This window comes from Chionomys nivalis, chromosome 8 (genome assembly GCF_950005125.1).
Source record: "Chionomys nivalis chromosome 8, mChiNiv1.1, whole genome shotgun sequence".
In the NCBI taxonomy this organism is placed as follows: Eukaryota; Metazoa; Chordata; class Mammalia; order Rodentia; family Cricetidae; genus Chionomys; species Chionomys nivalis.
In genome coordinates this window covers 24,867,330-25,011,508 of record NC_080093.1, presented here as the reverse complement: position 1 = coordinate 25,011,508, position 144,179 = coordinate 24,867,330, and the positions used below count along the sequence as shown (strand labels likewise).

The 144,179-nt window shown below is 42.1% G+C and overlaps 5 protein-coding genes across 6 annotated transcripts in view; 3 read left to right on the top strand and 2 right to left on the bottom strand.

Moving 5' to 3' along the window:
• LOC130880310 (interferon-induced protein with tetratricopeptide repeats 1-like) overlaps positions 1 to 1,830 on the top strand; it is a 5,512-nt gene extending 3,682 nt beyond the window's left edge. The window contains exon 2 of the mRNA XM_057779286.1: positions 379 to 1,830. Within this exon, the coding sequence (XP_057635269.1) occupies positions 379 to 1,771 (1,393 nt within the window). The 3' untranslated portion in view covers positions 1,772 to 1,830. The remainder of the gene's footprint in view (positions 1 to 378) is intronic.
• A 6,461-nt stretch (positions 1,831 to 8,291) lies between these two features.
• LOC130880272 (interferon-induced protein with tetratricopeptide repeats 2-like) lies at positions 8,292 to 16,299 on the bottom strand. The gene is given in 3 exon segments (XM_057779228.1): positions 8,292 to 10,511; positions 10,514 to 11,316; positions 16,259 to 16,299. Coding segments are annotated over 3 exon segments (1,410 nt in total). The 5' UTR covers positions 16,264 to 16,299; the 3' UTR covers positions 8,292 to 9,909.
• A 4,492-nt stretch (positions 16,300 to 20,791) lies between these two features.
• Positions 20,792 to 29,717, top strand: LOC130880273 (interferon-induced protein with tetratricopeptide repeats 1-like). The gene is made up of 2 exons (XM_057779229.1): positions 20,792 to 21,150; positions 27,420 to 29,717. Exons 1-2 carry the CDS (start codon positions 21,146 to 21,148, stop codon positions 28,804 to 28,806), a joined length of 1,392 nt encoding a protein of 463 aa, XP_057635212.1. The 5' UTR covers positions 20,792 to 21,145; the 3' UTR covers positions 28,807 to 29,717.
• An 11,544-nt stretch (positions 29,718 to 41,261) lies between these two features.
• Slc16a12 (solute carrier family 16 member 12) lies at positions 41,262 to 120,042 on the bottom strand. Of its 2 annotated transcripts, XM_057778172.1 has the most exons (8): positions 119,913 to 119,926; positions 119,011 to 119,121; positions 64,055 to 64,302; positions 52,484 to 52,587; positions 49,164 to 49,307; positions 46,938 to 47,517; positions 44,622 to 44,881; positions 41,262 to 42,860 (listed from the first exon to the last, which is right to left on the bottom strand). In XM_057778172.1, the coding sequence occupies exons 3-8, from the start codon at positions 64,162 to 64,164 to the stop codon at positions 42,598 to 42,600; spliced, it is 1,461 nt and encodes a 486-aa protein (XP_057634155.1). In that variant the 5' UTR covers positions 64,165 to 64,302; positions 119,011 to 119,121; positions 119,913 to 119,926; the 3' UTR covers positions 41,262 to 42,597. The 2 variants fall into 2 exon arrangements, with proteins under 2 accessions (XP_057634155.1, XP_057634154.1); XM_057778171.1 differs by lacking the exon at positions 119,011 to 119,121 and having other exon boundaries at positions 119,913 to 120,042.
• An 11,206-nt stretch (positions 120,043 to 131,248) lies between these two features.
• On the top strand, positions 131,249 to 131,674 carry LOC130879279 (oocyte-expressed protein homolog). Its single transcript, XM_057777590.1, has one exon. It carries the CDS (start codon positions 131,249 to 131,251, stop codon positions 131,672 to 131,674), a length of 426 nt encoding a protein of 141 aa, XP_057633573.1.
• Positions 131,675 to 144,179: the final 12,505 nt, after the last annotated feature.

The following is a 144,179-nucleotide window of genomic DNA, read 5'->3' as shown; positions in this document are numbered from 1 at the left end:
GGCTAGCCTACTGGCCAATCTTAATGGGATCATTTTCTCAATCGAGAACTTCACTTCATTAATGACTCTAGTTTTTAAGTCAAGATGGCCAAAAACTAACCAACACAGGGGCTAAATCCTACTGATAGTAATGATATTATTATTTGGATTGAACTTTAGACATTTTGTAATCAAATAGTAGTACCATTAAGTGAGTTGTATTTTTCAAATTGTTATGTAAAATTACTCCCTATGATAAGAGAAATAAACACACAGGAGGAATAAAAACTGGCAGCAGGAATGTCTGGAGAGAAGGTGTTTGGCAACTTACAGAGATGGCTTGATTTCCAGTAGACAGAGTGTGTAAAAAATATCAGTAACTGGGCTCTGTTTTTACAGTGAGGAACCTCGTAGAACTCTCATCCACAACAGCCTGCTTCAGCTGAGCTGTCACTTTACTTGGAAGTTGGTTATAGAAGATGCGGACGTGCCTGATTTGGAAAGGAGAATCGTTGATAAAGATTTACCTGACCCCAACCACAGCATAAGGATGCTCAACCTCCTGGCCTACGTGAGACACCTGAAAGGTCAGCATGAGGAAGCCCTGCAGAGCCTGAAAGAAGCAGAAGACTTGATCCAGGAAGAGCCACTGGGCAAGAGAAGCCTGGTGACCTGGGGCAACTGTGCCTGGGTGCATTACCACATGGGCAGCTTGGCAGAAGCTCAGAGCTACCTGGACAAGGTGGAGAATACTTGCAAGGAACTTGCAAGTCCCTTCCGCTACAGGATGGAGTGTGCTGAGATGCACTGTGAGGAAGGCTGGGCCTTGCTGAAGTGTGGAAAACAGAATTATAGACGATCCATGGAATGCTTTGCAAAAGCTCTGGAAGCTGATTCTGAAAACCCTGAATACAACATTGGCTATGCGGTCGCTGCCTATCGCCAGGATTTCAATGACAGTAGTATTTCTCTGGAACCCCTGAAGAAGGCTGTCAGGCTAAATCCAGAAGATCCACACATTAAAGTTCTCCTTGCCCTAAAGCTGCAGGACTTGGGAAAATCAGATGAAGCAATAACGTACGTTGAAGAAGCTCAGGACAACATATCCTCCCAGACCTATGTCTTTGGATATTTGGCCAAATTTTACCAATTGAAAGGTTTTGTGGAGGAAGCACTCCACTTCCTTGATATAGCCTTGCAGGCAAAACCTTTCTCAGCCTTCTTGCATTACCAGACTGGATATTGCTACAAGACACAACTGATCCAAATAAAGCAAGCTACAAACATGCAACCTAGAGGCCAGGATAGAGTAAGAGCAGACCAATCCATCCATATGGCTATATATCACTTTAAAAAGACTTTAGAACTGAAACCCACATATGAGATAGCTTATGTTAATCTGGCTGAAATGTACATAGAAAATGGCCAATTAGAAGAAGCAGAGGAAAATTTTCAGAAAGCGTTGAGCATGAGGGGCATTGATGCTACCATACAGCAAGACATTCATTTCCGCTATGGTCGTTTTCAACTTTACAGTAGGAAATCAGAAGAGACAGCAATCACCCATTACATAAAAGGTTTGAAAATAGAAGTAACTTCTTCCTACACCAAAGACAAGCTTCTCAAGGCTTTGAAGAACCTGGCTGAAAGACGCATTCGCCGGAATTTTCATGTTGTGGAAGGCTTCGGCCTTCTTGGGTTTGTCTACAGACTCAGAGGGGATACAAATGAGGCTCTGGAATACTATGAGAAGGCCCTGAGACTCACAGAAACATTGAATCCTGAGTTTTGAAGCACAGCTCACCAAGTAACATATTAAGCATTCTCCCAGCTCATTATTCTCCTTTGTGTGTGTGTAGCTGTTGCCTTAAATACGCGGAACCAGATGAAGCAAGTTAGAGATGATTTCTTCTCTGTATTCTGCCTTTCTGCAGGTCTATTTTTGTTTGGTTTTGTTTATTTAGTTGGTAGGGTTTGTTTTCTTCTTGGAGCCATGTCTGTGATAGGCACTTCAATCCTCCTATCACACTTGGCTGCACTCCCTGACCATGGTTGATTCCTGCTCTTCTAGACACCTGTGAGCTGCTGGACCAACAAGAACCAATTTCACTATGAGTGTGCCTTTGGAGTCCATGACCTACAGCCTCAGCTTTCGAGTACCCTGATCAAAGAAGGCTTATTTTTCATGCTTGAGGAATCTCTGACCTTCAGCAATATCTGAGAGCAAATTAAATGAGCAAAGATGAGCATTAAAAAGGGAGGAATTCGGGATTCCCCTACAGTGATGATCCAGTCCATAGTTCTGTTCCTGCAGGCCCCATGATAGCCATAACCTGCTGGTCAAGGAGCTCAAATTTATAATCAACACAACCTTCTAGATCAAATTTATTTTATTTTTTTTAAAACTTATTTATTTATTATGTGTACAACATTCTGCTTCCCACACACCAGAAGAGGGCACCAGATCTCATTACAGATGGTTGTGAGCCATCATGTGGTTGCTGGGAATTGAACTCAGGACCTCTGGAAGAGCAATCAGTGCTCTTAACCTCTGAGCCATCTCTCCAGCCCTCTAGATCAAATTTATATCTCAGACAATTGTGGTGTGTAGTGGATTTTAATTGTATTTTGATAAATAAAGACTGCCTGAAGATCTGAGAGTAAAGCAGTCCCACTGATTAACCTTACAGACCAGATTATGATAACACACACCTTTGATCTCAGTAGCCATGACACAGACTTTCAATCCCAGTAGCCACACTAGTTTCCACAGAAATTGGGTGGTGCATGCCATTAATCCCAGTGTGCCTTGTCTTTGATCTCAGCCCTAGAGAGGAATATAAGATGGGGCGACACAGCTCTAACACACAGTCTTCTGAGATTCCAGGAAGCAAAAATCATCATTTCAGACTGAGGCCGAGGTAAAAGCCAGCGACTGGCTGTTTTGCTTTTCAGATCTTCAGGTTGAACCCCAATTTCTGACCCTCAGCTTTCATTTAATCATGCCTCAGTGGTAGATGTATGAGGTCTAAAGTCTAGGCACTTGTGTACAGCTAAGGAAACTTTTGAAGTGTTTGGGGATGACAGAGTAAAGGTGTAACCTATTTGGAACAGGCAAACTAAAATTGGCACAAATACCTACATGACACTGCTTAGATTATTGAGAGTTGTGTGATATCTTTATTTTATAACCCTATAACATCCAATAAAATCTGCTAATATCACAGAATTTTGAGTGTATTTTGTTTGTGACATTAAGACCCACCCATATTCTATGTTTGTATGAAATCAGAACACAGCAGAACTGACTTACATAGGCTTAAGAGGGACAAGATAAAGAAACCTTGAATATAGACTCTACTGAATCTTAAAAATTCGGGGAGAAAATATAAGAAGGACATCTGAAAAACTCATAAGGGATCACACTATCAACTATCTAACTAAAATGCCTATAGTACTTAGAAGTCAATATATACACACATAGTTTAAATAAAAATTTCCCATTTGGGCTAATAATATTCCTTCCCCTCACCAAGAGCCATAGACAAACAAAAATCCCAATACCAGGCATGAGAAACCCCCTTTGAATTTTTGGTTAGAGTTGTCTAAGAGAATCCCAGAACATGATAGCACTACTCTGCTGCTCTTGATTACCCCACGAAGGTGGGAGGTAAATCTCTATTGCTGAAGAATGGACCAAGCCAAGTAACTAATACAGAGGCACAGACATAATGCATACATTGTGAGGAAGGTTATGAGAAAGTTGGACAAATGCACATTTAATCTCTACACACTGAAAGACCACAGCTAGAAAAGCTGTACATAGAACTAGAGTTTTTCATGCAACTTTGCCTCCTGCAAAGTCTACCCAGAAGGTACCAGGTGCCTTTCCAGGTCCTTTCTTTACCCCATGTTGTGATTTTAAACATTGCTGGGAAGAGCAGCTGAAGCTGCCTCTGTCCTCACAGAATTCAATGACGTAGACTTCTGATCAGTGTAGTCTAAAGTTCTCAGACCTGCTTAGATTGGCGACTCCAGACATTCCCAAGCACAAACCACAACAAAGCCCCTTGTGCAGGTTAGCCAGTAAGGTTCTGGGCAGATCTTGGCTTTCTGGTCAATCACACTCACCACTAATCCCAGTCGTCTCCCAGGACAATTATATAGATAGGAGTAACCCAGAGTAATTAGACTGTAATTCCAACTCTGACTTTGTTAAATATCTGTAACCCTTGGGGGTGTGGCCAGGGATGACTGTCTTTTTTTCTTTCCTTCAGAGTAATTAATAGCATCTGCCTTCCCTGGGCCATTGATGCCACAATCCTTCCCTGATAGGTATTTGGTAGGAAAGGTACCATTTTCTTAATTCTCTTTGAGGCTCTACCAATGGCAGAAACTCAGCAGGTGTAGTTACATTTAAGAAAATCACATTTGCTATGATTTCTCTTTTCTTACAGTCTAATGCGCTTACTTTAGGGGGACAACTTGCTGAGTCTCCACAAATGTGAATGCCTATGTACCCACCTAGACTCCTTATGGGTTACTTCAGCCATCCCATAGGATGCCCGTGTGGACTTCATTACTCGATCATGATCACCTCTAGGCGCCATTGTTCTGCTTCCTGTAACTAGAAATTCGGCAGGTCATATTTTTGAGGGAGAATTGTTTTCTCCTGCCCACCAGCATTTCACAGTAGAAAAAAAAAAAAAAAAACTTTAAACATTGAGGCTTGGTTTTGTATAAAAAAGAATTTTTAAAACCCCAAAACTAAAAACCCTGTTTATCTGTAAGAATCATTTCTTCTGCCTCAATCCTGAAGTGATCAAACATTTCAGCACCTTGATTTGAATTTGCAGTACTAAATCCAACTCTCATACTACGTGTTAAGATTTCCTAACAGGATCTCTCTGCCGACACAAAAATCCCAATCAAGCCAAATCAAAACAAACCAAATTAAAAGATGTTCTGGTTTAATTGGGCTCCAGTGCTCTCGGATGGCCCCGAGGAGAACTGGAAAGCCATAACGTGACCGCCAGGGAGAAAAAAGGGAAAACCATGTGTTTATTTTTTGGGGAGCAGTTTAAGTAGCCTGGGGGAAAGGTCTTGACCTTTTCTGGGGAGTGGTCAAAATTTGGCAGGCGGCCTACCTTGACCCTCTCAGGGAGGGGTCTAGATGCAAGGGGCACAGGGGCCGGGCCTCCAAAGATGGAGTCCAGAGACTGGGATTTACACTACCTTCTAGAAAAGGAAGGCTTCCTTTGACCACACACACACACAAACACACACACACGGAGCTTCCCATGACTTGATCAATCTCTTTCAATAACATCAAGAGGAAAGTTCAACAAGAGCAATTGCATTGTACTAGCACTGAGTCATATTTTGTCCCTTGAGTGAACTAACTACATTTTATAGCCCCTCTCCTAGCTCAGGAATTCGTGCCATCCAGTGAGCAGCTTTAGAAATGGCAGGGTCTTGCACATGCCCTCCAAAAGCCATGCTAATTCAGGTGTGTTGAAGCTATCAGCAACCAGACAACTTCAGAAACTCCATGCAAAAAACAGCGCCGTGCATCATCTACTGTGGAGAACCAGAGATTGCACTGACTTCATGATGATGACCTGCTTCTGCGCTGCTGGGGAAAAGGTGGGTGTGGACTGAGTGGTTCAGAAATCTCAGTCTCCCTCAGGGGGACCCTGAGAGGACTATATAAAGGGCCGGTGGAGGGAGAAACGAACCAGCGGATGCTCTCCTGTTTCTAGGGATTTGTGTTTGTATAAGAGAAGAGGAAACTGGAAAGTGAAACTGACTTAAAATCAGCCAGAAGAGGAAAAAGAAACTTAATCCTGAGACCTTTGGGAGCCAGCCAGTTTCCCAGCCTGAAGCAACACAAAGCAAAGCTAAGCTGACACATGGTGTTTATGAAAGCAAAGTCCCATGAGATAGTTATTGTTGTAGTTTAAAAAGCGGTTGAGAGAGTAAGACACCGTGCAACAGGGCTCACGTGGAGAGGCTTTTTTATTGGAGGAAAGGGAATGGGAGAAAGGAGGGAGGGGAAAACTGGCCTCTGGAGACAGGAACAGCAGGAGAGAGACAGGCAGAAAGAGAGAGAGAGAGAGAGAGAGAGAGAGAGAGAGAGAGAGAGAGAGAGAGAGAGAGACAGAGAGAGAGAGGACAGAGACAGGCAGAGAAGCAGAGAGAAAAGAGGAAGAGAAAGAGAGAGAGACAAGGAGAGACAGAAAGAGATGCGGGTGGGCAAAGCCCACCTTTTAAAGGGGAACACAGTGAATGCGCTCAGGAGGTGCTCTTAGTGGCTACAGCTGAGGAGGTATCCTGTCAGGACCCCAAGGGCAGGCCAGTACAGATACGGGAATAGTAACAGAGTTCAAATTCTGACATTGCTGCTACGTACAAGGAAGCAGACATGAATTTAGATGGCTGTGGGATTCTGGTTGGTTGTTTTGCTTAGCAACTTGCTATTGCTAATTGCATAAGAGGTTAAGTACTCTCCTGTTAGACCCACTGTGTTTGCCTTTAGCCTGAGAATCTCAGTCAGGTTTCCTCTGTAACCCCTCCTTGCCTCTTTACAAAAGTGCAGATTATCAGCAAAGAGGCAGCCACACTGTAAATTATTAGAAAAAAATTCTTACTTGCTAAGTCTAAGTCCATTCTCTGAGATAGGTGATGGGGTAATGTTGTGAGAAAGGAGGGCCGAGATTATGTAGTCTTCAGTTGGAATCCCCATTCCCTGGTTAGTGTCGAGCTGATGGTACCCATGCTAACTAAAACAAGGCTCAATGGGACTGAAACACTCCTGTGGTTTCTGCTCTCATTGGATGAAGATAGTGTGAGTCTACTGGCATGGACTGATGTGGTTTGGACATGGAATGTTCCAGAAAGGTTCCCACTTCGACGGGTCTGGAGGCTCCCAAGAGTTCCAACCACTGAGTTTCCTAACATGATGGCCTTACCGGAAAGTGGTGGAAACTTGTGGATGAATTAGATCACTGGGCGCACGTACTTGGGGATGCGACCTTGTCTCAGGCCATCCTTCGCCTCACTCCTGCCCTCCTGGACTCCACGACATAAGTGTTCCCTTCAGCATGCCCCTCTGTTGCTACAATCTCAGAAAACACACAGCCAACAAATCACAGCTGCAACCTGAGACCATCAGTCAAAATCCACCCTCCCTCCTTCATGATTTCTCTCAGGTGTCTGTCAGGGCAAGGGAAAAGTGTCAGGGAGTTGGGGTGGGATGGGGGGAATGAAAGCAGTCATGACTCAGTAGACTGGCTCTGACTCTGACAGAGAAAAAGGACAAGAAGAAGCTGAGAGGGGGCTTTTCACCACTGGAAGTCATTACTTGAAAGCAAGCTAGAGATGACAAACGTTTTCTTGTTCCTTCACTCACACAAACACACCCGAGAACATCCTTGACATTCAGAGTGCCAACCCAAGCAGGGACCTGAGACATACATAAGCAGGCTTGTGGTCAAACAATGTTCTTATGTAGGGTTGGAGCAAGATGAAGAGCAGGTCGAGTCCCAGCATTTTACAGGCTTGCTTGTTAGCACTTAAGGCAGGTTTGTTGGGGATGATCACTTACCTTGGTGAATATATGAGAAAAGATGTGAGAAAGTGACCAAATCACCTCTCTTGACTGATGCTGAAGGAGTGAAATGGGAAGCCAAGGGACCCAAGGCAGGAGGGCACACGTGTGCCAACCGCACTACCAGAATCACATTTACTGTTACAGCTTCTTTGCTAACAGACACAAGTTTGCATTTCATCATGGAAGCCTTAGTCACAGTCCAGCCTGTTCAAGGTTGCATAAGGCACAATGATGCTATTTTCCTTCAGAGAAGTATCCAAGGCCTAGGAATGTCATGTGACCTAACTCTTCTCTAGAAATGGAGGAAGAGTGCAGGCATTTCTGGGTTCCTTCCCACATTCCCCTCTTAAGAAATATCAGCATCACAGGTTTTTATGTCTGATTCATAAATTGTCACTTCCTCTTTATAGCCTTAGGGAGAGGAATGCCATTTCCTGAAGATGTGGTCCAGCTATGTCCTATAATCTATCCAGGGTCTCTGACTGGGTTCTTGCCTTGAATTCCTGTCTGGGCTTCCCTCAGAAATACACTATAACTTGTTAGCTATATAGACCCTCAAGTTGTTTTAGTCTGTTTTGTCCCAGCAACAGGAAGGGAAACAAGGATAAAAGTCAAGATCAAGTGTGCTCCTGTGCAGATATCAGACATCAAATATAAGAAGAACAGACACTTCAGGCTGCAAAATAATTAATGCCACTCTTTATTACTAGTACTTAAGTCTAAGACAGTGAGAGTACAGTAAAGTTTTTATTCAGCCGGAACACTGCTCAATGTTCTATCATGTGTTATTTATTAACAAAGAAATTCAAGCTGTCTACTGATGGACTTAAGTGCATACAAAACCCTTTAATATTTAAAATAACAGGGAACATTGTTACAGCTGTTAGAATGTCCAGTTTTAAGAACCTATTAATCTAATATATTCTAATTGTTGATAAAATGTTCATATATACTTATAAGCAAACTAATGCCAATAGAGAATCATTTCTACCCCAGAGGCGGTTGTCAGCCTCACGTTGGGCCAATCGCCTCTCTGCTGCAGCACATCAACCTTAATGTTTCGGCCATTGTAGATCTTTCGAGGAAACACCAGTCATCAATTTCCTGATGTTCCTGAGTATTTTTCAGAGTTCAAAGAAGTTTTTATATTCCTTGGTATGCAACATTTCTAATGGAGGAAAGAATTCCCCCTCCAGTACTCATGCCATTTCCTACCACCAGGCCTCAGTTACCAAGTTATTCTCCCACCCAGTATCCTTCTTAAGTTTCCACTTAAGTTTGAGATAAATATTTATTTCAATTGTCACTATGGTAGACAGAACCCCCCTTATTTTCATGCAGCTCCACACTCGTAGGGAGAGCAGAGTTGGGAAGAAGTCTCCCCATGTGCCTCCCGCAAGTCTGACAATGTAACCGTCTGACTCTATTGGTTTGCACAGATACGGCCCTTCTTACTTTTTCTGTTCTCAGTTTCCCAATTATGCTGCCATCTGAGCTAATGTTGCAATTGAACTCATGTTTATGGGACACTGTAGGTTAAGGACTGACTGGTAAATAGGAGGAAGGATTTTGTCTGTCAGCCTTTGTTGTTTCTTGTTTGTTTTTAGACCTGAAACTCGCCATTCAGTTTCTATTTTGAGCCAAATTAATATTGAGCATTATTTTGTAAGCTTTGAAATTATACAGTAAAACAAAATCACTACCTTCCATGCTTTAGAAATATGTGCTAATAGTGGCTATATAGGCATATACAATCCAAACTAACAAGATAATGTACATAATCATTAAATATTTACATGGATAATTCCACCACCCTCCACCACCCATTCCAGATCATGCTCAGACTGATGTCTAACTTATGGTAGTCCTCCTGTCTCAGCTTCCAAGTGCTGAGTTTACGGTTTTGAGCAACTACCCCTGGCTCCTGAGTTTTTTAATGGGCACTGTTATCTATGTAGAACAAGGCTGTGCAATCGCTAAAATAACTCAAGAATGGAAAACTCACCCATTTGAGGAATTTGGCTGCTTTAAATAATTACAGAAACAGACCCAACAGAAGCATCCAAAGAGGGTGATTAAAGAATTGCCACCATGGGAACTATTTCTAAGAAATAAAAAGCAATCTAGGATGTGTGCCAGGCTCTTGTGTCTATGGCTCCAACTGGTTCCTCTCTCAAAGCTCTCTCTGATCCAGCAATTCAGGTGCTAACATTTGATAGAAGGGTTCCTGTCCATGAAGTTGTTAAATACATTGAATGGCAACTTGGTAAGGGTTTCAGTTTCCTACCAGCAGTAGCACTGCGGGCACCGTGTCACCCCTACTTGTCCCAATCCTCATGCAAAGATGCTGAAGGAGCAGCCTTCTCAGCATCCAGTCCCCTCTCAGCTTCTTTAGCAGCTTGCTCGCCTTCTTCATTCAACTCCCGAAGAAACACCAAGATGTGTAAGGCCTCAGAATCAAATTCATTTTCAGAAAGTCGCCTTAGGGCAATTCTTTGAAGTTTGTTTATCATCTTTCCTTTAGGCTTCGTCTCCGGCCTTATTTTCACACCCTCCATAAAATGATGGATGGCCTTGTCTTCACACTTCATTTGAAACAACTGGAAATTGCCGTACTGTAGGTGAAGCAACTGTTTAAGGCCTGGTGTGAGAACATTCTTGAATTCTTTCTGGAAGTAATAATCGGCTTCTTCATACTGGTTTGCCATGGCATAAAGTCCAGCAAGGTAGCTACAGGAATGTTCGAGAAATTCCTTGATCTCCTCTGCTTTCCTTAAGTGGTTAATCGCCAGTTGTATTAGTTCCTGAAACCTCATTTGATTCCCATTGAATGCAGTCTCTCTTCTATGAACCATTCCAAGCACTTTTGACCTGTAGCAGCACCCAACATGGTAATGTGCATAGGCATTGTTTGGCAGTGTTCTAAAGCCTTTGTAAGCAGCTGTATAGCTCTGTCTGCGTCATGTATCTTGTAATAAAACTTGGCTGCACTGAGCAGCACATCTGTTGCATCTGGGGCTTTCCTTATGGCTTCTTCCACTAGTGCCCATGCTTGGTCTTCATCTACGGTCTCAAGCTTCAGTGCCAAGAGGACTTTAAGATAAGGGTTGTTGGGAGAAAGTCTAAGGGCTCCTTTCAGAGAGTCAATGGAGTCCTGCCGTGCTGGCCAGTAGTCCAGACGGTAGCATGCAATGGCCCATCCAGAGGTGAATTCTGGGTTCTTCAGGTCCTTTTCCAGAGCCTTCTCAAAACACACCTTCACTCTCTCATTTCGGTTCTGGGTGCACTTTAATCGGGCCCACCCTTCCTCACAGTCAAGCTCAGGACTCTCGATCCTGTAGGGACTGGATAACTTCTCACAGACCCCTCTCACCTTGTCAAGATAAGCCTGTGCTTTTGAGAGCTGGCCCATGTGATAGTAAACCCAAGCGTAGTTTCCCCAGGTGACCAGACTTCTGATTTCTACTTGGTTAGGATGCTGTTGCTGAATGAAATGTTCAGCATCCTCTAAACACTTCAGTGCTGCCTCGTTTTGGCCCCTGAGGTGGTTGACATAGGCCTGGATGTTGCACATCGTGGCTTTACACTCACTGTTCTGAAACTCATCCTTGTTAAACACCCTGTCCTCAAACTCATCCACGGACTCATCTCCCGTTATCAAGTTCCAGGTGAAATGGCATTTTAACTGCTGGAGCCTGCTCTCCAAGGATTTCTCTATGGTTGTGCTATGGGACAGAAAAAAAAGAAACAGTCATTTGTGAGACACCAGGCGTTCACCTGTCAAGGAGTGGGATCACAGCAAATATTCCTTTCCTTCTAAAAAGAGTTCATCAAACCTAACCAAGGCACATGCTTCCCTTTCCTTTATTTCAATATTTGTCATATGTCTGAATTACTGCATAAGGAAGTAAGAATTTACTCATTTTAGGCAGAAAAACTGACAGAAGGAAGTGAGTCAGTCCTAGATGGCGTTTGGGTTTCCTAGAAAGACTGTTTCTGTTAGCTACCTCCTGCCTTTGTGTTGGAGGGTCTGTGAACCACAGTACAGCTTTAGTGTTATTCCTGGAGCTTTGTATTTAGAGATAGTAACTGAATTTCTTCTTACAAAATCCCACCACAATTCTTCACAGACCTTGAATAAACAGTACTCAATTTCATATGGAATAACAGAAAACCCAGAATAGTTTCAACAATCCTGTACAATAATGGTTCGTTCAGAGACATTACCATCCCTGACTTTAAACCCTACTATAGAGCTATAGTAATAAAAACAGCTTGGTATTGGCATAAAAGCAGACGTGTGGAATAATGGAATTGAATCAAAGACCCTGACATTAATCTATACACCTACGAGCACCTGATTTCTGACAAAGAAGTAAATATAGTACAATGGAAAAAGGAAAACATCTTTAACAAATGGTGCTGGTCTAATTGAATGTCAATATATATTAGATTGCAAATACATCCATATCTATTGCCATGGACAAAACTCAAGTCCAAATGGATCAAGAACCTCAACAAAAATCTAGTTACATTGAACCTGATAGAAGAAAGTGGGAAGTAGCCATGAACTCATTGACACAGGAGACTACTCCCTAAACAAAATATCAGTAGCACAGACACAGAGAACAAAAGTCAATAAATAGGACTTACTGAAACTGAAAGTCTTCTATAAGGCAAAAGACATAGTAAATAAGACAATACGACAGCCCATAGAATGGGAAAGGATCTTCATCAACTCCACATCTAACAGAGGGCTGATCTCCAAACTACAAAAAGAACTCAAGAAACTAGATATCAAAATAGTAAATAATTCAATTTAAAAAATGGGGTGATATAGGAAGCCCTTTTGTGTATTTGTTGCTTTTATTGGCTAATGAATAAAGACTCTGGCTTGGCCTGATAGGGTAGAATAGAGCGAGGTGGGGAAAACTAAACTGAATGCTGGGAGAAAGGAGGTAGAGTCAAGAGAAGCCATGGAGCCCTACCAGAGATAGATGCCGGAACTTAACCTGATAAGCCACAGTCTTGTGGCAAAACACAGATTAAAAGAAATGGGTTGAATTAATATATAAGAGTTAGTCAATAAGAAATTAGAGCTAATGGGCCAAGCAGTGATTTAAATAATACAGTTTCTGTGTGATTATTTCAGGGCTGAACAGTCAGGAACAAACAAGCGGCTCTCTTTACAACAATGGAGTACAGAGCTGAACAGAATTCTCAGCAGAAGAATCTCAAATGGCAAAAAAAATATTTAAGGAATTGCACAACTCAATATAGCAGACTCTGTTGACTCCCATTGGGAGCCCTTACCAGTTGGGAGGAATGCTGGGGAGAGGTGAGGGGTGGGAGGAGGGGTGCAACAGAGAACTATGGTTGAAATGTAAACTGAAATTTAAAAAATAAAAAAAAAATCATCACTTCTTTACTCTTAACTTCTTATCCACCATTGAAATTTGAAAATCTTAACTACATGTTTGTATTCTATTGACATTCACAGAGATGAGTTTAAATTCTCTGTTATCTTAGAAACTCAAATCCACTTTATTTCTTTCAGTTCTCTTTTAAAAGCCAATTGTTTTCTATTTCCCATTATTCTAAATTTAAAAAAAAATTTAAGGAAGAATGATTTATTTTGATTTGTGATATAAAAGGGTTCTGTCCATCTTGACAGAGAAGGATTGGTGGATTCTATGACAGCAGAAACATGTGACTGGACCTCCTCACTTCCCAGGGAATCAGGAAGCAAAGAGTAGGGATTGTGGGACTCATCTGTTTCTTTTCTTTAACTACAAGATTTGTTTTATTAATTAATTAATTAATTTAATTATTAAAGATTTCTGCCTCTTCCCCGCCACCACCTCCCATTCCCCCACCCTCCCCCAATCAAGTCTTCCTCCCTCCTCAGCCCAAAGAGCAAGCAGGTTTCCCTGCCCTGTGGGAGGTCCAAGGACCACCCACCTCCATCCAGGTCTATTAAGGTGAGCATCCAAACTACCTGGGCTCCCACAAAGCCATTACGTGCAATAGGATCAAGAACCCATTGCCATTGTTCTTCAATTCTCAGTAGTCCTCATTGTCCGTTATGTTCAGCGAGACCGGTTTTGTCCCATGCTTTTTCAGACCCAGTCCATCTGGCCTTGGTGAGTTCCTGAAAGAACATCCCCATTGTCTCAGTGTGTGGGTGCACCCCTCGCGGTCCTGAGTTCCTTGCTCGTGCTCTCTCTCCTTCTGCTTTTTAAGAAGTATGTGTGTATGTCTATGTGTGGGTATGAGCATGACAGTGTGGTGTCCACAGAGGCCAGCAGAGGGCACTGTATCCACTAGAATTGGAACTACAGTTAGTTGTGAGTCATCTGATATGGGTTCAGGGAACAGAACTCTACTCTTCTAGAAGGGCAGTATTTGTTTGTAATTATCAATCTGTCTCTCCATCCCCAGTCCAATTTTTAATATATCTTTAATGTGCTTTCATTGTTTAGTCTAGCATCTTGAAATTTGATCACATTAGTTGTGTCTTGTATTTAAACATTTTTGCTCTCTTCTGCTGTTGGATTACTCTGTAAAGTATTTATTATTAAAAGGTAGTTACTATCTTTGTTTTTAATTCTTTTTTTTTGCATCTTGTACTTTGCATTGGGTGCCTTTTCCCCTGCCCTCTTCTCTCTCTATTTTGTTGCCCTCATTCCTCTCTCATGTGCAGTATTCCCACTTTCACTTTATGTCACATGTACCGTGGCACCTCCCTCCCCCTGCCCCTCTCTTTTATATCACATGTGTTCTGGTGCCCTCCTCCTTCCACCTCTTTTTTATATGACATGTGCTCTGGTACACTTCCACAGTCTCCTCTCTTTTATATCACATGTGCTCTGGTACCCTCCCTCTGATCTCTTCTCTTTTAATGTCTCTTTTCTGTTTTCTTCTGATGCTGATTCTATTTCTAGTTCCCTGACATCTACACACATTCTTACAATTACACATATGTAAAGCTAAGACTCACAAATTAGAATAAGCAATGTTCACCATTCTGAGTCTGGATTTTCTTACTTAATATTTTCTAGTTCTATCCATTTTCCTTTGGATTGCATAATTTCATTTTGTTCTTTAAAAACACATTATAATTAAAATATAACGGTGTCACTTCCCTCTTTCCCTGCTTTTCCTCCACTTTCATTTGTCTCCTCCCTCAAACTACTTCCATGTTCTCCACTCTCAAATTAATAGCCTCTTTTTCTTTGAGCATTTTGCATATTTTTGGATACATATGCAAAAATCTACAAATACAATCTGCAGAGTCCATCTTTTGCTGTTTGTGTGTATGTGTTTAGGGGCTGAACACTAAGTAACCAGTTAGGTAGCTCATCCCTAGGAGAGGCTACACCTTAATTATTCTTTAAATGGCAGAATAAAATTCCATTACATGTACCACATCTTTATTATTCATTTATCATTGTTGGACACCTAGGTTGATACCATTTCCTTGTTTCATGAAGGAAAAAAATCTTAGTTTGCAATAAACACGGATGATCTGTCATAAGATTAAAGTCCCTTTGGGCATCTGCTCATTCGAACTACTTATATATTATTTCCAATCATTCTTGAATTTCACACACTTTACCATCATTGGGATATTTCATCTAATAATTGTATTATATATGCTAACAATGCCTCAAACCTTTATTTCAGAATGAAATGTAGTCTCCATGCCCTTCCCCTGTTTCTTCTTCTTACATTGGTGATGTTTCATTTTGATAGCTTACCAATACTTTCACATTCTTGTTTAATTTCCCTTTGAATTTTATTCTCTCAAATTTATAGTTTATACCAAGGATAGGATGTGTGGTTGCAGGAGAGGCTTATAGACATTTAGCTCCTTTTGCCCCTTAGGGTACCATTGTGACTCTTAAAGGTTTTTTCATCTTTTAAGATTCCCTTCAGTCTTACCCAGAGACAGAAAAAGAAATAAGCAGGAAACAAACTAATCCATCACAGAAGCCTCTGGAATGTTGTGTATTCTCACTTACATTTTTCATGCTGTCTGTAAACCAGCTGTGTATTGAAATACTACAGTTTCTGACTTGAACAACTGATAGCTGGAAAGCCACATAGAGTGACAAGGATTGTGTTTGATGGTACTGAACCTCTGTGCTACCAGACAGGAGACAGAGCTGAGAGGCAATGAGCTCCTTCCTTCCTATGCTCTGTTTAGTTTGCAACCCTTCTGCATTCTGAGATTAATCCAGCAATTACAAGTAAAATTCAGGAGAGGGGGGAAGCAGTGTTAGTAGTCTAAGTACATCTTTAACAATAAAGAAATAAAAAAGAACACTGTTATATAATATTCATATTAGATACTCTCAATTTAATTTTGCAATGAGAGGGGAGGGGGGGGCAGAGAGAGGGAGGGAGAGAGAGAGAGAATTCTCCCAGATCTATCTTTATAAGAAGTCCCTGTGAGACCAAACAACCCTCTCCGATGTCAGGTAGATAAGCAGATCTGGAGGAAGCCACAGAGCATCTCAATGACAGATTGACAGCTGTAGAGACAGAGGTGTGAAAGGTAAAAACAGGACTGGCCTCTCTTGGGACTTTGGCTGCTTAGGATTTGCATCTGTCATCAAGGCTGACTGCGCATTCTCCTCAGCAGCAGAGAAAGGGAGGACATACCTCATGGTTGCTGTGCCTCTCAGCTGTGTTGAAGGGCTCAGCGCGGCTGCAGGCAGCTACAGACAATCTCGTCCTCTGACTCCTGAGGAAGAGCTACAGACCCTTATATATCACCAGCAGCTATTTCCTTTCCTGTTTCTCTGCCCTGACCCCACAGAAGAGAAATAGAAACCAGAAAGTAAAACTGATGTCACCATTTATGTACAAATGAGTTGAAAGAAAGCCAAGCCTTTCAGGGACTAGCTTTGTGCTGTGAGTCAGAAAATATTGATGTTTTAGATTTGCAACAGAGAAGGTAATCAACCTGGAGAAGAAAACCTTTACCACAGCATCCGGCCTCATTATCGCCTCAATAGGCTATCCTCACTCTCCTCACCCCTATGACCCACAGGCCACTGTAGGGAGCAATTTCTGTTCCTCGGGAGCAAGGATTTTTTTCTGCTTCATTCACTAAGCTCCTTTCCTTCAAGAGTAAGGGCACACTCCATGACCTGGCGGGGACTTGAAATGCAGATGTTGAATGAATGAACACACATTCTGATAGCCCTCTACGTGCATTTCTAGGCTGTGGCTCCCTGAGGGAAGTGACCCCTGCCTCTAGAGGCTTTAGTTTCTCCTGCTCTGAACTGGAAACAATACTGCTACCAGATCACCATGGTGATGGGAGGATAAAGTGGGCGAATGAGTAAAATGTTCTAGAATCATGCCTGGCACCTAGTAACTAGTGTAATTAGTAGCCAAAATCATTAACCAGAATCCAAAAGGGGCAAACTTTGGATATTTGCTTTTTCCAGAACCCGGAATAGTCTGACATTCCATGACCTGTCAATGATCACTAACAATCTAGAGGCAAATCATGTTTAGGGCACTCTATGTACCCCTGGCTCCCTTGGGACCCGCCTTATGGGGCAGCATGTGCATACCCAGGTATTCAGCAGCTCTCATCTGTGATGAAAGAGAAATGTGCTGGCCTTGCCTTTTCCTTATTTATGCTTGTGTTCGTTAATCTTGGCCGTCTGCTAGTCTTGGTAAAGCACAGGTCTGCCTCTGTCTGTGGAAATGTTTCCAGAGACGCTGGCAAATGAGAAAGCAAACAAGATGGAGAAGGCCTAACCTGAATGTCAGTAGCATGGCAGAAGGGGGGAAGCTGGCATGAGCACCCATATGAACCCGATGTGACCACTTGAATGTTTGTAAACTGCCCTCTCCCAAAAACACTCCGTAAACACTCACATGAAGATTCTTGTTTTTGAAACTTTGAACACTGACTTCCACCAGGAATGATCCAAGTGCCTTCCAGGCCTCAGTCCTTGAATGAGGTGTCATCTCAGGCATTCAGCAACTTGGCCTGAGCAGCCACTGGCTTTCTGGGCTCTCTACAGAAGGATACTCTGGGACTATACGAGCTCTGATTATGCAGGACCATCTAATACATCCCATAGTATAAACCCTTTGGGAAACTCTGGCTCATATACTACTCTTGAAAACAGAAGAATTACACAATATACAGACCCATAGGTCAAAAGGTCATAACACAATTTCCCGATGTGTTTTCTGGGTCACACCAAGACCCACTTCTAGAAGAAGTAGATTCTCACCTGCTTCATTTCCTTCTGTCCTCGCTGACAAATCAAAATGTTTAAAGTGATTTTCCACATGAACTTCAGCAGTTAATGTAGCCGTAAACCAGCTTGGCATCTCTGTCTCCTTCATCAGAATGTACTTTAGTTTGATTAAATGTCTTTCCCGAAGGTCCATGTCCCAAAGTCTTGGTTGCCAGATGATGCTACTAATGGGTCCAATGAAAGTAATTAGGTCATTGATGCCATGCCTATGAAAAGGATTTGGGGGTCCTAGCTTCTTTCTGTCTCATTCCTTAGGTCCTGGTCACCACATGACAGGAGCTGCCTCTGCCCTGTTCTCTCCATTGTAATGTGCTTGCTGTAGGCCCAAGCGACCGAGTACTGAAACCTCTAACACCGCAAGCCAAGACAAATCTTTTCTCTTTTTAAGTTAATTGCCTCGGGTATTTTGTTATAATTACAGAAATTTTACTAACACAGAAATAAACTCAGCATTATTTCTTTTGCTGTGGTTCAAATGTATGCCCTGAAGTTCCTGTGAGAAACTTGATCCCCATGTGCCAATGTAGTGAATGGGGCATCTGGTGCATGGTAGGATGCTGAGTCATAAAAGCCAATGACCCAGCATGAATGGACCAATACTGTTACCATGGGAGCAAGTCTCCCTAGGAGAGCAATTGCTTCTTTCTGGCTCTTTCATCCTCTTTGCTTTTCCACCTTGAGATTGCCCACCAGGAAAGCACTTGACACTCCCTCATCTCCTACATCCTGGCTTCTTAACTGTGGGGAAGCAAACTTCTCTTCATTATGCATTGCCCACTCCATGGCATTCTGATAGAAAAGATGAAAGGACTATGGGTCTTCTTTTTCAAAGATTAAAAAAAGTGTGTTTGAGAGAGAGAGAGAGAGAGAGAGAGAGAGAGAGAGAGAGAGAGAGAGAGAGAGCTGGAAGAATCTAGAGAACAGAGAGAAGGGAAAAGACTGCCCATGACCAGCACCATGGAAATGGGAGAACAGGAAATAATAGTGGAGACATCAAGATATAGTAAAGGAAGCAATAGAGAGTAAGGGAATAAGAGAGAGAAAGCAGATGAGTTAGAGGTAGATAGGTAGGTAGGTAGGTAGGTAGGTAGGTAGGTAGGTAGGTAGGTAGGTAGGTAAGTAGATAGATAGATAGATAGATAGATAGATAGATAGATAGATAGATAGATAGATAGATGATAGATAGATAGATGATAGATAGATAGATAGATAGATAGATAGATAGATAGATAGATAGATAGATAGATAGAAGATACAGTGAGACGAGACGAGCAGAGAATAATGACAATATCCAGGTTATAAGAAGGATGAGTAGCTGTCAGGAGGGAAGCCTGTCAGGTGGAAGGAGTTTAGAGTAGAAGAGGGGGTGAGAAAGGCAAGAATGTTCACATGAACTTTGAAATTTATAACAGGTGATAACTATGATAGTGATGGTGTTTAGAGACCAGCATGAGCTTTGATATGTTGATGGTGCCATGGGTAGCCATATGCCCCTCCTATCAGGTGAGGGAAATGACTGCTTTTTGGCAGATAGGCACTGGTTTCACAAGTTCCTGAGGAATTCCAATTTTATCTGACTACCAGAAATCCTCCTAGAGTCTCTCCACTCCCCTAATGATAGACAATTAAGTTGACCTCATTTCTTGGTTCTAGTGACCAGTGTTGCCTTTAGCATGGGAGGGCAGATGTTTCTTTTTACTGGAAAAAAATAAAAAGATACATTAGGACCAGCAGTAGGAGTGCATGCCTTTAATCCCAGTACTTGGGATACAGAAGCAGGTAGATCTCTGAGTGAGATTCAAGGCAACCAAGGCTACACAAAGAAACCTGTCTCAAAAAGAAGAGGAGGAGGAGGAGAAGGAGGAGGAAGAGAGAAGGGGGAAGGGGAGGAGGAGAAGGAAAAGGAGGAGAAGGAGGAGGAGGAGAAGAAGAGGAAGATGAGAAGGAGGAGAAGGAGGAAGATGAAGAGGAGAAGGAGGGGGGACAGGAATGGGGGAGAAATAGGGAGTAGAAGGATGGAAGGAGGGAGGGAAGGAAGGAAGGAAGGAAGGAAGGAAGGAAGGAAGGAAGGAAGGAAGGAAGGAAGGAAGGAAAGAAGGAAGGAAGGAAGGAAGGAAGATTGAAAGACTCTGTGGTTAAGAGCACTTGCTGCTCTTTCAGAGGCCTGGAATTCAGGTCTCAGCACCCAAATTGGGCAGCTCACAGCCTGTGACTCCAGATCCTGGACATCTGGCTCCCTTAATCCGGCCTCACACATATGTGACATATGCACAGACACACGTACACATAATAAAAATAAATTTAAAAAAACACTGAGGTTTAAAAACAAAACAGCAAGTAGACAGGAGTGGATAGGTATGGGCACCACCTAATCAAGCTTGGCTTCTCTAGAGGCTTTTCCTAACATTTGGGGTTTCAGAGATAAAGATTCTAGCTTATCAACTCACTGGGATTCCTCAGGGAAGAACGTCTATATCCCGGCCAAAGCTCATAACAATGTATGCTACCTTTAAATAATATAATGATCCAGCTCTTTGCCAAGCAAAACACAGAAACAAGAGCATGTAAGGCTCTGTCAGAGCTTGCACCCTAGCTGATGGAAAGGGGGTGTGGCTGCAGAATGGAGCGGACTTGCCCTTCTCTGCGCTCACATCAGCCACGCGTCTCTGGCCTCACTCAGGCCACTTTATGCCTGAGCTTCTGCTCATGTCTATTGCAGACAGGCTGCTCACTTTGGAAATGTCATGGGCAAAACACCTCTGAATTAACAGCAAACTTTTTCTACTCTCCATTAAACATATTGAGCGTTTAAGTAGCTATCAAAATTCAGAACTCTGGGAACACGTTGAGGTTTTCATAGATACTGGATTCAACTTCAAAAAAATCATTAAAAAAAATAGTAATATAGGTGTTACCTACTGGTCATGGACTGTTGACTACAGGCAGTCTGTTCCAGAGCCTTCTCCCCATTGGTTCAGGGGAGAGAGCAAGAAGTCCAATCCCTGCTTGCTTTGAGCTTCCCTGCAGGGGGAAAGCCACAGGCTTTAGTTTCACTTTCCACTTCCAGTTTCAGTTTCCTGCTGGTGGCTGGAGCCCTGGAGGACTGCGCACAGAGCACTGCGCACAGAGCACTGCCCAGCACAGCACAGCCGAGAGTCCAGTGGGGGTGAAAGTCCACAACAGAGCAGAGCATCAAGGAAGGATCCTGAGGAGTCCTGTCCTGGTGAAAGTCCAGAGAACTGCAACCACCTTCACAGCCACCATGGAGTAAGGATTTCCCTGCTCTGCAGTTTAAGTGAACCCAGGACACAGACATTTGCTTGTGACCAAGTCTGACTGAATCTGCTTATATTCCTTTGCTCTGTCCTCTGGCTTCTCTTCCTACTACTGAAAAGGGAACAAGGACACTAATTGTCCTCAGGGTGCCGGGATTTTGTTTAATGGGAGTGCTGTTGGCACTCAGGATGGGTGACAGGAAGCTTGCTTTAGTTTTTAAGGCTGTCTCACACATGTGGTTCAAAATACCTAGGGGAGAATTTAGCATGAATATATCTCATAGTGACAGATGATTACCTATAAGTGCCAGGTGCGATGTTACCCATCCCAGGTTGGTTTAACCAGTGCACAGAACACATTCTTTTTTTATCTTCCAGGATTAAGAAACAAAAATAGGGAAATACAATTTCTTCTGACAAGAGGTATTTTAGTGCCCCCCAACCACAAGAAACTCAGTATACACGGACATATATTATACATGAAACTCTGTGTACGTATAGTATATATATACAATGCATATGCGATATATATTATTATATATCCAAGAAATACTAGACACTGAGTGGAGTCTTCTTTATGTGAATGGCTCTGATTTTTTTATGTTTGAAATTGCCTTTTGGGTTTAAAGTGCCAGTCAGTGGAGTTCTTTTTCACGGACTCTAGGACTTCATTGAGCATCTCTTGATGTGGGCAATTACTCTTCTGTCTTTATACAAAGGATCATCAATAGTATGTGAGTATGCAGGAGACTGAGAACAGCTGTTATCTGATGAGACAGAATACGGAAATCACAGTGGTAGAAAAGTGTGAATGCCAAGTAACTAGAGGGCAATAGGCTGGAGAGGACCAGTCAGGTGACAGTCATGGTCATGGGGTCAATATTCCAATCTGTGTCTTGGGCTACAGTTCCCATGACTCTAGCAGGTGGCTAGGACTGGTTTGCAAATGAGTGCCTGCAGTGTGAGAAAGGCTGGAGATCTCCAGCTGCGCAGGGGAGGCTGGATGCTGACATCTCCAAGTGCACAGGGGAGGCTGGATGCTGAGATCTCCAAGTGCACAGGGGAGTCTGGATGCTGAGATCTCCAAGTGCACAGGGGAGGCTGGATGCTGAGATCTCCAAGTGCACAGGGGAGGCTGGATGCTGAGATCTCCAAGTGCACAGGGGAGTCTGGATGCTGAGATCTCCAAGTGCACAGGGGAGTCTGGATGCTGAGATCTCCAAGTGCACAGGGGAGGCTGGATGCTGACATCTCCAAGTGCACAGGGGAGGCTGGATGCTGAGATCTCCAAGTGCACAGGGGAGACTGGATGCTGAGATCTCCAAGTGCACAGGGGAGGCTGGATGCTGAGATCTCCAAGTGCATGTGCGCAGTGGGATCCAGGTTGCTCTCTGTCCCAGTTGCCCACACAAATGGCAGCTGCCTCTGTGCTGCTCAGCTTTCCTGCTGCAAGTGCTTATGCACAAGTGCATGTGCCTCCCCCTTGGGGCACAGCTCCCCAAAAGGATCCTTGTGAGCCTCCCAGTCAAGGAGATCTCCCTGGACAGCTGGTGTCCAGATTTCAGAGTGTTCTTAGCTACCATGCTAATGTTTTTATTTCCCATAATGTATGGACACCATCTCTAATTCCAGCTGTGGGCTGCTCTAGGCAGGGAAAGCAAATTCAAGTCGGATTGAATCTGATGTCCCCGGGCCATGACTAATTTTCCTACAGAAATCTGCCCATCATTCCTAAGTGCTCTGGAAAGAGGGGATAGCCATGCATTAAGTTATTTGGGAGGGAGACAGAGACAAACAGGCAGAGATAGACACAGAGAGAACAGAAATTGCTTATGCTTTTGTCTCTTTCTAGCCTGGCTCATCGAATGTTACAGGTTAAGATCTGAGTCCAGGCAGGCACAACTGCCAGGCATTCCCAGATACACTTTTCAGATATCCAAGTCATTGTGTCCAACATCAATGAACTGGGCCAGGGCCACATGACTAGAAACAGAAATAGAGACATTTCATTACAGCAGTCTGGAAATTAGGATGGAAGAGTGAGATGAGGAATAAACCCAAGGAGCACTGGACCACGAAACTCATATCCTTTACATGGCATGAACAAAAATCCCTGTCTCCTCCAGGTTGGTACATCATGGACATTTTGAGCCTCCTCTGTCCGTTTCTTGAAGCCTAGGAAAGGAAGTTCCGCCAGAGTTTCTCTGAAAACAGGCCTTGATGGTAGTCATTGCTGTTGCTCTCTCTTTGGTGCCCAATCTCAAGCCACTCTCCATAAGATCTGAAATGTCATAAGAAAGGAGGGGGGAAGCATCACAATTGCTTCCCTGGGAGATTTAAAATAGTGCAGGGCACATTGCTCAGTGGGTAAAGGTCTTGCCAAGCAAGCATGAAGATTGCAACCCCAGTTCAGTTCCTGAGAGAACAGGAAACCACCGTCTGTCCTTCCCAAAAAACAAGCAGGTGAAGCAGAGTGTAAAATGCTGTCTTCTGACCTTCATATGCATGCCTTGGCTGTAGCATGCCTCACACACACACACACACACACACACACACACTCACGCACACATGCATGCACGTACGCACAACATAAATGTCACATGAAAAGAAGTACTGAGGAAAGAACAGGGTTTAAACAAGATCCCTAAAACACCATTAATTATTGACAAATATGACTTCTTTGTATATTTGATTTTGCTTTTCTTAATCTTCTTCCAAATAATTTTTATTTTTGAGATTATGATTTAATTGGACTTTTGAGATTATGATTTAGTTATATTTTCCTTCCTTTCCCTTTTTTCATTTTCCTCCTTGAAATCCCCACGTAATACTCTTCTTGTTTAAAATTCCATGCCCTCTGTTTTCATTAACTGTTATTACAATCACACACACACACACACACAGAGTTCATGGCACAGACAGGAAAGACTGCACGATGATGGAGTAGGATTGTGGCCTCTGCAAGCCGGGAAAAAATACCTGCTAGGTGAGAGGCTATGGGGCAGGCAATGTAATCTGAGATTTATAACTAGCTAAAATGAATCAAAGACAAAAACAACAAAAACAAAAACTCACCAAAGTTCTCTTTTTGTGTAAGCCAACTGGGTCCATTGGAATCTCTCTTTTATGTTTTTGTTTGTTTGTTATTGTTTTTCAATACAGAGTTTCTCTGTGTAGCCTTGGCTGTCCTAGAACTCACTCTGTAGAACAGGCTGGCCTTGAACTCACAGAGGTCTGCCTGCCTCTGCCTCCTGAGTGTTGGGATTAAAGTTGCACCATTGGATTCTGTTATGGAGCTGAGGCAGAAGGACTCAGCCATACATTCAGTGTTTTGCCTCTTTGGTCTTTTTATAACCCTATCTCCCATGGTATAGATTCTTACAGGAGAACTCATGCTAGTACCATAATGTGTTGATTATTTTAGGTTATAGTGAGTTCAATTCTGTTTTCAAATTTGGTTTTATTATTGGAAGGACCCTAAAGATATCATAGAATGTGGGGGGTCAAGACTTCATGTCAAAAAATGTCATTTCCCTATGATAGGGATTGCACCTAATCTGTGGTTATTTGGGTAGTTGGATGGTCTTACTGTGAAGCTGAAAGCAGCGTACCTTCTTAGGGCACATAGTCCCATTTTAAACAGATTTAGACATGAACTGAAAAGGGGGCTCCAGGATAATTTATTGCAATTTCCCTTTAGCCAGACTGAAGGTAAACTTGCCTTTCCCGCGCAGATCATTGGCCTGATCTATGACCTCCCCAACTACAATAGCTCTCAATGGAGGGTACAGGGTAGGTCTCTGCCTAGTGGTAGATCTTCTAACATGGGCTAGGAGGGACCAGCTTTCCCTTCATGGGCCTTTAATGAGCCACATGAATGCTGCCCCACCTCATTAGTATAGGTTTCCTTTCCATTGCTTCCTATTTTAATGTCTTTTAAATAATTTTACAGTTTACAGTTCATTGTGTATGTCCACCTTTTATGATCTCTTGGGCAAAATCAACCCTTCTCCAACTCTCTCCCACATTCTCTGCTGCAGTGACTGATGTCCACAAATTCAACAGCCCTTCTTGGGTCCTTTTCCCACTTATATTGCATTCCTGAAATGGCTAATTACAGAGATAGTGAGAACGTTTACACTTTCCAAGGCTAAAAGTGTATGGAGCTTGAGGCTAGAGGTGTGCCTGGAAAGGGGTAGCAGGAAATGGAGGCGGTGGTGATGGAAGATTGTGAGGTTGCTGAGAGATTTCAGTTCCAGAGGTTTGATCATTAAGGGGACAAATGACAGCTTTCATGTATGGTTGAAGCAACCTCTGTTTCCTAACCTGTTCTTTTACTACAGTTACATAAGGTATACATATTGAAAGAACCCGGGTGGAGGAGAAAGAAAGTCAGGGCTTTGCACTGACTGGGAATCTTTCCATGGTTCTATAGTTTCTACAGGTAAAAGAGGCAAACATAGTTTTGGCCAAACATCATGTCATTTCAATCATCGTCCTTGTCCTATTCCATGCACTAGACAGTCCTCAAGTCAATAATGTTCAGGGAACTTCTGCATTTAAAACTTGTGTCGTGCAGAGGAAATAGGATTTGAGCTAGAGAGGTTTGTAGACTAAGGTGACTTTAATCCAGGACCAACTAAGCCAACACTCACAGTCACCCAAAGCTTCCATTGAGTCAGTGGTACTATGTTCTGCTCTATCAGTCTGCAGAACTGATGCTAATGTACCACAGAAGGGGATTTCAGAAAGATTCACTGTGGGATTATAAGTGGGAACTTCACTGAAAGAAGAAAACAAGGTTTCTATAGTTCAGTGGTTTTCAACCTGTGGGTCACGCTCCATCTGGGGTCACAGATGGAGCATGACCCCAGATTTACATTATGATTCATAACAGTAGCTAAATTATAGTTATAAGCTGGCAACAAAATTATTTTATGGTTGGGGGTCACTACAAGATGAGGAACTGTAAACAATGGTTTCAGCATTAGGAAGGTTAGAAAACACTGTGGTTTAGCATAAGTGGAACCGGGAAGAGGAGGCCATCAATAGTGCCTAAGTGTAATCTTCATAGCATTGGAGGCACGGGGTACGGGTGAGCTAACCTGATCCATGAGGTATCTAGATGATTGTTTCCACTGGCCTACTTTAATGACTGTTTCCATTAACTCAGCCTTTTGGGCAGGATGGTAGTTTGTTCTGTTATGGGTAATACAAGGTAGCACACCTGTATTCTACTATTTTTGGCATTGTAGATGTCAAATGAAAGGATGACCTAATGTAATAAAAACACAGAAGTCAGAAATTGCAATAAAGACCTGAAAGATCCCAAGAAAACTGAGTAATTGACTGACCCTCTCTCCACCTTTTCCGGACTCTCAAGCCCTGAAAATTCCCCTAAACCTCCAAAGGTTGGAAGTGTTTTTTCCGGGCCTCTCGAGCCACACTGCAATGACTTTTCCTCAATACTGAGTGTTAAACCCATGGACAGTCCTATTTAGGTCAGTTCTGGCAGACTTGTGCACATTGTCCTCAAAGACATAAGGAAAAGGGGATCGTTTTGTAGAGTTTCAAACCCTAGACAGGAGTCTGACATGTATGCCTGTGTGTCTATACTTGTGTAACCATGTCCATTTTCGATGGAAAGGAGTAACTTGCAGCCTACGTCTGTAAGTACAAGTATATAGATGTGCATGGACAAGGAGTCTCTGGCAGTTCTCATAAATGGACTTCTGGCGTAAAAGGAGTGGCGGGCTGCGTCCCGCCACCCTGGCTCCCGCATTGGCTAGCTTATGCCCGGAAATAATTACACAGAAACTGTATTCTTTTAAACATTGCCTGGCCCATTAGTTTTAACCTCTTATTGGCTAGCTCTTACATATTGATCTAACCCATTTCTAATATTCTGTGTAGCACCACGAGCTGGCTTACCAGGGAAGATCTTAACCTGCGTCTATCTGGAGTGGGAGAATCATGGTGACTCACTGACTCGGCTTCTTTCTCCCAGCATTCTGTTCTGTCTACTCCGCCTACCTAATTTTCTGTCCTATTAGGCCAAGCAATTTTCTTTACTAGTTAACCAATGAAAGCAACAGATAAGATACAAGACCCACCTCCATCATGGAACTGAGAGATTGATGGGAAAAAATATCAAGAAATTCTAAAGAAACAAAATGTCATACTTCCCGGAAATGTGTTTTTCCGTGGTGTCAGATTCTGGCCAGGTCTCACATAACCAATCATCCTGCTTCCTTCTCACAGAGAGAATGCTGGTGCTGATCAGGTCAAGGAGAATCTCCTTCAGCTGAGCTGTCACTTCACGTGGAGCTTGCTGTTTGAAGACGCTGACATACCTGATTTGGAAATGAGAATCTCAGAGCAGATCGAGTTCCTAGACATCATGAGCCCAGTGGGGATGCACAACCTCCTGGCCTACATGAGACATCTGAAAGGCCAGCATGAGGGAGCCCTGCAGAGCCTGAGAGAAGCAGAAGCCTTGGCCAGGAGAGAGCAGTTGGGCAAGAGAAATGTGGTGACCTGGGGCAACTGTGCCTGGGTGCATTACCACATGGGCAGCTTGGCAGAAGCCCAGAGCTACCTGGACAAGGTGGAGAATGCTTGCAAGGAATTTGCAAGTCCCTTCCGCTACAGGATGGAGTGTGCCGAGATGCACTGTGAGGAAGGCTGGGCCTTGCTGAAGTGTGGAAGACGGAATTATAGACGAGCCATGGCCTGCTTTGCAAAAGCTCTGGAAGCTGAGCCTGAAAACCCCGAATACAACACTGGCTATGCTATTGTAGCCTATCGCCAAGACTGTGATGACAATAATATTTCTTTGGAACCCCTAAGGAAGGCTGTCATGTTAAATCCAACATATCCATATACTAAAGTTTATCTTGCCCTGAAACTTCAGGACGTAGGAGAAACAGAAGAAGCAGAAAGACACATTGAAGAAGCCCTCAGCAGCACATCCTGTCATACCTATGTCTTTCATTATGCAGCCAAGTATTACCGCAATAAAGGCTGCATAGACAAAGCTCTCGAACTCCTACACAAGGCCTTGCAGACATCACCTGAGTCTGGCTACCTGCATTACCAAATAGGGCTCTGTTACAAGAAACAAATGGTCCAACTGAAGAAATACAGAAACAGACATCCTGGAAGGCAGAGCAATATGAAGAAAATGGCACAACAGGCCATTTCTGAATTTCAGAAGACTGTTGAACTGAGGCCCACGTTTGAGATGGCTTACATTTGCATGGCTGAAGTGCAGGCAGAAATTCGCCAATATGAAGAAGCTGAGGCAAATTTCCAGATAGCGCTGAACATGAAGAACCTCGTGGGTCACATAGAGCAGGACATTCATTTCCGCTATGGTTTTAACCAGCAATATCATCAGAAATCAGAAGACAAGGCAATCACCCACTACTTAAAAGGTCTAAAAATAGAGGAAACGTCCTATGCCCAGAGGAAACTACTCAAAGCTTTGAAGACAGTAGCTAACAAACGGATTCGGGAGAATGTTCAACCAGTGGAGAGCACTAGCCTCCTTGGGTTAGTCCACAAACTGAAAGGGAACATGCCCGAGGCACTGCTGTACTACGAGAAGGCTCTGAGACTCACTGGGGAGATGAACCCTGAGTTCTGACTGCAGCTCACCTCTGCGAAGATAATGTACTCATCACTGAGATTCCATTCCTCCTAACTGACTGCTTTCCCCAGAACTGCAATCTTGCTGGAATCCAAGTACCGAAATGCATTGGCTCCTGCTTCCTCTTTCTTACCCTCATTGTCCTGTCTAGAAGGAATTTCTGTTCCTACTACATCTGCGCACTTAATGGCCGGGACTAACTCCTGCTGTTCTCAATGCTTCGCGCCCTGTCACAAACCTTTTTCTTTATGTCTGTGCTGTGAGAAATAAAGTCTTTATCCTCTGCCTGCCGGTGTCCTGAACAAAGAAGTCTTCTCCAATTAGGATTCATTTTAGGTCGTCAGAATCTCTTACTATAGTACAACCTCAGAGCAAAAGAGATGAGCGAAGAAGAGAGTTTGAAAGCGGGGGAGGTCTCTCAGTCCTGGGCATTTAGAAGAACCAAGAAGACTTTCAGCTTATTGGGGAAATACAAGGAAAGCCCTTTTTAGGTGGCATAGCCTGAAAATTATATAAATACCTTCATTCAATAGTTGTATGCTAAAAATATCGGTAAAGCAAGTGCAATAACAAATTTGTTATATTTTGTTGATGACATTTTAAAAGATGCGATTGTCTATTTGCATAGTATCTTGGATATCTTTTATTCTCAGCTTGATACTTGTTGGAGTCATCTGGAAAGAACTGTCTCCATCAGAATGACATGGGCATATTTATGATTTTGTCTTGATTCTCACCTGCTGTTGGATGACCTATTCCATAGTGAGTGGTTTCATCCCTAGGCATGTGGTCCTGGTCTGTATAAGATATCTAGCTGTACATCTACTAGTAAGTAAACCAGCAGGCAGAATTCTTCCATGATTTCTATTCAATTTCCTGCCTTGACTTCTTCCCCTGAGTTTCTTCAGTGATGGATTGTGACTTTAAGTTTAAGTCAAATAAACACTTTTCCCCAAGTTGTTTTTGGATGTGGTGTTCATCACAGCAACAGAATACATAAGGTCATGAAACAGCAACAGCAATGAATGGAACAATAGCAGCCATGGAGAAAAAGAAGGTATGTGCATATAAACACTGCCCGGTGGTTGAGTGTGTGTGCATGTGTGTGTGTGTGTGTGTGTGCATATGTGTGTGAAAATGAGAGCTAATTGTTTACTTCTATATGTCATGAATTGCAAGGGTGATTAAAGTCACCATCATCCCTAAGGGTTGGCATTTATGAATGCCAGAATCTGATGCTAGGGACAGACTTATCTGGGTCATTCACCCAACACCTGAGAAACGCACAGCTAAAAACTGTTTTTAGATTTACACCTGATAAGGCAAGAACATGTTTATTAAGTACAAGCATAGGAAATAACTCATGTACTCCCAGAAGGCTCATGTCACGGTTGACTACTAAGTCTACAAATGAAGTGGGAGAGATACAGGGTGGGTCCTGAAAACTTTACTAACCAGCCAGTCTGAGAAAATAGCACACCTCTCTTTCCAGGACCGTTTTCCTCTTGCTCCAAGGGAAACTCTTTTGCATGATTTCTCAAAGAAAGATACTCAAGTTAAAGAGGGAGGCCCCTCGTGTTTCTGTTTTGACCAGAATTATTTTGAAGGGTGAGTATCTTATCTCCTTCACATAGATCCGCAGAACTGAGGTCTTCAGCAGGATCTGAAGAAGACATTAGTAATAAAGGTGTCTGCTCATAGTGAAGTGGCTGATGGTTGGTGTTTTGTATAGTTTATAAACTGGATTTCTAGAAATCTCCCTTTCATTTGAGAATTTTCATTTGAGCTTGTGTGTTCCTGGCTAACAGTGTAGAGTTAATCTATAGAGCACAGATATCAGGGGACACTGAATCCTTAAGGAATGAAGACTTAGTCTTACAAGGAGGAATTTCTGAGAATGGGGTCTCCATGGTAGGAAAGCTTATTAATGTTTTGAATCATATATAATCTTTTAAAAAAACAGGATCTTAGCTGAACAGTGGTGGAGCATGCCTTTAACCCTAGCACTCAGGAAGCAGAGGAAGGTGCGTCTCTGTGAGTTCGAGGCCAGCCTGATCTTACAGAATGAGTTCCAGGATAGTCAGGGCTATACACAGAGAAAGACTGTCTTGAAAAAGACAAAACAAAATTGAAAACAGGGTCTTGCTATGTAGTTTGGGTTAGCCTTGAACTTGCATTCCTGCCTCAGCCTCCAGAGTCCTGGGTTAAAGGAAAGGAAAGGATGTAATGACATACATGTCTTGCTTCATACACAGTCCACATTTTGCTTTAGTATTGTGTGTGTGTGTGCGTGCATGCACACATATGAGCATTCCATGACATGCATGTGGAGATCAGAAGACAATTTTCAATTGGCTGTTATCTTCCACCCTATAAGGACAGAGTCTCTCATTTATGCTGCTAGGAAGTATAACCCAGGATAAGTTCCCTACAAGTTTCAGGCCACGTCTGCTTTCCCTTACTCCCATCTTGCTGTAGGATCACTGAGGTTACAGATCTGTGAATTTTCCATTGTTACGTGGCTTATTTTTCTTTATTTCTTTTAATCTATAACTATCTGTACTCTGTCTCTTTAAAGACTTTACCCCCTTTTTTTAAGACATTAACTTTATTCTTTATATTCTTTTTCTTCTCTCTCCCAAGCCTACGTACATTCATCCAACACTGTGACTCATTTAGTGGTCTTTTATGTCTAAATCTGTTTTATTTATTGTGAATCTGTAATTTTTTTACTATCCAGGAGCATTTCTTAAAATGTTAAGCACTTCTTAAAAACTTAAGTTGCACCATGTACAAGTAATACGGTACCGCCTGTGTCCTGCCCAGTCTAAACCTTACTGTGCTATTATTATGGTAATTATGGTAGTTCCTGCCTGAGACCAGCACAGTTCAGCATGGCGGAGCTGAGCCTCTCCTGCCTCAGAGCCATTTGGTGCCCCTGAGCCGCTCACAGTTCCAGGCACACAGCAGTCCACATTGCCATCAAGCAAGCCGTAGCACTTTACTCCAAATGCTCCATTCAAAAGCTCTGTCTCCCGCAGGAGCCAGACAGCAATGGCAGCACAGCCCAGAAAGCCGGCATTTTAAAACAGCCAGTTTTTTTCCTGCTGCTGAGTCAGGACAATTTCTTTGTGGCATGCCACCTACAAACAGCAAAAAGCTGTCTTAAATTTTCTCTCTCTCCTTTTTAAGCCCTCTCAGGTTTTACGTGGCATTAATCACGTTGAGCGCCACTACCACATAGAATGCATTAGTTATTTTGGTGTCCCGATAACAAAACACTTGCCAGGAGCAACTTGAGGAAGGAAGGGTTTATTTTGGATCAGAGGGAAGAGTCCATCCTGATGAAACTGGTATGATGTGGCAAACTCAAGGGGTGACAAACAGAAACAAGGAGATCAGAGTTCATGACCAGTGACTCCTAGACTAATCAGGCTACCCAACTTCTCAAACCAGCACCACCAACTGGGAGGGAACAGGGTGGTCAAATATGTGATCCAGTCAGAAACATTTCACAAGCAAGCCATCACACAGGCTAAATGTACTCAAGGAAGGGAAGATAAATAAGTCTCTCTCTCTCTCTCTCTCTGTCTCTCTCTCTCTCTCTCTCTCTCACTCTCTCTCTCTCTCTCTCTCTCTCTCTCTCTCACACACACACACACACACACACACACATAGCAGAAACAGAAGAACAGAAGTCTGGCCACAAATTTTAAGGTAGAAGTCCTATAATTATTCCGTCTCCTAGAACATTCTCTAAAATATTCAAGCCATTAGCTGTCTTCTTTTGGAGTAGGTCCCTATACAGAGTGGAGAAAGGGTTGCTAGACTGTATGTCTGTAGGGAACATGGTTTCCCATGTAAGCACCACCTACCCTTTCCCAGTGCTCTTTCTTAGCCCACCACTTAGATCACACTGAGAGGATGTGATCTCCTCCGGTACTTTAGGACTAGAGAGTACTCAGGAAGGGAAGAGATGTGAATTTCCTGATAATTTTTGCTGTACCATGACTCTGTAAAATAGAAAGCAGATCTTGGGTGGCAGGGACAGCCAGTGCTTAAGGGAAACAGCAGGCAAGAGCAAAATAAAAATCCCACTGAGAATTGAATCTCATGGGAAATGGCTTATGTAAGATTTCACTAAGGCAGAAAAACTTTCCATTCTCATAGAGAATGATGTGAGTCTGGGGCTCACCTCGCTGCTCCTTGGAAGCCTTAGCCCTGACTACACAAAGCCACTTTCGTGGGGAAGCTTGTCTCAATTCACAGAGCAAACGTGCGCACATCTTCACTCTTTGGAAAGGACACACAGAGGAGTATCCTTGTCACCCTAGCTTTTGGTTTGGCTCACTTGCATAGCTTCTGTGAAACACATGGTGACCTTAGTCGTTGGCTAATCTAAGCAAACTAAAAACCAGCTGGAGTGTATAACCCAGCTGAAAAGAATTTGTCATGAGTGGAACCAAGTGACCCAGCCCATTGGTAAAGTTGCAAGAGAATTAGTATTTATTTGTCCAAACTCATTCTTTCATTCCTTTCATTTAGGTTCTTACCAGAGTGGTACTTCAAATATATAAGGCTTTTCAAATTCTTCCTTGGTTACACTGGGTTTTGCTTTCAAACACCATAGTAAATTCAATCGCTCACTATACCTCATCTTCTAAAAGTCCTACCACCTCTTAGCATCACCACTATAGGGACCAAGCTTTTAATAATGAGAATCTCTGAGGTTCCACACTCAAACTGTATCCAAACCACTAGGCTGTGGCAGACACAGCTTTATACGTATTTTGTCCTCAGCCAGACAAAATGTGGGAATCACCTCCACTATGAAGTCCCTGCTGAAGGGACTAAGTGATCCCTAATATTCCCCAACTCCACCCTTTCACATGTGCTCTCCTTGAATCTTAAAATTAGCCTGTGATCTGATTTCATTACCCTTTCTCCCCCACCCCCACCTTCCCCCCACCCCGTCCGTATCCTGCCTCCTATCTCTTACCTGTGTTGTGCATACTCATATTTTCAATTCGGAAAATAAACGAGGAGGATATTTCTTAAAGCCATGATTCTCCACTGAGCTGCAGAGGGCTTCAGCAAGTCCGGGCTTCTGAGGTTGGAGCAGGGATGCGAAGTGCGGGGTGAGGTGGGGGGTGTTTGTCACAAATGTGAAGTACTACTGCCACCTAGAGGCTAGACACAAAAATGCAGCCTGGATCTCTCTATACATACAGGACCGTTTCCCACGTTAAGAACCAAATGTCAGAAGTACCAAGGTCCAGAAACTCTGACTTATCTCCGTTTCTTGGCAGAATTGCTGACAGTGAGGGCTCATTCTGAACCACTGCTTCGGGAAGACCTACCTGCATTGTTGGTTTTGTTTTATCCTGGTGGAGGAAATGCGACCTTAACACAGCTGCCAGAGGAGAGCATGCCTTTGCAGATCAAATGGCCCTTGACCCTCTGAGTCCAAGCCAAGGAATGTGCACATGTGCCTGAAGTCCTCTGATTGGTGGGACTAGCGGGAGGTGGAGTCAGAGAACTTGAGGCCCAGTCAGGCATGGATACACACATGTGCATTTATATGTGTGCACATATATGTGACATGTAAGTCAGGAAGAGTTCCAGAGGGAGAAACCAGAAAGGGCAATAGGAAGACAGATAAAATATTGCATGTTTCTCCCCCATGTGGACTTGGGATTTAATTATACCTGAGTGTGTCTGTGTGTGTCCTAGAGAGCTTTCTGTTGCTCTGACAAACACCATCACCACACATCACTAAGGTTTGTCTCATCTTACACTTCCTAGCTAACAGTCCATCCCTGAGGAAGGGCAGGAACTCAAGGCAGGAACCAGGAGGCAGACGCTGAAGCAGAGGCCATGAAGGGTGCTGTTTCCTGGCCTTCCCACCCCTCAGGTCTTGCTTACCTGCCTCCTTATACAACTCTGGACCATCTCCCCGGGGTTGGCAACACCCACAGTGGGCTGAGCCCTCCCACAGCAGACAGCCATCGATCACAAAAATGCTCCATGGGCCAGTCTGGTAGGGTTGTCTTCTCAATTGGAGTTCCTTCTTCTCAAATGTCGATTTAACCAAACTCTGATTAGACCAGTATGTTGTGTTATATGCAGTGCGGAGGATCCTCTCATACACAATAAAAGATGCTTCTTATTGGCAAAAGGACAAAATTACCCAAACCCCTAACTCCATGGCCCATTTATCTTTTTCTTTATGAGATGGATTTGTGTCTGATTTGGGGACAAAAGCATCACCATTCTGTAATCTGACCTACAAGCATCTCTGTAGCTGTAACAGCATCTTCACCGTCTGCACGAGGCAGAGTGTGGCTAAGAAAACTGACGGTCTAAAAGTAGGTCCTAGCCTTTCGTGTGAGGACCCCACTGCAATGATTCGTTACTGGGCCATATATCAGACAATTCCCATGGATGGGGCTGGAAACAGCAACTCCTTTGGTTTTCCGTATTTCTACCAACATTGGTTATTAGGAAATCTTGTTTAGAGAAGAATCCTGGATTTTTTTTATTGAGTCAGAGAACAAAGCATCCATACTGAAAAGAATATGAATTAAGTATGCTTTATTGTTATTTAAGTATGATTGTTTAAAAATGCCTCTATGTAACAGGAATATTGTCTCTGCTAACGACCTCCACACCAAATGTCTGATAAGCTATGATGGGATTATTTCAATTTGTTTGTATCTGTTGAGACTTTCTTTGTGGTTGAGTATATGATCAGTTTTAGAGAAAGTTCCATGAGGTGCTGAGAAGAAGGCAAATTCTTTTGTGTTTGGTAAAATGTTCTGTATATATCTGTTAGGTCCATTTGAGTTATAATGTCTGCTAGTTTCACTATTTCTCTGTTTAACTTCTGTCTAAATGACCTGTCCATTGGTGAAATTCGCGTGTCAAAGTCTTCCACTATTAATATGTAGGGTTCAAGGTATGATTTAAGCTCTTGTAATGTTTCCTTTACAAATGTGGGTTCCCTTGCATTTGAGTCATAAATGTTCAGAATTGAGACATCATCTTGACTGATTTTTTCCTTCAATGAATATGAAGTGTCTTTCTCCATCTCTTTTGGTGAATTTTGGTTTGAGGTCTATTTTGTTAGATATTAGGATAGCTAGCTATACTAGCTTGCTTTATAGGTCTGTTTAATTGGAAACATTTTTCAACCCTTTACTCTGAAGTAGCATCTGTCTTTGATGCTGAGATGTGGGGTTTTTTTTATATATGCAGCAGAAGGATGGATCCGGCTTCATATTCATTCTGTTAGTCTGTGTCTTTTTATTGGCGAATTGCGTCCATTGATATTGAGAGATATTAATGACCATTGACTGCTAATTCCTGTTATTTTGTTTTTGTTGTTGGTGGTGATGGTGGTAGTGTGTGTGTGTGTGTGTTTCCCTTTGAATTCTACTGCTGTGACATTATCTATTACCTGTGTTTTTATGGGTGTACTTAACTTACTAGGGTTGGAGTTTTTCTTCTAGTACCTTCTGTAGGGCTGGATTTGTGGATAAATATTGTTTACATTTGACTTTGTCATAAAATATTTTGTTTTCTCCAACTATGGTGATTGAAAGTTTTGCTGGTTATAGTTGTCTGGGCTGGCATCCGTGGTCACTTAGAGTCTGCAAGACATCAATCCAGGCCCATCTGGATTTTAGGGTCTCCATTGTAAAGTTGGGTGTGATTCTAGTAAATTTGCCTTTATATGATATTTGGCATCTTCCCCTTGCCACTTTTAATATTCTTTCTTTGTTCTCTATGTTTAGCGTTTTGATTATTATGTGGTGTGGGGATTTTCTTTTCTGATCTAATCTATTTGGTGTTCTGTAAGCTTCTTGTACCTTTGTAGGCATGTCTTCCTTTAGGTTGGTTAAATTTTCTTCTATGATTTTGGTAAATATATTCTCTGGGTTTTTGAGCTGGGATTCTTCACTTTCTTCTATTCCTATTATTCTTAAGTTTGGTCTTTGCACAGTGTCACAGATTTCCAGGAAGTTTGGGTTAGGAATTTTTTTAATTTAACATTTTCTTTGACTAATTATAATCATTAATTTTAATTATAATTATAATCTATATCCTGTAATGTCTTCAATGCCTGAGATTCTCTCTTCCATCTCTTATATTCTGTTGGTGATGCTTGCGTCTATAGTTCCTATTTGCTTACCCAAATTTTTCATTTCCAATACTCCCTCCATTTGTGTTTTCTTTATTGCTTCTGTTTCCATTTTCAAATCTTGAACTTGTTGAAGGAGCTGCGGGCCTCTTCCCACAGCCTAGGTCCCGGCTGCCTGGCTAGCTTATGCCCCAAAATAACGACACACAAACTGTATTCTTTTAGACATTGTCTGTCCCATTAGCTCTAGCTTCTTAATGGCTAATTCTTACATCTTGATTACCCATTTCTATTAATGTGTGTAGCACCCCAAGGTGCGCTTACCAGGAAGATTCTAGCCTATGTCCATCCTGGGTCGGAGCTTCAACGCGTCTGCCCCAGAGAGGAAAGCTATCGAGTCTGAGCTCACTTCCTCTTCCTCCCAGCATTCTGTTCTGTTTACTCCACCTACCTAATTTTCTGTCCTATCAGGGTCAAGGCAATTTCTTTATTTAACCAATGAAATCCCACATCATGAAATGTTTCCTTCACCTGTTTGTGTTTTCTTGGCATTCTATGAGGAATTTATTTTCTCTAAATTTTTGTTTGTCTTTTCTTCAATTTCTTTAATGAATCTTTTAATTTTCTCTTTAAGAACCTCTATCATCTCCATATAGTTATTTTTAAGGTTGTTTTCTTGTGTTTCGGCTGCATTGGATTACTGGGGTCTTGAAGGACAGCTGGTTCTGGAGGTGCCCTGTCTGTTATTGATTGTTTTCTTACACCAGCATTTAGGCATCTGGGTTTGGGATAACTCTAGGTCTAGGCATTGATTTCTGCGTTTGTCTTTATAGGATAGGAGTTTTGCTCCTTGGTTTCTCTTTCCTCTATGATATTCTGCTCTAAGTGGCCAAGGTTTCTGGTGACTAACTAGTCTTCAGATAAGGTGTCTCTGCTAGGGTTTTGGTGGTGGGTCTGTCTGGCCTCTGGGATTCCTAGTACATCCTGGCCTCCAGTGCAGCAGAAGTTTTCTGCCATGGCTGGGGTCCCTGGATTTGGTCTGGCCTCTGGTAAAGCCAAAGTCTTCATCCAAAGTTGTAGGCTGAATACAGAGCCCAGGGGAGGGGGTGAAGTCTGCTCAGCAATTCTAATTCTTCTAGCATCTTCCCACAATCTCAGAATAACAACACTTTCTAGAGGATATCTGACCACTACATCTGTTGTAAGCCTGATATTATAATACGCATGATGTTTGATATTTCCTAATTGTCACAAAACCTACTCTCTTGTGTCATTTAGTTTCAATAACTTACAAAATCTGACTGCTGACAACTGTTGGAGATTATACATCTCACTTTTTTTTTCGAGACTAAGTTTCCCTGTGTAGATCCAGTTATCCTGGAAGCCACTCTGTAGACTAGGCTGGCCTCGAACTCACAGAGGCCCGCCCGCCTCTGCCTCCCAAGTGCTGGGGTTAAGGGTGTGTGCCGCCACCACCCAGCTACATCTCACATTTTTAACTTGATCCTCTACCAACGTATTAAATCACTTCATAGAGTGTAAAGCTCACAATGTAGAAAAATAGGAGGACCAGGGATGGCATCTTTAACCTGATAGTTACACTGTAAGAGGAAGAGGATAAACGCGGGATAGATAGCCAGGAAAGGATGGAAGACCAGGAAAGAGCAACAGTGAACAGTTGGGGCGCTGCGATGTCTCACGACATCCAGCAGGTGGCAGTGCAGCATAACAGCTCAATGTTAAAACGTTTCCTATGCTTTCGAAGCTCCTTAAAGAGAAAATTGTTTTGTTCCTTTTTACAATTGAGAGGTGAATGTTGAAGCAAACCTTACTTATGCCTTAAAGATTCCTCCATACAACGTAGGGAATTCAAATGCATCCCCTGAAAACATTTTCCCAGACACCTTTGTGGATCTTTTGGTAGAATATTTGTCACGTGGCTCTGGTTCCGCTGTAACCTTAAGTTGTGACACAAAGTGATTGTCCCACTTTTCCCCACATCCAGCCTCTTCTGCGAGAAAGAGAGGTGAAGGAAAACTTCACCTGTGGTTCAGGCTCCAAGACCACAAGAAGAACATGGTCCAGTTTGCTTTGTAAACAATGTGGCTGGTAAGTAGCCCAGTACTTCATGCCTGGGTCTTCTTTCTAGCACCGAGCAAGCTGCCGTGCCAAGTTCACGTGTGATGGTAGTATTTTAACATGCTCAACTCATGTCATCAGAAGGGAGACTAATAGCCAGGCCATTAGAGACACTAACGGCTGTGCAGGCCAAGTCCAGTTTATTATTCTTTTTAACCTTTGGATTATGTCTGGAAAGTTCAGTCGTAAAATGTTTTCCCTTACAGATAGTCTTTCTGCTGTGATTTAACATTTCCCTACTCCTTCCATCAAATAACTTTCCTGTTCTAACAAGAAACAGGAAATTTCCCAGCCACCTGTCACTGATAGCTGCTCAATTAACAAACGTTTGGTGGAGTTTAACAAGACTTAAAAGCTCTCAAGTGTGGGGACTCAGTTCACCTACTCTGAATCCACACTATTTCCCTTCCATAAAACAATCTCCAAACTGTGCACCTCAGGACCAGAAAGAGAATGCCAAGTAGACTGGCAATAGAGCAGGCTACATAGTAAGGGGAGCTGGGGGGTATAATTTGCTTCTTCCCCCATCACCGCCCACCCACCCCAAAATTCTTCCAAAGAGAAGCCTGCATTAATCAACAGTAAACTAAGCCACTTTGCTGGAAGTAGTACGTGTGTGTGTGTGTGTGTGTGTGTGTGTGTGTGTGTGTGTGTGTGTTTAAAAAACAAAACAAAGCAAAATCCCTCTTGGGGAACTCTTAGACATTGCTACTCTAAGAATCCAGTGTAGGATCTGGTTTGTCACCGCCTTTTGAATCCATGTAAAATGACGTAAACTGTCACAATGAGAAGGAGCAGGCTCCAGCATCAGATGGTATCGGGTAGCATCTCTACTCGAAGTGTAGAAGCTGCTGATCTGTGAGACCTGGTACCTCAATTTCCACATCTAGAAGATGATGGGAGCTTATGTTAACATAGGGATTAAGTTGGAGGGCATATAGGAAGTGCTTATCATTATATATAGTGTTCTAGAAAGACTCAGTGAAGGATTAGGGGTTTTATGAATCACAGTAGCAATGTCTTTTTTTTTTTTTTTTTTTTTTTGGTTTTTCGAGACAGGGTTTCTCTGTAGCTTTGGTGCCTGTCCCAAAGATCCGCCTGCCTCTGCCTCCGGAGTGCTGGGATTAAAGGTGTGCGCCCGGCAGCAATTTCTTAATACGATCTGAATAGGCCCGCTCCCCAATCTGTCTAAATCCGTTGTCTAAGGAAAAGAAATTGTTCCAAACATGTGTCTATAAATCCGCTTTATTTTGCCTTTGAACTAGGAAAACATTAGCCTATATAGATCCATTTGTAAAATATTAATTTAAACAGAGGAACAAATGGCACATTGAAAAGGTAGATCATTTCTTCTGTTTTTCTGCTTAGTCAGCTCCTAAGTAGAACTTACAGTTGGAGAAACAACTGTATTTAAGGCATAGAATCATTCCTCTACAGTTTTATTCTTGATTTCCATAAAATGTCCCATTCCCATGAATTCCTTACAATTTGGAACTGTTGCAAATTTTTCCATGAAGAAAAAAAAAAACAGTAGAAATTTTTATAGGTCCCAACTGTAAACTCTAAGATCTACATTTCTTCCTACTGGTTCTTCAAAATATGTTGCCCCCAGAAAGTTAGAATGCAAATTTATTGCATGTATAATGTGAAAAGATCTGAAATGTTTTAATATAAAATGTTAAAAACTTTGATTGTTATCTTAATCTTTCATAAACATAATAGAGAAATTTTATTATAGAATTACATAAACAAAATTTACTATAATCAATGCTTCGAAGACATACAAATAAGAGCACTTATGTTTTTTAGAGAAATCATTTTTAAGGTGACAAAAAAAGATGTCATTTAAGGTAAAGTGCTATTTCAAAACAAGTACTTCATTTTAACTTTCATTTTTTGCAGATATATCCAAAATATTCTTAGAATTGCACATGACCAAGTGGATAGATTCAAAACTAAAGACACAGGATGAGTAAAAACAGAACATTCACACTCCTTTTGAAAAGCTACAATGGAGGAATATCATTTTCCCCATCAAACAAAACAAGCTGGTATCCCAACATGAAAGCAATGTAGCAACACAAACACTCCAATTCAAACAAGGTCTCAACCATCCTCAGACTTTCCTCAGTGCTTTGTTATTTCTCCCAGCAACACGTCTGGCAAAAAAAAAAAAAAAAAAAAAAAGCCACTCTGTGGCCTCTTGGGGACAGTAGGTTAAATGGCCTTTGAGATCAAAATGTTTCCCTGTGACTTGGATTTAAACTCTTAACTAGTTAAGACGCCCCTTTTAATTGCATTACTTGACTTCTTTCCAGATGTAACATGATTGGGGATTCGGGACTCTTAATTCTATGGATTTGAAACAGCTGGAGATAAACTGGGGGCCCCGCCCCACCCTCCCTCTTTTTTCTCCATGTCCTCTTCTCCCATCTGAAAACTCATAAGCGATTCCAAGTCACAGAAAACTTGGGTTTTTGAGAATGAACAGACAGTTCTAAACCGATGAGTCAGGTTTATAATTATGATCCGAAAATGAGCGGGGTGAACACGGAATCCCAGTTTTAAAACCTCACTATGATAAGAAAAACCCCAAGTCTTCTTTTGGACAATGAAGAATCTAATGACTGGTTTGCAAAGAAAACTCCCATCAGGCACCCTGCTGACCTAAGAATCCAACTACTGCTCAACTGGAGTAGCGCCAACATTCTTCTATCCCTAATAGGAATGTGTCTGCAGTTCAAATGCCAGGTGGGGACTCCTGGGGTGTTACACACATTTCAGAAAGGATGGAGAAGTTACTCCATCACTCACTCAACAAGTTGTGTTAAATTTAGAGTATTATGTGGCAGTGACAGGTGAGTGGCAGGGACAGTCTGAGCATCGAGCTTCCTGTTTTGGTTAGAAACACTGCCACTCTTTAAAGCCCATTCCAACCATGGTGTTTCATGATTATGTGGACGCTCAAAGTGATGTCTACCCATTGGAAGAGGGAAGGGTTGATTGGGAAACTAATAAAAGATAATCTGATGCATATTAACCATTGTCTTTCAAAGAATCTCATATACTGTGTATAAAAATTGAGGTACTCCACCCAAAGCCAGCTCTGCATCTTCACTCTCTGCCAGCACACCCAGTGTGTCCTAAAGAATGAGAAGAAAGAGAGAGACAGGGTCTTTCTGATGACAAAACTGTTGCCCAGTGGCCTCTGCTTTGGCTATGCCTTGGAGTTACCCTTAAATACAGTAAATTCCATCAACTATGCCCTGACCTCCTCCGTGGAGCTAAGTTTTACAATGAGAACAGATCCTAAGTGAGAAAACTCTAGGCTACTCCAGATTTCTTGGTTGCTGGTTATTTCCCCTTATAAATATGTTTGCAAAACAGTATTCATAATTTTCTTGGGAGGTGATGCTCTGTCAAAATAAAACACTTCCAAACTGTGAACAACCCGGCGGCCTCAGGTCCATTATCCTTGAAGATTCCCAGGGATAAGGTCACACTGGTCACGTGAGGTTGCAGCCTGGCACGGCTGTAGTGGTGGATTCCTCGTCTTTCTTATCCAGCTCCCTTGCTACCGAGTAGGCCACTGAGCCATTGGTCCATAGCGGCAGCTTGGGATTTGATTCTTTGGCCAGGAACCGCAGCTGTGTTCTCTTCATCCTCTTTACAATCCTCGCAAAGCCAAGCAGTACGGAGCTAAACATCATGGCGAACCCGCAGAGCAGGAATGCTGCGGTATAGCTGCCGGTCGTGTCCACCAGCCATCCTGCGGCAAAGGCAAAACCGCATTGCTGAACTAAAAATTCAATTACCGGATTTACCCACACTCAAATTTAATCAGTTTGCAGGATGACCACATAGACCACAGCACACCATCATGACTGAATGGAAAGCAGATGGCCTTAAATTACCATGTAGCAACTGAGAAATACATTCAGATTCATTAGGGTAACTCATAAAATAATTTAATAATTGCTATTAAGTGAAGGACTTAGAACAGCCCTCTGACATACATGGACCTAATCTACATGGGAAGTAGAAAAAGACAAGATCTCCTGAGTAAACTGGGAGCATGGGGACCATGGGAAAGGGTTGAAGAGGAGGGGAGAGGTAGGGAGGGGAGCAGAGAAAAATGTAGAGCTCAGTAAAATCAATAAAAAAGAATACTTCTATATTTACAGAAAAAAGAATAGCCCTCTATACTCAGTCATCACACAATAAATATTAGTGATTATTAAACCCATAAAATCTGGTAGAAAAGATTCAAATTTAAATTTCATCACTTTTAACTTTAAACATCATTTAAATTATTAAAGTTGGATCATTTACATAGGGGGTTGAGTGGACATGCAAAATGCTAGTAGAATTCCCAGACCCCACACACTATTTTAAGTAACCTAACAGGCTTCAACTCAGTACCCAGTTGTCAATGTAAGTCTAACTTCACTCATATCCCACTCAAATGTAAGGACTTCGGGCCATTGCTTCTTGGCCTTTTGGCTAAGGTTGAATGTGGTGGCGTGTATTGTTTTAAATGTACACACCTGAGGCCACACATCCACAACCACAGATTGGTTTTTAATTGTGTTGCTGTTGTAGCTTATCAATCCCAATATCTATGCCAGTCAGAAAATTTGAGGACAGCCATGGCGTATGACGAGAAAAATATGAGTCACAAGCATCAGAGAATCAGAGGGGTGAAGCTGTACTTTGGCAGGCAGCTACTTTGTAATTGACAAGAGGCATCTTTAAATTTTTCCTCAAAACATCATTCGTATGCCAGCAATCCACCAGGAAAGACCAAACCCAGTGGTCCAAAGGGTGTGTAAAGATTAATTCACAGTCTACAAAGCTCCCCACGATCCGTACTCCCTGCATACATTTCTGCTATGGTCTGATTCATGTGTGGATTTCCGTAGGAGCAAAGTAGTCATTTTGAAAGTCAATAGACATTTATCAGCTTCCTCCCGTTTGCATTAAAATGGCATCTTAATTTCCTGTAATAAATCTCTAGATCACAATTTCTAAAATATGCTTTCATCAGTTTGCACAAAAACTTCAATGTCACCAACACTTAGTACATACAAGTGATAAAGAATGCAGAACCCTGCCCTCCGCTCTCAGAACCACACCATCATGCTACTGCCTATCCCTTTGGCCTCACCAACCACTGCTCCATTTTGGAAGCAAAAGTTCCTTTTGGATATGCCTGGATTACTTAGAATTGGAACAAGTTCTTTTACTTCTACTATTACTATGAACTGGACTAAGACCCTGATGTGGGGACTTTCTCTTTCCAGGCAAGCCGCCAGCCTACTTGGTTGGGACAAGATTATAAACGAATAATGTAGGCAGGGCTGCGCCTCTTTGGTGGCTCCTGCATTCCTGTTATCTTTGTCTCTCACTCTTCTCTAACTCACGCGATAAGCTTTTCCGAGCCTGTGGAACAGGAGTGGTGTTCATGGGAGTGTGTTCACGTCTTCCACATCGCTATGACAACAGTGGCTAGCACATCTTTAATGCTTACCTGCAATGGGTGGGCTCACCAAGTACGGCACCGCATGCAGGAAGTAGACCACGCCAAGCGCTGATGACAAAGAGGTGGTCCCCACTATCTCTGCAGTCACTACTGGGATCAAGGTAACGTAGGCTCCATCAAAGTAGCCAAAAGTACAAGAGAAAGGCACAAGAAGGGGGAAACTTTGAAGCATTGGGAGACACAGATAGCACAGCCCATCTAGTGCCACGGCAAAGAGGTAGCAAACATACCGGTAATTCTTCAGACACCTACGGACGAGAAGAACAATGATGAAAATGGGACTCACGGGTTCCGTAGCAGAGATTTTGAAACAAGCCATGAAGTTGTAAGCACTGCAGCTGTTTACACAGGTCCCTTCCTATTTGTGTTATCTTCCAGCTGCTCTTTTCTTTTAAATGATCAAATTTTTAAGTGTGTGGGTTTTAAGTGTGGGGAGGTGCATATGTGAGCATGAGCATCAGTTCCCATGGAGGCCAGAAGAGGGTGTGGTATTGCCTGGAGCTGGAGTTACAGGTGGCTGGGAACTGCTCAGTGTGGGTGTTAGGAACTGTCCTCCAGTGTTCTGCAAAAGTACCAAGTGTTCTTTATGGCTAGGCCATCTCCCCAGCCCCTGCTATCCCCTAATTGTTCTACTGGCAAATGCAAATAAATTGATGTCTGTAGGAAGCATAGTGTGATTCTCTGAAATTAGATGAGTACGAGATTGCCACTTCACTGTGTAACTCTAAAATTCACCATAAACTGAGGCTATCTGCTTCAATATCTATAAAGACAGTTGTGAAATAATACATAGCATGTCAAGAGGCTACAATTTTCTAGGCATCTACCATATTCAGTGCTTTGAGATGTGCGAGCCATCAGTATGGAACACATCGCAAAACTCAACTGGTCATACACGGCCGAGACTGGAACACGGTAATGGCTTAAGACTAAGTCCCATCTGCAGACTCCCCAAAGGTGCTTCCACTCCATTCCTCTCTGTGACCCCATCCCCTCCATGATTCCAGTTATTTGAAAAACTGTACAAATGTCAGCTCTGGCCATTTGCAAATGCTCTCTCTCAGTATCCTCCAAATATTACACTGACTTGTTGCACAGAAGGAGACATTGGAGAGTCTGAGCACTAGGTGATTTTTCCCTGGGTCATGGGGTTAGCAAGGAACAGAGCTGACATGAGAATTTAGGTCTTGTGCCTAGCCATGCCTCCTTCATTTTACATGTTGCTTCTGTCTGAATCATCACTGTGCCGGGGACATAGCCCTTCTTCCTTCCTTTGTCCTTAATTTGAACTGTGGAAGTACTGGGGAGTGGCTCGGTGAGTTTGTCCAGCATAGGAGGTGCTAGTTTTATCACCAGCAAAGCACAAAACAAAACAAGTAGAATCCATCCTAAATATCATATATATAACGCTAGAGAGTGACAGTCACATCCTGATTAACTAAAGCATAATTTGTGCAAAGTCATGATTTTCCCTTCAGTCATAACTCAAATGTAAAATTCCTCATGCAGGGCACCATTAGAATTTTGCAGTATTCAATCCAAACTGGCTGTAGATTTCCTATAAATTCAGTCTCTAAGTTTACAGCATCATGAAAGTATTCTTTTCCCACGTTCAGATCTATGTGTATGGTTAAAGGCAATGTGTATATGTGGTATTGTACCCGAGCCTCCTACTTGGACTAGATTCAGCTCCCCTTTCTGCTCCTAGATAATTCCTGGGATGATTCAAAGCAAGTTAAAACCACGGCAGCCGGCCAGCAGTAGTCTCTGTGGAGGGACTAATTTGCCTCGGCTGGAATTAAAACTGTCATCGGAACTTTCAGTTGTCCTCACCCTGTGTGGTTCAGACAGACTCATCAACCTAAACAGTCTTGAACAAGGGTGGACAAATTAAGGTCACATCTAGTGTGCTGTTTATGTAACTTATACCCCCCCCCCCATTTTAAGTGGTTGGAAACAGAAAAAAACAAACGATATTTGGTGAAATATAAAATTGTTAAGAAACTGACATTTGAATGCGCATTGATGCTCATGGACACACGGCTGTTTGGGGGCTTTGATGGCTGTCCTGGGGAGTTATGACAAAGATGATGTGATCTACAGAGCCAAACAATGTTTACTCTATGTCCTTTTACATAAAAACATTTGCCAAAATCTAATCTATAGGAATCAGCAAGAAAGCCATCTTCAGATATCAAAATCACCATTCAAAGGTAGGTGTGACAAGGTAAGGTCAGGGGAAACTTGGGCCTTAAAGTCCCCTAGTAGAAACGAGTTGTGTTTTCATAGTTTTTTATATTTTACCTTCTGTCAGTAAGCCATCCAAATGTGATGTTGCCAACAATGTCTATCACCCCGAGTATGGACATAAGGAAGGCAGCTTGCTGGTGGCTCACTCCGACACTCAAAGCGTAAGGCACCAAGTACACAAAGAGAGGGCTGCAGCCGTAAGCCATGAACAGAACTGAGACGGCTAGCACGACGAAGTCCGACATCAGTAAAAAACCGTATTCCTGCTGCAAAGAGCAGCAGAGGCAGGTCCGTGCCCATTCTTTGGTCAAAGGTGAATAGGGAGACGCCTGTTTACAGTTTTCCCTCTGCGTTCCGCGGTCATGATTCTTCTCTGGATTCGAATGGTCCTCTTTAAGAGTAATCGGACGCATCAAAGCGCCGCAGACACAGAGATTCAAAACGAACCCTCCAAGAATGAGCAGGGCTCCTCGCCAGGAAAACTGTTCGATAAGGAGTTGAACGACAGGAGCCAGGATGAAGGTGCCAATGCCACTGCCCGACATAGCAATCCCATAAGCCAGGGCTTTCCGCCTGCTGAAATACTTGCCAACCATAGCAATAGCTGGAGAGTAACAAAGTGCAAATCCGAGACCTGGGAGACAGAGAAGACCGTGAGTGCTGGTTCGCCATGAGCGGCCAGTGGGGGGCGGGGTGGGGGGGCACGGTCTTGGAACAGGATGGCTGATCTTCCAGGACATCCCTTTAAAGCTGTTTGTATACCCAGCTGAGAAATTAGTCTTCCTGTCAGCCATCCATAACTAGCAAAATGCACGACCTAACGTGGCATTCTTCTTAGGAAGGATACGCTAAAAGAAATGATTTCTCAAAGTAAAGAAAATACAGAACTTGAAAAAAAGCACTATTCAAGGTAAACTGGAATTTAGCAAAATCTAGAAAATGCTAAACCAAGAAACTGATTCCTCCCTCCTTCCCTTTCCTGTGCCCTCTCTGCCTTCCTCCCCTGCCTGTTTTTGTAGGTTATATTAGCTGAATGATTGCCTCAACTCTTCGCTGCCTGAGGAGACACAGCTTTGACATCTGTGCCACCCTGAATTGGTACAGAAACAGGACACATGAGTACATGTAAGTTTCAGAATAATTTCACTTAGGTGGGATACATCATAGAATAGGAAACATTACACAGGAATATGGAGCTGGGAAATAGACCTTATGGTCTTCAGAAAAATGCCAATAGTCCCAACGGCTTTTAAAAGCTTTCTGGCTTCTATTACCTTAGTCTAACTTAGACAATCTACAGGGTTTCAAGCCCAGGTTTTGGAACATGTAGGTAATTTGCCTCCACACATCTACCGATAACTGTGAGGTAACAGAGCATATCTGAAGGCTGTTGTTGCCAGAGAAGAGAAAGAGAACAGCTCCCAGCTCCCATTCTCGTGGTTAGCAGATGGGCGGGTTTCCAGATGTGGGACTTGCAGAGCTAAAACCAGACCAGTTCCTAGCAAAATTAGCAGTTAGGCCCTTTGAGTTACTCAGTATATGTACCTTCCTTAGCGACAGATCCATATGTACAGCCTCCCTGTGAGCTTACATCCACTACCGACCTAATTCATGCTACACTCATAGCGTAGTACCCAGACAGGAGTGGGTACCACTTTCCATGCCTGTATCAGTGATGAACAGAATCCCACCTTTGTCCTTCCAGTCAACTACATTAAGATCTATGTAGTCCCCTTAAAGTATAGCTTGTGGGATGGACATGTTTTTCTCATTTCATAAAATCCTTTGTGATTTTCTAAAGTGATGTTTCTATATCACTGAGAGAATGTGAAATAGGAGGATATCTGTGGCAACGTGCTATCTTTTCTAAATTGAAATTCCCACTTATTGGATAATAATACTCATAATAAATCCAGGACCACTCAGGCTGAACACAGTGTTTAGAGTCTTAGCAAAGGCAGATGGAGAATGACTATTGTCAACAATCTATACTGTGCTGAGTCATTTATCATTTCTTCTGGGTACAGAATGTCAGGCATATATAATACGAGAAGGAAACACTATTTTTCACCACGTGACTAAATTAACATGGCAAGGAATGCCCACTAGTGCAGTGGAAGGACAGTTCCGACTCTGTGTAACTGCTAAGTCGGTAGCCATTAGCTAAGTCAACAATATTATGCGTCTAGCAAAATGAATATTCTCTACGTCTGCTTTGTTTATGTGCTTGACAACACCTGGACAAAGTGTGTCCAGGCATGAGGAAGAAAGTGTACTCACCTGTAAGAACTCCCAGGGTGAGGTAGAGATGCTTCAGGTTGGTGGCAAATGAGCCCAGGATGAAACCAGTAGATGCCAGCAAGCCCCCCAGCATGATTCCCACTTGGCAGGATAAGTGGTTACTGACAACACTTCCCAGTGGAGCTTCGAAAACAACAAACAGGTCAGTAGAAGTGCTTTGGGGGACCTTGAAAGTGCTATGGGTTTTGGAGCTTTGGAAACGGATACCCAGGGAGAAGGGACCCATTGGAGGCTACGCACCCAGGAGCAGGGCAAGGACGGAGATGAGATGCCCTGACTTAGATTCACTATTTATCCTTAGCATCATTCTCTTCAGTCATACTCCCAAAGTAGAGGGTGGCTTTTTGTTTGTATTTATTTACATTGATTACATTTTCATTTATTTATTTATTATGTTTTTATTTATTTGTATTTATTTACTTTTATGTGCATGAATGTTTGCCGGCATGTATGCCTATACAACATCCTGGTGCCAGTTGGGGTCAAAAGAGGTTGACAGATCCCCTAGCACTGGATTTACAGAGGGTTGCAAGCTGACATGGGTTGCTAGAAATAAAACCCATGTCCTCTATAAGAATATCAAGTACTCTTAACTGCTGTGATATCTCTTCAGACATAACTTGGGGTTTTTTGTTTTGTTTTGTTTTTTTTAACAGAGGAATCAATTCTTTATTTAAATTGCATGTCACTTGCTCAAGGATTTTATATGCAGTATTGCTTTTACAATGTAACAGAAATGATGACAGCTACTTGATGTTGTGGAATATTTGTTTACACTGTGTGAAGATGTGTCTCTGTGATTGGTTTAATAAAGAGCTGAATGGCCAAGAGTTAGACAGGAGAGATTGGGCAGGACCTCTGAGCAGAGAGAAGTTCAGGGGTAAAATCTAGAGCAGTAGGAGATGCCAGCAAGACACTGAAGTTGGGCATATGGCACAGAGGAGAGTTAAGAATGTAGATTAATAAAACAGGCTATTTAAGTTATAGCAGTTAGTGGCGGGAAAGCCCAAGATAAGGCCAAGCTTTCATAATTAATAATAAATCTATGTCATGACTGGGGAACTGGTAGTCCTGACAAGAAAGTACTTCTACAATGAGTGGATTTTTATTTTGAAGGAGAAAAAAATCATGGTCTTACCAGTATCCCTAGGAAAACTACCAGAAGAGCTGAGTCCCTAAATATCTATTTTATATGCACAGTTTTGGACCAATCAGTTAAAACTGGAGACTCATACATGATATATTCTGTTACCGGCCAGCATCTCCTACGAGTTAAAGCTGTGGCTGTTAAGTTATTTAACCCTGGGAGAATGGGAATGAGCAAATCTCTGGGGAATATATTGAATTCTCAAGGGTGCTGCTGCTACTGTGGCTACCAGACAGTGAAAACACATATTTTTGTCATAATCTAGACCAGACTTGATGAGGATGTTATACCAGCTTCAAGAAGGAAGGTTCATCACATTTCTTCAGGGTCTGTCTCAGGGCAACCACGTAGTCTCTTGTTCATGCTCTGAATTCTCATAGTATACAACTTCATGAGCAGGTAGATGCGTGTAAACAAGCACAGCAAGACTCACTATCTCTCACAGAACATAAACGCACTCCTTTACCCTGTCCAGAGCCTACGCTGTCATAGTGACCACACTGTTTTTGCTCTGTGGAGAATCACAAATATTCTCCAAAAGATAACATGGAGGGAAATGAGTCATTCATATCCTCTGAAGCCTGCTGATATGAACATTGTGGCTAACAAGATGACCCTGAAAATCCAGCACTAGCTCAAAGAGGAGGGACTACACACAGAACACAAATATACGATTTTTTAAATAATTTTAAGTTGAAAAAGTAAACAAGTGTTTTCAAAATTTTTCAGTCTACCCTAGACCAGAAATATACTTCAATACAATTCCACTGATTCTTAAACCTAGACAGTTAAAAATAAATGTGCTATTTTGCTCAATTAAAATTATTAAAAATGAAGAAAAATATAACAAAATTTAATTTATCAGAAATAAGTACATATGACTTGGTACTTAGAATGGAGTCAGATGAATTTATCATGATGTATTGATCAGTATAGTACTTCCCTTTTGCCACTGAAACATAAAAATTTTAGATTTATTTATTTTATATTTTGTGTATGGCTGTTTTACCTGTGTGTTTATATGTACACCACATCTGTTTCCACAAAGATCAGAAGAAGGTATCAGATTCCCCAGGACTGGAGAAACAAATGGTTGTTGGCTGCCATGTGGGTCCTAGGAATTGAACTTGGGTCTTCTGCAAGAGCAGCAAGTGCTCTAACCACTGAGCAATCTTTCCAACCCCAGATAAAAGTTTTTTTAAGAGACAACAGTTTCTAATGCATCTTAGGATTTATCTTAATGAAAGGATAGAGCGGGTCCCGGCTAGAAATGGATTGTTCCAATTTAATGTAACCTTAGAAATTCACTAGCAACCAAAGCTAGGAACTTTGGCTCAAAATTTATAAAAAGAGAAGTTTAGCATCCTCTACTACAGATGCAATGTTAGTTCCCATGAGTTTCTGGAACATCATCCATGTCCTAGAGGACACATTTAAGGCTTTTTAGATGAAGTTATGACAACAGGGAGTATGCTTAGCTCTTGACCACACACTCCTACCCTTCTGCAATATTTCTCTTATTCATGAAAAGAAGATATCTGTGATTTAAATTTGAAACCCTCTGAAAAAGAATCAGAAAGAAAGCCAAGACTTGAGAGAGGATCCATCACTGTTGGCACTCATTTACGGAGACCATATAGAATGGTTCATGGACCATCCAAGGCCAAACCACCTTGAAAGTACCTGATCCCATTGAATCTTGGAAGCTAAGCAAGGTTGGTCCCTGTTATTATCTAGATGGGAGAAACGGCTTACTGTCCTGTCTAATGTATGTGTGCATGACTAGAGAATGAGAAGACCATCAAATTTGGAAGACATAAGCCGTGTACGTTCTGCCCATGTATGTAATTCCTCCCCAGATAATCACAAGCACTATGACACTCAGATCCAGGTTAACCAAAAGATTTGTGTCTTTCTCAGTGTATTGATAAACTCCTCCATCTGGCATTAGGCAAGACCATCAATTCCAAAAGCAAGTCTTGTTAGGTTTAGCTGAAGGTGAGATTGATCCTCTTGTTTTTCAGTCTTAACTAGTAAGTCCTTCCACTTAGGAAACTAAAAGTGAAAACAGTTCCACATGACTGTCAGAAGCCATTGTCATGTTCAGTTCCACGGTAGCCAGGAGTTGTCAGCCCTGGTAAACAATACTTACCACAGAGCATTGTCACACAGTCCACGATGGAATGGATCCACGCTGTTTGAGAATAATCCTGAGCAAAGTATGTCTGAAACTCCACAAAGAAAATGGAGATACATCTGAAAAACACAGTGCAGGCATTTCATACCAAAGAGAAATGAAGATGGAATTGAATCAGAACCCAAAATTGTTTCTCAATTAGCTGCTTCAGTTTCAAAGGATTTTAGCTACACAGCTATGATCAGTAGGAAACCAGGAGTTGACTGTTGGGGCCATTCTGAGGAACCAGAAAACAGTCAGGGAGACTGCTGAAACCATGGAGATAGGAAGATCACTCACTGCTCTAACAAGGTATTATGGAAAAAAAGAAAACATGTTAAGAACATGTCAAATATATAAGCATATTGTCAAGTATTATTAATAATATTTTCTCTACAGAGCTAATTTTCAAAAGTAATAGAAACTTTATACTTGAAAAATGAAGAATAACATAAAAAATAAGCCTCAGAAACTTTACTTCTAATATTTGTACAAAGGCAGTAATCTGATGAAAATAATGATGCTGCTGATAGATGTAATGCAATGAACATAGTCTAGAGAACAGTTTATTATAGTTGAATATTGTAACTGACTGTCTGTCATTAAAAGACTTGTCTTGAGCTGGGCAGTGGTGGTGCACGCCTTTAATTCCAGCACTCCTGAGGCAGAGGCAGGTGGATCTTTGTGAGTAAGAGGCCAGCCTGGGCTACAAGAGCTAGTTCTAGGACAGGCTCCAAAGCTATAGGGAAACCCTGTCTCAAAAAACAAACAAAAAAAATTGACTTAGCTACTTTTTTATTGCTGTAATAAGACACTGTGACCAAGGCAACTTGGAAATGAAAGAGTTTATTTGGAGCTTACAGTTTTAAAGAGTTGAAGTCGTGAGACCATCATGGCAGGGAACATGGAAGCAGGCAAGCAGGCGTGCTGCTGGAACAGGAGTTGAGAGCTTACATCTTTGATTCACAAGCACAAGGCAGGAAAATAAAAATCTAACTGGGGAGGGTAGTTTGGAAACTCTCAAAGCCTGGCCCCAGTGATACACCTCCAACGCCACACCTCCTAATGGGGACCAAGTATTCAACTATATAAGTCTATGAAGGTCATTTCATTCAAGCTACCCCAAAACTGATTAAACAAATTATGACATACAATAAAATAAAATAAAATTTTATTAAATATTTTTAAATGATGTTGATCTGTATCTAATGATTTGGAAATAAATTTATAATATGATTTAATTAAAAAAAATAAGGGCTGGCAATTGACACAATGGGTAAAGATTCTTGTCCCCAAGCTTAAGGACCTGAGTTTTGATGGAGGAAGGTCATTTGACCTGGACTGTTGCATAAACTGGACACAAAGAACCCGCAGAGAGAGGACTGCTGAACTTGCCTAAAGGTGAGATGATCTTTCAGGGTTCCTGATTTATGAAGGAGTCTGCGAGACATTCTGCAGGACACAGCAGATAGTGACTGAACTGCCTTTGAAATTTCCTGCTTCATGGAAACGTCTCTGGATACTATGGGCCTGAAGACTGAAGATTGATGCCCCAACAGTGCAGAGGAACTTTGGGTGACTGTACAGGCAGAGAGATGTCTCTGTCATTTCTAGAGTTTTGAAAATTGCTTACTTTTTGTTTGCTTAGGTAATATTGTATTCTTCTGGAGTCTTTGATATAGTTGAAGAGTAGATAGATAGTTATAGTTATAGTTTTCCTTAGTTATGATAAAGAAAATAGATGTAAATATTGTAATTTTTACTTGATAACTGTTTTGTTATATGTAATTTTGCTATGTTAAAGTTAAAGCCTTCCTTTTTTTGTTTAAACAGAAAAAGGGGAAATGATGGAGGAAGGTCATTTGTCAATAAACAAACTGCCTTGGCCCATTTGATAGGCCATCCCTTAGGTGGGTGGAGTAGACAGAATAGAATGCTGGGAGGAAGAGGAAGTGAGCTCAGATGCAGGGCAGCTCCTCTCAGAGGCAGATGCGATGCAGCCAGCCGCCAGGTCAGACATGCTGAATCTTTCCCGGTAAGACTGGTGCTACACAGATTATTCGAGATGGGTTGATCGGGATATGAGAATTAGCCAGTAAGGGCTAGAGCTAAAGGGCCAAGCAGTGTTTAAAAGAATAGTTTCCGTGTAATTATTTTGGGTATAAAGCTAGCCGTGCAGGAGCTGGGCAGGACGAAAAGCAGGCCCGCAGCTCCCTACTACAGAGTTTGACCAGTGTACCCGACTTGGTGGTAGGAGGGAACAAATTCCCACGAGTAATTCTCTGTTTTCTGTATGTGTGCCCCCACTTCAAATGTAAAGGAATCTAAAAGTTACAGAACAGTTCATGGAGCAAGAACTTATTTTTAAGGCATAGTTCATGTAAATAAACAAAAAGCCTGACAGCTGAGCTGGGTCAGGCCCTTTGTACTATGTGTAATTTGGTTAATCATTATATGAAAATGGTGGGATTGTAACTAACTATTCTAACCTTCTTATGGATTTCAAATGATTTCCCACTCAAGATGGTTTCTTACATATTGTCATGAATCTATGTTCAGCAAAAAACAAAAGGGTAACATTTATGATGTTAAAAATAATTACCTACAAAGTGTGCGAGGCAATAGTCTATCACAGCACTGCTTGGGAGGAGCCTCACACAGATTCATTTCATGACCTTACTTAGGGCCAGGCCCTTTAGAGGTGAAATGACAGCAGAGAAAGAACACTGGTCATGTTGCATGAGGATAAGAGGCTATGCACCTTTCTGGATGTGTCCAAATTACAACTCGTCACGATTCAGCAGCCCATAGCCAGCTGCTGTCTATAGCCTTCGATTGCTCTGCGGGTGCTTCTAGATAAAAAGATGGGCGGGTGGTGGAGCGATGGGTAAGGAAGTGAAGTCGTGGGATCAGGACAGCTGTGTCACATATTCTAAAGCATAGACGCTCAGCTGTCTCTGAATTAAAATTCTGTTTTTGTTGTTTATTGGTTTTTGTTTTTGTTTTTGAAGACAGGTTTCACTGCTTAACCCTGGCTGTCCTGGAACTCATTTTGTAAACCAGGTTGACTTCAAACTCACAGTGACTTGCCTGCCTCTCCCTCCTGAGTGCTGAGATTAAAGGTGTGTGTCACCACTGCCTGGTTGAATAAGACTTCTTAATAACTCTACCTTTGGAATTAGATTTATAACTGAAGTTCAATGGAGGAACAGAGGCTTCATGTGAACACAGGGTACACATGCCCTACAAGGCAAAGAGTAACAGACAGAAAGCTGAAGATGGCTTTGTGAGTAACGTGTTTAATGGGCAAACATAAAGACCCAAGTTTAGATCCCCAGAACCCATAGATAAACTAGGTGTAGTATAACCTGCCTATAATGTCAGCTCTAGGAATATGGAGCCAGGCATATCCCAAGGCTCTTTATGTATGAGTACATGCTTGTGTATACACATATGTGTACACCTGCATAAATACACATATACACACATAAAGATTAGACAGACAGACAGATAGATAGATGAGAAGAATGAAGAGAGATTGATATACAAATATAAGAAAATAAGGGTTTCAGGTATATTCAGGGTTTCCACTGATCTGATGAAAATCAAACTCCTTTGCATGTACCAGCTATAAAACAAGAGTTATACAGCTTTAGTGATTCAGTGTAAAAGTCAGTATTCACATTTGCATTTGAAGTACATTCCTATTTTTCTTGCTTAGAGAGCACTAAATGCCAAAAGAAGAGCATGAAAATTTGAGTGACTACTCAAGAAGAAAAAGGATTCTCCCATATGGCTTTGCAATTCTTTCCCTGCATTTTTATTTTGTGTTGGGCTCTTTAATTAGTTTGCCAATTCTGGTGGCAGAAAAGAGATACGAGAGTATTATAAGGAGCTAAATAATTAACCCAGAGACAATGGCGTGGAATCTGGCATCTGTGTTATATATCAGAGGTCAACACCTGGAGAAGGGAAGGAAAGAATATAGGATTAGCAAAGAGAGGTCAAACTGTGTTATAACCTAAGGAATCTTCATTCAGGTCCAAAGGATATCCCAGTCTCTCTCCATCACTCATAGGATATGATGGCTCCTGGAAGACATGCGGCTTCCTACAGGTGCCAGAGAGGGGAGGACTCTGACAGCTACAGCTGTGTGCTTCTGTATATGTCCTGTTCAACAGAGGGTACGCTAATGCGACATCTGTGTGTTTACCACAGTCCTGTGCTACTCCACACTGAAGGCTAGCAGAGTCGCTTCAGCCAAAAGATGTGAAAAGTAGTTCTTCTCCACCCATTGATTTGAGAATCCATACAGCACTTGTAACCAATTCGATGTGAAGTCAGTAAACATGTCAGAGGCTGAAGTATGAAAGGCGTGTAATCGCCCTCAACAGCCCAGACAATGAGCGTAAACTACCCAGACAACTGGATGACTTTAATTTGAATTAAAATATTACAGAAAGTCTTGAAAATAAACTCAAAAGGAGACCAAGAGAGGGTAAAAGTAAGTACTAAAGAAAGATGGAAGGTAGGCAGAAGGACACATGGGATGCAAAAAGAGGAAGAGATTAAGGACATCAAACAGGGAAATTAGGGATAGCAGAGAGCTGGGGAAATGAATGGGGCTAACAATCACTGAAACACATCATTCAAAAATGCAATAATGGCATCAATATCTTGTATGCTAATTTAAATGTTTTAATCAAAAACAAATTTCTATAAAATAAAGCAATAACAAAAATGTTGTGATTCTTTTTACCATCCAAAAGATTTCTAGTCTGGTACTAAAATGTCTACTATTATTTTCCCCTAATTACTCAGCATTCAATCTAAGTGAAGAATGATTTAATAGATACAGCCTCATTATCAAAATAGTTAAGATATCCATCACTCAGGATTCTGAATAGAACACTATTGACTTTGGAGCTGGATAAGTCCTTAAGGGATTTGTCCTGTGTGGTAGGATGCTTAACAGCATCTCCAATTTCTGCTCCAAATGTCTGTAGACATTGCTATTAAGCCCTGAAAGCAAAATGAGCCTCACTGACAAGTGATCTAATCATCAAGTTTTCCAACCCCTCTGCAAAGCGTTTAAATCCCTCCTTGGGTCTCAGTTCCCCTGTCGTTCATACTTGACACCAGCTCCTTTCCCCTGCACTGTAGCTCAACGCTCCTAACTGCTGATTCTGAATTCACACTTGGCTGCCTTTCCTACATTCTGCAAACAGTGCCAGAGTTACCTTCCTGAAACACAAACCCGATCCTGCCATTTCAAACGCTTTAGCTTGACTCATGCGATCCAGAGAGTTGGCCCTTTTCGTTCGTGTTCCTTTCTGTCCACTGTTGGATACTTCACGTCAGCCACACTGAACTTCTTTCGGCCTCTTTCAACACACTCCCTGGGTTCTATGCACTTCTCCTCATTATTTTTTCTGTTGTTCTCCTCTAAGCCCCCTCTCTTAGTCTCAGGCCATCAGCCAGTTACACCCCCAGGAAGTCTCCCTGACTACTTAAGACAGGAATCAATGCTTCTCTTATGTGTCCTCTGCATGCTGCACGCTTTTCATGAGATATGACAACTCTCTTTACATTTCTTTGTATTGTCCACTAGACATTGCTTTGTGACAGCAGAAGACATAGCTGTCTTAATGCACACTAAATGTGAAATATCTAATATATGTCACAAATCGGGTGCTTTGGAGGAGAGGAGACGATGAAAAGAAGGAAGGATAAAGGAGAAGAGGGAGGGAGGAGAAGGGGGAGGATGAGAGGAAGGGATGGAGGGGGAAGAGGGAGTCACTTGATGATAGAAAGGATGACTGGAATGTATGGAAGTGAAATGGTCCCAGAGAAAGAGAAGAGGAAGAATGACTGGTAGCTTAGCTCCAACAGGGGGCACAAGTGAAGTGAGCTAAAGCAGGGATATGAAGCATCCAAACATGTTCTAAAGGGAGAGAAGGAATTAGCAGGACCAGGTGCCAGAGGGGAGGGGCAATGTGGAAGCACAGAGTCGAGAGATGGCAAACTAAGAATTAGAAACCACGATCCCTTCTCGTCACTAAATCATTTGGGGGAACTTAGTAACAATGTGATGTCTGTGGTGATTTTTTTTTTCCTTTGGAAAATTTTATCTTGTTTTCCACTTGTTGATTTACTGAACTGAATTAACTTGTCGCAACAGTAAAACTTTGGGCATGAAAATCAAAGACGTGAGCTTCATGTCTGGACATGTGCCTTAGCCAGAGGTTAAACGTTTAATAACTACATACATCTCTCAAAGCACTCCAATGATCATGATGCTCAGAAAGATGGATTATGTCACTCAGAAGGAAGAGGACCAAATCACGAACGACAAAATTTAAAAGGAAGAGAAATAATGCGGTCATCTTTCACCTCTTTAAAAAGGACAGGAATGACTGCAGAGCTCTCTAGACAGTGGAAGCTTGTGTTGTAAGATTTAAAAGTCAGTGGTGATCTTACAGAAACTGAACTGTAGCAGGAACATCCATGCATCTGGATTTTTGTTGTTGTTGTATTCTGGGACACTTGTGTGATAACAGGAGTCAGGAAAGCAAAACTCTCATTCCAGAGTCATAGCACAGGAAAACAGTTACTGAGGAAAGTTCTTGATCTCTCAGGCTCTCAATTTCCTCATCTATAAATCAAGCATGTTTGTAAGCATGACTCACAAAAGTCAGAATGATGAGTCTCATGGCATCTCTTCAGTCCTTGAGGGTTTGATATGATTTGTTCATAAAAATGTAGAAACAAAACACAGCGAGCATCATCACTGATAACCAAAACTGCTTTTCTAAAGATAATTTGACTCAACGGATCAACACACTGACTCTCTCCATCTCATCATTGCTCTAACACTGCCCTAGCTGCTACACAACTGTTGCTCATGCTTGGCTTGATAAAGGGATGTCTAGGTCGATGAAGCTATCTGCTGAGTCAGCTCAAAAACTGACACACTGGTGCATTATAGCCTACTAGTCAAAATCACTGTCATGTACCGTCATTAATCTTATAATGTGGAGGAAATGACTTTATGAAAACTATCTGAAAGCTAGACAACAAGCCACACATAAGAGAAGCACATTTAAGAAAAGCCCAACTTGATATGAACCCAGAAAAATCTAGGCAAAAACGAGTCTCAGACCTATGATGCTGTTTTGTTTGGAAATATAATCAAATTTTTGCCACTCCAGTATTCACTCAAGTTGTCAATGTATGCAGATAATTCATGCAATTGCACTTTAAATGTGATTCTTACATGGATAATGTATTTAAATAAAAAATAATGCATATTAGTAAATAGATGGTATTAATAAAAAATAATGCATATTAGTAAATAGATGGCTTTAATAAAAAATAATGCATATTTGTAAATAGATGGCATTAATAAATAATAATGGCTGCTTCCATGGACTGGAGAATTTTAAAATCTGAAATCTGCAAAGTGCAAGACCAGAACTGAAAATTATAACATGATTTGTAACAGCAGAACCCAGAAAAAAAATGTAAAATCCTATTTTAAAAAATGCATTGAATAATTATGGACACAGGCATGTGACAGAATTTTAAGCAACTGTTTTACAGTGAGTTAAAACCATGTTTGTCAACATGGAACAATCTCAAGAATAATTAATAAGGGGGCATCAGAACCCCCTCCTTATGACCTTGTTTCCAAATGACCCTGTTTATATAAATAACATGAATGTGCATTTGTGTTAGTTAAAGGTTGTGGGAGCTTTTTGCTTTAATTTTGAGACTGAAGAAAAGAAGTAAGGAAGAAAAAAATATTTTATATATTTCCAATGTGTTTGAGTGCTACAATCTGAATGCAAGATATTTTGTTTTGAGATGTATTTGTTAAATAGAAAATCAAAGAGCGATTGTCCCAAGACGCTGATTTTCTATTAGGCAGATTGCCCTGGATTGCTCTCTTATTCATAACTCAGTTCTCGTGGCAGCTTCTTGGTTTGTGACATTTAGAATGCCAGGCTGGCTACATCAGCACACTTTCTCATCTACCTTTATTCTGCTCAAGTAGTCTTCTCTTGGCCTCTGCTGTTGACCCCTGGTACTCCACCTGGACTGCCGGCCACAGTCTGCCTTTCTGACTTCTGACTAAATTCTTGGTAGGTGGGGGTGGGTTGAAGAAGAGCAGGCACTGATGCATGTTGAGACATCTTTCTCCTTTATTTCTGCCAAGTTCTTTCCACCCTTTAAGGTTTCACTCCAGGAAAACTTTAGAAAACCTGGCCTGAACTTCTAGACTTGAATTTGTCTCTATAAAAATCGTAATTTAAGTCTCTATTGACCAAAGTTAATATAATTTTTTTCATGACCTACATCAGAAGCTGGGGAGCCTGTCTATAAATGGGTGGCTTGTCTTTTTTGGTAGGGTGCTAAGTCCCTTGACTACCACCAAAGGTCATCAAACGTCATATAACTTTGGTCAGTATGGATATTTTTATTTGTAGTTCAGTTAACTGTACATGAGTCTACCATGAAATAGCCAATGAATCTATGGTTTTAGAAACTTCTAGTACAGAGTCATGTCTTCAATGAATATAAAATAATCATCAATGGAATTGGTTTTAAATTAATCATAATCTAAAAAGTATAACCTAAAAAAAAAATACAAAACTTTCAGCCTTTGGTGGTAATCAGAGATTCGACACCATGCCAAATAAGACAAACCACCCATTTACTGATGGTCTTCCAAACTTCTGATGTAGACGATCAAATAAATATATATATGAACTCTGACTCAAGTTCTTTTGTAGCCCATTTTGTCTGAATCACAAGACTCACATGAGATAATGTGATTGACAGAAGAATCTTAGGATTGCCACCAAAAGCACTATGGACAGCCTTGTGAGAACACGGGTTCATCATGAAGATTCAACTACCCAGAATGCTACAGTATAAGTCCTTATAAAAAAAAATGAACCCACTTCCAGAACTTTTCTCTTATGGAACTAATAGAAGTTTCCATTTATAAGAAGGTACACAAAATGTGGGAATCTGTCTCTGTCTCCTTTCATCGCCTGATGAAGGTTAATATCCAGGAGGATGTCTATATGTTTTTCTTTGGGTTCACCTTCTTATTTAGCTTCTCTAGGATCACGAATTATAGGCTCAATGTCCTTTATTTATGGCTAGAAACCAAATATGAGTGAGTACATCCCATGTTCCTCTTTTTGGGTCTGGCTTACCTCACTCAGGATAGTGTTTTCTATTTCTGTCCATTTGCATGCAAAATCCAAGAAGTCATTGTTTTTTACTACTGAGTAGTACTCTAATATGTATATATCCCATACTTTTTTCAACCATTCTTCCATTGAAGGGCATCTAGGTTGTTTCCAGGTTCTGGCTATTACAAACAATGCTGCTATGAACATAGTTGAGCATATACTTTTGTTGTATGATAGGGCATCTCTTGGGTATATTCCCAAGAGTGGTATTGCTGGGTCCAGGGGTAGGTTGATCCCGAATTTCCCGAGAAACCGCCACACTGCTTTCCAAAGTGGTTGCACAAGTTTGCATTCCCACCAGCAATGGATGAGTGTACCCCTTTCTCCACATCCTCTCCAGCAAAGGCTATCATTGGTGCCAAACCAGGAGCAGAAGGAGAGAGAGCACGAGCAAGGAACTCAGGACCGCGAGGGATGCACCCACATACTGAGACAATGGGGATGTTCTTTCAGGAACTCACCAAGGCCAGCTGGACTGGGTCTGAAAAAGCATGGGATAATACCGGACTCACTGAACATAGTGGACATTGAGGACTGCTGAGAAGTCAAGAACAATGGCACTGGGTTTTGATCCTACTGCACATACTGGCTTTGTGGGAGCCTAGGCTGTTTGGATGTTCACCTTAATAGACCTGGAAGGAGATGGGAGGTCCTTGGACTCCCCACAGTGCAGGGAACCCTGACTGCTCTTAGGGCTGATGAGGGAGGGGGAGTTGATTGGGGGACGGGGAGGGATATGGGAGGCGGTGGTGGGGAAGAGACAGAAATCTTTAATAAATAAATAAATTAATAAAAAAAGAAGGTACACAAAAGAATTTCTTTTTAGTTTTACAGCCTTCTCACACTCAGAATATAAAAGGAAGAAAATCAAACTCAATATAAAATTATTTTGAATAAAGTCAATAATTAGGAGACATAACCAACAAACCCTAATGGTGGCAAATATGAACACCCTGTATTGTATCTGTTGGCAGAAAGATATCAATATCTTCATTTATGATATCAAATAAAGTTATTAGTACAAACACTTCCTTGTACTGACCAGAAGGTATGTCAGAGAAGAAAAACGCAGTTCCATTTGAACAAAAGTCAGGAAGGAGCAATCGCGTGCATAGCACAAGTGTTAGTTCATAAACACATGAAGTGAGCTAGTAGGACACCAAGTGTGGTGAGCACCATGCCTCTCGAGGAAAGACAGACGAGCAGGTGAGAATGAAAGGGCCCCCTTCTTCATACAGCTGCTTTTCTTTTCTTTTCTTTTTTTTTTTTTTTTGGTTTTTCGAGACAGGGTTCCTCTGTGGTTTTGGAGCCTGTCCTGGAACTAGCTCTTGTAGACCAGGCTGGTCTCGAACTCACAGAGATCCGCCTGCCTCTGCCTCCCAAGTGCTGGGGTTAAAGGCCTGTGCCACCACCGCCCGGCAACAGCTGCTTTTCTTAAACAGCAATCTGGCCCCCAGCACCACAGCCAAAACACAACGTGAAGCCCCAAGGTTTGAATTCTAGGGTTGACACTCCCCAGTCTCAATACCTAACAAACAAAAGGGATTCATTTTAACCCTATGCAAGCTTGACTTCAATAATGGTGTGTCCACAAGCCCCATTATAGACCGAATAACTCTACTTCAATCATGGGCATGGTTTTCCTTATTCCTATGCTGTGGACTAGAAGATATACTGCACACTACAGTCTCTTGCCATAGTGTTTCTCATTTATGGATTATGAATTATAAATGTAACTGCTCCTATTCTAAAATCTCAATGATTACTACTTATCCTAATTAAGATTTTCCATTAATATATTATATCTAAGAAAAATAAACTTATAAAGATCATCTTATATTTTCCTAAAGCCAACTCAGCTTATGCTAACTTAATCTGCTTGGGTATGCATTTAGCAATTCTTTAAAATCCCTAGAAAACTGATTTCTTTATGAAAATACCACTGAAAAATTTTTCTTCTAATGAAAAAAAAATCAGGAGAATCCTCATTTTATTCTATATAGGAGGAGTTTGTGTGTTTCACGCTAAAAATAAGTGCAATATGGAAGTTGGAAAATATTTCACACATTTCTACATTTTGTAGAAATACTCATGAAAACAAATGTCTGGAAAACTCCTAAGTATCCTAACATATATTAAATATTAGAGAAGAGACCAATTTCCAGGACTCTATAGCACTGTAGTATCATAACTTGCAAAGAAAAAGACACATGAGCAGTCAAACACACATGTGAACGACCTGAGGTCATCCTTAACAAATCAAGAAGAAAGATCCACTTACCTGGTGACTGCCCTGGTGCAGATGGTAACGAGAAAACAGCCAGCCACAATCATCCAGCCCCAGCCTCCATCTGGAGGGGATGCCGAGCCAACTCTAGTTATCTTTGCCATGGTTTCAACTCTGGTTTTCTTCTCTTTCCAAGTTACTTCAGCAGTAAGTTCTGATCTTGAAAGTTTGCTACCCAGTAACTTCTAGTAGCTATTCCAAGTTGGTACAGGACGCTGCCTGGCACAGGGGTTACTGGCCATCTAAAGCGGAAACAAGGACATGCTTTTATTCTAGTACCATGTCCAAAGGTGCATTTTTTCCATTTGATAAGTACTTATTACTCTCCTATTAATATGATTACTTACAACTATGAATACTGAGATGTGGTAAAGACCATTATCTGTCCTTTAAAAATATTCTTTAAGTGTAAAAATGTTTATTTACAATCCTTGAAAAGTCACCATTCCTTCAGAAATGGTACAAAAATCCCCAAAAAGCTGACAGTAGCGTATGCTATATATATACATATATGTATAATGGAATATAAACATTAAAAACCATTAACACAAGTAATATGAATATAGCATACCTTAAAATTATACCTTAAAAATACTAAGACACACCTACAATTTAAATTCTAAGATAGATATAAATACTAGCATAACGTAATATATACTTACATACAAAAGTATTATATTTTTTCTGAGATAAAAAACAACAAAATTACAGATGTATAGCAGTTTAAATATTGAAAGAGCCACATAATTTTTTCGTGTACAACAAGAAGTTTACTCTATCTAGACACTCCTGTACTGTTGAGAACATACACCATCGCTGCTAAAAAGAAGGGAAAGCAGCAAGGGAGAAAGGCTACAGTGTGCTTGCTACAGTGATACTCAGTCCTCAGCTGAATCAAGGAAGGAGGCTAGGAAGCATTCCACAGCCCTGGCCTTTTCTATGGATGCAGACACGGGGCAAAGAAAATTTGCATGTCACAATCATCTTTTTATTGTATTGCACTATACATTTTTCTCTGCTCCCCTCCCTTCCTCCCCTCTCCCCTCCTGCCCTTTCTTGTGGCCCCCAAGCTCCCAGTTTACTCAGGAGATCTTGGAAAAGACATCTTCTAAAAAAAACAAACACAACTGTATAAATCTGAACAAATTGAAGCAATAATCCATATTGTGTCATAGAGAAAACATGATAAACTGAGGTCTCCTGTGAGTCAAAGCTAACCTGGATGGCCACAGGGCAAGGATGACCATGGCGCGAAGATGACCTCAGCACGAGAATGACCACAGCATGAGGACTATTCTCATCAGGACGAAGGTGGCAACGCAACACTTTCTGAGAGCATTCAGCCCCAACCCAGTTCTCCCCAAAGGCACAATTCTCAGAAAAAATGGTACTCTCCCCCTTTCACAATGGTGAAGTTTCTCCTCAGAGGACACTCCCAGATGCTGCAGTAGCTGAATGCAGATGGCAGCGGGTATCTCTGACAGACTTAGGATGATACAGCTAGATACCAGCCCTGGAGATTTCAAATTTACTATCAGCATTTCGGTCAAGATGTCTACACAATGCTAAAATATGACAAAGGAAGTAAGAAGGAGACCCTGCAATGTTAGAATTATGGTTACTCTTGGTCACAAAACAACATTCAAGTTTCTCTCAAAACAGGTCAATCTCCTGGCAGAGTGAGCACTGACCGTAATTGGCTTTAGTCTCTGTTAGTATTTACGAAATATAAAATTTGTCAGCCTGACCCTTTTTTTTGAGCATTTATGAAGTATTCTGGTTACACAGGAAATATTTTTGAATCAACTCATGATTAACTGCCCTTTTTTCAATGGTCCTTTTCTATCATTGCGAATAAGCCAGAAGCATATCGACACATAGATATAAGGAATGAGAAAATAAGCCCTGTCTAGAATAATTATAGTTCCAGGCAAAGAACCATGGACCATGTTTGGGGGCAACTGTCACCATGGAGATTTGTCTTCCCAAAGAAATGCACAAGTTCCACACAGTGAAGCAAACCTCGCTGCCTGGAGACTTTGAAGTAGCCACCAGTTCCCATCATATTAACTTGAGCATCCTTGTAAATGATTAACCCACCTGATATTTGCCAAAAACAGCAGGGAAAACTTTTACTGACTCACCAGTACATCTAAAACTGTAAGCTAAGAAAGCACTCCCATCATGCAACTCTTCATTTTACTAACAATTCCCTAATTTATTGTGTTTTTTACATCAATCACTAAAATATAATTGTGAGTTGTATCTTATTCTGGCTTCAGAAAGATTTCCTTGATCAAAAACTCTGTATTAGCCGAGTGATGGTGGCACACGCCTTTAATCCCAGCACTCGGGAGGCAGAGGCAGGCGGATCTCTGTGAGTTCGAGACCAGCTTGGTCTACAGAGCTAGTTCCAGGACAGGCTCCAAAGCCACAGAGAAACCCTGTCTCGAAAAAAACCAAAAAAAAAAAAAAAAAAAAAAAAAAAAAAAAAAAAAAAAACCTCTGTATTAGAATGTCCTTCTAAAACTATCCTTTTGAGTAAAAATTGGAATCCATTCTCAATTCACACTATCCTCGTGGTGCTTGAAAGAATTTAATCATTTGCAAAGAGTTGCTAACGCTCTGCAACTTTGCTCTAAAGTGTGACACTTTGGGAGGGGTGCATCTCTTTCCTGTTACCCTGGGTGGAGTTTTCTAAAGTGACCTCTTGTATCTGTAGAAAATGCACAAATTCACACATCAGCAGCTGGCTAAAGGAAACTGGAATCTCTGGAAAGCTCTGAACAGTCACTTTCCATTGTGTCCCTTCCCCGTGTCTCCTATCCCCAGTGTCTTCCCCATGAACAGTATGCTTCCTCTGTAAGCTGGTGTGCAACCATAACAGAGGAAAAGGCTATGGTGGAAAGCTGCCAACAGAGATCACAATGACTGTCCGAGTGCCCCTCTTCAGTGGCATGACCCTGTCTGAATCCTTCCTCTCTGCCACCATTTCCTGACTTAGAAAAACAGGACACCGAACTACTGAGATCTAGTCTCTCTAATTCAGGTGACCAGGTGTGGTCAGTCAGCTTTTTGTCTCTGTGGCAAATGAGAAAAACAAGTTTAATGAAGAAAAGTTGATGACGGTTCATGGTTTTAGGTCACGGTCGGCTAGTTTCATTGCTTAAAAGTCAGAGTCTCCTGTGAGGCAGAACAGTATGGCAGGAAGGGGGTAGCAGAATAAAATGACTCATCTCATGTTGCCCAGGGAAGAAGGGTGGGAGAAAAGAGAGAGAGGCAGAGATGCAGAGAGAGATCAAAAACACTACTGACTGGGGACCAAGCCCTAAACATATAAGCCTCTCTGATGGATACTTCATAGCTGATCCGGAGCCCTGAACTAAGTACATCCTTATTATTTAAGTCTCCTGGCAGAGTGAGCACTGACCGTAAACTCTAATTGGCTTTAGTCTCTGTTAGTATTTACGAAATATAAAATTTGTCAGCCTGACTCTTTTTTTTTTGAGCATTTATGAAGCATTCTGGTTACACAGGAAATATTTTTGAAACAACGCATGATTAACTGCCCTTTTTTCAATGGTCCTTTTCTATCATTGCGAATAAGCCAGAAGCATATCGACACATAGATATAAGGAATGAGAAAATAAGCCTTGTCTAGAATAATTAGAGCTCCAGGCAAAGAACCATGGACCATGTTTGGGGACAACTGTCACCATGGAGAAAGACAAAGTAGCCCCAGAGTTCAAGGGGTGAGATTTCTAAAGTGAGGACTGGCAAATTGCCCATATTTCTGTGAGTGCCACAGGGATGCGATGAGGTGGAGGGAGATTACACATTAACTTAGAGGGGAGGCTGTAATGAGAAGGTCATGTGTTTACCACCTGTGATGGGTTTACCCAGAAAGAAACAAAGCCAGCATCTCTGCGTTGTCCCTCAAATCCATGACCTGGATCTTCACCTGTATTCTCAATGGTGACACAGACAGTAAACAGGTGACACACGTCAAGGCCATGGCAAAGTTAAACACACTGAGTCAAATGGGAGTCATGTTTGATCCTGAATGACTCCCATAAGGAAGACAGGGAATGTGTATCAATGTGCTGATTGGGTACAAATCAAATTTCCCCAGCAACAGATGCCGACACCTAGATACCAGCAAGATGAATCATTTTTTAATGAGATGTGGGAGACCCAAAGGTTGCTAGGTGACCAATGATAAAAACATCTCTGCCCAAGCTTGTAAGAAACAACCGGGAACCTGACAAATGCCACCTCCACCATTATTATGACTGTACGCATGCTGCCTCCTAAACCAGACATGCAAGAGAAGACAGAAACAACCCTAACAAGGAGCCACGCCTTAGACAGGGATGAATAATACACCAAAGGCCACGTGTGTACAAGTAGATCAAACCCTTAAAGATGATTAAAAACTTTTAAAACTAAGAGATGATTTACATATACTAAAACACACTTCCTAAAGATTTGTTATTGATAAATGTGTACATGTGTGTGTTGTGTGTATGAGTACAGTGCTTATGAAGGCCAGAAGAGGACATCAGATCCCCTGGAAGTGGAGTTACAGGCAGATGTGAACCACCATGTGGCTGCTGGGAACAGACGCCACATCCTCTCCAGCATCAGCTGTCATCAGTGCTTTTGATCTTAGCCATTCTGAGATCCACAGCTAAGCACTGGGCTGAACTGCCATAATCCAGTCGAAGAGATGAGGAGGGATTATCTGAGCAAATGGGAAGCAAGATCATGACAGGAAACATACAGAGACAGCTGACCCAAGCTAGTGGGAGCTCACTGACTCTGGACTGATAGCTGGGGAACCTGTATAGGAACTAACTATGCCCTCTGAATGTGGGTGACAGTTGTGTGGCTTGGGCAGTCTGTGGGGCCACTGGCGGTGGGACCTCGTGCATGAACTGGCTTTTTGGAGCCCATTCCCTATGGAGGGATGCCTTGCTCAGCCTCAATACAGGGGGGAGGGTTTTGGTCCTGCCTCAACTTGATCTCAACTTGATATGCCTTTATTGATTTTGTTGACTCCCCAGGAGAGGCCTTACCCTTTCTGAGGAGTGGATGACTAGTTGGAGGAGGGGAGGGAGGGAGAACTGTGGTTGCTATGTAAAATGAAAAAGTAACTCCTAAATAAAAAAAATTAATAAAAAAAGAATTTCATACATACGGGGTTTCTTTAGTTCAAAGGCTCAAACTTGGACGGTATCCATGCTAAGCATGTTCTACGACTGAGCTACACCTCTAGAACCTTCTGACAATGCTTTCAGCTTTGTTTTGAGCTTCATTCTGTCTGTGTTGTCCATAGTTGGTTCTGTTTTGTTGCTTCTTAATGTCAGTACTAAGGACCCCTTACAGTCTGTTTATTCATTAACCTATGATGGGCATTAATGTTGGCTGCAGTTTTAGATCATTATAAATGTGTGCAAGTGTTTTGTGAACATATGTTTTATTTTCCGCAGTAAATTTCTAGGAATGAAATTGCTGAGTCTTACATGAGGATATACCTAAACTTAAGAAGAAACTGCCAAACTATTAGAGATGATTTGTGATACTGTCAACAGCACACTGCCTTCCAACTACCTCTCAGTCTTAACTACTGAGATATGATTATTTCAGCTATTCTAGTGTGCAGCTAATCTCATTTTAGTTCTGATTTGTACTTCCCTCATGATTAAGGCTATTAACTACTTTTCACATTATAATTAATTCTTCATAAATCTCACTGTATGAAGCACTTATTAAAACACTAAGATCTCATTTTGCTGATATATAACAATTATTTATTATAGATATAAATTTGTATATTGCAAATATTTTCTCATACTTTATGACTTATTCATCTCTTAACACTACATTTTGAAAAGCAAAGGTTATTAATTTTAATTAACTGTAATTTATTATTATTACTTTTATACTTAATCCTATTTTATGTCAATGACAAACAATTAAAAGTTGGAGAATAGGGAATGTAGAGAGGACTCAGGGATTAAGAATACCGGCTGCTCTTCCAGAGGACCTGGGTTTTATCTCTAGAACTCACATGATGACTCGTAACCATCTGTAACACCAGTTCTAGGGAATCTAGCCTAATCTGGACATGGAAGCATCAGGCACACACGTGGAGTAGAGACATACATGAAGACAAAACGCTCACACACATATAATAACAATAATAGTAATCATCTAAAAGTTGGGGTTAAAATACTATTTTATAAGGGATGGAGAATTAGAAATGCTTATGAATTAATTTACGGTAATATGTATATACATCTTATTTAAAGACTAAAAACTACAAACAGCACTCATAGAAATTTAAGCCTAAGAGACAAAGAAATAGAAAAGCCATGGTTACTGTTTACAGACTTGGAGAATAGCATCATTTCCCAAATTGACCAATAATTCCAATGAAATCCCAACCATAGTCTCTTTTTAATAGAGAATGACAAGCAGATTCTAAAATGTGTAAGAAAATACAAAAGATCTATACGAGTCAAAAGAATTCTTAAGAGGGTTGACTTTGTGGTTAACAGTGATTACTGCTATTGCAGAGGACCTAGGTTCAGGTCCCACATAGAGTCCTAACTCAAAATGGTCAATAACCACAGTACCAAGAGATCTGGCACTCTCTTCTAGCTTCCGCAGGCATAAAGGCACACACATGGTACCCAGACACGCATGCAGGCAAAACACTAATACACATAAAATAAAAATAAATACTTTTTTAAAAGAGTGACCACAGGTTGACAACATACCAACTGATTTGAAAACCTATTCTAAACCAAAGTAAACAATACCATGGGAATGCCAATTAGATTATCAGAGCAGAATATACTAATTTAATGGGGAAGAAATAAAGCTAGGGTCTTAATCATGCCATTTACAGAAACTAACTCAATGAATAGCAGATATGAACATAAAATAAAAATTAAAGACTGCTAAAAGTAAATGGGGAAAAGATCTTTAAAATTGGGGCTAGACTTTTTTTTTAAAAGAAGGACACAGCAATGAATTTCCCATTCTTACCTTCACTTAAAACTCAGACTTGCAAAGAATTTAGATTTATGATAGAAACAAAGAAACTGGAAGGTTTCAGAGTAGATTCGATTGCTGCTGGTTACACACTACAAAGGCATTCTCTGGGGATATAACATTTCTAGTGCTCAGAGTGTCCCATCTAAAGCTGGTCTTTCTAGATAGGCCTGTTTCTGGAGAAGCAGGAGGAAGTAAGTATCTATACTTAATCTTGTCTGTATCCTTTTGGCTTTGTGTCCCGGCACCTGGAACAGTGCCTGGCTACACATGCTAAGCCCCGCCGATTGTACATCTCTTGTGGATACTCACTGAGTAACACCTTGCCCATTAGTCACATTTTGCACTTGTTTTAAACAAGGAAACTCTTGGTTCTACCCCAACAAAGACCCAAAGCTCATTCAACACTCTGGCCTTTGGTTAGGAAAACCCCAAGGGACAACTGTGTACATTAGAGACAATTAAGGGGCAAATTTCCATGTCTGTTAGGAGAGAATTTCCAAAAAGCCTCAGAGCCTTTACATCCGTGCAGCCATGTTCCAGCTGGTGGCTTTACAGTCTCTCATCCAGGAACCAACTCAAATCCAAAGACTGGGATGGGAGAAAGTTATATAAAAACAAAACTTTCTGTCCAATTTGAATAGGTTCCGGCCGCATCCAAGCTGCTATTATACATTTAGAGTCCTTGGTGTTAAGTATGCCTTCAGCTAAACATGGAGTTATTTCCTTTTGTTGTTTAATGACCTTCCTCAAGTGTCACGGGGGAAAAAAAAAACAACTGTTATCCTTGGGTAAAGAAAAACTTTCCTTTCTTCCTTCCTGTTCCTCTCTTGTTAGTTCTCACACAGATCTTAGTAACGAGCAATTAACTACTGGCTTCCACAGAAGGCTTTGGGCACTAAACAGCAACAATGACCTTTGCGGAAGAAGCTGCTGCACTTTCTACATTGTGTGTGGTATTTTGAAGCTGGAAACACTTTATACAAAACCCAAAACAAACACCCGTGTGATCCTTATGGTATTTGACCCACAGGAAGGAAGGAGCGGGCACAACTAGTGTTTCACACCAGTACAGAAAGCAAAATATTCCATGCCATGCCTTCAGCTCTGACACACACAGTCAGTGACTCCAGGCAACATCAGACAGTTGATTCCAATGTGGTTCAATAGCAAGAACTTGTCCCAGATTTCTATTTTCAACAGGTAACCGAGTTCTTTTTTCTCTTATTTGGAGACACTGGAGTGAGAGCCTTGAACAGAATCTTCTTTGGGACATCGATGGTAGAGACTAGATATTAAGATCAAGATGGCTGAGGTGGAGACAAACATTCCATACAACGAAGTCTAGGCAAAATGCCTGGCTTGTAGCTGGTGCTTGGTATTTACGCAATCCGGCGAATAATTTTTCATTTGGCTCAATACCTTCTTGCACACCTTCTAACTCCAGTTTACACAGCTACAGAATATGGGATTATTAAATCAAATCACATTATCCTAAAGCACCTTGACTTCGGAGAAGAACCTGGGGTTTGAGATAACACACAGGTTTTGTTTTTTTGTTTTTTGTTTTTTTTTTTTTTTTTTTTGGTCACTTGTCTATTCCACATCGCCTCACTCTGTAATTGCTGTGCACTCTCATGTTGAGTGGACAGGGAGTCAAATATTTCAGTTCACTCGAAGTTAACCCTTTACATTGCGGACTATTGTGAGAACTTTCTGGAAGTGAGCCTAAGCTGGTAGCTGGAAGCAAATAGAGTCAATAAGCTTTGAAAGTCCCCAGTTCTCATTTGAACATTTTCTCAAATCACATAGGCAGGTGGTACAAAGAGCTTGAGAAATGTGCTAAGAATTCACCCATTTTTCTGTTCTTTGTAGGCACTGTAGCCAGCCTTCCCAGAACCTAAGCCACGAAGCCCTACATGACTACATCTCACTGGGGACACAGGGCAAGCCTAGGCCATGACAACTGAGGGGAACAAGCCAGCCTAGAAGGAGAACTTCACGGCCAGGCATCATATCTTGTTCCTTTAGCAGAGTGGGGGAAATGGCGTGTGGGCCTTGGGAGGGCTCACCTGCAGAGCTTGGCACACTACCCGCTGTCTGCCCCACATTACACAGGCCATCACATTCCACAGCCTCTCAGCCTTGTTTATTTTTGTGTTCTGTAGACTCTGTTCACTGCTTGAGCTACAGTGGGGTCACACGAAGGACAAGGAGCCGCCGAAACTGAGAACGAAGTACAGCCGTTTTTATTTCTTTCCTTTTTCCTGCGCCCCAAGACTCAGACCAACACTTCTTTCTTGAAACTAAAAAGTTACAGAAAAAAATCTTACAAAACTTTTTTCAGATTTGGCTCAGTCATCTTTGTTCCTGTTCTCATAAAATCATTGAAAAACGATTCATTTGATTCCACATTCTAGTTTCGGATCCAAAAAAAACGTCTTGTGACAACAAACATCTCAGAACTAGGTCCCAGCTTCTCTGGATGCCCTTAGCCAAAGTGGAAGCAGTCATCATCATCACCATCACCATCACTATCACCATCATCATCATCACCATCACCATCACCATCACCATCACCATCATCATCATCACCATCACCATCATCATCACCATCACCATCATCATCATTATCATCATCATTATTATTATTAGCATAAATTATCTGTTGGAATAGATAAAGGCATCATGTAAAATGAACTTCATAATTTCAAATCAAGTGTGTTTCATGGGGTACATTAAGGCTTTTCTGTACTCTTGGAAATCATGGTGTGTAGTACATGCCACCGACTGACAACACTGCACATATGTGTGGATTTACAGTCCCTGGACTTGTCTCCCAGGCCTGAGGTTCTGAGAGCAGAAGCCCCTCTGTTTATATAGAACAGTCTTGGAGAGCATAGTTTCCTACTGGTTAGCAACGTGAAAGGTCCAACAGGAACTAGGAAGTGGGATGAAATTCAACAATGGCACAATTCACAAAGGTATGGACAGTTGAAAATTTAATAAAGGTCATAGTTACAACCACCAGCTGTCGTCACATGATGCCTGAGAAGGCATAGGCAGAGAGTGGCTACTGGGCCCTTGGTGTGTTGCTGTAGAAGGTCTGGAAAGGAAAGCAGCCACTACACAAGATGTAGCATTGAAACAGTGGAGGAAATACATGTGTGCCATCCTCAGGCTCCTCCTGCCTTCAGAATGCCAGAGTGGGATTTCTGAACCCAGTGAGAACCCCGCTGTCCATGCCGCCAGCATCCAGAGCAGAGAACGGGGTGGAAATCAGACGGTGAAGAAGCCAATGGGAATGGCTTCACAGTGGCGTCACCCCAGGGCTGGCTTGCCTTGCATCTGCTGGGGCTGTGGTCAAGTCTGGAGCTGGTGCTCAGTCTCACACTTACGCTCCAAGCCTCTGCAGTTCCCAAGTCATATCTCTGTGTTCTGAATACAAAACCCACTTGTGAGACTGCTCATCCCCATTCTCTGACACACAGGCACTCCCTGGGCTTCAGGTAGTTGTTACCTTCAAAAGCATGATGCAAAAACCTCAATCTCTGCCTCTCATCTTCTGCCAAGCTGCAGGTTTCTTATCAGCCCCTAAGGTGCCTTGAACGCACATGTCCAGAGGAGCGCTCGCTAGACATTCCTGAAATACTTTAATTTTTAGAAATCAGTTTTGCTCTTCTAGTTTCATACATGTGTATAAAGTGTACAGAGTGGGGACAAGCAAGCCTGGAAGTAAAATTCCACTGCCAGGATTCAAAGCTTATTCCTTTCGCAGAGTGGCTAAAAAGGAGGGTGGGAGGGTTCACCTGCAAAGCCTGCCATGTTGCCCACTGTCTGCCCCAGGTTACCCAGGTCATCAAACTCCACAGGCCCTCCCATTGTTCTTTCCCTCCACCTCCCCCTTCTCTCCCAGCCCCCCACTGTCCTCTTCTCCTCTTTGCCAGTCCCTTTTCCAGACATACGATTTCTAAAACAAAAAAGAGCCCCACACTCCTTTAAACAGCATTCTCCTTGCTGAAGAATTCTATGGGCCCCTCACCTCAGTAATAACACCATTCAGCAAGGCCTTTAAAGCCATGTTACAAATACATATACGATGTCACACTTATTTCTTTTCTGTGAAGCTCTTTGTGTGTGCGCGCTCCTCAGCGCCAGTGTGGAGGTCAGAGAACACTTTGAAGGAGGCAGTTCGTTCCTCACTACCTTGGGCCCAGGCACTGAATGCAAGTCTTCAAGTGCCTTTGCCCCCCGAGTTGTTCAGCAGGACTTTTTTCAGCACACGGAGCATTGCCCTGGCATGAGGTTGATCATGTGTGGCTCTGCAACACCACTCAGGGACGAGTTATAAAGTCACCTGGCTTTCCAAAACTCTCCTGCACATCCCTTAGGAGCACCAGCTCCTCTTCAGTAGACTTGAACCTCACTTCTAAGTCAAAATACATGGGAAAGCATGGGACAAAAAACATCACCTATTAACAGCTACTAACTTCTGCCCCTGCAGTATCAGCAGGTGCATTCTTCAGCTTTACTTATTTGTTTCACGGTCATTTTCCATTTTAAAAGCAAGAGACGCCGGCATGCAGTCTTTACATAGGTGCTCAAAAAGAACTGCTTACCTAGAGGTTGTGGGTGCAGCTCAGTTATAGAACACCTGACCAGCATGCGTAAGACTCTGAGTGGGATACCCAGCCACAGCCACCCACGCACACGTTAAATCAGTTACTACAACAAAAAGGAGCATCTTCAAATGCTACTAACAGATAAGTATCTTGGATATTTTAAAAATATTTATTAGAAAATAACTGAAAACAGATACTTTGTTCACAGTATCCAAAGGGAAAACTAAAAGACCCAATATCTTCATCCACTCTCAATTTCCCCTTATTGAGATAATACAAAGGAGTCAAACACTGAGTAGAGAAGCAAAAGGACTGTAAACCCAGCAGTGGTGTGTTCTTCAATATTTAAACGGTTTTTACTTCATCGCCGCATATAGCGGTTTCTCCCATTTGAAAGTCTTTACAGGAAAATTCTGTCAAATGCATAGATTTCTATTTCTTCCCTTTTGATGATTTTTCTCAAGTGTTTATGGATGATATATCCAACCATCAATCAAAATAAAGCCTTACAAAATGCAGTTCTGAGACTTATAACAGCACACCAAAAGATAACATATTGGGCTCAATTCAAAAAGAGAACACACAATGTATGTATTATGAATGCACATGTATAAATTCATGGGCACAAGAAAGAAAAAGGATGGAAGACAGCCAGGCACCTGAGTGAGAAACTTGAGACTATCAATAGACTATTCCTACATTTTCCGACTCTTGGAACATGCTACTGTCTTTTTGACTTATACCCAGCCTTGTTTCTTCCATGAATCGCCATTCCCACATGCTTCTCTATGTTTGCCAGAGTTGATGTTTGCCACCTTATGTGTTTACCACATTCATGTCAGCCTCCCTTGGCGAAACACACCAAGACTAGAATACTAGAAAGGCTCCCAGTGCTCTGGCACTAGGCTTTCGTGTGTGCATTTAAGGCATCCCCTGTACTTTTCATATTCCCAACAAGCTGAGAACAAGGATCTTTTTGTGGAGCCAGATATAGTAGCACTCACCTAAACTCCCATCACTCAGAGGCTGAGGGACTGAGTTCAAGTCCAGGTTTAGGTTTTTCGTGAGACTGATTCGTTCACAACCACCCGGGAGCAAGAAACCCTCAAAGCTCTTCCACCTCCAGTACACACGTGTCACCCTGGATATTGGGCAACTTGACAACTCCAACATGTGCAAAGCCGGCTTCTCTGCGATAATGCTCCCTAAGCCGGCTTTCCCTCTGGTGAGTCACTTGTGGCACCAGGGCATGATGGTGGGCATAGGCCAGAATGACTCCCACATGAGCGACAAGACCCAGAGCAAGAGAGGGGTCCTGATCCTGAAATACCCGATGTCACCAACTAGAAGGACATGGAAAAGATCTGGCGCCACAGCTACAATGGCTATGAGGAGTAAGACCTCCCCAACCCAAAAGCCAATGTTGAAAAGATGGCCCAGTTCACACTCCAGACCTTCAGCACCCCAGCCATGTACATAAACCATCCAGGCTGTGCTGTCCCTGTCGCCTCCGTTTGTACCACTGGTGTCGCGATGGATTCCAGCAACAGTTCATGCACATAGGGCATGATGGTGGGCATCTAGAAAGGACTCCCTTAGCCCTACTTTATCCTGCATCTGGACCGGGTTGGCTGGGACCTGATAGACTACGTCATAAAGATCTGACCCGGCGCGGTTACACCTCAACGCCATAGCTAAGCAAAAAATTACACAAGACAGGAAGAGGCTATGCTACATCACCCTCGACTTCGAACCTGGCGCTGAAACCTCTCCCCCAGAGAAAAGCAACAAGTTTCTGACTGCCAGGTCATCACCATGGCAACGAACAATTTGCAGTTGCGAGATTTCTTTCAGTCTTCCTTTCCAGGCATGGAGTCCTGCATCATTCACAAACTATCTTCCGCTCTATCGTGAATGTGACGTCACATACCCACGTGTTTTGATGCCAATACAGTGTTGTTGGAAAACGCCCAGGCATTTCCATCAGGGTGCAAAGGAGCCCACTGCCATGGCTCCCAGCACAATGAAAACGAAGACCACGGCTCTGCCTGAGCGCGCCGGGTCATATGGATAGCGACTCCAACCTGAACCTGTTCATCTACCATACAGCAACTGTGGTTAAACAAACATTCAGAAAGAACCACAAGCCCCACCCCTTTGTCATAGACTGAGCATGCTTCTAGCTGGACTGTGAGGGAGCTGTTTCACAAATTTTCTTTAACACCTAGCTTGACCAAAAACTAGATGTTACCATGGTCTTTACTATACTCATTACCTTTTAATTTTGTAGGTTTGTTTTTGGTGCCTTTTACTCAAGATTGAAAAACCTGTAACAGTGAAAGATAGCATTTTGTTGGAGCAAGCATCCTCAAAGTTCTTCAATGTGTCCGAGGGTGCTGTGGAATATTTCTTTACTGTGTGAATCTATGTCACTGTGATTGGTCTAATAAATAAGCTTACGTACCTATAGCCAGGCAGGAAAAAATTAGGTGGCAGAGCCAGACTAGGGGAATTCAGGGATGAGGAAGGGAGAAGTCAGAGAGTCCTCTGCAGAGAAGCAAGGTGGGCATGCGTAATGAGAAAAGGTACCAAGCCATGCAGCAAAGCATAGATAAAAAATATGGATTAATTAAGCTGAAAGAGTTAACTAGCAACAAGCCTGAGCTATCAGCCAAGCATTTATAATTTATATTCAAGCCTCTGAGTCAATTATTTGGAAAGTGTGGAGGCGGGAGAGAAACGATTGCTTACAGAGGGCTTGTATCATGCTGTTTTAAAAACAGTCATTCCAAGAATGCATGAGATAGAAGACTACAAGAAGTAGCCAAGGCTACAAGAAGTCTCTGGCTGTCCCAAAAGCTGCCAGTTTTTGTGTCAATTATATACCCAAAAGTTTTAAGTATTTTCCTTAATTTTTTAATAGCCCTTGTGTGTGTGTGTGTGTGTGTGTGTGTGTGTGTTTGAGACATCTGAAGGCTTTTTGGTCTTTCTGAGAAGAGGTTGAGGTGTAAAGGCATCCAGGGCTTGTCTGTGCATTGACTTGAGAGAGGTTCAATAAAAGCGTGTACCTTACATTTGCCTACAAATTTCAAGATATCATTGCTTTTTACCCCATTGTGTAAATATGACACATTTTCTTTATTCATTCTTCAGTTGAGGGGCATCTAGGCTATTTCCAGGTTCTGGCTATTATGAATAATGCTGCTATGTACATAGTAGAGCAAGAATTCTTGTGGTATGACTGGGCATCTATTGGGTATGTATCTAAAAGTGATGTGACTGAGTCTTGAGGTAGGTTGATTCTCAGTTTTCTGAGAAATCGCCATACTGGTTTCCAAAGCGGCTGTACAAGTTTGTACTCTCACCAGCAATGGAGAAGTGTTCCCCATTCTCCACAGCTTCTCCAACATAAGCTGTCACCAGTGTTTTTGATCTTTAGCCATTCTAACAGGTATAAAATGGTATCTCAGAGTCATTTTGATTTGCATTTCCCTGATGTTGAGCAATTCCTTAAATATCTTTTGGGCATTTGAGATTCTTCTGTTGGGAATTTTCTGTTTAGATTTGTACCCCATTTTTAATTGGATTATTTTCTATTTTGATGTCTAGTTTCTTAAGGGTTTTTTTATATATATTTTGGAGATCAGTCCTCTGTCAGATATGGGGTTAGTGAAGATTTTTTCTCATTCTGTAGGCTGCCTTTTTGTCTCAATTACCTTACCTCATTTTGTCCTTTGCCTTACAGAAGTTTTATGGAACTAGAAAAAAAAATCATCCTGAGTGAGGTAACTTAGACTCAGAAAGACAGACATGGTATGTACTCACTCATAAGTGGATACTAGATATATATCAAAGGATAAATAGATACTAGATGTAAAGCAAAGGATAAATAGCTCCAGAGAAGCTAGGTAACAAGAGGACCCTAAGAGGGATGCATGGATTGCCCTGGGAAGGTGAAATAGATGAGATCTCCTGGGTAAATTGTGGGTGTAGGAGAAAGAAAGGGAGGGAAAATGGAGACACAAGGGAATGGGATGACCAAGTTGGGGGAGAACAATGAAAGAGACATTTTGGTAGGCGGAGCCATTATGGTGTCAGGGAGAAGCCTGGTGCTAGAGAAATTCCCAGGAATCCACAAGGATGGTTCCAGCTAAGACTCCTAACAATAGTGGAGAGAGAGGGTGCCTGAACTGGCTTTCCCTTGTGCTCAGATTGGGGACTACTCTAACTGTCACCATAGAACCTTCATCTAGAAACTGATGGAAGCAGATTCAGAAATCCACAGTCAAGCACATGCAGAGCTCTAGAAGTCCAGTTAAAGAGAGGGAGGAGGGATTATATGAGCAACTGGGGTCAAGATCATGTCTGGGAAACCCTCAGAAGACAGCTGACTTGAAGTCGTGGGAGCTACCGGAATCTAGACCAACAACTGGGGAGCCTGCATGGGACCTACCTAGGCCCTCTGCGTGTGGACAACAGTCATGTAGCTTTGTCTGTTTGAAGGATTCCAGGAAGTGGGAATAGGATCTATCCCTGATGCATGAGCTGACTTTTTGGAATCCATTCCCTATGGTAGGATGCCTTGCTCAAACTTGATGCAGGGAAGAGGGGCTTGGTCCTGCCTCAGCTTAATGTGCCATGCTTTGGAGTGGATGGGGACCAGGCTGGGGGGAAGAGAGGGAGGAGGAGAAGGAGGGGAAACAGCAGTTGGTATGTAAAATGAATAAAAAGTTTAAATAAAAAAGTGCATACCTCACAAAAATTAACATAGTAAAGTAAGCCTGTATTGTGGCTCACAGATGTAATCTTAGCACTCAAGAGCTGAGGCAGGAGGATTGCTATGAGTTCAAGGCAAGCCTCGGTCACAGAATGATCTCCAAATCAGCCCACCCTTGAAAGTAAGACTCTTTCTAAAACAACAGTCATGAGAACAAACGGCCCAACGGTAGATGACTCAGTAAGTAAAGGTGCTTGTCACACAGATCTGACTACTTGTGTTTAATCCCTGATAACACAAAGGACCAACTCCCACGAGTCGTCTTCTGCTTCCACACGCATGCCATGGCACACATGAGCCTCCCTCCTTCGCACACACAGTAATAAATGCAAATTCAAATTTCTAAAAATTGGCTTGTGATTTGCTATGACCTAATTGGCAGGGGATATGCATAGATAGTCATGTGTGTGTGTTTCTATGAATAAATAAAAGGTTTAGCCCAGTCTGGTCTGTGACTAGAATCTTCCAAACTGCTTTCCTCTTAGAAAATGATGCAATATTTGAAGAGTAAATAACACAGAGGGCAAGTCCACTGGAGAGCAGCTGCCTATCACAGAATGAGAATGCTGTTCCCTTAGCATTCAAGGCTCCCATAAAGAAACCCCTTTGGTTTCTCTGATGAACTTCTTCAAAAAATGCCCATGATGGAAAAATAGTCTCACGGGGGGTTAGGAGATAAGAACGAGTTAATGTTTGCGAGATGTAAAAAGATAAAGGCTCAGATTACATCTCCCGTTTGTTTTTGGCCTTGAACGGACAGCAATTTTTCTGCCTCTTCGAAGTGTTACAAGAGGCCTCGAGCCTTTAAATAAGATAATCTGAGGAGAGTAATGATTTATGACAAATAACCATCTGCAATGCTGAAGAGAATAGTTCAGGCTCTAATCTTTCATGACTTTAGCCCTCAACTCTGCATCTAGAAAAGGCCATCAAACTAGGCAGATTTAGTTTATTTATTTATTTTATCATTCCTCAAAATTGATATCAATTAAAATAGCTCAACAACAGCTATGGTCTATGCTGCCAATTGAATACTCTTTCTTCTCAGATATACTTCTGTGACTAGTGTCCACGAACTTTTTCGCAAGATTCCATGCTAACGCACTTGGTTTTATGGGTTCCAGCCTCCACTTAGAGATGGATGATCAACTTGTCACAATGTGAAACATCACAGTCCAATCTATAACCAAGAATGAGAAGCCCTAGTTAAGAATCTAATAGTAGAGAAGGCCAAGTCAAAAAGAAAAGAGGAAAAAAAGACCCAGAAATTTTCACAGCTTGAACCCATTCTTTCTAGAAGGAAACACCTCTGGGCATATAAGGCTGACTGACAAGCTGAGCTACAGGTGTGACACTGGTCTACATTAGTCCGCCCATGCTGCTTAAAAAATACTACATACTGGAGGCCAGAAGCAACCGAAACTTATTTTCTTACAATTCCGAAGTGCAGATGTCCATGACTAAAGATCCAGAAAATCCAGCTCCTGGTAAGAGTTCTCTTTCTGGATTAGAGACTGTACCTTCTTTACCTGGAATCCCCTGGAGCATATGCATGGGAAAGAGGAGAGACCTTGAGTTTCTCAGTAACTCTTCTTCCAGAGTGCTATGGTTTAAACATAGTTTTTTTTCCCCTTTGGCAACTCATGCTGAAATTTAATCCCCATTATGAGCTATTAAAAAAAATGGGGCCAGTTTGAGAAGCAATTAGGGCTTTGTCTATAGGAATGGATCCACCCAATAATGCCATCATTAATGGCTTGATATCGACATGGGTTACTTCTGGAATGTGTTTTCCAAAAAGTCAAATTAGTTAGGTCTTTCTTCTGCTTTCGGTTTCTCACTATGTGCTGTCTTGTGCTGCCTTGGGACTCAACAAACAAGAAGGCCATCGTTAAAATGCAGCTCCTCCATCTCGAACCAGAATCATAAACCAAAATAAACCTCATTTCTTTATAACTTCCTGTGCTGGTAGTTTTAATTGTCAACTTGACACAACCAAGAAACACCTGGGAAGACAGTCTTGCTTATGAATTATCTAGATGAAGTTGGCCTGTGGGCTTATCCGTGGAGGGTTGTCTTGAGTGTTAATTAATGCAGGAAGACCCAGCTCATAGTGGGCAGCACCATTCCCTAGGCAGGGGGTCCTGATGGTTTAACAGAGGAGAAAGCTAGCGAGCATTAGCAATGGTGTGTTTATTCTCTCTTTGCTCTCAACTGTGAATGTAATCTTTCTAGCTGCTTGAGGGTCTGCCTTGACTTTGACAAAGTGATGAACTTGGCATTGTAAACCAAATAAGCCCTTTGAACCCCTTCTTTGGCTTTAGTCAGAGCATTTGTCACATTGATACAAATGAAACCAGGGCTTTTGCTGTGTCTTAGACATTGTGTTTTCGGCAATAAAAAGCAAACTGAGACATAAGGAAACTAATTCCATTATACCAGGAGCCACCCTTAAGACCTCATTTAACCATAATGACTTCCTTGCAGGCACCATCAGCAAATAAAATCATATTGAGGCTTATGGCCTTAGCATATGGCTTTCAGGAGACACAAGCATGCAGCCGGTGATAAATGCTTTCAGCTCATGGAGGGAGAAGTTGGTACGGTCCCTGCTGACTGTAACCTTAAGTCATAGGGCATTCATGGCCACATGCTGACTGCAGTATGGCTTAGGGTAATGATGAGTTTTGAGGTCAGCCTGCCCTAAAGAGGACAGGAAGCTCTGGCTTAATGAAGTCAGTAAATCACTGCACTGCTAACGGGGACACAATAAATCACAGTCATTCTCAAAAGCAGAAAATGCACTAGGCATCGGTGCTTAAATGAACTCACCACCTGCCCTGTCCTGTCTTTATACGCGTGTGTTTTTATACAAGTTGGCTCATTCAGACCTCACAAGAACCCCTCTGTGACACTGTAGCTAAGAAAAAAAATTCTGGGACACCCAAATCCCTGCCTTTAAACCTCAACTTGTGAATTTTTAATAGCGCACTCCTGATCAAGTGTCTGATCCTCTCGGAACCTATTTTTCTCACCTACTAAACGAAGATACACAGGCAACTGTAAAACTCCAAAATCTCTGGCAAGCAATTTTTTCACATCTGGCGGTGTGTAAGACCTAAAGTATTTAGAAATCTTATCTACTTCCTGGTAGAGCATTTTTGTGTTTTACTGTGGAGTGGTTTGTTACCTCACTACAGGGAACTGCTACACTGCTACGTATTTAGCGATAACTAAATACCTAGCCCCAGGGGTGCCCAGACATCTAAATTCACAAATGTGAGAACTGGGTAAGTTAGCTAGTGTATGTAAAGTCACGCCCTGGAACAGCCAATAAGGGAGACACATGTCTCAATCCTAGACTGCTTTTATCACTACCGTCATTTTGAAGATGTAAAAACTGGGACAGACTCCAAACAGTCTAAGCCACCGGCCGGCAACTGGCACAGTCACCCTGAACTCCAAATCCTTCGCCCTCAGCCCCTGCTTTGCCATCTTCACGAGTGACGAAGGCTCCATGTAAATAAGGCAAGCTGTTTAAGAAAGTTTTTCACAAATGATTTAGGACCTGGCATGGTGGTGCACACTTTAATTCCAGCACTCAGGAGGCAGAGAACTCTGTGAAGTTGAGGAAAACCTGATCTACATAACAATTCCTAGGCTAGCCAGGGCTACAGTGAGAGCCTGTTTTAACAAAAGCAAAAACTATAGTAAAGAAGTAAAAACCTATATTTTTAGAATTTTTTTCCACATCAGTTAGAAATATTATACGCCTGAACAGAAAACAAACTGTACTGCAAGGGAAATTTAAAATGATCCCTGCCCCAGAAAGAAGACCTGCCAGTGTGATTTGCTTCATGATCGGCACCTCCATAGCCTTCTTCATCAGACCACAAGAGCACAACCCATTCCGAAGGACTGAAGCAGGCTAGCGCTCAGGGATGCTGGAGAGCCACGTCCTGCTGGAACAAGAAACTAAAAAGATAAACAGCAATAGTTCCCAAGCAAGGGTAATTTGAGTCTCAGAGAATATTTGGCAAAATATAGAGATAAATTTGGCTGTGATAATTGGGGTATGAGTCAGAGTAAACCACGACTCAGAGAAAAGAAGCCCCGACAAGCACAATATGTTTATAGATAGGAAAACAGAAGCCTAAGTACTCAGCAGAAGCACACTGGAGAAGACAAAAATTCATTTAAATGGAAACGACTTTTGCATTTCAAATACCAGTTAGGAGATATCTTGGTATCTAGTAGATAGAAGCCAAAAATGCTGGAGACCTCCTACAATGCACAGGGCACGCACAACACTCCTGGAAAAATAAGTAAAAAGAACTATATGGCCCCAAATGTCAATAGTGACATGATTATGAAGCTGAACTAGACCCATAACACAAAATCATACAACATCAAACAGAGGAAGAGATGGGGAAACCCCTCATGTTGGTTCCAGTGCCTCCCTGGGCCCTGATTTTATCTGCTCATATCTACCGGATCCTCCTGCCTCAGGTTCCCTGAAATACTTTAAGCCCCTTGTTCTTAGTGTATGTGAACCATTCCATAGAACTTCCCTTCTGCCTAACACTGGTAATGAGTCGGTGTTATCTCCACCCAAAGATGCCTGAGACAGCCTTAGGGAGGGTAAGCTCAGACGACAAGAAGAACGATTCCGTCAGATGTCACGTCACCTGTAAATACACACGGCTGGGAAAGTATATGGGGAAATGCAGAGAGAAAGATGGACAACAATAAGCTGAAAGAAAACAAATCGGGGTGAGGAAGATGAGGAGGCCCCAACAAGCACAGGGTATCAGCAATCAGGAAAAGGAGGAGCCTAAACAGATCCATACAGGTAAACACCAAGAAAGTCTCAAAAGATGCAACAATATGCATAGCTGGAAAACAGACCTGCAGGAATGTGAGAATCCTAACAGTAGTTCATCATCTAAATAGTAAAAGGAAAATCAAGAAAATATACCACAGACTGGCCTACAGAACAATCTGATAGAAAAAGGAACCTTAAGAATTAATTGCTACTTCTAACTGGGCACAGTGGAACTTCCCTTTAGTCTCAGCTCTCGGAAAGCAGGGACATTTTCTTTATTAGTGACCACCATGAAAAAGCCCAGATCACTGTGGGTGGTGTCACCCTTGAGCAGGGGGTCCTGGGTTGTAAAAACGCTGACGAGGCAAACCATATAAAGCCAGCCAGTGAGCGATATTCTTGGATAGGCTTTGCTTCTTTGGTTGCTGCTTTCCGGTTCCCGCCCTAAATTCCCATCATGATGGACTATAAGCTGTAAGATGGAAGAAAAAAAAGTCAACAACTTTCCTCCCTAAGTTTCTTTTGGTGATAGTGTGTTTATCCCAGCAATGAGAAAGCTAAGACATTATCTTTCCAGTGCTTCATAGGCCTAAATAAATGCATTTGATCCCCTTTTTGCTCAAACATTCAAATAACCAGATGAGTCAGCAGTCACATCAGAAAGAGGTAAAGACGAACGCACAGCAGACACATGAAGTGATGCTGTCAAAGCAGCGATAACAGTAACAATATCACCAGTCTCTGCAATGCCAAAGCTTCCGGTACAGCCTGAGATTAACCCATCAAACTGCACAGCAAAGTAAAGCAGACTCGAACCACTGTCCCAGCTCCATTTTGGTTGGACAAGTAAATGAAGTGCATTATCACACACTTTTCTTAAAGAACTACAAAAATAGTAATGTTTAGTATTGAGTTTTGGGGTTTCCAACGTGAAAATCGAGGAAGTGTGTTAAGTTAAACAACTCGATCCAGAGCTCCAGCAACCCAAAGGACATGAAGCCAGTTATTAATAAAGAGATGCCTTGTCTCACACATACTGTTATACAAGTATTAATTGTTTTGTTTTTAAGGTTATTTGGTACTGTTTATCGGAAGCAATGAACTTCTAACCCAGTGCTTCCACATTTAGGAATTTGCCGTAGTGACCCTCCCCCAAACACTCCGCAGCTTGTGCAGAAGTCCATCAGCTCGACCTGACACTGGGAAGCACTAGACTAAGCTGCCATTAACAAGGAATTAGTGCATGAGCTGTGATGGGCCCAACAGAGTGAACACACCCAAGACTGCTTTTTCCTAATGCACCCCTGATAATAAAAACCTGAGAAGGGCCTAAGCCACAGGAGAAAGAGAACAGGAGGGAAGGTGTTGGCGAATAAGAGCTGTCAAACAGATTTTGGAAGCTGCGAAGTGAGTGAACAGATGGTATCTGACTTAACAACATAGGGACCACGAAGATCAAGAAAGCAAACGGAGCTACCTCACTGGCAGCTCCTGACAGCCATCCCACAGAGTTGCTCTTCTGTGTCAGGGATCTAAACAAACACTTTAACACACCCCCACCCCAAACACTTTAAGCTTTGAGTTTTCTATTAGCTGAGGCTCACTTTGAACTCCAGATTCTCCTGCCTGTAAGCCTGGGTGTTGGGATTTTCTGGTATCAGCTGTCACGCCTAGACCCATTTCTATCTCTTCTTGAACAAACACTCAAAGAGCAGCAGACAGGAGACAATGAGAAGTGGTAAAAGTGACTCAATTTTCAGATTCCACAAAAAAATCAGTAATGGAAGAACAGAGAATTTCTATGGTATACTGAGTGTGGAATGGGCTAAAAATAAAAAGAGTGGGAAGTCCTAAAAGTCCCAGCCCTTTTCCCCTGATAATTAACTTTCCCTTCTGAAAGAAGACCGATGCTGAGTGTGTTTATTCTGTGGAAATGCCACATACTATCTTTGGAAGGAGCAGACAGCTGGGTGAGTTGGGGAAAAGTGACACTAGACAGACCAAAGCAAATGGGTTATCACGCTGAATTGTGAGGTCCCCCTTCCCTAAACCTGGCCACGTGTGACTCCAGTCAGGGGACCAGCTACGAATCAAAGACCCAAATACATGTGGTGACACTGGCCAAGCTGAGAGATAAGATGCTGACATTTGGGAGCATCCTCCAGGAGCTGTGAGCAGTCACTGTGTGGAAGGCTGCTTACTTGACAGAATCTGCCAACCCCCTTGCCTTCTAACGAGCTTGTCAGTGCATCACTCTGAGATGAACAGATAGCCACAGATCATCAAATAATTAAGAGTTTAAGTACTCACATCCTTAAGAATGACATTAATCATTAATGTAAAATTAGAGAGATGAATCATGAAAGAACCGAAGAGAACTCAGAGAAACTAACATAACGCCGAACATGAAAAGGTAAGCAAGCACATGAACTAAAACTATTAAAACATCCTGCATTAATAAATCCAAGGATGTGGTGAAATGACGGCTTGGTGGCTAAGGGCATTTGTTGCTCTTGCAGAGGATCTGGGTTCAGTTCCCAGCACTTACACTATGGTCTCAACCATCCCTAACTCCAGTTCCCAGGAATCCAATATGCTCTTCGGACTTCCATGGGCACTAGGGTACATGCATATGTGGGTACACGTGCAAAATAAATAAATTTAAATAGAAATTAAAAATAAATCCAATGAGACAAATGGATGGTACATAAATGAGACTAGAATAGGAACCTACAAAGAAAGAGACATTAGACCAGGCAGATGGCTTAGCATTGAGGATCACATGCCCCATGAGTCTGAACACTTGAGTTTAACTACCCCAAGCCATGGTGGTAAGAGAGAACCAACTACCTAATGTTATCCTGTGACCTCACACACACAGACACACGCACGCATGCACACATACACACATGCACATATACATATTATACACACACAAAGTGAAAATAAAACTTTAAAGAAAAACATTTGAAAACTAAAGAAGAACTTTTGGAATTTAAAATATCATAACGAAAATGTGGAATTTAGTAGGATTGGAAGACAAGCTTTAAAAAAATATCCCACAAAATACTCAAGAGCACAAAGATGTGTGTGATATTATAAAGAATAAAAAATTCATAGATTAATTTGGGAAACTCAACCTCCAAGGAATATAATTCACAAGAACAAGGAGGAAATCAATGATGAGAGAAATATAATAAAACTATCCTACAGCTCAGGTTCAATGAGCCCCCTATTTCACACCATTGACCAAAATCAACTGAATATGTCAAGCAAAAGCATGGCAAACATAATGCAATGATGCTGATTAACCATGATTTTGTTTTTAGCAATCTTAGTTGCCTGTATCAACGATGGTCCAAAAGCATTAACAGAAAATCCTAGAAATAGCCTGGCAGTGGTGGCACATGCCTTTAATCTCAGCACTCGGGAGGCAGAGACAGACAGATCTCTGTGTGTTGGAGGCCAGCCTAGACTACAGAGCAAGTTCCAGGACAGCCAGGACTGTGACACTGAGAAGTCCTGTCTTGAAAAAACAAACAACAAACAAACAAACATCCCACTAATAAGTTTAAGTTGCCATTTCTGAGGAGTATGATAGAAGTCCACACTGTTCATCCTTGTCCCCACCCAGAATGGGTCATTCCCCTACATGTCACCTACCCTGGGACAATGTAGAAAGACCACATTCGTGTAGTTTTCAATTATCATATATCACTAGGATTCTTCCATTTTATTAAATTGGTTTGTATTGTTAACCTCTTATTTGTCTCATTTATAAATTAAACTTTCATGTATAGAGGAAAAATATAAAGTATAATGTTGGACATTATTTACAGATTTAGGGACCTAATAGGAGTCTTGGGAATCTTCCCATGGGGATAGTGGATTCCTGAATCTCTAGTGGTTAAAATGATTGGGAAGAATTTTAAAACAGGAATCAAAAAGCAAAGGAAACCAGTATTACATCTGACTATATTGAAGTCAATAACTATGTTCATCAAAGAACATGTTTTTTTGAAACATGTATCTCAGGCTGGCCTCAAATTTGCTATGGAACTAAGGATGCCCTGGAACTTTTGATCTTCCTGACTCCACCTAGCAAATGTAGTCCTTAAAGGCATGCATCACCATGCTCTTAGGACTGGGAATTAAACCCAAGGTTTTGTGCAAGTTAGACAAGAAGAACTCCATCGACTGAGCCACACTCCCAGGTCTTGAAGGATGTCAGGAACTTAACAAAGGGAAGACAGAGTGAGAGGATGTATCTCCAATTGTATGCAACCAGCAAAGGGCTTCCACCAAGAACATAGGAGAAATACCCAATAAGCAGCAGAGGTCTCAGGCAGACAGCCATACCAAAGGAAACCACGGAATAACAGGAAAGGCTTCATGAGAGGACCTCATTTGTAATCACAGAAATACAAGTTGCAAGCACAAGAAGATATATGCACTGTGGTGTGAGTGTATTCGCAGCATTAGGAGGCAAAAGAAGGATGGTTAGCAAGTTCAGTTCAGCTTGGGTGCTTTAGACACAATAAAGGAACACAATACAGTACAGTACAATACAGAGAAATTTATACCCTAATGTAAACAAACTGTGTTGAGACTACCCGCTGTAGTTAATAGTCAGTCATTATTGGTTCATCAAATCATAACCAACTCACCACACTAATGTACAGTGTTACTCAAGTGCAGGTGACCAGACGGAGTTTATGGGAACCCTGCATCTACTAGCTGGTCGACATGCTGAGGATAAGTGGCTGTTGAGTACTCAACCCTCTAGGACATCTTTACAACACCCCCACCCCAACACTCAGAGAGCATTCTCAGAGAAGAGAGGAAGCATGAGGTCGAGGATGTGGAGAAGGGCTTTGGAATGCCGTCTTCCTGACATGTCCGGGCTATTGCTCTTACCTGAACAAATATAAGGCCGACCAAACTCCCAGCACAGATGGAGGAGCAGCTCGTGAGGCCCCACCCTTGCTGAGGTGTGGTTCTCATTGAACACTGCTAGGGGAAGGGAGCTTCTTTCTTCTTTGGGGCTGTGGTTACCGATAAGCTGCCCATGCTCCAGTGGATGCTCCACACCCATGCACAAAAGCAACATTAATTGAACTCAATGGGTTGTTAAAAAGAAGAAGAAGAAAGAGGAGGAGGAGGAAGAGGTGGCTGTGGTGGGAGGGAGCATGATGTTGGGAGGCAGATGTACTGGGAAGGATCCAAGGGGAATTGGGGGGTGGCTATGGAGATATTTCATTGTACACGTGTATCAAAGTCTCAAAGAATAAGGATTTTAAATATAAATTTTAAAAATGTCCTTAAAAGATATCCTATTAATTAAATGCACATGCTCACAATGGAGTAGCCCCGTTAACAGACACACCAGACTGATAAACAGTTATCTTGAAGAGTAGCAACAGCAAACATTAGGAACAATGTGAAGGCAAGAGGGACTTTCATAAGGCATTGGTAGAGGTGAAACTTCATACAATTAACTTTGAAAACTGCCAGTGTCCGGAAAAGTCAAAGACCAGCATTCCACATTATCTCCACCGTGCCAAGCAAAATGAGCACACAAATGCCACCAGAGAACATGTGTAAGAAGCGTGTGACGAAGTCTGTGAAACTTCCAGTGCATTACAACATCAGACACTCAAACAAGGGCCATTGCACAGATGGCGAAACAGATAGGCTCCTAATGCAAGCTCTCTGCCGATGCAAAATCCCAATCAAGCCAAATCAAAACAAGCCAAATTAAGAGATATCCAGGTTTAATGGGAGTTCTGCACTCTCTGGTGACCACCGGGAAGAAAGAAAAGAGACCACGTGTTCCCCTTTTGGGAGTTCACTTAAATAGTCTGTGGGAGTGGTCCTGACTCCCCCCACACACATGGAGGGGTCAGGACCTGGCCTGCTGGGATTTGGAGTCCAGAGTGCTAACTCTCAGAGTCAGGGGGCTAGAATAGATGCAAGGGGCTGGGGCCTAAGCTCCTAACTTAACACTGTCCTCTGACTTCCACATTTGAGGTGTGGTACACACACACACACACACACACACGTCATGCTCACAAACACACGCCACAAGAACAGTAATAGTGCTAATAAATTAAAAAACAAACAATTTAAGTGTCTTTCTGAAACTCTCACAATTCTATGGCGCCTCTGTTCCCAGTCCTTAGTGTCCCTGGATTAAACAAAGATTTCACTCACATCAACACACTTGTGGTTTGTCTCATGCGTGAATTTATTTACTGTTACTCTTCAGACTGTGGATAGTAAACTCCAGAGGAAGAAACGTACTCCATGGTCATTAAAGGAAATAAGGAACACTTCCTTCACATATGACAAATCCTACTGAATTATAGAACATATCCAAAGACTTCTTATGTAACTGGCGTCTATAGTTTTGCATTATTTTCATTTATTTTAAAATGTCCTGTTAAACTAATGACTCTTTATCTAGCATCATTATGTAAATACAGGCTTGTCTAACTTTGGAAAAGTTAAAAATAAAAGCAAAAAACAGAAGCGACTCTTCCTGACAAAAGAGAAAACTCATATAAGTCTGTGCCACCATTCCACAGTGGCTACTCCAATCCCACTCCAAACTAGACAAGGTCTCTGCAATGTCCACCCCTGCCCCCATGGGTCTGCAAAAAAAACTGCTCTCTTTAAGACGTTTTGCCTCCTGTGTGGACTCAGCTCAAAGGAAATGAAGCATGAGATGGTTGTACATTTCAAAGTGCGGAGAAAAGACAAAACCTAGTAAAGTCATGACTGTGTGCCTTCCTAAATTTACATAACTAAAAGGCACAGACCACTGGTCCCAGGTAGTGATCTTAAGACAACCTTGGCACCAGGTAGGTCAGAGACAGAAGTGTCTTCCTTAACATATGATGAGACTACATATATCCTGATAAACCCACAGATTTCGAAAATATCATTAAGTCAAGGGGCTGGAGGGGCAGTCCATGGCTCAGCTCTTTCCTAGCATGCAAAAAGAGATAAAGAGGACAGGAAGGAAGATATAGAAAAGCAAGGTAGGAGAGGAGGATGAAGGGAGAGTGAAGAATACCACAAGCCAAAATACCTCTGATATACCTAACCTATGAAACATCACAGTTTAACCTCATACTCAGAGGTTTTAGCCATCCTCAGGTTGTTCAGTCTACAGCTGGTAAAAATATTCTAGCAACATAGCCTACTTCATAATCAAGAGTTCAATGTCTCATGTGAACATACATGGGCACTGTGTGTGTTGGTAACACAGGAACCCAGCACACTGTGGAGCATGGATTACTCTCCCTCATGATCATGTGACTGACTGGGAGTTGTGTCTCCATGTCACTCACTGTCCAGCATAAGAGTGTCTTACTGAAAATTGCCAGCCTATAAAAAGGATTAAAATTCAAAATTTGAACTATAGTTTCTACCAAGTATATATCACTTTAACACTATTTCCCAAGTTTAAAAATAATCATAAGTTATCTTAGTTCGTTTTCTGTTGCTCTGATAAAATACTCTGATGAGAACAATCTAAGGAAGAAAGGACCTAATTCAGCTCCCAGTTCCGAGTTATAGTCCATCACAGTGGAGAAGTCAAAGCACCAGGAGCTCAAAGGGACTCAACACATTGTGTCTGCAGAAGGCAATGAAAGCAGAGTGGTGCTGTACTCGCTTACTCTGGTCTTATATAGTCTAGAATCCCCAGCTTAGATGATGGTGCCACCTACAATAGAAGAATCTTCCCATCTTAAACTAACATAAGACAATCTCCTGCAGACAAGTTGAGGGTCCCATCTCCCAGGTGATTTTACATTTTGTCAAGTTGACATTTAACACTAACCATCACAGAAGTCAAACATCTTCATACATGGAGGACCCTCTGCAACTGGTGAGCAAAAATCCACAGTTAGATGGATAAGAATGGAATTTGCAGTATTCCCACCGCATCTGGGTCACTCAGACCTGTTCTAGCCAGGACTACTATGACAGGAAGAAACAGGCTGCCTGGGAAGAGAGTCGTGAATCTAAACAAGCCACTGTGTCAGAAAGCTGGACGCAAGGAGGAAAGGGTACAGAAAGCCAAACCCTGATGGCTTCAGCTGCTTTCCAAATAGAAAGCCTAAGAACTCTAGACCCGGGGAAGAAATGCTGAGGAGGAAAAAGCAGTAACAATGTTGCTCAGGTATAAAATGATGAAAAAGTGAAGATAAATTTGGAACTCCCCACGGCAATGTGATCTCCCATTTCAACTCCCTCCGTGCAATCAGTTGCCAGCTCTCAGTTCTTCCCTTATCTGAATAGAGGCATCGAGTGTCACATGAGTCTTAAGAGCTCAACCTCAGGGAGCTTCAACGGTCTCTTTTCTACTGCTTCATATGCTTATTTCTCAGATGAAGCCAGACAGAATTATAAATCAACAACAGGACAAAAACGAACACACTCCAGAAAATGCTATTGAAGGCTGACTGAAATGGTAGATCTCATCTAGTCTCCTAACTGGTAATAAATTAGCCCTTGACCTAGTACCTAATGCCTGGTACATCCAACTCCCTAAGGAGGAAAAATAATATAAACTATCTAATCCACCTGCTCGGCCTGCACATGAGCGCAACGACTACAAGAAAACCCGAATAATATTATGAATGATAGCCTTGACTTTTTTAGGGCAGTAATTAGTTCCATGAAAATATTCCCTGCACCTTCTTTTTTCCTTCAAGTTGCTATATCTTAGCTGCTTTTTAAGCTGAGATAAGCACTTGCTGTGGGCTTTAAAACTTACCGGAAAATTACAGAACACGCAGTTTCACAGAACAGGAAGCACACTTCCCTTCCCCTTGCAGTCAACCAAGGTGACCTGACAAAACTCGCTAAGTGAACCAACGGGAAAGGAGCCGGCTTTGTGCGAGAGACAGAAAGGGTGGAGGTGTGCAAGGGAGCAGAGAGGCAAGTGTGGGGACCTGATTTGCACAGATCTCCTGCCAGGAAGCCCTGGTTCTGCTTCGCTGCTCAGAGGAACACATGGCAGCAGATCCCCAAGCACGGGAGCATCTGAGGCTAGCCTTGACATGCACAATGTCTAGCATAGGTCAGATGCAGGTTGGGATGTCTGAAAGGGGCCCAATCAAAGCAAAGGTGGATGACCGTCAACTTGGGAAGGGCAGCAGCTTGACTCCCAATTCAGAACACTTGCCATTGACACTATGTATATACATATATATGTCTAAGGTAAATGAAGGAGAAAGTATGGTAAAAAGACAATGATAACAATAATCTGTGTCTCACCCCCTCTCACACACACACACACATAAAAGAGTAAACTGTCACTATGTGTAGGAAATACTTCAGAGAATTTATTTGCTTACATACTTATTTATCTTCTATGCAAGTATGTATGTTTAAATATAATTCCTAAGGATAAAATTATAACTTTGAATACACTACAATGGTTATTGTAAAAGCAAAAGAAAATTATGTGTTGGCAAGGATATAGAGGAATTGGAACTCTCGTGCCTTTCTGGTAATATTGTAAAATGATGTGGGCCCCGAGGAACACATCATACTGTGTTACCTCCTCAAGATGTTACCAGAGAATCCAGTAATTTTCCTCCAATAATTAGAAGCGGGCACTCAAGTCATTATGTGCCCAGTCATGTGCACCACCACTCTATTTATAGTCCCCCAAAAGTGGAAGCAACCCAACCCAAATGTCTATTGACAGGAGAGTGGATATAGAGCATGTCTTCTGTACTCATCATGTAAGGGGGCGCCCAACTTTAGGAGGAGGGAGATTCTGACAGATACTTCTAAACGGAAGTATGGAGCAGAATGCTCAGTGGGAAGGGATCTAGGAGTCCAGTGACGTGGTGTGTCTGGAACTGTCGTGGTCATACACACAGGAAGTAAAGTGGAGGTTGCTGGCAACTATGGAGAGAGGAAAATGGGGCTAATATGTGGAGTTTCCGTTTGAAAAGATAAAAAGGATCTAGAGATGGATGTTGACAAGGATAGGCAACAGTGCGGATCTGTTCCTGACATAAAAAGAAAACTATACTTGGTCACTGCCCCAGTTCCCTGGCACACCGCTCCTAAAACACTTGAAATTTTCAGAAAACATAAAAAGATCTTGGAACCCTTAAGTGTCTTCTTGCAGGCTAATGAGGTGACGGATGGTTGGGGACTCCTGGAGAGGCCTCCAGATGGAGCTGACTGACAGATGAATTATCCACGTAATTGGAGGGTTGGAATGTGTGCTGATACCCCACCCCTAACCTTGGAAAGAAACTATGTCTGGACAGTGACTTAATGGTCAGAGACAAATGATTTAATCTACCATGCCTAAGAAGTCACGCCTCCATAAAATCTTAGAAAGACAGGCTTGAGACAGCATCTGGGGAAGAAACACAAAAATGCTACCACATGCCAATGGAGTGGTGAAACCCTAAGCTCCCTGGGGAAGCTCCTGATCTGACCTCACCCTGCCCTAGCTTTTCAACTGGCTGCTAGTTTTTATAGTTGAATGTATAAAAATTCAATCCTTTGGAGTAAAAACTTTACATAGTCAAGTAAATTATATTCTTAAATTCTGTGAGCTGTTCTGAGCAAAGGTGAGAGAACCTTTGGACCCCTGACCTTACAGCCAGAGGCTCGGAGTGTAGATGAAAAGATGAACTTGCCATCAGTATTCCTTGCGCAGCAGTTTTCTCTGAGATCGAAACTTCCATCTTGGAGGGAAACTGAAGATAGCAGATGTTGCAAAGGAAGAGAAACAACAGGGTATTCTAAGAGGAGGAGAAATATTCCATCCTGCAGGTAACCTTATTAAGCCCAGGAAGCAAATAGTTCAAAGTCTTCAGGAAGTCCCTAAAACTGACCAAATTCACTAGGCTCCTTCTTCCCAGACATATACTGGAAAGACTGCTGACAGACTCTCAGATAATCTGAGCTGCCTGGAAGAGGCTCAGACCAACTGACCATCTAGAAAGGACACTTCAACCCGGTCCAGGTTTCCAGCTTTTACAAACTGTTAACTCACACTGGTGTGGGCTATTGGTGATGCAACAGTCTAGTCATTTCTGTTAACCACCTCCAAAAACCTCACTAGTTCACCAGTGTGGACTCTGTTGGTATCTGTTCTGGGTTTCCTCCCTGGGGTGAGTACACCTTTGTTCACATCTCCCTAGGAATCATGCCACACCACAGCATTGGACAAGTGGAAATCTGTGGGGCTGAGTACTTGTTCTATGGGTGCCTGGCTATGTCTAGGTAGATAAAGTCAGAACTGAATTTAACTGTAGGATAGATAGATACCCAGTAGGCAGATACAGGGAATTGGAGGACTCCTTAGAGTGGAAAATTCCAGAAATCTGGTATTATAGTTGAAGTTTGAGAGTAGAACACAGAGGAAAATGGTTTTTGCTTTTCCTATTTAGTATTCTATACCACAGAACTTTCCACTTAAAGTGGTTTAATAGAAATTTTGTCATGCATATTTTACACTGATTTTTAAAAAAACAAACCCTACAATTCTTCCAAGCTTAATTTTTTTATTTAATATAATATTGTGGATATATTTCCATGTTGATAATATATTCTCTCTGATCATCTTCACAGTTGCAAACCATTTAACTTCCTTATTGCAGGACACCCTATGCCTATGGCATCTCTCTGAGAAAGATACTGCATGAGTCATTCACATGACATGAGAGGACACAGGATCTGTCATGCCACCCTACACCTTTAATTGCCTTCCTTTGGACTCACTATGGCCATTCACAGAGGATCTCAAACTCTGACATTGGAAAAAGAAACAGTTTTTCCTCACTGTTAAAGAATATTAACATGTGAATATAATGTGTGAATATAATGTGAATCTTAATATTTAATAACAAATATAATGATTAATATCGAACAGCAAATATTTATAAAATGATGGTGGAAACTGACTGGAAGCAGAAAAGTTTTAAGTATTTCTAAGTGAATGTGATAAGACCTGTAATATTCAAAATACCTAACACAAAGCTGAGAGGGACCCTGAGCACTAGGGGAAGAGGCTTGCTGGTCAGCGGGCCGGTCAGATCAAGGCATACGAGCTACAAGCCCGAGTAACTCCAAAGAAAGCACTTGGTGCAGGAGCTAAATAGGAGTCCTAAAATCAGTCTTTTGAGTAATCTCCTCTTTTGATGGTTTCAAAAATAATAATAAAAATATCAGAGTCAAGCTGATTTGAATAAGATATGCACCCTCCAAAACTCATTAACACTTAGTCTTTTCTTTGAGGTATTAAGTGGGCAGAAACCTACTTTGACTATAGTGTTCATAGGTAGAGCCTTGGGGCAGGTATTAGGATTCAGTAAAGGCATTAGGACAGGTGCCTGTGAACATTGATGAAGGCTTGTGAATGTTGGTGGCTTTCCACGGGGATGAGCAGGATGTTCCTGTCATGCTGTCTCTCCCTCCGTATGATAATTGCTCTGCCTCAGAAATCTGCCAGCAAGGCCTTCCACCCAAAGCAGCCCCCTGACCCTGGATCATAAACATGAGTCCAAATCATCCTCTTTCCCTTGAGGGTTACTCGGTCTGTGCTCTTATGTAATAAGCAACAGAGGATACAGGAACACAAACAGATCTTAGACGTAAATTAGAACAAATCTGTCTTTACACATAGATAATCGGGAAACTCTGGTAGTTGAACTGGACTAGATCCCATGAGAGCTGGGATTCAGAGGCTGTTGTTTGCCTCTATGAGGCTCATGTGCTAAGGACTTGGAACCGTGTGCTACAGTGTTGGTAGTTATGGCCATCATGATGTGGGGCCTGGTGGGAGATAATTAGGTTATGAAGCACTCGCTGCCTTCATAAGGGGTTAATTTTCATATCATGGGAGTTGTAGCCTATCAGACCACATTAGTTATCACAAGAGAAGTGGCTCCAAAATAAGGCCTCCACACACACTTGGCCTCTTGAATGTTCCTTCTTCCCTTGCCCTTCTGCTCTGTTTTGTAGTACAGACTGAGGTACCCTATCAGACTCTAACGTCATCCTATTTCCTCTAGAAATCTCCCAGTCCTGGGGATTTTGTTTCAATAAGACATGGTATGTACACCTGGAGCTTGGAGCATGACTGGCCACTGAAATCCTCAAGAACAGGGTTTGTCAGCCTTCCATTAAAGGGCACCTCAGAGTCTGAAATCTACCCTTCTGGCAAGTGCCAAGAGAGGCATCTGTTGGTCCAGGCCCTGCACACTTTCAGAAGCAAGGTGCCCTCAGGGTGCATGGAAGAGGGAGACTCGGATGTCAGCAGATCTTGTTTCTAAGGGAGGCTTGGGGAAAGCTGTAGGGAAATCGAGGAAAATCTAGCCAGAAGGTAAAACACACAGAGCAGGCATCACTAAAGTCAAAGAAGACAAGCGGGACCCCTGAGAAAGAGGGTAGCTCTCACTGTCTGCTCAGGTTGTCCGGAAGTGCTCAGCAGCAGACTTTCCTCTGCACCGCTCTGGGGGCTGGAAGCCTGAACTGGGGGGACCAGCTCGGAGACTCTGCTGAGGGCTCCCATCCCAGCTTGCCATCTCCACATGCTCACGTCTCCTCAGCCCATGCACTTGTTCAGAGGAAAGAGATATTTCTCTTCCTCCTCTCATAAGAACAGCATGCCTTTAATCCCAGCACTTGGGAGGCAGAAACCGGTGGATCTCTGTGAATTCGAAGCCAGCCTGCTCTACAGACTGAGTTCCAGGACAGGCTCCAAAGCTACAGAGAAACCCTGTCTCAAAAAGCTTCCCCCCCCCCAAAAAAAAAAGAAAAGAAAAGAAAGGAAGGAAGGAAGGAAGGAAGGAAGGAAGGAAGGAAGGAAGAAAGAAAGGAACGAAAGAAAAAAGACCATTAATCTTTCATGTCTCCACTTACACTCCATGACCTTGTCTAAACAGAATCACTTCCCAAAGTCCCCCTCCAAATATCATCACACTGTGAAGCAGTAAATAAAATTGCAGAAAGACATTGGCCTGGATCAACTAACTCAGCCCTAGTCCCAGCTTGTCAAAGCAAAAAAAGCAGAATCACTGGTCCTTACATTCCACATCCGTAAGCAAAACTAAGTTGTTTGTGTGGCTTTTGTTTCTTTCCTTTCCTTTTCTTTTTTTTTCTCTTTCTTTTCTTTCTTTCTTTCTTTCTTTCTTTTTCTTTCTTTCTTTCTTCCTCTCTCTCTTTCACTTAAGGGAATCCCTTCAGCTTTGATAAGTACAAACTAAATAATTCTGAGCCAGGCGTGCATGCTTGTAGTCCCAACATTTGGACACCGAAGCAAGAGGATCTTGAGTTTGGACTCAGCCTGGACTACAATGTAGATATTGCCTGGAAAAAGTCAGGGACTGGTCCAGACCTCAGTGGTACAGCACGTGCGTAGTCTGTGAGAGACCCTGGGTTTAATCCTGCATTCAAATAAACAAACATACAAATAGGTAATTTTGAAACAACCAATTTACTCTTTGCTCTGATTCTACTTTCTTAAGCCCCTTTCTGATCAGACATTCTGTTTTATAGAATGAGATGCTGTCTGAATCCAATTAAGATCATTTAAATCTAAAGCCAATTAAGTCACTTAAATTTGTTGTCATTTTGACTTTTGACAGTGGGTAAGACTTAAACAGAAGTTTCCAGAGACAGCTCACAATAGTATCCACTGAGCTTCGTAGAGATGTAAAGACCCGGACTAGGTGTTTGGCCCAGTAGAAGCTTGGCAGCAGTTTCAAGGGCTGGAAGTACATGAATAGCCCAAGGGTGTTTCTACGATTTCTAGGCCTCTCCCTCTCTCCAGTGAGAAATTCTCCCACACTAAGGAGTGAGTCCTTGGTCTGGCAGAATTCATGATCTCCAGGTACACATCTGATGAAGCTCTTGACACAGGAGCCCACATGACAAATATCCATGCACTTAACACTCACAGTTATGTTAGAAACCTGAAAACCTTCCAGGGCATGGAAGACTCAAGCAGGAGTACCAGAGACAGCAAGTCTATACCAGCCACCTCTCTCAACACTGATCAATATGGCCTCCCTCTGCAACTCAGCAGAAGCCCCTGTCATTGAAGAAGAAGATAAATAAGGACACCCATGTTCTGTGTCCCCCTTTTTCCTTAAAAAATCTCAAGGAAGTATACACTCCCAGCCTTGTAATTATAATGACCCCACCAGTGCCCTGCTGTAGAAAACCCTTCTTGGACACTTGAAACTTTAGGCCTCCTCAGTTTCTATTCTCTACTTACACACTACAGTGGCACAGAATACAGTACTCTCTTTCCAGCTGCCCCATGTCCTGGTCATGCTTTGTGGTCCATGTCACTGTGCTCCTTCCTGGCAGGTGTGGCCCTATTCTTTCCTCTTTCTATTGACATACCTAACACATTGGGTATTTAAAACAGGTGTCACAATATATGCAGTGTGGCCCCAACTAGGATTTTTTTAAAAAGTCTATTTAGGGAGCTGCAATGATAGCTCAGAAAGTAAAATGTTGTCCTTATGAGCAGGAGAGAATAATTTGGTCCCTAGAACCCACTTTCTTTTATTTTAATTTTATTATTTTTTTATTAAGATCTACATTTTTCTCTGCTCCCCTCCCTTCCTCTCTGCTCCCCTTCAACTGTCTCCCATGGTCCCCATGCTCCCAATTTACTCAGGAGATCTTGTCTTTTTCTACATCCAATGTAGATTAGATCTATGTATGTCTCTCTTATGGGTCTCATTATTGTCTAGGTAGAACCCACTTTCAAACAACAAAAAGCTCTCAGTGGGGAGGTGGAGACAGTTGGACTCCTGGGGCTTAAAGGCCAGCCAACCTAGGCCACTCCAGCAATTTCCAGGCCATGAGACCATGAGAGGCCCTGCCTCAAAAAAAAAAAAAAAAAGGTGGAGAGCATTGAGGAAAGACATAAAACTAGTACTCCACAGCGTTCTTTCTTAACAGAACTCATTGACAAGAAAGGAGCCCTAAGCAGGAGACACATATGCACCTGCACATACACAAATGTGCTCACATAAACACACAGACATACACACATACACATGCACATACACACACACATACACAATTACATAGGAATAGTGACAGGTCCTATCTCTGATATTTTCCATTGCTACAAAGCTTTGTCATTATCATTTCTTGGTGTAGACGTGTAGGAAGAATTAGTGAGACACACTGGGAGTTGCTTAGAGGATTCTATGAGACATCAAGGCAAGCAAACAAAAGTCTTTCCCCCTCCACCACAGCTCCAAAACGAACATCCCGCATACGTACTGTGTCAGCCAAAACTTGGACTCTCCCCACTCCATGTTTCCCATAAAATTACTCACGAATTGTTTCAGGATATAGCAAGGGTCCCCGGCGTGAGAACCAGAGCAATGAATGGAAAGCAGATGTTTCTGTGAGGCAAACCTCCAGGGGGTCTGCGAGCAGAGGCCAGAGCCCCAGAAGGAACTCACAGTAAGGGAAGGGTGAGTCAAGATGCTCAATTTTAGCTTCTCCCAAGAACTTGAAGGATTAATGGGAAGGAGTTGATATGGACTGTTTCCTTAAAGCCTAAAATAGCTGAGCCATTAAAAAAATACCACACAAAACATTTTTTATTATAAACACAAGGGAGATGGGGGTAGGTTAGATGGTATCAGAACAACTCAAGTTTTCTGGAAATATTTTTGATCCCAGGAATATAAAACACTATAGAAAGAGAAAATGCGTAGTCCAACAATGATACTATAAATGCAAGGTGTTCATCATTTAAAGTCACTCATGGACCAATTAGTCATCTAGACATGAGAAAAAAAAGGTAAGCACTTTGATCTAGCTGTTCTTATAAGACAATCGTAAGAATATAAACTAAACCCGGAATGGATTTTTCATCACTATGGCAATTAAAGCAAGGCAATATGCAGCAACAAAACAACTCTGTTCTTTATTTCTGAACTTCATACCTCCCTGATGGCTCCTCGGTCACGAAGTCTAACTCAGGAGACTCTTCTTTGTAAATTCAGAGAGGAGAAACATACAGAGGGTAAACCACAAGCCCTCAACCAAAGACAGAGAAATACAGGCATCTAAGAAGTTCTGCGAATGGCAGAAACAGTCTTCTCAGAAGAAGAGCACTGGGTATCCAATACCCAATGACACATACACACACAAGTAACATTATATGGACTGAGAAGGTTGTATTTATATATTTAGGTATATACAGAAAGAGAGGAAAGGGAGGGGAAATGGCAAATGATAAACTATCATCTCAAAAAAATTAAAAATTAATAAAAAGAAACAGGCAAATATTTAATTGTTTGTAACTTTCTCTTCTATTCCAAAAACAGAAAGAATGAAAAAAAGTTCATATTTGAGGAAATTAAAGTAACAATGCAAAGAAAAGTGTCAAGTGTTTTAAAAGCATTTACACTGATATACACACAGATACACATGCATTTATATACAGATATACATATATATACTCATACACATCTACTATATACATACATACATCACTTATATACAACACATACACAAATACACACACTCATACATATATACACATACATACACAAAACGCATATACAAACACTCATATAATACAAACACATGCAAACAAAAGCTCATATATACGCATACATACATGCATACATACATACACTCAATGACATACACACATAAACAAGGCTGATTGAATCACTTGCTCGTGTCTCTGAACTTATCTCTATCATGGGCTTTGAGGGACTAAAACCACTCAAAATAGCTATTCAAGAATTATGGGCCGGGCGGTGGTGGCGCACGCCTTTAATCCCAGCACTCGGGAGGCAGAGGCAGGCGGATCTCTGTGAGTTCGAGGCCAGCCTGGTCTAGAAGAGCTAGTTCCAGGACAGGAACCAAAAGCCACAGAGAAACCCTGTCTCGAAAAATCAAAAAAAAAAAAAAAAAAAAAAAAGAATTATGGTAGCCAGGAATAAACACATAACTTTAGTCACAGCACTTGAGAGATCAAGGAAAGATGACCATAAGCTCACAGACAGCCTGGGCTACTTACCATGACCCTGTATCAGAAAGGGAAAAAATTATGGACTCTTGTGTGTTGTACAGGTATGGGCTCTCTTAAGGAATAGTGATCCAATTCATACCAAGGACTTGAGTAAAATATTGCCTGAAGCTTCCATGGAAAGTTTCCTCTCGGCTGAGGAGACATGAAGACATGGTCTCTCTGCATGCACTAGAAATATCCTTCACACTGTCGCACGCAGCTCCGGTATGTGAAAAAATAAAATCAGTATGCTTTGGAGAAGAGCCTGCGGATGACTGGCTCAGACTTCTCCTGGGTTTCCCAACACGTGAGGGAATGAAAGCTAGGCCAAGCCCAGATTCCTGTTGCTTGTATCCCCAAACATCCCACCTGATAAACTTTCTGTTCATGTCACTCGGGTGTCACGTCTGTACCTCCATGTCAGCTCCACTGCCTCCCACGTAGGGCTGTGCATACTTAGCTCAGACCCAATTCTCGGAATCCCACTTGGGCAGAAAGGGACACCGTGGTACGTCCAGCTGCGCAGCTGGAACACATACTGCTGATTTCCCACCACGTGGCTAACTATAGAAGCCGAGGACAGCACACTGTGGGACACTGAAGCTTCTGGCCCTTCTCCCATGACCCCTGCCTCCCGCATGTCATAACAGCTGCACAGCTGGAAGCTGGACAGTCTTCAGCTGCCTCACTACCCAGCGAGTGTCCTGATACACATCTTCAGGAGAAAAAAGTAGGGAAGGAGGGGGCATGGTCTCCTCTTAGAGCAGTGATGTTTGACTAAAGCACCCCACATTACCTGGGAAATGTGTTGTGTGGCCAGTCCAGGTCTTCTCCAAAGACTAGAGTCCAAGGCGCAAGCTACTGAACTATTCTTCAACAAGAGGCTAGCTAATCTGCACATCTTTCCTGAGAGCCATTGCAAAACTGAATTGCAGTATTCTTCAGTACAGACCAGCCCTGAGGGCTACCAAGAATCATCTACCAATGACACCGAGAGACTACTTATCTCCCATACTATATGTCTGAGGTCACAGCTTAACTATGTCCCATAAGATTTCCCTGCAGCCCATCTCAGCCATGCATTGGTCAGCCACACTGTCAAGGTATTGTCAGAGACAGCAACCCTTCTGAAATCTAGGGCTGTTGTGCACATGAGAATAGCCTATTCTTCACAGTTCTCAGACGATGCAATTCCCCTATACTGAGCTTCAACTCCCTTAAGTTCATAAGCCCGTTTCCCACTGCTCTGGCCCCTCCCATCCTATTAGCTGGTCCTGTTCTCTCTTTCCTCTCCTTAGAGGCTAGACTTCAGGGTGAGCCCCCTCCCCCCCCATCGCTCTTGCTGTCACGTGCTGCTTGTCCCAGTGCTGTGACAAAATACCTAACCCAACAACTTAACGTAGGACGGACTCATTTTGGCTCATGGCGTCACAGCATACAGTCCGCTGTGGCGGGAAAGGACAGCAGCAGGAGCGAGAGGCAGCTCGTCACACCGCATCCTCAGTCAGGAAGCAGGGATCCATGACTTGTGCTCACCTATCTTTCTCCTTGAATTCAGCTAAGGACTCCACGGAGTGTGTGTCTTCCAACCTTAATTATCCCAGTCTCAATGATTTCTCACAGACACACCCAGAAATTTGTTTCCCTGGTGATTCTGAATTCCTGTAAGCTGACAATCAAGACTAATTCCCCACCACACACACACACATGCACATGCACACACAAATTGCCAACCCCTGATTTGCCATCAATTAAAAGATTCCCAACCTTTCTTCCCCTGTACCCGGTAAGGCAAGTTTGGCCACCAGAAATCTCCCAGACTTTCAGATTCTGAATTGCAACAGGAACCAATCACTGGGTGTTCTGACTCAGCAGCCATACTACACCAGTTTCTTACATGTTGTTGTTGTTTCATATCCTAATTGTAATTCACAATTTTGGCAGTGTAGACTTCAATGTGTCAAGAGTTCTGTGTTCTGATCCTACCACTTAGTAGCTATACACTCTCAGACAGGTAGTTCAGCCTCTCTATGTGTTAAGATAATGATTCTTTCTTCACAAAGATGCTGTGAGAGTTTAACAAGTTACATATGCAAAATGACTTTTTTTTTGATTCTCATTCATTTATTCAACCATGACTTATAGAAGGTCTACTGTATATTCAGATACACACTACATAAAGACATCAAAGAGACAAACAACACACAAGTTTAGTCATGATACTCAATAGCATGTCAATAATTTGACAAAGGAAAAAACTAGAAGAGAGAATAATTTTGAAGTTATATACATGTTTGCATATTGATGGTGTATTAAAGGTGGCATGGTAGAGCCCCTTCCTAGCATTTTTATCTAGTTTTCACTCACGTTAAGTGGAGGGGCAAAATGACTTTTTAAAACATATTCTTTTTCCTTTTTTTTTTTTTTGATTGAGACAGGATTTCTCTGTGTATGAAGCCTTGACTATATTAGCACTCGTGCTGTAGACTAGGCTGGCCTTGAACTCACAGAGATCTGCCTGCCTCTGCCTCCTAAGTGCTGGGATTAAAGGCGTACACTACCACTCAGCTATAAAATGATTTTTAACAATGCTTGGAGGCAAAAACTGTCCAGGGCATGTCAGTTACTATTCGGTAGAAAGAATTGAGGCCTGTGGGATCTTTCTCCACTTCCTTTTCTTGGCTTATTCAGACCCATGGGCACTATCTTCTCTTGATGTTACAAAGCAAGATCTGACTTTTGATATTTTATCTCTTTTCTCTGTGCTCTGAGCTCAAACATATTCCTGGAATTCATTAGGCTGCGAGTTCACGGGGGAGTCTGTCTTCTTATAGGCAGAAGCAAGGCAATGAGGGTAGAGAGGGCAGAGCTGAGGGGGGGCTCCCCTCTACCTCATCCACGTCTTTGGCTACTATCGCTTATCCTCTTCCCTCTGGCCTCGTTTGTAGCCGTGCACAGTCTCTTTTTGCCCTTTCTCTCTTCCACCTCTGTGGAACATAGTCTTGACTTCCTGCCTCTCCTAAGTGACACCCAGGCTGTTTCTGGCTTCACCACCAATGACCCCCCATGGCCACCGGCAAACGTGTCATTCTTCACTAGTTGACATCTCTATAGTGCTGCACCATCTCTCGCCTTATTGAAACTGCTCTCCTGAATTCCATGACAGGAGTCTCTCCTATTTATCCTTCCTTTCTACAGAGCCCCGCCTCTTCCTTTCTTATGCTAAACTCTCTTCTTCTGGCCACTCATAATATGTTATATAACTTATAGACTAATTCAACACCTAGCCACAAGTCAAGGAACTAAGTCTGTTTTCTGTTGCTATAACACACTACCATAAACTAAGAGAGTTATAAAGAAAGGAAGTCCTATTTCCCTCACAGTTCTGGTCCAAGGTCAAGGAGATGCATTTGGTGATGACTTCCTTGATAACAGAGTCCTAAGGCAGTTTAGGGCATCATATGGTAAAATTGGAATATCGTAAGCAACCTAGCCAAACTAGATTTATAGCAGACCCACTCCAGAGACAACCCACCCATCCATTAATCTATCAATTATATGATAGATTAATCCCTTCATGAAGGTGGAACTCTAATCGCCTCTTGGAGATTCCATGAGAATCACCCCTCCATATCTCATAGCAGGAGTGATTCCAGCATCGGTTTGGGGGACAAGTTGTATTCAAGCCAGAGCAGGTACCATGACAACAAAGCTGGTTAAGCAGGAACCACTGAAATTCTCCTCAAGAGGAATATCCATATCTATGTATTCCTTACACAGACACGTCACACATCTACAAAGAATGCCCTTCAAAGTTCTGTTCCAGTGACACTATAAATAAGATGTTGTCCCCGCCCTCATCCTCGGCTCAGAGGAAAAAGGCAACATATGGATAGACAGTATTTAAAAGAAGAAGAGGAAGAAGAAGGAGGAGGAGAAGGAGGAAGAAAAAGAAGAAGAAGAAGAAGAAGAAGAAGAGGAGGAGGAGGAGGAGGAGGAGGAGGAGGAGGAGGAGAAGGAGAAGAAGAAGAAGAAGAAGAAGAAGAAGAAGAAGAAGAAGAAGAAGAAGAAGAAGAAGAAGAAGAAGAAGAAGAAGAAGAAGAAGAAGAAGAAGAAGAAGAATGTAAGAATGTGCTGGGCAGTGGTGGTACACACCTCTAATCCCAGCACTCAGGAGACAGAGGCGAGGCAGTGAATCTCTGTGAGTTTGAGGGAAGTTTGGTCTACAGAATGAGTTCCAGGACAGACAAAGCTGTTACACAGAGAAACTCTGTCTCAAAAATAAAAAAATAAAAAAAAAACCCACACACAAAAAAAAAAAAAAAGAAAAGAAACCAAACAAAAAGTGTAATGGCCAAGACATGGCTTGGGTGCAGTAGGGACACAGCCTTGTGATTCTCCTCCACTCTTTCTCGTGTTTTTCTCAGGTAATCAAAACCAGGCAAGTGATTTCACCTGATAGCATTAGTACATGGTGCTCAAAATTTGACTTCCTTGGCAAATGCCTACCAGACATCTCTACTACATGCCCTGCGGAACACTGAGCCCCAAGAATATCAATATAAAGATAAAAGTTACTGTGAATCATTAACCTTATTTCTTCTCTGCCCAAGTTCAATAGACTCCTAGTTCATCACTCTGTTGGGCTTCTCTAAAAACCCTCATTCAGAGTTATCTGTCTGAAGCATAGGTTAATTTTATCATCCCTACATCGGCTAAGAAACTACCAAAGGAGCTGGGCATGGTAGCACATACCTTTAATCCCAGAACTCAGGAAACAAAGGCAAGTGGACCTCTGTGGGTTTTACATTGTGAGTTTCAAGGCAGTACAGAGATCCTATCACACACAAAAAAGGAGGAGGATGAAAAAGAGGAGGAGGGAAGGAAGGAAGGAAGGAAGGAAGGAAGGAAGGAAGGAAGGAAGGAAGGAAGGAAGGAAGGAAGGAAGGAAAGAAAGAAAAGAAAAGAAAAGAAAAGAAAAGAAAAGAAAAGAAAAGAAACAACCAAAGCAAAATTGAAAGATGATTTGATTGTCCGATACCCTAACCAGACTCCCGTCTGTTCTTTGGCTTCCTGGGACCCTTGCATGCGAGCCTTACAGCATCACTATGAAGAGGGATGCATTTTCACTGGGTGTGTGCTTTTCCACCCCAGAGCCTGTGTACACGATACCCCTCATGTCTAGAATATTTCCCTCTGAAAGCTTCATGTCCTTAGGAGTTTGACCCACAAAGGCTATCTGAAATGCCTTGGGCCCTGAACACCCACACAAGGAAACTTTAGAATCCTGAGTCACACAGGTTGCATAAGCTGAAAGCGTCCTAAAGTAGAAGCTGCCTTAGGGCCATCGGCCCGAGTACAGAGCCTAGAGCTTGCTGGGTAGGCAGTGAGCACCTGCCTAGTGAGGCGGCAAGCTCATTAAGCTATTTGAACAGCTGGATCATAATGCTTTACCAGAAAGTTGAATTTTCACCTGAAATTTTAGTCGGAACTTCATCTCTAATAAAATTAGAATATAAAGGTGTCTGAATCTCATCTCCCTGAACACAGAAGACAGAGATGCCAATGAAAAGAAACAAGAGAAGAAAGAAATGTACAGGACTTAATTTTGGCACAGTGGTCAGTCCATCATCACTGAGACAATGAACTCCTGGGTAAGCTGCTTTGGGTCAGTGTCTTATTGATGGCATTTATTCTTTACCTTGGGAATTTGGCTTTTTTCTAAAATAAGCATAAATTTTTCTCTTATTTCTGTTTTTGAGACAGAATCTCACTATGGAGCCCTAGCTGACCTGGAAGTTACCACGAAGACCAGGATAGCTCCCAAACTCATGGAGATCTGCCTATCTCTGCTTCCTGAGTGCTAAAATTAAAGGGACATGCCACCATGCCCAAGTCGTTTTTCTTAAGTTTTTTAATTAATGCAGTGGTGGCTGGTGACCCTTTCAAGCAGGTGACCAGCACAGATGTGTTTGGGTCAATGAAACACAATTTCCAGATATACAGAGTGGGGACCTCTCGCAAGGCCCCGTGGGACTGTGCCCAAAACCCAGCAGACACCATTCTATAAGGGAGAATTAAAAAACAGGAGGGCAATGGTGAACCATACTATTATTTAACATCATTTTATGAGAAAGCTGGAACACCACAGTGTCCATGCCCATGGCTGAATCTACCATCCCACACCTCCATATACGTTAAGAAGGGGTCCTAGAGATTTTTGCAGAGTTTACGGTTTTTCAGAGAAATTTCCTTGCCCTCTTGCCTTTGCCACCATCATGCTACCATCTGAGTTGGGGTTGGGGAGAAAAGAAAAGAAATCAAAAAGGAAAAGGGTGCTCCTAGGTACGGTGGAGGAGTGAAAAGGTGAAAAGGAGAGCATAGGCAGAGGCAGGGACATCTGGGAGAGTCCAGGGTGGACTTGATCCTGAGTCATGTGAGAGAAGGAAGAGGAAAGGAGAGGGTGAGAGGAGCACCCGGCACAGCAGCCAGGAGGCCCAAAAGGAAGTAGACAAAAGTCAAGGTAAGCAAAATGGCTGGATTATATAGGGAAGGACAGCTGGGGGAAGGGCAGCCCAGCCTGTAGGCTGGAGAATTTAGGGGTGGGGTATGCCAGGCAGGAAGGCTCTGCAGCATGTAGGGACCAAGGGATGCAGGGAAAACCTGCTAGTCCGGTATGCCTTGATTTGTTAAGTAGGCACCTCAGCTGTTTGTTCCAGGGTTTGAGACTTAATATTGTCTATCTATACACACATTAATGTACATGATCAAAAGCTTTTCTACAGCTATATACACATATATGTGAGAAAATAAAATAGTAAATGGTGAATTGAATGTTGTGACTTGGGTTTGCAATCCTTCCACTGAAGAGATTGAAATATGAGGATTGCCATAGTTTGAGACTGATCGGGGCTACGCAGAGAGTTCTAGGGCATCCTCAACTACAGAGCAAGACCCTGTCTCAAAACTTAATACTAAAAGTGAGCTTTATTGACCAAACTTTTGCATCAAGCTAACATGAGGACAGAGAAAGACACCCAGTTTAGCCTAACTATTATCCAAAATTTTATATTTGAAACATTTCATTTTTCTCTATAAACACTCTCTCATAAGAGATTTATCTTGCACAAAACCTCTATATTTAATTATTTCAAATATATACTTATTGTCCTGAATATCCAGCTGACCACTGGACAGCTCTTCCATCAGACACCAATTTACAGTCACTAATGTTAAAGTCTCCCCCAACACTTTTCAACACAGATACACAATAGCTCCTAGAAGCAGGGCCTGTTGAAACCCAAACCAAACTGGACACATACACACAAAAAAGCAGAAATGTACAAATGTGGCCCAGTTGCTGAAAACTTGTTTTAGCTGAGAGAGCTCTTGTTAAAAAAACATCTTGTTTGGAGGCTCGGTGTGTGAAAATGGGAATAGCACCCCTTCCCAGGCTGTAAAGGGGTCCTCAGAAAGAAGGCTAAGACATGAAGCCAGACTTCATCTGCTACCTACCAAGGTCCCAGGGATCCTGCTAATTCACAGAAATCTACAAAAGACTGTTCAAAAACCACCAGTTGAAATCTATGAAGATATTCCTTTTTTATATTTTATTTACTCACTGTGTATGGGTAGGGCATATGTGTACCGTGGGGGCACATCTGGAGGTCAGGGGACAACCTTCAGGAGTCAATTCTTGCTTCCACCATGTGGTTCCAAGGACCAAACTCAAATCACCAGGCCTGGCAGCAAGGGCCCTTTATCTGCTGAGTCATCTCACAAACCGCAAGATGTGTGCTCCCATTCAATTAAAAAAAAACAATAACAGCTCTTCTTGGTTGTTCTATTCATTTGTTTTGTTTGATGGTATCGCAAATCAAACCCTGGGCCCCACATGCTGGTAAGCACTCTGCCACTGATTCACATCCCCAGCTGCAAGATTGGTTCTAAGTTGTTTGATTAGCAAGTTTTTGTTTGTTTTCTGGATTTCGTGTTAGTAACCTCACCACATTTTCTCAAAAACAGTAAGTTCTAAGAACAAGAACAACCTAAAATTAATCAAACTTTGTTAGTTACAAAGGACAATATTTAAACTTTTGTCTTTCTCTTATAAGAACCCACTATATCTTTCTTCTGTAAAAGTCCTATATTTGAAAATCTATTATGACACAGTCAAATAAAAGAGGAAGTGTGCAGAGGGTAACCTTGACCAATATGTTTTACGGCTCCATCAATTTAAAGAAACATACAGCAAAAGCCAGGCAGGGTGGTAGATATCTGTTTTCCTAACCCTAAGGGAATGGAGGTAAGAAGACACAAGTTCAAGACTAGCCTGAGCTACACAGTGACTGGGCAGGCAGTCTAAGCTCAGCCAGTCTTAGTTTGGTAGAAAACTCTATAGACAAGGAGAGCGGGGGAAGAAGGGGAAAGGAAGAAATATCTTACAGGTAGTTTAGAAGAAACAACTGTTACGAAGATCAAATTATTAGTCTCAAAATGATACCCATGTGACAAAACAATTACCAAAGCTACACAAAAGAAGGCTCACCAATTAACTGGTTGGCAAATCATAGCTATATAGTTTGGTGGGTGCTGTGCTTGAATGCCGATTGCCCCGCCCCACCCCACAAAGTTCATGGGCCTCAATGTGACGATATTAAGAGGAGGCAGAACCGCTAGTAGGAGGGCCTAATGGAAGGCACACAGGTCACCGGGAGCCCTTGGACAGCACTGCTGCTGGTCTTTGTGAAGTGAGTTAGCTTCTGAAAAGTGGTCTAGCTTGCCCCCTTCTCCAGCTTCCTTCCTGTATCCCTATGTGACCTCTCCCTCCTGCAGGCAGTCCCACCATGCAACCATCCACAACGATGTTATGCGGTCAGGCAGACCTTACCAGAGGCCAAACAGATAATGTCTTCTGATCAACTGTCAATTGAGTAAACCCTTTTTTCCTTACAAAGTATCCAGCTTCAGTCATTTTAGAGCAAGAGAAAAGTAGACTGGGATAGTGAATCTATTGCTCTGACCTTCTGTAAAAACAAGCTTAATGAATTTCACAGCAGAGGAAAAGCCTTTCACCACTGAGCAAGGCTTCCCACATAATGAATAGGCACTGAATAATGAAAATAAATTTTTTAAGAAAAATGTTTAATTTTTATCAGACGTGTTCAAAAGATACCCCAGAAAAGACATACTTAGAAAATATCATAGCAACTACTTGCCTCAATATTTTTTTCTGAAGAGGTGTAAGATTATTAAATATATAGATCAATGATCCTCAATCCTGGCTACATACAATCCTTATATAGGAATTCCATAAACTCCTGATATCTTTACCTTACTCCAGACCTACTTAATGGGAAGATTTTTAGGGCTGGGACATTCATATTTTTGTCCTTTCTGGGTGAGTTTAGTGTCAGCACTGAGAACCACTGACCTGGAGGCTTGAGTCAGCACACATGATATAAAGATGTTGAGAGTCAACCAGAACAAGCCACTCTAAGAGCAGTTAAGGCTGCGAGTTTGAAGTTCCCATTGGTGCAAACTGAATAATGACAGTTAAGACCAGGCTTGATAGCCGTCTACCTGAAGCTCTCTTTCTGGGATTATTGAGAGAGCAAGTTTGCGCGTCTTGGTGGGTTCCTCCATGTGCCACAAGGCGACTGTTTCAAAGTTTTAGATTTAGAGAGCTGGAATCGCCATTTCGAGTAATACAGCTGGTTTCAATAGATAAATATGATCTCATTTCCATGGAAATATTTTACCAAGTGAAGCAGAGTTGCTAAAGCAATACTAGTTGTTCCCGAAATAAGTAGCTGCACTCTTAGCTTGTGATATGTCAAATCATTCAGGAAATGCTGAACGGTTCTCAAGAATATATGAAAGAACTCCAGCATAGGAAGGTCTGGGGTGGTAAGTTCTAGGGGTTGGTGTAGTTAACATAGTGTGTTGCCATTCTGTGTACACTCAAATTAGGCGGTAAGCACCCGGGGTTCGAAGAGAAATACACTGTTGACTTTTATGGTGGTTTAGAAGATTGTGTCCGGTTTCCCATAAAAATCTCACGTGCACAATTCTGTATCCATAAGAGGCCAATAAACAGGAAAACCTCATGCTGATGCCAAAATATGAGCTCTTCTTAGAATATACTGAGAAAACTCAGAATCAGGAACTTCAGACGCTCTTGACTGAAGCAACCAGAAGCCACCAGAAGAGAGTAGAAAAGCGGGTATACATTTTCAGCATCCTAATTCACTTTTATATGAGTAAATATAAATTACCTCCCCAGCCTTTTGGTATGGAGTCATGATTGGTGTTCTGTGCTGTTTTCTGGTTAAACCACACTCACATGTTATGGTTCTATTTCTTTTTAAAATGGAATAGGACCTTACAGAAACTTAAAAATAATAGCTGAGTACACATTTTAGGTATTTTTACTGTACTTCCCTAATATTTTATAGCTGACCACTCTATGCCTAAGTTGCAATTTTTCATGTTGCTTTTTTTAAAGCATTAGGAGCCTTTGTTGTACATGTGTGTTCATGTATGTACAGATACACATGTGTGGGTATGGGGCAGAGTACAACTTACGGTGCCATTCCTCAGGTACCATTGGACATACTTTTAGTCTTGGTCTCTCATTCATCTAGAAAGCACCAAGTGTAGAGGCAGGCTGCTCAGTGAGCCCCAGTGGCCCACCCACCTGTCTTTTTCTCCCCCGCACTTGGATTATAGGTGCACACTACCACACCCAGAATATTTTATATCGGTCATGGAGATTTTTATTACAATACATGTTTACAGACCCAGTGTTTTACCAGGCAAATTTTCTCCTTGGGTCTCTTTCTTTTTAAATTGAGATCGAATCAACATAGCAGATAGTTCACCAACTTGATCATCTTAGATTGTCTTTTCTTATGTCACCAAGAATTGAGCCTTAGGCATGCTAAGCAAATACTCCAGTAAGCTGCATGCCTGGTTCCAACTTAGTCATTTTTAAGTTTGGGCTTTAGTATAATCATAATCTCTGCAAGCCGCTTCATTATCTGAATTTAGACCCAAGGCATCATCTCAAGAAACCTGCACCATTACTGGTCGCTCCCTATTCTCCCACCTCCATCTCCTGGCTAACACGAATCCACTTTTTCCCTTATGAATTTGCTTCTCTGAACTTCTGAAGCCACGCACTGTGTAGTCTTTTGTGCCGTGCTTCTTTCACCTAGTGTTTTCAGAGACCCTGTCTTTTCAGTGTACCTAACTTTCTTGGGCTATCCTAACTTGGTTGTTGAGCATCCCCACAGAGGTCTAGGAGTTAAAAGTTTAATCTCTAAAGTAAGGGAAGGTGGTGCAGGCCTTGAGAAGTGGGATCTTAGAGAATATCTTTAGGCTGCTGGCTGGAGATGGGCGCTGAGGAGTACTATGGCATATTCTTCCCATCCTTTATTTTGACTTTTATAAAGTGAACAGCTTTCTTTGCCATGTATTCAGACAACGACCATGCAAACGCATACACACTAAGACACACATCAATGGGTCTACTCCATCTTGGACTATAATCTCCAAAACATGTAATCCAAACTAAGCCTTTCTCTTTCTGAGTTAATTATCTGAGGTAGTACATTATAATACAGTGAAGGCGGGTAACCACAGGCCCATAGAGCAACCAGCTTATTTCAAGGCAGCAATGCTCATCATCTAACACTGACATTAAATTAGTCTAGGGAATATTTGATTTGATTGCAAATTTATAATATCAAATGCAGCTGGCATACACAGGGCTAAGACTAAAGAACACTGTTAGCATGTACATAAACTATAAAGAGCATAACATACCAGCTTACGACAATGATATTCTGTAGTAATCCCAATACCTCGAGTAGCAATCAATTTATATTTCCAGCGAAAAGGAGAACAATGCTAGCCCAATGAATTGATTTAGTGTTAGTCAACTCCTCTACCCTGAGAAGAAGTACACAGCAGAGTACAGTAGTAATATGTTTGCGGTGACAAACAGCCTTAATTCTAGCATTTCAGGTGAGTTCCTATGAGGTCAGTCTTGTCTATATAGCACATTCTAGGCTAGCCCAGGCTACATCGTGAAACCTTGCCTTAAAAAAGCGAAAACGAAAACAGTAAGTGGCCTTATGCATGTCGCTATAACACCATCGATCCTTCTATGCAACTCCCTGCTATGTCTGGAAAACGGGGATTCATTGTAGCCATCCACCACTGTTCTTTCTGATCTCTCTTCTGCCTCATCTGAGAGGTCCCCCGAGCCTTTGGAGAAGAGGTATAGTATAGATATCCCATTTGGGGCTGAGTACTGTACGAGCTCAAGTTGACAAAATTCCAACATGAAGGGGAGATGCCGACATGAAGCACCCACTCCTAGTTGAAGATCTATTGGTAATTGGTAGCTGTCAGGAGAAAGAGCATTGGTTTTCTTTAATGGTATAACCCCAGGCAGGTTGAGTACCTCTCATGCCAGTGGATGGTTGCATTCTCAAGACTATATAGATGACAACACAAATTGAACTCCATAGATTAATATGTATGGAGAAAGAGAGAGAGAACATAAAGTTGGGAGATTATGGAATAGGGAATGGATCTGGGAGAAGTGGGGAGAGAGGCGACTATAATCAAAATATAATGCATGAGATTCTCGGATTAATTTTTTTAAAGCAGATGAAACAAGGAGGACTAAGGGTGGTTCAGTCATAGAGTGCTTACACAGCACAGGGGCTTGGAGTTCAATCTCCCCGGGGTACTGCAAAACAAACAACACAAAACTTTACCATGCCTTTCAAGGAGCAGCCCAGATATGTCCACTATAAAGTCTCTCCAACCTCTAACTCCTCGAAGCCCACACACTCTCCTCCCTTTACCATCTCAAGCTGCCTCTTATCATAGCACTAAGATTCCCTCAGTCTTTTCTTCCAGGCCAGACTGAAGCCATGTCAACCTTCAGTGTGATGAACTCTGTCTTCACGACCCAACTTGCCACCAGGACAATACAATTTTTACACAAATGATTACCAAGTAGCCCAATAAATATATGTTAATCAACAGATTAATATGTCTATAGAATAATTAGTGGCATGCAGCATTCTATAGCACTACAACAATTCCCTTCCCCAGACCATCTCTGATGGAGAAAAACATAAGTAGATAAAGAAAACAGCCAGGCATGGTGGCATAAACCTTTTATAATCCTTCCACTTGAGAATCGGAAAAGGCAGATCTGTATGAGCTTGAGGCCAGCCTGGTCTACATAGTAAGCTCCAGGCTAGCTAGGGCTACCTAGTGAAAAGAGAGAGAGAGAGAGAGAGAGAGAGAGAGAGAGAGAGAGAGAGAGAGAGAGAACTGATCTAGCAAACAGCAGAAATTGAGAACTTACCTATTTCATAAAAACCACTTTTAAATAGAGATCAACTTAAAAACAGAAACAAAGGGTGCAGGGAAATGGACTCAGTGGGTAAAGCTCTTACCACTCAAACATGAGACTCAAGATCTGGAATCGCCAGCCCCAGGTATGTGGGCAATCCCTGTCTGTAACCACAATGATGGGGAGTGGAGACAAGCAGATGCCTGGGGCTTGCTGGCAAGCTAAACTAGCCAAGAGGGCAACCTTCAAGTCGTGTGAGTAACTCTGACTCAAGTAAATGAATCAGTCAATCAATCAATCAATCAATCAATCAATCAACAAGGTAAAGAACAGAGTGAGGGAAACATTCTGATATCAATCTCTGGCATCCACTCACAGCTGCATAGGCAAGCCCACCTGTACAAACATATACCCCCCCCACACACACACACACTACAACATCGAACCTTTTTGTACTCAAATTCTCCAACATCTTCAATTGTGATTTGATTTTTTCCTCAATTAAATTTTACCGCAGCAATGGGTGAGTTTTTAGGTAGGCATGAAGGATACCCACTCTCAAGAAAATAGTTCCCAGTTTGGCAACTTTAAAAAGAAAACCAAAAGATTAAATCAAGAATACAAAAACAACCCAAAAACTGCAATGAACACTTGGGGAGGAGGGGTAAATGACCAAAAACCTGCCAAGTTCGTTTAGAAAAGTCATTATTAAAAATAGCAAACATGCCTGAGCTTGCAAACTGTGCTGTTTGCAGAAAATGCAACTGAGAGAATTAGGGAATGCCTTAAGAAGGAATGTATGTAATTCAAAGAGAAATACTAACCATGGTGACAGGTTTACCAAAAAGTCATGTGACTGTATAGCCAAAGTCAGTTCATAAACATCAAAGTCACTTGGAGAGCTGATCATATGACTGCAAGATCAACAAGATGATTGGATAAGAAGATGGACAGAATTTTCGTATTTGTTTCTCTTCTAAACATAAAACTGAAATTCTCTTCTACCTGGCAAACTAAAACTCCAGGAACAATTTTGATAAATGAATTTCAAGTTGAGCTCTTCAGAGCCAAATTCCTTTGTTTTGGTCACTGACACTCACCAAACACTCAGAACAGCACTAAGTATATAGTTGGTGCTCAATCAATTCCTGTTACATTGAACCAAATTGAAAAATATGCAGTATGCTGCAATGATATCAGCTAAGTCAGTTCACAATTTTAAAATTTTAGCCATGACTTCTGTCCCAGATCATTGTGTTTCTCAGGACAAACCTCCAGGCCACATTTCTTGCAACAGCTCAGCATTGCAAGTCACTCCCATCATGTCCTCATCACTGGCCAGAGGGACACAGAATCAGGACTCCAAGAAGCAGTGTTCAAGCTTCCTCCTACTCATCTTGATTATTTTCCTTCTTCTGGGAATGAATCTGGGCAATATCAGCATACTCATCTTGATAAGCGAAGGATTTAAATATTGCTTATAATTAGGGATCCTTCCTTGTTTTCAGCTTTCCATCTTTTATTTTCCTCCCTTCCTACCATCTTTCCTTTCTTTGCTCTTTGAGACAGGCTCTTCCTATGTAGCCTTCACTAGCCTGATAGTCACTATGCAGCTCAGGCTGACTTTGAACTCCCAAAGATCTTCTGCCTCCATCCCTGGTGTGCTGGAATTACTGAGTGTACCATCATACCAGACTTAAGGAATCCTACTGTTAACACTTACACAACAAAGCAGTTTGGCTAAATCAAACTCTCATATATTTCAGAACCCTTCCCGTTTAAAAAGAGATGAGTGAAAAGCAAGAATAGGAAAATGATTTGCTTGGGCCATTCTAGTCATGGGGAAGGGAGGGGAGCCTGCTGTTAAAGACCTAGAGGCAAAGAGCTTTGAAACCTTACCTGAAATGACAACATCTAAATTTCAACGTTGGTCTCATCTACACAGCTATGCTATGAGTTTTCCCAACTCTTGCAGACATGGATCTGAGCTTCCCAAGATGTTTAAGTTAACGATTTGAATCTAGTAGATTCTTTAAAACTCTTTTCAATTCTAAGATCGTGTAAGTATTAAGTGATTGAGTCCAGCCACTCAGTAACTGATCCATATTTTCCGGTCATAACTGGGCATCAAGAGTGCCTAGGATACCATAAGCCCTAAATTAGTGTAACTTTGGAGGGAAGACAAATTGCACAGCCGGCAGCTGCAGATTTCAAAAGCGAGTGAGCTCAGATACCTGTAGCCACAGGGTCTTCCTGAACTTGGCAAGCCTGAAGAGTCTTCCTTCTGGGCTAGCTCAGCAGGGCTGCCGGAATGCCCACAAAGCTCTCAGCAAAGCTGGGAAGAGCTAACCAAAGGCCAGACAAAATGCAAGCCGAGTGGTTCAGAATGCTGAATCGCCAATTTGCACTAGACCAGTGATTCTCTATCTTCCTAATGCTGCCACCCTTTCATACAATTCCTCACATTGTGGTGACGCCCAACCATAAAATTATTTTTTGTCGTTACTTCATAACTGTAATTTCGGAGACAGAGGTTTGCCAAAGGGGTCGTGACCCACAGATTGAGAACTGCTTGCTGCTTTGGACTAAGGCGCGACTGGAGAAATTGAGTTGCATTCATTTCAAACGTGAAAGGCTGGTGTTTTGAATAGACCAATTACCGGTAATAAACATTAGGGGAGTGGAGTAGGGTTAAAAGGCAAGAACACCGATAATCAAGGGGAAAAGGCAGTCTGTCTTGCATGGGAAATGTGCACCTGGAAACCGCAGAACACAGATCAAAGCCACTCTCTCCAGCCACCTGCCCAGAAACTCAGCGGGACACCTCAGGACACAGGACGAGTGGGCACGTGCTTCCTTTCTAAAACCAACAGGTGGCCAGATTTAGGATCTAGACACAACTGCGCTCTGGGACAGACGTTAGAACGGAGCGCCGGGGTCCTTCCCGGGGTCTAGGTCCAACCCTGCCACCCTTCCCGAATGCCGTGCCACCTGCACTACCGAATCGGAAAGCGGGAAGAGCCAGAGCAGAGCCTTCCACACCGGGACAGCGTCGGGACTAGGCGCGCGCTCCGCAGCTCTCTACCGGGTGCCCGCCCGCCCGCCCGCCCGCATCCCGGGGCCCGCGGGTCCTCACCTCCCGGGGACAACTGCAGCGCTGGCAGCGGCGAGCCCACATGCCCCCTGCGCGGCGGCCCCTTCCCCGGCCCCAGGCGTCTGGTGGCGGCCGAGGGGCGGGGAGCGCATTGGGCGGAGGCGCCGCAGGGGCCGGGGCGGCGGGCAGCGCCTGCCGGACACTGTCGCTGGAGTGATCCCACTGCCCCGCCCCCGAGAAACCAGGCTCTCAGCCACGCAAGCCCCAGGGTGACTCTGCCCAGTCGGGGAAGAAGCGTTGTTCCGGGATTCGCTAGGCGCTGGGGGCTAGGCCACGGGTGAGGGGCGCGGGGAGGAGGGGCACCTCCAGGTTATGCAATGCTCCGGCCCAGTAGCGAGCCGGCTTTCCTTATGTAGGGCTCTCTCCTGAAGAGACTGGGATGCCTCGGACCCACACTAAAGGAGGAGGCTGGGTGTTCTCAAAAAGAACGTTTACCTGAAGGGTCAAAGAGCAGAAGGTACACAAAGTCTCCTGCTTCTGCATCTGGCAGGGAAGGGAATCCTGCCACCCAGTAGGTTAGACCGTTTCACTGATCAGTCAGTTACTAGCATCCTCAGGACCTGAGTTCAGCTCGCCAGCAAAGCCCACAACTTTAGGAGATCAACTTAACTCTGAATCGCAGCTTCATCTATGAAATAAAAGCAACCTTTGCTTCACTCTTTTGCTGAGAGGAAGATTGAGGTGCAGGTGCCAGGTGCAATAACAGTCCGGGGTAGTGCCTGAAGAGGAACCGCCCCAGCCCTCCAGGAGGCAAGTGTGTGGAGCAGCTTCCTGGCATTCTTCTCGGCCGAAGACGGGTCTCTGAACCGACAAGTTAGACACTTCTGCTACTCAGAGTGGCCCTTGGATTGACACAAGCTAGGAACTGGTTAGAAGTGCAAACTCCTAAACCTGTCTTCTTTTCAACAAAAGTCCCTGGTGGTTCTGATGAACGTCAAAGTTTGAAAATAAATTAAGCTTTCAGAATTGAGAATAACAAGAAATCAATGGTCAATAATAGGCAACATTCTACGTCGGGATTGTTGCTGTTTGAGAATGAAGGTTCTGTTGGTGGTGGTGGTGGTGGTTTTTGTTTGGGTTTTTTTTTGTTTGTTTGTTTGTTTGTTTTTAACTGGAGTTACCTGTGGTTCAGGCTGGCCTAGAACGCTCAGTGCTCTCACCTTCAGGGCCCCTGTGCTGGAATTTCAGAGGCGCTGTGGCATTTTAAAAACAAGCCAGGAGGGTGAGGGTGTGGCGCCATCCTAGAGTGTTTGACTGTTATTTCTAAGCTCTGAGTTCCATCCCTAACGTTGCACAAAAACCAGCAGATTAAACACCCTGCGCCTCTTACCCCTTGCCTTGTATGTTTGTCTCCCTTTCTGCTGACCTTCCACACTTTAACTAGAAATTGGAATTTAAGGACTCTTTTTACTTGCATGAAACTCTAGTTTAGATCTAAGGGATTAGTAAATGTATGTTTAAAACATACACAGAAAGCAGAATTCGTTAGCATTGAAAATGAGCTTATAAATGCAGGGGCAGCCATGAGCCTGACCCCTCAGCTATGAAGGTCCTTAGGTCAAAGGCTTGAAAACTCTGCTTAGAGAAAGATTTCTCCCAGTTACACTGTTTTCAGTGGCAAATCAGTCTTATCTTCCATCTAAATAATACAGGGCAACTGGTTCTTTTGAAAACCTCTGGAGAATAGAACAAATCTTCAGACTTCTTTCTAAGTCACCACTCACGGGGCCTCTAAGAAAGCCCGGAACTATTTTATTTATTGGTTTAAGAGCTATGTCTCTGTTGTTTTATCCTTGATGGTGTTCAGAATTTGTTTGCCTGACTGCTCTCTGGCAGAGGGAGTTTTAACCTTTGAGAGTTTAGTGATTGGTGGTGTGATGGTACATGCCAACGATTCCAGCACTCTGGAGTCTAAGGCATGTCGTGGATGGTGAATTTCAGTCCAGCCTGGGCTACATAAGAAGACCTCTGTCCTTGAAGAGACAGACAAGAGCCATCGAGACAGCAGGTAAAGCTGAGTTAATTCCTGGGACACGTGTGACTAAAGGAGAGAATCATTGACTGTCCCAAGTTGTTCTCTGACCTCCACAAAATAAATAAACATGAAAATTGTGATGTTCTGAAAGCAAGGCTGGTGACTCACTTGATTGAGTGCTGCCTGGCAGACACGAAGTCTTGGGCTCACCAAGCCTTGTGAGCAGAGAATAAAACATGGACCAAAGAATTTCCCCCTTGCTCCCCTTAAGCTCCCTCTAGTCTAAAGGGCAAGGAGCGCTGAAGAAATATGTAATGTCATAGAGAGAGTGACAAGTCCTCTGGAGTAAATAGAGCAGGATGTGAGGATGGATGACTGACTGGGTGATTGCTTAGACAATGAGCACAAGGGAGGACTCTCATAAGAGGTGACATTTAACCCTAAATTTGAGTAATATAGCCAGTGAATCACAGATATCTAGAGTGAAAATGCTGACAGCAATGGGTAGTGCAAAGATATCTAGAGCAAAAATGCTGACAGCAATGGGTCATACTAATGCAATCATCATAATGGTGCCTGCGACATCACAGGGCTCTACTGCACCATCAAAATGTTGCGTTTTTATAGAACAATGCTATATTGTGGCATCACTACGCGGTGTTTTGCTGTCACAATGTTCCTTTGTGTCATCACAGTACTCCACTGTGACTTCACAGTACTCCATTGTGAGATCACAATGCTCTGTGTGACACAACCATGCTTCGTTATGATATCACAATGCTCCGCTGTGACGTCATAGTACTCCACTATGAGATCACAATGTTCCATTGTAGCAAAACAATGTTACATCATGACATCACAGGGCTCTTTTACAATATCACAGCTCTCTTAAGAGATCACAGTGGTTCTCATGTTACACTGTAATGCCTGATAGTGTCCACTGTGACTATTGTGTCTCTTGCTCCATTGTGACATCCTAATATTCCACTATGGAATCACAAGGTTCCACTGTCACATGACAATTCTCCGTGGCTCTAACACAATACTATCTTGTAGCATCACAGCTCAATTATGGCATTAGACTGTTCCACCGTAACATCACAATGCTTACTAATGGCATCATGATGCTCTATTGCTGCTAGCACGCTGCCGTCCTGTACTATCACAGGGCTGTCTAGTGCTGCGTGTGACATCACAGAGTTCCACTGTGACATCTCAATGCTCCTTGACAATAAAATAATGTAGAAAGTGTTCAATAATCGTGGGTTGCTGATACGTGTAACCTGAATAGGCAGAGCCTCATCAGGAAAACCACTTCCTATGGGGCCCCCCTTTCAGGCTATTGAAGCTGCTGCTGATACAGGTGTGGGCCACATGGAAGGGGAGGTGGACAGAGGAAGAAAAGTCTCTTTTCTCTTACACTTAAGAGTTGGAGTTGCTGGAATTAGAGAGGAAAGCCCATCTGTTCATGTTCCTTGGAAGAAAAGATGGGTCCCTAGACTCCAAACGGAAGGAAGACAAGGCACCAACTCTCTTCCAAGCAGAGGTGTGGGTCGAGCTTTCAGCATTGGTTGCAATGTTCTACATTCGCGCCGTTCAAGAGCACCCCACCATGTGGCTGTTTACACACACGCTTTAACCATGTAACTAATTAAATTCGGGTTTTGTGTGTGCCATTTGTTTTTGTGCTCATCTGTTTTGTGAGCCATGTTTCAAGGGCTCCTTACCAACATGCGACTAGTGTTTCTCAAGATGGGCAGCAACCAAACCCACCCCTCGTCACAGCAGGCCTTTCGGTAAGTGATGCTTACAGGTTGGGGTGAGGAGGTTAGACCAGATACACTGCTTCTCTGAAAGCTCTCATCTGTTCAAAGGCAGTGCAGAATGATAACGGTCCTTAAATGAGATGATTTTAAATGAGATGATAACATTAAATGAGGTGGTAACATTGCATTAAATGAATGCATTTAATTCAGTGTTTTGACCATTGTAAGCATGTAAAAATTTACCCATATTGTATTTGTGATTGACAGAGATTCTTTCCTGAGCCAGTTCTGGACCTCCACATTAGTATGGCAAGAATCTTTCTCCACTCACATCTGATCACCCTCCAGACCTGGCCAGTTCTTCATCCTCCACACCACAGAACGTCTGACTACTCTGGCCTATCTTCAGCAGGGATCAAATAGGTTGCTTTAGCTATAATCCCCTTTATCCCTGATGTTTCCTCTTGGTAGTTTTCAGTTATCTAACCCTATACCCTATGCCCTTGGTACAGGTGGAGACCCTATACCCTTGATTATAAAATCCTACTTGCCCATAATGTATGGAGCTACATACTGTATCTCTTTCTCCCCTTATAATACCTTGTTATGCCTTGTTATAGTGGTTCCTTAAAAAACTGTGTTCCAGAAAAAAATTCTTCCTTCCAATGGTCTACCAAGTGTCACTGAACAATTTTTTGTTAACAGGAGGCATGATACTATAGTCATATCAGTACTAATGAAGTAATCTCTGCTGATATGATCAGCTGACCTGAACACTCAGCTGCCTTTCCTCTTCCCTCCAGAACTGAGCACTACCTGTGCTATTCCAGCCTGGAGGCACAGTTTATTTGGTAAAAGTCCTACCATTTATAGCCAATAATTAACAAGTTTTTTTTTTTTTTAACTAACATAGCTTAGTGCAGAGTTTCTCAGCCTGTCGGTCACGATCCCTCTGGGATTGCTTAAGACCATTGGAAAACACAGATGTTTACATTATGACTCATGATAGTAACAAAATTACAGTTATGAAGTAGCAATAAAATAATGTTATGGCTTGGAGATCACCACAGCATGAGGAACTGTACTAAAGGGTTGCAGCATTAGTGAGGTTGAGAACTGCTGGTTTAGTCTAATTAATATCCAGAGAGAGTCTGAGAAGCATGACACCTTCAGGACAGCCATTATTGAAGAAGTATTTGTTCCTGTTGCCTGGTCAAACAAGATGTGTGGATTCAGAAGAGCCAATGAGAACACAGGCCTCAGACAAGGAGGATGTACCGTGTTCACATCAAAATGAAGGCTGGATGTGGGCATATGACCTTGACGCTTTTGTCTAAATATAACTGAGATGTTATTTTCAAGGCTAATAAAGATGTTAAGGATAACTATAAATAGCATACAGACAATGAAAGGATATATGTCGTCAATTACATGGAATTGTACTTGGTAGGAGAGTATAGTGAAATTCTTCTCTGGACTCTAAGTAACATATTTTTTAATATTATCTTCTCAAACTCTAATATCATGATGGGTTGGAGAGATGACCCAGTGATTACGAGCACTAACTACTCTTCTAGAGGACATGGATTCGATTTCCAGCACTCACGTGACAGCTCATAGCTGTCTGTAACTCCAGTTCCAGGGGATCTGACAGTCTCACACTTATGTGGGATTCCCCTCTGTATGCTGTGAATATGTTTTCTTGCCATTGGTTAATGAATAAAGGTGTTTAGACCAATGGCTTAGCAAAGCAAAGCCAGGCGGGAAATCTGAACAGCAATATCGAAAGAGAGTAGGCAGAGTCAAGAGGATGCCATGTAGCTGCTGAAGGAGAAAGACGCCAGAACCTTACCATACGCCATAGCCTCGTGGTGATACACAGATTAATAGAAATGGGTTAATCCAAGATGTAAAAGCTAGCTAGAAATATGCTTAATACAGTTTCTGTGTGGTTTTTCGGGTCTGGGCAACCGGGAAACAAACAAGCAACCTCTGACTACATCACACAGACATACATACAGGCAAAACACTAATGGATACAAAATAAAAAACAAATAAACCATTTTTTAAACAAATTATAAAAAAAGAACTGGTGTAAAAAAATAAAATATCATGACCCTTGAACCTTTCCCAGATCCCAGTCTCTTTATTCTAGTCATTAATTCCTTTTTCACTCTTCACATCACTTCTATTCTTGTGAGCATTTTCCTAGAATTCAATTCCTACTTCCTGAGCACCCTTCTGAGCACATCCCAGGCCCCCTTCTCGTTGTTGTGGCTAACACTTGCTGTCAACAGCTTGGCATTTCCAGTCCTGGCCTCCCTCTGAACTCCAGTTCTTGTCACCTGACACCCACTAGTTATTTTCACTTCCAGTCTCCCTCTCCATCACTTCAAGTTTTAAAATTACTTATCCCTGTGATTTTTTTTTCTTAACTTCCACAAAGCTCTCAAGTTGACCAGAGCATTATAGAGTATTCAGCAGCATCCCTGGTCCTGGACCAGTAGAGGTCAACACATATCCTCCTATTCATTGTGACTGTCTTCAGTACTTCCAAATATCCTCATGAAGCCAGAGGAAGGCTGGGAGGAGCCACGGTGGCTTACATATTACTTGAGGTGACGAATAGGAAATGGCTGGTGTAGTTTTTGACCAGGGTTATTATTTACAGAATATGGATGTCTACTCATGTATGAAGTTCAATCAAGGTAAGGTCTTCTCTAAAAATTATAGCTGAATATCTCATGAACACCTTTAAGGGGGGAATTAAATTGTGTTGTTCGGAATTACACAATAGTAAATATTTTGTTGAAATTCAAACAACACTAAAAGAAATTTCTTATATTCTCTTGTGATTTGAATGAGAAATGCCCCTCAGTAAGGCTCACTGGAACACTTGGTCCCAGCCAGTGGTGCTATTTAAGAAGATTCTGGAGCAGTTAGGAAGTGGGTCTTTACTGGAAGAGATGAACCCGTGAGGGATGGGCCTTAAAGTTTTATAGGCCAGTCCCATTTCCTGTTTATCCCCAGTGCCAACACTAGCTTCCTGCTTGTGCCTTCATTCCTCGCCTGCCTACTGCCATGCCTTCCCAATCATGACAGTCTATGTCATGTCCCCTCATGCCTTCCCAGTCATTACAGACTATGTCATGTCCCCCATGCCTTCCCAGTCATGATGGACTGTGTCATGCCTTCCCATTCATGACAAACTGTGTCATGCACCCCCATGCCTCCCCAGTCATGATAGACTGCGTCATGTCCCCCAGGCCTTCCCAGTCATGGCGGACTATGTCATGCCTCCCAGGAACTATGAGCTAAAGTAAGCCCTGTCTTCTTTAAGTCACTTTCCTCAGAGCAGTTTGTCACTGTAACGGGAAAAGAAAAGAGACCCTCTCTTAGAGGGCTTCCTTCTCTGTCTACGGTCACTCTCCTCAGTCTCGTTCCCCCTCGTGCAGAAGTCATTAGAACTGCTTTCCTCCTTTTCTTCTCCCACTGCCCAACTTGTACAACCGACCTTCTCAAGACAGTTATAGCCAGCATCCTTTCTACCAAAAACTGGTTTTCCCTGTGCCCCTCTCATTCCTTCCCTTCCCTCTCTCTGTCTCTCCATGTGTGCCCCCCTCTGTTTATCTTTTTCTTTCTTTCTCTTTCTCTTTCATTTTTGCCTTTTGAGGCAGGATCTCACAATAGAGTTAGCCCTGAATTCCTAATCCTCTAGCCTAATCCTTATCCCCTAGCCATAGCTTCCCGAGGGCTAGGATTACAGGCATGTGCCATCTCACTGATACCCTATTTTCTGTATCTAGACGGCACTCAATTGCCAATTAGTAAAGTATGTTCCACTCAGTCTTCAAGATCATGCTCCTGAAATGTCACCCTTTGTCAAAGCTTTCTCTCTCCTCTCCTCTCCTCTCCTCTCCTCTCCTCTCCTCTCCTCTCCTCTCCTCTCCTCTCCTCTCCTGAACCCAGGATACTTCCATGCTCAGCCACTGAGCCTCATTCTCAGTCCTATCTTCACCTTCTTGTTCTATAAGGTCATCATGCACTCTCTCTCTCTCCCACACTCTTGCACATGTCTAGGGATTGCCCCCTGGCTTTGGCCTGTAGAGATCTGATGGCGTTCTTCACGGTACTTCAAATCTCAACTTCTGTTGATGTTTGCGGCTTCTCTTGAAAGCCATCAGAAGAAAAAAAAATAATTAATGGCTAGAGTGGGGAGTGGACAGGTAGTTATAAAGTAAATCACATTCAGCAACATAGCTATTTAGAATCTATATACCAACCTATAGACATTCACAATGTGACACTTTCGATTTGGTTTGTTTCAAATTGTCAAAATAAATAGTAAAATAATAAATAAAAACAATAATTTGGAATTTAAAATAAGCATTCCAATTTTTCCACAAAGCCTCCACCACGACAGTTCTAGGCAACGTCATTAAGAAGCAAAGCACAGATATCAGACAGATTGGAGGTCAAGGCCCAGACCCACTCACTGTTTGTCTACTGGGTGACCTTGGGCATGCATATGACAACTCGGAACTTTGGTTTCTTCATTAATTTGTCTTCTCCCTATGACTACTGTGAAGGTTAAATGACAAACAGAACAGTGGGATACTCTTCAGATTAGCTGAAGCTAGCACTAAAAACATTTTAGCTGGAAATAAACACCAACATTTCTGCTTTAAACACCTCAGCTTGCGATGCTTGATGGGAAACAGTTTTTCTGTCCTACTGACCATTCCTCAGGTAGGAGGTTTTTTGTCTTTTTTTATTTTTTTATTTATTATGGATACAATGTTCTGTCTGTGTGTATGCCTGCAGGCTAGAAGAGGACACCAGACCTCATAACAGATGGTTGTGAGCCACCATGTGGTTGCTGGGAATCGAACTCGGGTCCTTTAGAAGAGCACGCAATCCTCTTAACCGCTGAGCCATCTCTCCAGCCCCCGTTTTTTTGTCTTTTTCTCATACAATACATCCTGACCACAGTTTTCCCTCCCTGCACTCCTTTCAGCTCCCTACCATCACTTCCGCTTCCTCCCAGATCCACTCCTCCTCCTCCTTTTCACTTGAGAAAAGAGCAGGCCTCCCAGGAATATCAACTGAACAGAGCATAAATTACAGTAAAACTAGGCATAAACCCTCATATCCAGGCTGTGTGAGGCAGCCCAGCAGGAGAAAAGGAGCCCTGGGGCAGGCAAAGGAGTCAGAGACACCCCCTTCTCTCACTATTAGGAGTCCCAAAAGAACACCAAACTAACAACCATGGCGTATTTGCAGAGGACCTAGCACAAACCCATGCAGGCTCCATGAGTGCCACTTCAATATCTATGAGCCCCTATGAGCCCTGCTTAGGTGATTCGGTGGGCTTGGTGGTCTCCTAATGTCCTAGACCCCTCTGGCTCCTACTCTTAACACACACACACACACACACACGCACACACACACACACACACACACACACACACACACATTTCTGCGGGCTTCCTGGAGCTCAGAAAGGAGGGACCTGATGGAGACCTGCATTTGGGCTCTCTCTCTCTCTCTCTCTCTCTCTCTCTCTCTCTCTCTCTCTCTATTTGGTTGTGGGCTGCGAGTATTAATTAATCGCCACAGAATGATTTATGTAACAAGTGAATGCTAGTTATGTACTGTTTCTGCTGATGATGACTGAGGCTGCTCTGGTAGATCCACTCAACTAGTGTTTATGAAGCAACTACTATTAACACCAACCACCCTGCACAGAGAGGGCCCTGACAGGCCCACTCCTAGCCTAATTCTTTATTAGTGAAATGAGAAATTTCCAAGCTGGGTACCTCTATGTAGTTATAGTATTCTCTAACAAAGATAGAATCCTCTAAATGATAATTTTAGACCGATAAATATATGTTTGTATGGAAGTATGTGTTTTTCTGTATCATTGTCCCCAAATCAAACACGGAAATATTGAGGCCAGGTCCCCAAGGCATAATCCATGAACTTCCAGACTTATTTTTCTTGATCTCACTAGATCCATACGCAGGCTTTGTATCAGTATTAGTATCAATGACTTTGGATTAGCTTTCCCATTGATATATCATTCAATATGTCACTTATTCTTTTCTCCAGGTATGCGTTTTGTTCTAGCATTTTGTTTCCCACATTTTATTTAAATAAAGTTATTTAATGTCCTTAGTGTTAAGAGCACCCCTTTAAATGGAAAGCTGTGGACTATTTATTAATTATTAATGTTAATAAACATTAATATTGAGTACCTGTGATGTCCCAAGCTTTATGTATATGTTATTTTATATAGTTTCCACCATGCCTGTTTGCCAATTGAAGACAAGTAACTACAAGCAGTTAAAGAAATGATACCACACTGTGCAGCTGGTAAACAGTGTTGGTCTGTGAAATAGGTCTATCTCTGGAGTATCAGTTGCAAAGACAGCTGGATTCTTTCCACCATCTCTGCTTCCACATCCTTTGCAGTGTGACTTTGTAGCTCCTCCCAACAAGAGATGGTACCTATTTCCACACCCTTGCATACCGACCTTGTGATTGTTTTAGCAAATAGGGAAGAGAAACGACAGTGGAGTTGGCCTATTGGGCTATTAGGGTTCACATGGGCCAGCTTGAGTCAGTCCAGTTGTTCATTCCAAGGCCCAGACACTGAGTGAGTCGAGCCAAGAAGAGCATAGCTGTTCTATAGCAGGCAGCAGGTGCATGAGTGAGCCCACCAAGACCAGATCAAATTAACAGAATTGCTCAGCCAAAGACCTACTCGTGTTGAAAATAAGTAACCACAGAGACACGGCTATTTGTTGTTCAACAATAGTTAATCAAGAAATGGAAAACGTAGTCACCCAAGCTCCAACTGTTAAATACACCTTCCTTACGGTCGTGCTAAGAGAGAAAACTTTGCAAACACACCTATTAGACGGTTTTCACTTAGGTTTCTTTTTCAATTTCTTGTTATACTTACTTATTCGAAGACATGTCAAGTCACAGATATGGAGGTCAGAAGACATCCTGTATATAAGTCAGTCTCTGCTTTCACTAAGTAAGTACTGGGACTGAACTCAGGTTGTCAAGGCTGGAACATTCAAAGAAAAGAGAAACCATTTGTCCCTAGCGAGCCAATTTATTATGTGCTGACTCACAAACTGAACTACAGCAAATGACGCTCTATTTCTACCATGAGGTGAACACAGAGCAAACAAACAGCCAGAATTCTGGAGCACCCGGTCGGGTCAGTACTTTTACACAGTACAATAGTGTTTTAAGGCATGGCTCCCATCTTAAAGGAATTTATCGTCTAGTTAGATATGTAATACAGCCATGGAAGTAAGAGAAGCTAAATGATGAAATATTAAAAAAAGAAACTTCAAATAAAAAGGTGAATGTGGTCATTTTGTTTCAAAAAAAGGAGATATTTGATCATTTTGGTAAAATAAAACAACTCTTGATAGGAGAATTCTGAGAAGTAACAAGAATGGGAATGAAGCTAGTAAGAGGGAGGCTGGCTTGTTGGAATATTTCTATAGTCAAGAAAACCGTCTTCAGGCAGCTCCTTGCCCTTGGAGAGTTCGAGAATGGAGTCCCACTTTAGTGACACCCACCACGAGCCGAAAAGACCGATGGAGGACCCTTCCTCCGAGAAGCTTCGCGCTCCACCTGTGTCCTGGCGGCCTCAGGACGAAATCTGTGAGGCTGTCGTGCTCCACATGGAGACCTGGGTGGCCGAAAGGGTTTTTGGCCGAATGCAACCCTCAGTCCCATCCGAGTGGTACGATGGCTCGATTTGGATGACCGTGGACACTGGCGGCTCTGGGAACGTGGCTGAAATCACCATATATGGAGAACCCTCTCTACAGCGTCGAATGAAAAATGTAATCTTGCACTTGGAAGCAAGGCATAAAAATGAAGACTTCAAAAGAGCATGGACAATGAAAGAACTTGAGAAATTCTTGAGGACCCATTCCCCATACGCAAACTGCCCAGCAAGAGGCACTTACTGAGAGGCAGACCTGCTTTCCGCCCGTGGAAGTGAAGAGAAACAGATTCTTAAAATCTCCCCATTTGTTTCCTTTCCTGCCTTTGTGAATGGATACCTGTTTGTTTTCATTCCTACAAGTAACAATTTGTAGAGCTGTTCAAATATAGAAATGACTTTTTTGGCCTGTTATTTTTATCACGCACAATAAAGCAAACTTAAACATCAGCCATCAAAAAAAAAAAAAGAAAGAAAGAAAGAAAGAAAGAAAGAAAGAAAGAAAGAAAGAAAGAAAGAAAGAAAGAAAGAAAACCGTCTTCATTGGTGGAAGTGGGGTTAATGATACTTGCAGCGGGAAAGTGCACGGCACATTTGGGAGTGAACAAAAAGTCATTTGATGGGAACAGAAAAAATCGATAGAACCAAGTGACGGACTAGATACAGAGTGGAAGAGGCCAATGAAGCCAGCCGGGAGCGTGTTGATTATTAACAACCTGGAAACTGTTTAATATTGGACATGTGGAGCTTGGAGTGGGAGGAAAACATCCAGTTAGCAATTGAAAATTCGGATCAGGGACCAGGGGAGAAAGTTCAGGTTTCCGGTATGGCTGGAAAATCTCTAGTGTCTGAGAGGTGAGATAAAGCCAAAGCAGTGGGGAGAGGGAGGCTGGCCCTTGGGGAATGCCAACCATGTCTAGTGGGGGAGATAAAGAAAGTGCAGAGCTGACAGCTGAGTAGACGGAGCCAGAGCCATGTAGTCTCCACAGTGTGGTGCCCACATAGAGAAGGGAGAGCCGTGAAGGAGCGGACAGGAAACATGTTCTTTCGGGAGAAGACAGAATGATAATGAGCAAGACCTGCTGACCACAATGCCAGATGCCTTTCCTAAGTCTTTGGATGGTTCCCACAGGACTACTCATGAAAGAAACACAGTGGAAACTGATTGGACCTCTTTGGAAAATGGACACAGGCCTCTTCGTCTAAGACTAATTAACCTTTCCGGACTCTCTGTGGTGAACTTAATGAATTAATTACCCTTTCTTCCTTTGATAAATTTAGAAAGCACAAATTGAAGAAAACAAAGGCTGCCGATGCTGGGGCGATAGCTTGGTGGTGTTAAGCACAAACCGCTAGGACCAATGCCCAGCACCACAAAAGTATCCAGTGAGACGAACAATATTCAGATCTCCTGTCAGCTTCTGTACTATCAGTACATCTTTTTTAAGAAAGATTTATTTATTTTTAGTTTTGTTTGCATGCATGCGTGCTTAGCTTTGTGAGTATATGTGGGTGTCCACAGAGACCAGGAGGTGTTGGAGCCACTGGAACTAGAGTTAGCAGGCAGTTGTGAACTGCAGCCAGGTATGGATGCTGGAGACCAAACTCTAGAAGAGCAATGAATGCTCCAAACCACTGAGCCATCTCTCCAAGCCCCTATAAGTACATATCTTAAGTGTTATCCAAATGACACAATCAGGTTGTTGTTGATATTATTATTGTTATTATTATTAATTTCCATTTTTTAAATCAGCAGATTACTGCATCTTATTGTGTTTTCTTTCTTCCACAGACATATAAATTTATGTACATTAATTCTTACAGCTTTAGATAACATTATGTAAATAAATGGAATAACCACTCAGAAAGTTTCTACCAATATAAATAATAGCTATTGTTCATATTTTTGTTTCATTCATACACAGCTAATGAAGAACAATATGAAAATATGCTATGTTTTCAGTTCCTTCTCACATCAAACACAATTATGTTGGCCAGTCTGACCCAATGCTCCACTCCAAGACTGTTACATCAGGACAGCCTTTCCCAGTGACTTGCTCAGCACAACACAATTTGAAGCTGTAGACTTTTGGAAAGGAAGAGAGGGACCTAGTACATAGGATCCAACTTTCCCCCCTCTCCATCCTCTTTAAAAGTCATCACTGACTTTCCACATCAACCCACAGGCAAGTCAGGCCAATTTCCTCACCAAAGTCAACCTCAAAATCAGCCTTCTTTTCAATTCGCTCTGCTGCCCCACCCCCAATCCACTTGCTGTGTTCTTTCTTCCCCAGCACCGCAGTCACCCCCTACAGGATCTGCGTGCTTCTCTACTTAGTTTCTGTTGTCCAGTCAATGCAGCGTCTTCTCAAACCTCAACGAGGATGACATTTCCCACCCTGGGTGACACAGTTGAACACTCCTCTGGTTCCCAGTGCACTGAGACAGCCGGGTTGGCTGTCCACATCATCTATGCCACACTCCCCAGATGCCAGGATTCTTATCTTGCTACATGGCCTTTCACTCAGCACCAGGTCCACTTGCCTAAGAAGCTCTTTTGCTTGTTATAAAAGCCTTATTACAATTGTACCCTTCCCAGAGAGGACAATTTATTTATGTTCAGTCTTCTTCACTCCATTCCTCTCCATCAACACCCTTTTTATTTTCTTCATAATGTACATCACAATGGAACTAAAAGGAAAACATTTACTTATTTGGGTGAGGGCTATATATGTGCGCCATGTCCTGTGTCAGAGGACATCATTTGAGAGTTGGTTCTCATCTTCCATTATGTGGATTCCTGAGATCAATCTTGCCAGGCTTGGCTTATCCTAGAATTTTTTTCCTGTTGTTTACCTCCAAACATGTCTAGCCTTTTGACATTGTGATAGGAAGTTACCATGTACAAAACTCACACACAAAAACCACATTGTGGAGTTATCAAAAACATCACCTGGTTGGAGAGATGGATCAGTGATTAGGAACCAGACTTATGTTCCTGGCACCGAAATTACACAGCTCAACCACCCATAACTCCAGCTCCAAGATATCCGTTGCCTTCTTCTGACTTCTGGGGGCTTCTCCACACACACAGCACTTACTCACACATATACATGCACAAACATAAGTAAAATAATATAAAATTTGAAAATGTTTAAATCTCAAAAAAAAAATCATGGCACTTTAAGTAAGTTTGTGCTTGACAGTATTCACACCTACTCTGATGCTCACATGAGCATTCACACCTATTTTGATGCTCACATGAGCATTCATACCTACACTGATGCTCACGTGAGCATTCACACCTACCCTGATGCTCATTTGAGCTGCAGGCCGCAGGTCAGACACACCAGCAACTACACCTCAAGGCAAACAGGAAGAGTGTCCATCATGGTCACCACTGTGTTCCCAAAACCTAGGATGATACTTGGCAAAATAATTATGAACTCAACGATTGGATGAATAAAAGGGACCCAAAGTTGTCAGTGTTGAGGTCCCTGAAATAGACAAGTTAGAAGCTTCCTTTCCAAATCAGTAAGTTTATGCATTATAAATTAAACCATATTCCAGGGTTACAGTTAGTGACTGGGAACTTAATTGTCTGAGTCCATTGCTCTTCTAATCCAGTAGAGATGAATCACAATGCTATCGGGCAGTTTCCGTGGTGACAAGAGTTGACTTTGCATCTTTGGGGAAGGATTTACTAATGTTCTTCTCTAAGAGGAACAATATTATACCAAGAAAAAAGGATTTTAATTCTGTTGAATAATGTCAACTGACTACAAAGCAAATGCTATTAATTATTGTGGTTTTATGAAAGCATTGTTCAATGTGAATCCATGTAACCTCATTTTTAAATACAAAGTTTAGACCTTAAATATTCTGATAATCTATTCTGCAGTTAAAAAATAAACCAACATATTCTTCCCCAAAGTATAAAGAGGAAGATGAGGACAATCAAAGATCAAAGGAACTTCCTGCTCATCAAAAAGCAAGACAAGGCCAGGCGTTGGTGGCGCACGCCTTTAATCCCAGCACTCGGGAGGCAGAGGCAGGTGGATCTCTGTGAGTTCGAGGCCAGCCTGGTCTACAAAGGGAGTTCCAGGATAGGTTCCAAAGCTACAGAGAAACCCTGTCTCGAAAAAACCAAAAAAAAAACAAAAAAAAAAAAACAAAAAAAAAGCAAGACAGGATCACAGAGGCTAAATAGAGTGTGTTGTGCACACCTGCGTGTTGTGTGAATGTGCTTCCCAGGGCTCACTCATCTGCTAAGAGACAGCAATGCCAGTTGCATTCAAGAGCAAAAGTCTTCCTGGCAACAGTCTTACCTCTAGAGCCTACAACACTTTTTAATTTTTCCTATTGCTTCTTTAAAATACACTGTGCTCTATTAAACTTCATCCTATTCCAGGGCCCTAACTGCACCAGTGCCTTAAGTTGCTTTACTCCTATCTTACATTCACTGTACATCTTTATAAATCTGACCCCCTCACTCCTCATAGTCCAGGATAATTTTGAACTCCTGATTACAAGTATGTACCACTCCACTACAAATGGCTTGTTTGCTTGCTTGCTTGCTTGTTTGCTTGCTAGCGCTTGCTTACAAACCTAGCCCTCAGTACAGAAATCAGTGTCAGTTACAAACTCATGAATGTTAAAGGAAATGGCACCCACCTCTTCAGCACTACCTGCAAAAGGTCTCAAGCAGGGGGGCTGAGTTAGACCCGGCTACTCTCCAACAATGGCATGGGGCGTATTGAAGTAGAGAAGGGAGGGCTATCGCACTAGGAAGGACGGCAGTGAGTAGATGACGAAAATTAACTTTCCCATTTCTTTCCATTGCTTCGTATTCTTCAATTCCAGCTGGTCAAACCAACCCAACTACACAGTTACTGAGAGCTTTCTGAGAGCCAGGAAGTAACAGGCTGGACATTAATTCCACTCTTATAAGATCAAAAGCCAGTAAAAATGAAGAGGAACCAGGGCTTAGCTAGATTAGATGGGGAAGTCTGCATATGGCACTGTCAGCTTGACCAAGAATTAGCCATGTAATAAAAATTAATAAAAAAAGATCCAAAGAAATTTCACTTTCTTAAATGTTCCCAAGCTACTTTTAGTCCCTAGCTCCACAAAATAGCTGTCAGATATATTTGAACAGCTCTCAAACTTGCACCACCCATGGAATGGATTTAAATGTTCCTTCATCTGCTCATTCATATCTACATATTTATCCAATTTCCTATGTGATATTGCACTGTTTTTCTTAATTTAATAGTAGAATTCATATGCACTTCTTTTATTAGATTTATGAACTAATAGAATTTCTGGCTTGCCCAGAACGTCTTGTAACGTCATCAGATAGCTGCTTTCCAGTTGACCATTGGGTTAATAGTTATGCGTGTTTGACAGAGCCATCCCAGTGCCTGCTTAAGACCCATCCACTGTAGCCTATCTTCTCTTTTCCCATTAGCCCCTCTGTGATAATCATCCTTTTCCACATTAGGTACCATGGTACACTCATTGTTTGTGTAAATCTCATACTTTCAAAATGATGGCCAAGTTGCATGTCAATCTTTTCTATCCTCGGCTGGTTCCAGCCAATAGTAGTTGTTTCCATGTTGGTCAGACATAGTCCTGCCTTTTGTAGCATCTGACTAACTGAAGAAAAAAGAAGAAGAACATAGATTTTTATGATAATGTAGAGCAAGGTCATTAACTTCCCTCAGTCTGGTATCATCTGTAAAATCAAGGAATTGAACTTGGTTCCAGGTTAAACTCCAGAGTCCTGGACACATGTGAGTGCCTCAGTTCCAAATCTGAGTTGGAATTGAACCTCAAAGTATTAAAAAAAAGTCTCACCCAGCAAGAGTTAGGTTAAACATGCCTGCAACCCTAACACCCAGGGGACTGAGGCAGGATTAGTCCAAGGTTAGATTGTGGCACACTGCGAGTTCCAGACATAAGAGATCTTGTCTTAAAAATATTTTTTCCAAAAACCCCTAACCAACCCGCCCCCCACAACACACACACAAACATTTTTGCCTAGCACAGTGGTACATGCCTTTAATCCCAGCATCCAGGAGGCAGAGGTAGATCTCTGTGAGTTCTAGAGGCCAACCAGCTAGTGCTACACAGTAGAACCTTGTCTAAAAAACATTTTTTATTAAAAAATAACCTCACCTATTGATAACTCTGCTAATTTTTTTAAATTTAAAAAGTGTTCATAAAACTACAAATTTCTTTTGAAAAATAAAAATGTTTGTACTCTGAATAAATTCAATATTTGATTTTTATTTTTGCTTCTCCTCTTTTCCTTTTTTTCCCTCTATTCATTCCTTTTTAATTTTCTTTTTGTCCGCCATGCTCAGAGAGTCCAGTTTCAACCCATGCTTATTCAGTCCCAGACCAGCTGGGCTTGGTGGGCTCACAATAAATCAGTTCCACTGTCACAGTGGGTGGGTGCATCCCTCGTGGTCCTGATTTCCTTGCTCATGTTCTCCCTCCTTCTGCTCCTCATTTGGACCTTAAGAGCTCAGACCGTTGAAGGCTGATGACAAGCCAATGACAATGGCATTAGGTTTCGATCCTAATACATGAACTGGCTTTGTGGGTGCTTAGCCTGTTTAGATGCTCACCTTCCTGGACATAGATAGAAGACCTTCGTCTTCCCGCAGGGCAGAGAATTTGGACTGCTCTCCAGTATCGAGAGGGAGGGGGAATGGTGTGGGGGGAGGAGAAGAGGAGTGGGGATAGGGGGAGGGGTGTGGGGGGAGGGGGCAATATTTGGGAGGAGGGGAGGGAAATGGGAAACGGGGAGCAGGTGGAAATTTTAATTAAAAAAGAATAAAAAAAAAATAAAAAATAATTTTCTTTTTGATAGGCTTTCCCGAAAAACACAAGCTGACCTGGTTTACCAAGACTCTGTATCTCAGCCTTCTGAGATATGGACTGTTTTAGGTTATCAGATTGCATTTTTTAAAATAATATTTTCATTATTTATTCTTCAAGAATTTCATACATGTATACAAAGTATTTGAGCTTATTCACACTTCACATATATAATCTTTCCCCTCCAATCTCCTAAGATCCACCAACTCATCTCCCCTGGTTCTATGCTTTCATTATTATTGTTATTATTACCCTCATCAACAGAATGGATTGAGGGGAAGACAGACTACCAGGGCTTAATGATGAGGTAAAGGAATTGGACCATTCAGACAATTATAAAGATAAATTAATAAGAAGATACCAAAACATTCATTCTCTCTAGAACACTATAAAAAGAAAAAAAATCTATGAATCAATGGCATAGAAAGATAAGAATTTCATAATAAAAGTCTAAAAACTACTAGATGCCTGCTATCCCCAGAAAAACTATCTGTTATAGTTAATGGAGGAAGAACTGCTTTCCAGGATTAAAAAATCACAACCACCAAGCCAGCTCTACAGAAGATCCATTAAAGAATCTTTCATTCTCAAGAGCAAGAAAAACATCCGTGAAACTACAGAAAAGAGCAAACACTAGAGCATGAGTTAAACAAACCAGAAACAGAAAAACACAACCAAATGATGAAAATGGCCAGGCGGCAGTGGCGCACGCCTTTAATCCCAGCTCTTGGGAGGCAGAGGCAGGTGGATCTCTGTGAGTTCAAGGCCAGCCTGATCTATGGAGCTAGTTTCAGGACATCTAGGGCCATTACAGAGAGAAACCCTGTCTCAAGAAACCAAAATGCTGAAAGTAAATATATACCTTTCCACAATAATTATAAATGGTAATAGCTTCAATTCGCCTCACTAAAAGAAACAGATTATCAGGTTATAATTAAAATAAAAAGTATCTGTATATTTGTTGCCTCCAAGAAATGCACCTGACCACCAAAGATAGAGGAAACGTTAAGGCTAAAGGATGGGAAATGTACTCTAAACAATCAAACTAGGAAAGAAGCAGATGTCACTGCTCTAATCATGCACAAAAAAGATTTCAAATAAAAATTAGAAAAGATAAAGAAAATCACTTCAGAACTAATTAAGAGGAAAATCATCGAGAAGATATTACAGTTTTAAACATGTGCACCAAACGCAGATGCATCAGATTTCATAAATCAACATAACAAAGTTGTGTGTGGCATATCTGTGGCCCACATTATAATAAAAGGAGAACTCAAATAGTTTCCACTAAAATTAGGAACAAGATGAGGTGTCCACCAGTACTTGAAATCTTAGCTAGAGAAATAAGACAAAAGAAGGAATAAAAGAAATGAAAGCAGGGAGAAAATCAAAGTATCCTTATTTGCAGATAATAAGATTCAGTGCATGAGACTCTCAAGACTGACAGAAAAGTACCGGAGCTGATAAATATTTTAAACAAAGTTGCAGGATACAAAATTAGTACAAAAAATGATTAGATTTCTTATATAATAAGTACACCAAGAAATTACATTAATAATTGCCTCAAAAAACAAAATACCTTGGAATAAACCTCACCAAGGAAGTAAGATTTACAATAAAGATTTAAAAACACTAATGAGAGAAACTGAAGAAGACACTAGAAGGAGGATAATATCTTTGGTAATGGATTACTGATCTAATATTATCTGACAAAAGCAATCTACAGATTCAATGCAATTCTATAAAAATTCTAACGTCATTCTTTACTGATATAGGAAAAAATATCTTAAAATTTATATGGATTCAAAAAAGGTCCCATATAGTTAAAGCAGTCCTGTGCAAAAACAAAAATGCTAGTGGTGCCACCATACCTGATTTCAATTTCTACCACAGAGCAGAGGCAGCAAACAGTAGTTCAGAAACACTTAGATCAACAGAGTAGAGCAGAGGACTTACATATTAAACCACACAACTACAATCACCTGGATTTCTATAAAGGTGCCAAAAATATTCATTGGGAAAAGGCAAATGGATGATAAAATTTATGACTTAATCAGGCTGATCACACTAAACTAATGTGTAAATACCAACATGACTGTGCAGTTTGTTTTGTTTTATTTTTTAGAGAATTAAGAAAGTCTACTGAGGGGCTGGTGAGATGGCTCAGTGGTTAAGAGCGTTTGCTGTTCTTGGTCGAAACCTGCTTTCAGTTCCCAGCATAGCTCACACATGGAGGCTCCTAAGTGCCTACAACACCCGTTATCACATCCTCTTCTGGTCCCTGTAGGCATCAGGCACGGTGCACATACATATAAGGCAAACATCCATATACATAGAATAAAAATAAAGAAGATCAAGAAAACAAAGGAAGCCCAGTGGGGTTAAGTTGCCTATGGTCCTGCAGTTGATGGGCGGAGCTAGATTCTTCAGGCCAAGTCTCACATAGATTTCACTATGGCATAAGGGAAGCATTACAAAATACCCAATACATTGTTTACTCCAGTCTTGATAGGAATTATTCATTAAAGTTTTTCTAAAAGATTAATAACACAATGATTCTTTCAATATGAGTGAGAGAAGTATTTTTAAGCCTAACCATCAAAAGTATTTACTTTTGTAGAAGTCACTTTTGCCTTTAACTCACATATGGATTGGCTGGCTATATCCAGGATGTGTGTTATGTGCTAGAGTGCCAATGGACCTGTAGTGACTAATCTATTAGGTCCCAGTCAGTTTTGCTGCGAATCATCGAGACTTCACATTTATTTCTGTGGTTTCACCAAATAGCGTACCCAACAAAATTCCTAGGAAAGTGATGCCATCTAGTGGTAGAACTGGGCAGAGGTTACGTCCCTGCAACAGATAAAGTAATTATTCACCCTATAAAGGGAATGAAATACTGGATTCTACTGAGATACATGCTGTCACCTCCTGCTCTCACCACCATAGAGCCAACATACCTTCCCTGTTATGATGAACTGCATCTCTTAAATCGTGACTCAACATAAGTGCATAAGTGTCTCCTCCCTTGAAAAGTGAGGGGAAAAAAAGAAATAAAGGAGGGAGGGAGAGGAGGAGGGAGAGAGGGAAAGAGGAAGGAAGAGAGGGAGGGAGGGAGGCAGGAAGGCAGGGAGAGAGAGAGAGAGAGAGAGAGAGAGAGAGAGAGAGAGAGAGAGAACTGGGGGTGGGGCATGCTACAAATATGGATGAACTTTGAGAATGCTGTACTAATGAGAAAAGCCACACACAAGTCCACCTATGAGCAATGTCTAGAATAGGTAAAAGCATGGAGACTGAGGGGATTTGCCAGAGGCTGAGAGTGGAGATTAAACACTCTCATGGACATGACCCTTTCATCTGATGAAAACGTCCTGGAAATATAGATCCTCTGCTACAATGTCCTGGCTACTATTCAATCTTACATCCTAAGTGTTAGAAAAACATGAAGGTCTAAAAGCCAGTTTCTCTCCTTAAAAGTTAAACTTGAGTTGTGAAGAGTTCTATGTCCAGATAACAATAGTAGAAGGGTGTGATCTGGGCACACAGTTAGAGATGAACACTTCTCTGGTCAGCTGGAGCAGGACATCAGCTTTTCTCGGTGTGGGTTCAAACAGAAAGTTGTCCAGAAAGACACCTGAGAAGGTGGATTCTGATCTGGAGCATGCAGGAACCAGCACTTCACAGAACCTCAACTCAAGTTCAGGCCCCCACACATCCCTTGGCTTATTCCTTTCTACCTCCTGTTGCAGTTGAGGAAGCCTTGCAGAAGGCTCTTTCCTCCCTGCCATCATGTCTAAGTCAGAGTCTCCTACAGAAGGGGATGGGTGTGGACGACTGCCCAAGTTCTTCATCGGAGAGCTCAGCTTGGAAAGGAATGATGGGAATCTGAGGGGTCGTTTTGACCAATGGGGGGCACTAACTAACTATGACAATGAGAGATCCAAGCACTGAGCCATGCAGGGGTTTTAGATTTGTCATGGATGCCATGTGAAGGAAGTGGGTGCAGCTATGAGTACAAAACTTCACAGGGTAGATGGAAGAGTTGAGGAACAGAAGAGCTTTGTCAAGAGAAGATTCTCAAAGGCTAAGTGCCCACTTAACTGAAAAGTTCTGAGGTGGTGGCATTAGAAAAGACACCAAAGAAGATCACCTACAATGTTATTCTCAACAATATAGGGAAATTAAGTGATCGAAATCATGACTGACAGAGTGAGGGAATGAGGAGCTTTGCTTTTTGTCATCTTTGACAACCATGACTATCTGGATAAGATTGTCATCCATAAATACCAAACCGTGAATGGCCACAACCATGCAATGAAACAAGCCCCATGGAAGCAAGAAACGTTTGGTGCTTCATCCAGTCAAAAAAGTCCACGTGGTTCCAGAAACTTTGGTGGTGCTCCTGGAGGTGTCTTTGGTGGCAATGACAGTTTTGGTTGAGGAGGAAACCTCAGAGGTCATGGTGACTTTGGCGGCAGTTGTGGAGGTGGTGGCTATATGGCAGTAGTGAAGATGGCCATAATGAATTTGGTAATGATGGTGGTTATGGACAAAGCGACCTTGGTTATTCTGGAGGAAGCAGAGACTATGGAAGTGGTGAACAGAGTTTGGGAAAGCAGAATAGAGGCTATGGCAGGAGTGGTAGTCATGACAACCATGATAATGGAGGAGATAGAAACTTTTGGTGGTGGAGTGGAGGCAACTTTGGAGGTGGTGGAGGCTCCAATGATTACACTAATTACAACAAGCTTTAAACTTTGGACCAATAAAAGGAAACTTTGGGGGCAGAAGCTCCAGTCCTTATGGTGATGAAGGACAGTATCTGGCTTAGCCACAAAACCAAGGTGGCTATGGTGGTCCTAGCAGCAAAGGTAGCTCTGGCAGTGACAGGTGGTTCTAATTACTTCAGGAAAGTAAGCTCAGCAGGAAATGAGAGCCAGAGCGGTGACAGGGAAGCTACAGGTTACAAAGGATTTGTAAACTTGCCATGCACAGGTGGCCACTCATGACAAAGAAGACATGTTTTAGTCAATATTCATGTGTATGGACAAAAAGAACTGCAAGAGTGAATTTGTGACTAATTGTGTAGCAGGTTATCTTAACATCTGTCCTGGGCAAAGAGAAACACATTCTGACAAAGTGTTTTAATGTAGACTTTTTCTCACCCATGCTGTTGATTCCTAAATGTCTTGTCCTGATGCTGAGTAAACATGTCTTTTAAAAAAAAAAAAGTTCAAAAGCCCAACAGGGGCAATGGCATGCACCTATGTTGATCTTCCAGCAGAGAGATCCAGTCTGCTCCAACTCTAAGGGCACATGACAAACGTATAGAAGAAAATCCCTTGGTTCTTGCTCCCGCAGGCAACTGGGACAATCTATGGAGTCCTTATATACAGTCATCCAACAAGCACAGGCTGAACAGGGCAAAGAGCAAGGAAAGTGTTGCAGTAGAGGAACCAGACGATTATTACATCAACCAAGATATCAGAGTCAGCATCATCACAGTAAGACAGGGCCATAGTTTATACCCTTGAGACAGTATAAGAATGGTGTTCTGTCTCTGAAATTTCTCTTCGCCAAACCTACAACCCCAACCTAATCAGGAAGGAGCAGACAATCCCAGTTGAAGGATACACTGCAAAATACTTCTCAAATATTTCCCTAAATTTTCTCAGTCTTTGAAAACAAAGAAATTCTGTGAACCTGTCATAGCCAAACATTATCTAAGTAGAGTGACTAATCACATTATTACAGGAATCCTGAAATTAAAAAAGAAGATTAGGTAAAACTGTAGAAACCTGAATAAAGTATAGACCTTAGGTAGAATGTATTGATAATGGTTTATTAATTGTGACAAACTTCCT

Bases quoted from the DNA above. Each gene is read 5' to 3' on its own strand.
- Slc16a12 (XM_057778171.1), bottom strand. From the start codon at position 64,164: ATGGCAAAGATAACTAGAGTTGGCTCGGCATCCCCTCCAGATGGAGGC. The intron at 47,518-49,163 runs GTGAGTACACTT...TCTGTCTCCCAG, and splicing joins CACCCTGGGAGTTCTTACAG to GTCTCGGATTTGCACTTTGT. The intron at 44,882-46,937 runs GTAAAATATAAA...TCTCGTCCGTAG, and splicing joins GGATGGCTTACTGACAGAAG to GTGTCTGAAGAATTACCGGT.
- LOC130879279 (XM_057777590.1), top strand. From the start codon at position 131,249: ATGGAGTCCCACTTTAGTGACACCCACCACGAGCCGAAAAGACCGATG.